Consider the following 144,179-nt stretch of genomic DNA (forward strand, 5'->3'; position numbering starts at 1 on the left):
TTAATTTGTCCGTGTCCCCCCCCCCCCCCCCCACCATAGTAATTCTGAACACCGGATCTCGTATGAGGTAGAAGCTCTGCTCTGTAGATTACACAATGTATCAGACTTAGAAGAGTGGATCAGATTGGAGTGCACCAGAGGTGGAGAAAAGGAAGCTTCTCAGTCAGAAACCATTAATAAGGTAGGGGATCCTCTTCTGGCACTGTTGATGTGAAAGAAAGACGCAGGGAGAAGTGTCGGAAACAAAGTCAGCACTGAAGCCGTTTCAAAAGGCCAAGACTGTGCCAACTTCCCACGTGAGACCCAAACTGGCAGCATCCTTTGGACTTGCGGAAACACCAGAGCGAGCCGGAAGCATGCCAAATATGCAAAGCATTGCATCTGTTTACTGCAACATCAGTGACTGTCCCAGAGTGCAGTAGGACCAAACTGAATTGGCTCTTCAAAAGTTCTCAAGCGAGACAGTGACACTTTGACAACCTCACTTGATTTCGGGAGTTGAGGAAAGGGGAAACTTCCCTGACTTTTGCAAAGTGGAAAGGAAACAAAAAATAGCAAAAACAATTCAGGTCTGCGCCTAAAGGTGCAGAAAGAAGGAACTGGTGTCAGGGTGCCACATATATGCAGTCCGGCTCTTTACTTCCAGAGAACAAAAATGTTTGTGCATAGCCAGGCAATGCCACCTACTGGCATACAGAAGTACTCCTAGAGTTTCCAAATCCAGCCTAACACCTGGGGGAACATTCACAAGGTGAGAAATCTATTGTTCAAATTATTCATCAGAAAGAAATTGCCTGACAAACATGCAGGATAGAGCTTCAATGTAGTTCCACTTCAGTCATTACTGGAGCAGTAAGAAGCCAGCTGTGAGCCACACAATGCCACCACAATGTAGCATTACTACAATATTCTCTGGATCTAGTCTAAATTAAGAAATCTGTGTTTAGAAGTATCCATTAGAAACAGCTGATGTGTAGTACTGTGGAGCCAAGCATGTCTGAGTGACTTCCTTAAGGCCAGTATTAACAAAATCGTAATAGTCATGCTGTTTGACCCTCAGGGCAAAAAAGACAAAATGGATACTTACGAGTAGGAGTTGTTTTGCAGCTTGAAGAGTTTTCTGGATTCACATGCTCCCCTTTCCCCCGTAGACATATGTTTGTGGCATGTAGTGCTATAGAATCACATGCTGTGCATAAGCTTGCTATCTAGTATTGGGTTCAGAGTGTTACAACTTGTTTTTCTTCGAATGTTTTTCAAGTCACAGGCTCGAGCAACTCATCCTCTCTGATAGTAAGCATGGGCATCAAGTCCTTTGTTAGACTGTTTTCACCACAGACGGGAGAGTGAAGTAGTATTGAAAGAATATGAGAAAGTCCATGCAATGTATCTATATATACACACAATATTTAGAGTCCAGGGAGGGTGCATGTGAATCTACAGCACTACATGCCACGAACAGATGTCTACTGGCAGGTAAGATTTTCCATTCAATGGCATGTGTGGCTGTAGATGCATATGCTGTGCAAAGGGTTGGCTAGAGTGCGGGAGTTGCATTGTCTGGAAAAGTGTCTCATGTATTGCTTGGCCAAAATTGGCTTATTGCCTTGCTAGTACATCTACACAATAGTGCTATGTAAGGTATGTGGTGCAGACCATGTAGCTGCTTCTGCAAATATCTGCCAGATGTATGTTCCCTATGAAAGCCATTGAATCACCCTTCTATCTAGTTGTGTGTGCTCTAGGTGTGAGAGAAAAGTGTATTTTTCTTGCTTTAGCATAGCAAGTGTGAATACACTAGATTATCCACCTAGCTACACCAGCTTTGATATAAGGATTTGCTTTGTGGGGCATTGAAAAGACCACAAAGTTAAGTTTTACTCAACTGTTTGGTTTGTTCTATATAATACATAAGAGCCTTTTTTACATCAGAGTCCAGTTGGGGAAAGAAAACTGATAGTCCTTTTGATTGACTGATATGAAATTGGGAAACTAACTTTGGTACGCGTTCAGGGATAGTTCGAAGAACTACTTTATTTCTGTGAAACTGGAGGGAAGGTTCTTCCAGGGTTAAAACCTGGAGCTCACTGACATGTCTAAGGGAAGTGATAGCCACTACAAAAACTACCTTCCATGATAGGAAATGTAAGGGAGACAAATGTAGTAGCTCAAAAGGGGGACCATGAGCCTTGTGAGAACACTGTTAAGGTTCCAGGATGGTGCCAGAGCAACCCTTGTTGGAATGTCCTTCCATAAATGCCTTAATGACTGGAATCCTAAATAAAGAAGTATGCTGTCTGTTTTGAAGATATGTAGTGTAAGGAAATGCCTCCTTTACATGGTTACCCCCTGACTTTTTGCCTTTGCTGCTGCCAAATTATGATTTGAAAGTGTGCTGGGACCCTCCTAACCAGGCCCCAGCAGCAGTGTTCCCTCCCTAAACTGTACCTTTGTCTCCACAATTGCCACAACCCTGGCACTCAGGTAAGTCCCTTGTAACTGGTACCCCTGGTACTAAGGACCCTGATGCCATGGAAGATCTCTAAGGGCTGCAGCATGTCTTATGCCACCCTAGGGACCCCTCACTCAGCACAGACACGCTGCTTGCCAACTTGTGTGTGCTGGTGGGGAGAAAATGACTAAGTCGACATGGCACTCCCCTCAGGGTGCCATAAGAGTATATGGTCTGGGAGTCTGCCAAAAACGAACTCCACAGCTCCATAATGGCTACACTGAATACTGGGAAGTTTGGTATCAAACTTCTCAGAATAATAAACCCACACTGATGCCAGTGTTGGATTTATTAAAAAATGCACACAGAGGGCATCTTAGAGATGCCCCAGGTAATTTACCCAATTGTTCAGTGCAGGACTGACTGGTCTGTGCCAGCCTGCAGCTGAGAGACGAGTTTCTGACCCCATGTGGTGAGAGCCTTTGTGCTCTCTGAGGACAGAAACAAAGCCTGCTCTGGGTGGAGGTGCTTCACACCTCCCCCCCTGAAGGAACTAACACCTAGCAGTGAGCCTCAAAGGCTCAGGCTTCGTGTTACAATGCCCCAGGGCACTCCAGCTAGTGGAGATGCCCACCCCCTGGACACAGCCCCCACTTTTGGCGGCAAGTCCAGGAGAGATAATAAGAAAAACAAGGAGGAGTCACTGGCCAGTCAGGACAACCCCTAAGGTGTCCTGAGCTGAGGTGACTGACTTTTAGAAATCCTCCATCTTGCAGATGGAGGATTCCCCCAATAGGATTATGGATGTGCCCCCCTCCCCTCAGGGAGGAGGCACAAAGAGGGTGTAGCCACCCTCACGGACAGTAGCCATTGGCTACTGCCCTCCCAGACCTAAACACACCCCTAAATCGAGTATTTAGGGGCTCCCAGAACACAGCAAGATAGATTCCTGCAACCTAAGAAGAAGAGGACTGCTGAGCTGAAAAACCCTGCAGAGAAGACGGAGACACCAACTGCTTTGGCCCCAGCTCTACCGGCCTGTCTCCCCCCTTCTAAAGACACTGCTCCAGCGACGCTTTCCACAGGGAACAACGACCTCTGAATCCTCAGAGGACTGCCCTGCATCTAGAAGGACCAAGAACTCCTGAGGACAGCAGCTCTGTTCACCAAAGACTGCAACTTTGCAACAAAGAAGCAACTTTGAAACAACTTGCGTTTCCCGCCGGAAGCGCGAGACTTGACACTCTGCACCCGACACCCCTGGCTCAACCTGTGGAGAACAATCACTTCAGGGAGGACTCCAAGACCGTGAGTAGCCAGAGTTGACCCCCCTGATTCCCCCACTGACCGCGACTGCCTGCTTCTAAGAACCCGACACCTGGTAAGGACACTGCACCCGCAGCCCCCCAAGACCTGAAGGATCCGACCTCCAGTGCAGGAGCGACCCCCCAGGTGGCCCTCTCCCTTGCCCAGGTGGTGGCTACCCGGAGGAGCCCCCCCCCACCCCCCCTTGCCTGCATCGCTGAAGAGACCCCTTGGTTTCCCATTGATTTCTATTACAAACCTGATGCTTGTTTGCACACTGCCGCCGCTGAGGGTGTACTTTCTGTGTGGACTTGTGTCCCCCCCGGTGCCCTACAAAACCCCCCTGGTCTGCCCTCCGAAGACGCGGGTACTTACCTGCTGGCAGACTGGAACCGGGGCACCCCCTTCTCGATTGAAGCCTATGGGTTTTGGGCACCACTTTGACCTCTGCACCTGACCGGCCCTGAGCTGCTGGTGTGGTAACTTTGGGGTTGCTCTGAACCCCCAACGGTGGGCTACCTTGGACCCAAACTTGAACCCCGTAGGTGGTTTACTTACCTGCAAAAACTAACAAACACTTACTGCCCCCAGGAACTGTTGAAAATTGCACTGTCTAGTTTTAAAATAGCTAGATGTGATTTATGTGAAAACTGTATATGCTTTTTTGCTAATTCAAAGTTCCTGAAGTACCTACCTGCAATACCTTTCATTTGAAGTATTACATGTAAATCTTGAACCTGTGGTTCTTAAAATAAACTAAGAAAATATATTTTTCTATACAAAAACCTATTGGCCTGGAATTGTCTCGGAGTGTGTGTTCCTCATTTATTGCTTGTGTATGTACAACAAATGCTTAACACTACTCCTTTGATAAGCCTACTGCTCGACCACACTACCACAAAATAGAGCATTAGAATTATCTCTTTTTGCCACTATCTTAACTCTAAGGGGAACCCTTGGACTCTGTGCATACTATTCCTTATTTTGAAATAGTGCATACAGAGCCAACTTCCTACAGTACAAATTAGTGTTTTCATGTGTGTAAATGCTGGGACACTATAGTGGTTTTGCATGAGCTTTGCAGGTCTCCTAGATGAACCTTGGCAGTCACCTTTTTGGCGAATACTCTGGGAGCGGATGTGACCCCAAAAGGAAAGACCTTGAACTGGTAATTTTTTCCTGCCACCACAAATCTGAGGTATTTGCGGTGTGCTGGACGGATGGGAATGTGAAAGTAAGCACCTTTTAGGTCATAAAGTCACCTTTTTGGAGAAGGGGACTGACATCCTGAAGAGTGATCATATGGAAATCCTCGGATAGAATGTAGGGGTTTAACAGGCTGAGATCTAGAATTGGCCCGAGTGAACTGTCTTTTTTGGGTATAAGAAAGTACATGGAGTATACTCTTGAACCTTGATGTTTTAATGGAACAGTCTCTATGACTCCTTTGAGAATGCACTTCCTCCTCGAGAAGAGATGTTCTTGTGAAAGTGTGGGTGCGAGGGGTGTATATGTTTGGCAGTGGAGGTGGAGCCTCTAGAAGTGGATGGCTTTCCTCTGCCTTTGTTGTTGTTTCCTCTACAAGAACCTCTATTAAAAAAAAACCTGGTATGGGATTGAGAGAAGGCCTTAGTTTGTGTGGAAGACTGGTCTATATAGGATGATCTAAAACCTCTTGTTAAACCTGGGTGACAAAAAGTACCACGGTGTGCAGTGGCTTGGAATGCCCCCATTACTTTGGCAGTTTCATTATCTTTTTTTTAACTTTTCTAGTGTACTGTTGACTTTGGGGGCCAAAGAGGTTCTCTTTATCGAAAAGCATGTTAAACACTGCCTGTTGTACCTCTGGTTTGAACTGTGAACACCTGAGCCAAACAGGTCTTATAATGACACTGGTATTAATGCTGCGTGCAGCTGTTATCAGCAACTTCCAGTGCACAACAAATCGATTTGTGGCAGAAGGACAAACTATTACAATTTCACAAGCCATTTTGTGATGCTCCTCTGGGAGATACTGAAGGAGCTCTTCCATGGCATCCCAATGCGTCCTGTTTTATCATGCCAGCAAGGCCTGTGTGATAGTAATACACCTATGTTTGGTTCCCTGAGCTGCAACCCTTTTACCGGCTGCATCTAATTTTTAGCTTTCTTTCTCATGTGGGGAGGGGTTTGATTCTCTCCTGTGCATTGACTATTAGCCCTTCAGCAGGAGGTTGACGTTTAGTACGGAGGAACCTGAGCCTTTATGAACAGAGGGTCTGTGGGTGCAGCTTTATTTATAACTCAAGAGCAATAATGCGTGCTCTTACTGGCGTCTTAAAGATCTCATCAGTATGCCAGAGCAGGTCTGGGAAGAAACAGACTGTGTTGTGGCAAGATTGGGAAAGTCTTCCTCTGTAGGATCATTGTGCTTCTGTACATAATGCTGCCACCCTAGCTATGAATTGCTGATATGAGGTGGAATCCTCAGGTGGTGATTGTCTAGCTAGGTAGAAATTGGGATCATTGGGTGGAATAGGATCCGGATCATGTGTGTCTCACAGATCTGGGTCATCTTACGTGTCTCCTAAATCCTGAGGGAGGTGGAGATCTTGGTGGAGGAGCTGTCTTAAGGAAGTAGAGATGTCTGAGAAGGCTGTAGAAAAGAGGAAGCCTTATCTTTGGTGGGCTTCTTTGGAAGCAGAGAGGTATCAAGCGCCTCTTGAAAAGTCAATTGTTTCTTTAAAGGAACAAGGGGTGTTGTCCTAATACAACCTGTTCCCTCCTGAATATGAAGTTGGTGCTGCCAAGCGTCCATTGGTTTCACAGGTGGAGGGGTGGCCGAAGACTGTCTTGAATCCATAGGATTGAAAGGAGTCTAAGGTTTTAGGCTCAGAAGTCTTCAATCGATGTGGTGGTGTCAGCAACAAGAGAGGACAGTTTTTTTGCCAGTACTGAAGCATGTGCATTTGGTTGAGTCTGTGCTGAGGACTGAGCTACCAGGGCCAGAGGTTAATGCTGAAGTTTTGACGTTGGCTTTTTTTCGGTGCTGAGCCAAAAGGTGGGGCATCCAAAATTGATTCTCTGCTCCAACCATGGCCTCAAAGGCAGTGGCAGACCTCTCTGGATGTTTTTACAGTCTTTTTCGGGGCTGCAGTGCTCTTTGTACTCACGGTCTGTGCCGACTGCAACAGCTGGGTCTCGATATATGACTGCACACCCGAGTCAGAGTTTTAGATTGAGAAGGTCCCTTCTTGCTCCGGCCCGAAGATGTCTTGTGTGTCGTCTGAGTCCAAGACACCATTTGCAGATGGAGCTTTTTTGGTCTCCAAGAGTCTTTTTCAAATAAAAGGATTGACGTGTGACGCAGGTTTGCTCACTGTGGTCTGGGACGTCCCGAAAGGCAGGGAGCTGGTTTTGGGATTAGAATTCAAAACAGAGGACAGACAATGAGAAAGAAAACGTGATCAGAACAATTCAGGAGCTGAAAATGAAGATGGAAGAAACCAGTCTGGGATGGCATCGAGCTGAAAACTGAGCGAGAGAAACACATCGAACCAGGCGGCGGAAGGAAAACAATCTAACAAACGACTTGATGACCATGTGCACCATCACCAAAAGGAGGAATCATCTGATCCAATGAATAAAAAAAAAAATCTTCAAATAAAACCAAGGTTCACCACTCCGAACCCAAGAGTTTATGCACAGCTTGTAACTCTACAGTACTACATGCCATCAAATGAAAATGTCACTTACCCAGTGTACATCTGTTCGTGGCATCAGTTGCTGAGATTCACATGGTCTGCATAGCTCGCCATCTGGTGTTGGGTCGGAGTGTTACAAGTTGTTTTTCTTCGAAGAAGTGTTTTCGAGTCACTGGACCGAGTGACTCCTCCTTCTGTGCTCATTGCGCATGGGCGTCGACTCCATCTTCGATTGTTTTCCCCGCAGAGGGTGAGGTAGGAGTTGTACTATAGTAATAGTGCCCGCGCAATGAAATGTGTAAGTATGTACCTATTAAAGGTTTAAATAATATATATACACAAATGTACAAAATTGAAGGTAACTTCTGAACTGCTACAGGCTTCCGGGGAGGTGGGTGGGCCCATGTGAATCTCAGCGACTGATGCCACGAACAGATGTACACTGGGTAAGTGACATTTTCAGTTTGATGGCATCTGTCGCTGTAGATACACATGGTCTGCATAGACTAGTAAGCAGTTATTTCCCCATAAGCAGTGGTTTAGCCTGTAGGAGTAGAAGTTGTCTGAAATAGAGTTCTTAATACAGCTTGACCTACTGCAGCTTGTTGTGCGGATAGCACATCTATACAGTAGTGTTTGGTGAATGTGTGAGGCGTAGACCATGTGGCTGCCTTACATATTTCATGCATTGGGATGTTTCCTAAAAAGGCCATTGAAGCACCTTTTTTCCTTGTTGAATGTGCCCTGGGAGTAATGGGCAGTTGTCTTTTTGCTTTAAGGTAGCAGATTTGGATGCATTTAACAATCCATCTGGCTATACCTTGTTTTGATATTGGGTTACCTGCATGAGGTTTTTGGAATGCAATAAATAGCTGTTTAGTCTTTCTGATGTTCTTCGTTCTGTCAATGTAGTACATTAATGCTCTTTTGACATCTAATGTATGTAGTGCTCTTTCAGCCACAGAATCTGGCTGTGGGGAAAAAACTGGTAGTTCTACCGTTTGATTTAGATGGAACGGTGAAATAACTTTTGGTAAAATTTTTGGATTAGGTCGTAGGACGACCTTATCTTTATGTATTTGTATAAAAGGTTCCTGTGTTGTGAACGCTTGAATTTCACTTACTCTTCTCAGAGATGTAATGGCGATGAGAAAGGCAACTTTCCAGGTTAGGAATTGTATTCCGCAAGAGTGCATGGGTTCGAAAGGTGGGCCCATGAGTCTTGTTAGGACCACGTTTAGGTTCCATGAAGGAACAGGTGGTGTTCTTGGTGGTATAATTCTTTTAAGACCTTCTATGAATGCTTTGATGACTGGTATCCTATACAAGGAAGTTGAATAGGTAGTCTGCAGGTATGCAGATATTGCTGCAAGGTGTATTAATAGAAGAGAAGGCTAGCTTTGCTTTTTGTAAATGGAGCAAGTAATTTACTATATGTTTTGGAGTTGAGTCTAGTGGTTGTATCTGATTATGATGGCAGTAACAAACAAATCTTTTCCACTTACTTGCGTAGCAGTGTCTAGTGGATGGCCTTCTGGCCTGCTTTATGACATACACTCTTGGCTAAGTTGTAAGTGTCCGAATTCTATGATTTCAGGAGCCAGATTGCTAGATTCAGCGATGCTGGATCTGGGTGTCTGATCTGTTGGTTGTGTTGCGTTAACAGATCTGGTTTGTTGGGCAGTTTGATGTGGGGTACTACAGATAGATCTAGCAGTGTTGTGTACCAGGGTTGTCTTGCCCACGTTGGTGCTATTAAAATGAGTTTGAGTTTGTTTTGACTCAATTTGTTTACTAGATAAGGGAGGAGAGGGAGAGGAGGAAAAGCGTAAGCAAATATTCCTGACCAGTTCATCCATAGGGCATTGCCTTGGGATTGCTTGTGTGGGTATCTGGACGCGAAGTTTTGGCATTTTGCGTTCTCTTTTGTTGCAAATAAGTCTATTTGAGGTGTTCCCCAGAGTGTGAAGTAGGTGTTCAGAATTTGTGGGTGGATTTCCCATTCGTGGACTTGCTGGTGATCTCGAGAGAGATTGTCTGCCAGTTGATTCTGGATCCCTGGAATAAACTGTGCTATTAGGCGAATTTGATGGTGGATTGCCCACTTCCATATGTTTTGAGCTAATAAGCTTAACTGCGTTGAATGTGTTCCTCCTTGTTTGTTTAGATAATACATCGTTGTCATGTTGTCTGTTTTGACAAGGATGTATTTGTGGGTTATGATTGGTTGGAAAGCTTTTAGTGCTTGAAAAACTGCTAATAATTCTAGATGATTTATATGCAGTTTTGTTTGATGTATGTTCCATTGTCCTCTTATGTTGTGTTGATTGAGATGTGCTCCCCACCCTGTCATGGAAGCATCTGTTGTTATTACGTACTGTGGCACTGGGTCTTGGAAAGGCCGCCCTTTGTTTAAATTTATACTGTTCCACCATAGAAGCGAGAGGTAAGTTTGGCGGTCTATTAACACCAGATCTAGAAGGTGACCCTGTGCTTGAGACCACTGTGAGGCTAGGCACTGTTGTAAGGGCCTCATGTGCAGTCTTGCGTTTGGGACAATGGCTATGCATGAGGACATCATGCCTAGGAGCTGTAGTATTGTTCTTGCTTGTATTGTTTGATTTGGAGACATGTGTTGAATGACTGTTGAAATTGTGAATTCTTTGTGGAGTTGGCGTTGCTACTCCTTTTGTCGTGTCTATTATGGCTCCTAGATATTGCTGTACTTTGCTTGGCTGAATGTTGGATTTTGCAAAGTTGACGGTGAACCCTAGTTTGTAGAGGGTTTGTATGACTTGATTTGTGTGGTTTGAGCATTGTATGAGCGAACTGGTTTTGATTAGCCAGTCGTCTAGATACGGGAATACATGTATTTGCTGCCTTCTGATGTGTGCAGCGACTACTGCTAGGCATTTTGTGAATACCCTTGGAGCGGTTGTTAAACCGAAAGGCAATACTTTGAATTGGTAATGTATTCCTTTGAATACAAACCTTAGATATTTTCTGTGTGATTGATGTATTGGTATATGGAAATATGCGTCTTTGAGGTCTAGGGTTGTCATGTAGTTGTGTTTTTTGAGCAATGGTAACACTTCTTGTAGTGTGACCATGTGAAAGTGGTCTGATTTGATGAATGTGTTTACTACTCTGATGTCTAGAATTGATCTCAGTGTTTTGTCCTTTTTTGGTATCAAGAAGTACAGTGAATAAACTCCTGTGTTTATTTGTGTGCTTGGTACTAATTCTATTGCATTTTTTTGCAGTAGTGCTTGAACTTCTATCTCTAGAAGCTGTGAATGGTGTTTTGATAAATTTTGTGATTTTGGTGGTATGTCTGGAGGGAATTGCCGGAATTCTATGCAATAACCATGTTGGATAATTGCTAGGACCCATGTGTCTGTAGTTATTTCCTCCCATGCTTCGTAATATTGACCTATCCTTCCCCCCACTGGTGTTGTGTGGGGGGGGGGGGGTGAGTGACGTGTGAGTCACTGCTTGTTGGTAGTGGTTTTGGGGCTTTGAAATCTTCCTCTATTCCTAGGGAATTGCCCTCCTCTATACTGGCCCGAAAGCCTCCCCTGTACTGTCCCTGGTAGGTGGACGGTGCGGACTGTGAGGTACTGGCTTGTGTGGCCTGACCCCGAAACCCTCCTCTAAAAGGTGTTTTGCGGAAGGTGGTATAAGATCCTCTGCTCTGCGGGGAGTAGAGTGCGCCCATGGCCTTGGCAGTGTCAGTGTCCTTTTTGAGCTTTTCTATGGCTGTGTCGACCTCCGGACCGAACAGAAGTTTTTCGTTTACTGGCATGTTAAGTACTGCCTGCTGAATTTCTGGCTTGAATCCAGACGTTCTGAGCCATGCGTGCCTACGGATGGTAACCGACGTATTAATGGTCCTTGCGGCTGTGTCTGCTGCATCCATAGAGGAGCGTATTTGATTGTTGGAGATGTTTTGACCCTCAACAACCTGTTTTGCTCTTTTTTGTAGATCTTTTGGGAGATGTTCAATGAGATGCTGCATCTCATCCCAGTGGGCTCTGTCGTATCGCGCTAGCAGCGCTTGTGAGTTTGCGATGCGCCACTGGTTTGCTGCCTGGACAGCGACCCTCTTCCCGGCTGCATCGAACTTTCTGCTTTCTTTATCTGGGGGAGGTGCATCCCCAGAAGTGTGTGAATTTGCCCGTTTTCTGGCAGCCCCTACCACCACAGAATCTGGTGGCAGCTGAGAGGTGATGAATACAGGGTCCGTAGGAGGCGCCTTATACTTTTTGTCCACTCTAGGCGTTACTGCCCTACTTTTAACCGGCTCCTTGAGATCTCCTTTGCATGGCGTAGCATGCCTGGGAGCATAGGCAGGCTTTGGTAGGAGCTGTGGGTGGAGGAGAGGGTGTTAAATAAAAAGTCATCCTCTACTTGTTCAGAGTGTAGTTCCACATTATGGAACTGAGCTGCTCTAGCCACCACTTGTGAATAGGCTGTGCTGTCCTCAGGTGGTGATGGCCTAGTTGGGTATGTGTCTGGGCTGTTATCAGACACTGGTGCATCGTACAAGTCCCACGCGTCTTGATCTTGGTCGTCGTGGCTCATGGCGGTGTGAGCTGGCGAATGTGACGGGGTGTAAGTTGGAGAAGCCGGAGTTACAGGTGGAGGCGAGGGAGGAGGTGTTACCGTCTTTGCTGTTTGTTGCTGAGGAGCCTCTCGTGCTACAAACTGAAGTGTTCTCTTTCTTTTGACAGGTGGAAGGGTACTGATCTTCCCTGTCCCCTGCTGAATAAAGATACGCTTTTGCGTGTGATCCACTTCAGTGGATTGCAGTTCTTGTTCGAATCTGTGTCTTTTCATTTGTGAAGACATAGAATGTTCTTCAGTATAGGAGCCTGAAACTGGGTCTGTTGGTGCTTTTTTCGGCTCCGAGGTAACCTTCCTCTTCTTTTGTGCCGAAAAATCTTGGCCTCTATGGTCTTCGGCGCCACTGTCTCGGCGTCGATCCGTGTCGACACCGAACTCTCGGTGTCTATGCTTCTCTTTAGCACTCTCTCGGTCCCGAGGAGGCTGCGTGCCGGTGTCTCGACCGGAGTCGGACGATCTCGACACTGAATGGGCCTTTTTCGGTGCCGATTGTTGGTCACCGTGAATTTGGGTTGAGCCATGGCCGGTTGGCAGTGGCGTCCCCTGGGCCTTTTTGCCTTTTTTAATTTCTGATCTCGACGTCTTACTCACAGTTTTTGTATTGTCGAGTTCGTCGGAGTCTGAATCCTGGATGGAAAAGGATTCCTCCTGTTCCTCTTCTGTCTCGAACTGTCGATGCTCCTTTGGCGTGGACGCCATCTGCAGTCTTCTCGCTCGACGGTCGCGCAGAGTTTTTCGGGACCGGAACGCCCGACAGGCCTCACAGGATTCTTCGCTGTGCTCGGGTGACAGGCACAGGTTACAGACCGAGTGTTGGTCCGTATAGGGATATTTGTTGTGGCATTCAGGGCAGAATCGAAACGGGGTCCGTTCCATCGGCGTTGTTCTCCACGCGGTCGGGCCGACTAGGCCCCGACGGTGTGCCGAAACCTACCCCGAAGGGCACCGAAGCGCTTCGATGTTCAATGCGTCGTCGTATGTGTTTATCTCGAACCGGATCGCAACGATACCGTCGAAAATGTTCCGTTTTCAGCTATCTTTCCGTTCCGAAACTCGGAGCGACAGGAACACGTCCGAACCCGATGGCGGAAAGAAAACAATCGAAGATGGAGTCGACGCCCATGCGCAATGAGCACAGAAGGAGGAGTCACTCGGTCCAGTGACTCGAAAACACTTCTTCGAAGAAAAACAACTTGTAACACTCCGACCCAACACCAGATGGCGAGCTATGCAGACCATGTGTATCTACAGCGACAGATGCCATCGAACCATAAAATATCAGTTCAAAGGGAGAACAAGGCCCTAGAACTACTACATAATGTGTTGCAGAAATCATGGGAAAGATGATTTCTGGGAGAGGTTAAGTGCAGGGCATTCACCAACTGGTTGGACTTCAGATCTTATTCAATAGGTGATTATGCTATTAAGTTATCCTGAGGCTCCCACTTCAACACTGGGGAAATGATTCAAGCATCTGAATCTATGAAAGCCATAATGCTCATTAACTATCTGATCAATTGACATAGAAACAGGACTACAACAGATTTTAGGGGTAGGTGTTAGAAACAAGGAGGGTAAAGTCCATACAAGAACATTTTCTTGCAACAACAATTTACAACAAAATGGTTAACTGGAAAGGGATTTATTTGCACTGCAGTTTCACCAATCCTTTGCCAGAACAGTGCTCTTTTGGGAAAGAAGACAAAATAAAAATCACAGACAGCTGCAAAGTTAACATTTTAAGTTCAATGCTCACTCTTTCCAAATACTAAAAGTGGGTACAATTGAACTTAACACAAAAGCATGTGCAAAGTTATGGAAACTGAGACACTGTATAAAAAGTTTCACGTTCCAAGATGACCCAATCACCTCAATTCCAGCAAAGAAATAGCTTTCTTGATGCAATATTAACAGCTGGCCCACATTAGTTACATAAAATTCTAAAAATAAAAAATAGAACCATAAAACATGTACTTTTTCATTTTTAAACAAAAACATTGGAACGCATTATGGAAGAATTTACACAACTGGACCTGGTTCTGCAATGCTCCAATCTTTTCTAGCACAATGTTGGAAAAACAAAGGATAATCCATTGACATAGCTGGATACATGTATTTGATAGGAAATGCAAAAATCTAGCATGAGTAGCCACTTTAAGTTGGTTAGTAATCCAAGTAACTTTACAGTGAAGTGTAACATAGAATTTATGCTATCCATTTATGGGGGAGTTTGGGAATGGAAGCATGCCTTATGCAGAGAAACTATGCATTATCCTTTGACGACAATCACCCAGGACAGAGAAATAACACCAGGGTCTAATTAGGGGTGGATAAATCCAGTAGTGCTCCTTTCTCCTCTCCCTTCATTCCGGATATGCCCCATTAAAAAGGCGCGTAGAAGCTGCTACCTTAATTACTCTGCAAACCACGGCATGGAAAGTTGTACTTCTTTAAAAATGAAAGTTGTGCCAATATTGTTTTACATAAGCTTGTGTTAAGCACTCAACGTAAAATGTTGCAGTAATATTTAATTCCTGGCATGAATGGACGAAACCGGTCTTAGATTTTGAAGATCCTTAATTCTGGAAGCATAAATAGCGGCATCCAGCTGGTCTGTTTACTTGTGCTCAGGCAGAAATGTGAAATCAAAGGACAAAGCCCAACTACCAAACGTAGAGAAACTGGGCATCTGGAGCTAGGATTTCTCCACCCCTGGTCTACATTCTACTTTTTTTTTTTTTTTCAACAATGCCAAAACGACTCAGGAGGCCAAATGAAGCCAAACTGAACAGACAAGAGCTCAACATCTCTCCTCTTCCACAATTTTACTGAGCGCCAGAACTTCCAGAATAATCATAGCTGCCATAATATGGGTTCCACTGGCCCTGACCCTGGCCTTGGGTCTGAGGAGGGGTAGGTGCAGCAGCAGGCGTTGCTGAGGTTTGATTCTGATTCGGGTAGTACTGACTCCATTGCTGATTGTACTATAAGGGGGAAAAATACAATAAATCAAATTAAGACTTCAATCGCATTCTCGTTTCAAAGAAAAACAAAACAAAAACAAAGGTAATGTATTACGTTTGGACTATACAGTCAAGTCTTATACGGTTCACTGTAGGCTGGCCTACATAACCACCGTAGGTTATTAAACTTGTGCTAGCAAGTATACCTTTCACCCATGTATATCTTTAAAATAAAAAAAGTATAAAAACGATTAACTCACAACAGCTTTTACGTAAGGTCTATTAAGAGCACCTGATTCTGACCCTTATTACATAACTCATATAGATCTAAATGTTGGCTTGAACAAATGACCGGGATTAGTGTTTAAAGTTGTTCCTTCAAGTTAAGGGGAAACATGGAGAACGCAATAGCCATGAAGGATAGTTACGAAAGCTATTTGTTTCTTGAGGACACTTATAATGGAGGGCATTTTTCGGATTATAGAACCACCCACCAATCCTTTCACTAGACTTAACTGGGAAAGAGGGTGTCTCTCTTTGTGAACTGATCGCGAATAGTGTCAGCAACAGACTGGTACATCTACAAGCCAACCAGAATGTAGGACATAGAAAATCTAACTTACCTGTAACAATCAGTTTGAAGACTGCTTAATCACAAATTCTGAAGCTGCTTCCTGGGCCCGTCCCATATTTTTTTTTTTTAACTAGAGGGGTTGGGTTGGGGGGGCAGGGGTGAGGTATGTGTGTGTGTTCTGGTGAATTCTGGGAACGGGGGACGTGGTCATGAATCAGTTAAGCTGATGATAAAGCCAAAAATGGACAATGAAAAACAGCTGTAATATTCTGGACTAAATATTATGTAGGAGAGCATATAGTTTGTGAGGCGATATGCTGCAAACCCCAGACGTTTAATAAAAATGTACCAATAAAGTGGTAAATGTGCTTATAGCTCCATATTTAACAAGGATTTGATTTCTGAAAGATGGGAAAAAGAAGGAAATGTTTTATGTGAAAGAAACAGAAAAATAAGACCATCTTCTAAAGGATCATAGGTAAGAAGGGGAATTAATTTAATTAATCTGGTCAATGTAATGCCTGACAATTTTAGCGTGCACTGGGATAAAAGGTCAATGGATACAGAGGAACAGTTTATTTTTCCTTGTGTTTGATTGGGTGTGCAGATTATGTGATCAATAGTTTTTTCTTAAACATAAGAACATGCTGCTTTATGTTGATCTGTACTTAGCCTCCGATCTGAGAGGGTCAGAGACGAGTGCTGCTAGATGGAATGTGTCAATACCAGCAGAAAAGGGTAGCAAAATTATATCCTCGACACTGTCACATGGTTCGTGTGAGCCACATCACAACAACATGAAGGGACTCCTATAAACAGCTGGATCTGAAGCAATTTCTGAAAAGCTGCAGTTACAAAATAACTGACTTTTTTTAATATAATGAATGTCTTTCAAATTACCAGGTATATGCCATCCCTAGTCTTGAAAACTTCCCTGTGGCACGCCATGACCATCATGGACCCCACTTGAGCTGAAATGAACATGAATTTGAACATTTATCCCTCGAATGATCTACTGATGCAATCCTTGGGGCCAGGCTTAATAGTACTTTGTAGTGCAGGGATATTAACATTCTGAGGCCTGTGTTCCCAACCCACCAGATTCTAAAACATCTTTGAGGTCACTCAAAGCCAAGATGACCGTTTTAGATGGTTCCAGGCCAAGATCAAACCCTAGATCAGTTGACTTGGTCAACAAGGCCCCCAGTGGTTGCTCTTCTGCATCCGCAAAGGCAGTAAACACGTGTAACTGGTTCAAGACTATGACAGCTTCTTTAACTTAGCATCTACTGTAAACAGCTCCAACAGCAACTCCTCTTTTGTGAGTTAACTGCATGAGCTGCATTTCGTTATCCGATGTGAACGTTTTAGTTCAGCATTAAACTTAACTGAAGATTTTAAAGGTCGAGGCTTTGAAGATTTCCAAGACTGCCTTGGCAGAACTCAAATGGCTTCATCCACTCACCAATCTTTTAGCGTCAGTATCACTGTGACAGGTGCTGGAGCCTTCATTGCAATATATAGCATAACTACTCCCCTAAGTAACATCATTAAGCATCGCAATGCCACCTACTGTTGATGTTCACAACAGTGAATATATGTGTGAAGTTTTAATGCGAAGAGCTGGAATTTGTAGTGTAGGTTTTGGAGAAGGAGCAAGTATCTTAAGTTTAGGTATATGTGGATAATGATTCTTGGGTTCTTCATATGACTCAAGAGACAGTATTTGAATACCATTAATCTTTGAGGATATCCGAGACAGCCCATTAAGACAAAGTGGCAAAAGAAGAGGAACAGGAATTTATCACGGCAAACACAAAAGTGCCTCAGAACCATTAAACATTCAAGTGAAGGAGTCAATGAAAGAGGTTGTAGTGGGACAGGAATGAATCATCTGACAGAATAGTTGTTAATGGGGCCTTCAGAAACACTGGGGATGAAATAGGTTGTGTCGACCAGCTTCTTGGGCACCAGGGCTGTCAGGTTTACTAGGTTCCAAATGCATCGATTGAAGTCAATCTCAACTCAACTGTCCTGGGCCATAGCACTACTACACCCCTAACAGGGTCACCAAGGACTCCAATCTAGCACTTGACTAGGAGGATAGAAGACTGATTAGTCCACATCCCGCTCAAGGGGGTGGGTGCAAGACTATGGTGATTCCTACATAATGCTTACCTAAGGTACCGTGGGACTCCAACTTCGACGACGGGGAATGATTCAAGCATGTGAATCTATCAAAGATCCAATACTGGATAATGGGCATTAAAAAAGGGAGGAACAGCAGTTCCAGCATGGAACACTGGAGCTAAATACAGATAAGAGCAGGTTACTTCCTCCAACTCCCAAATGAGAAACTGGGATTTCCAGCAGAATAGAAACTAGCTCTGTATACGAAACACAATGACTCCTGAGTTTAACACATAACTAATACGTGATGTAGGCCAAAATCCAGGAAAGTGAGATTTCAGAAATTCATTAATACTAAGCAATCTTCCAATGACTTACCAGGAGATCAACATAGGGCAGTGAAGCAAGCTCTCCAGAGCTACACAGAAGACACTGCGAACCAACACTGCTCGGTGTTGTAGTTCTGCAGCTGTACCAATCCCATAACCCTGCTTTTGCTTGTCCCACTCCTTCAGGATGGACACGTTAGATTTGCCATACTTGTGGCAGGGTACATGGGCTGTGCAACACTGCTTAGCAAGTGTTGCACGTCAATAGTTTTGCTCTTGGGAGGAAACTCGCTACTCACCTTTGCTTTTGTGCCATTTTTCACTAGAGCAAACTACTCATGTAACTCTCCCCTTTCATCAGTCACCACAAGAATAATGAAAATGTCACTTACCCAGTGTACATCTGTTCGTGACATTAGTCGCTGCAGATTCACATGTTGTGCATAGCCCGCCATCTGGTGTTGGGTCGGAGTGTTACAAGTTGTTTTTCTTCGAAGAAGTCTTTCGAGTCACGAGACCGAGGGACTCCTCCTCCTTTGCTTCCATTGCGCATGGGCGTCGACTCCATCTTCGATTGTTTTCCCCGCAGAGGGTGAGGTAGGAGTTGTGTGTGTTAGTAATAGTGCCCATGCAATGGAGTGAATAAGTATGTACCAGTTAAGGTTTAAGTAATATATTTACAAAATGTACAAAGTTGAAGATAACTTCCAAACGGCTACAGGCTCCCGGGGAGGCGGGTGGGCACATGTGAATCTGCAGCGACTCATGCCACGAACAGATGTACACTGGGTAAGTGACATTTTCAGTTCGATGGGATGTGTAGCTGCAGATACACATGTTGTGCATAGACTAGTAAGCAGGTATCTCCCCAAAAGCGGTGGCTCAGCCTGTAGGAGTGGAAGTAGTCTGAAATAGAGTTCTTAGTACGGCTGACCTACTGTGGCTTGTTGTGCGGATAGCACGTCTACACAGTAGTGCTTAGTAAATGTGTGAGGCGTAGACCATGTGTCTGCCTTACATATCTCGTGCATTGGAATATTCCCTAGGAAGGCCATGCTAGCGCCTTTCTTTCGGGTTGAGTGTGCCCTTGGTGTAATGGGCAGCTCCCTTTTGGCTTTAAGGTAGCAGATTTGGATGCATTTAACTATCCATCTGGCTATACCCTGTTTTGATATTGGGTTTCCTGTATGAGGTTTTTGGAATGCAATAAACAGTTGTTTTGTTTTTCTGATTTGTTCTGTTCTGTCAATGTAGTACATTAGTGCTCTTCTGATGTCTAATGTATGTAGTGCCCTTTCAGCTACAGAGTCTGGCTGTGGGAAGAACACTGGTAGTTCTACCGTTTGATTTAAGTGGAACGGTGAAATAACCTTTGGTAGAAATTTTGGATTGGTTCTTAGGACTACCTTATTTTTGTGTATTTGGATATAAGGTTCTTGTATTGTAAACGCCTGAATTTCACTTACTCTTCTTAGAGATGTGATGGCGATGAGAAATGCAACTTTCCAGGTTAGGAATTGTATTTCGCAAGAATGCATGGGTTCAAAAAGTGGACCCATGAGTCTCGTTAAGACGATGTTGAGGTTCCATGAAGGAACGGGTGGTGTCCTTGGTGGTATAATTCTTTTGAGGCCTTCCATAAACGCTTTAATGACAGGTATCCTAAATAGTGAAGTTGAATGGGTAATCTGCAGGTATGCAGATATTGCTGCGAGGTGTATTTTAATGGAAGAGAAGGCCAGGTTTGATTTTTTTAAGTGTAGTAAGTAACCCACTACATCCTTTGGAGATGCGTGTAATGGTTGAATTTGATTATTATGGCAGTAGCAAACAAACCTTTTCCATTTGCTTGCATAGCAGTGTCTAGTGAATGGTCTTCTAGCTTGCTTTATGACTTCCATACATTCTTGGGTGAGGTTTAAGTGTCCGAATTCTAGGATTTCAGGAGCCAGATTGCTAGATTCAGCGATGCTGGGTTTGGATGCCTGATCTGTTGTTTGTGTTGTGTTAGCAGATCTGGCCTGTTGGGTAACTTGACGTGGGGTACTACTGATAGGTCTAGCAGTGTTGTGTACCATGGTTGCCTCGCCCATGTTGGTGCTATCAGTATGAGTGAGTTTGTTTTGACTCAATTTGTTTACTAGATATGGAAGGAGAGGGAGAGGGGGAAAAGCGTACGCAAATATCCCTGACCAGTTCATCCATAGGGCATTGCCTTGGGACTGCCTGTGTGGGTATCTGGATGCGAAGTTTTGGCATTTTGCGTTCTCCTTTGTTGCAAATAAGTCTATTTGAGGTGTTCCCCAAATTTTGAAGTAAGTGTTTAGAATTTGGGGGTGAATTTCCCATTCGTGGACCTGTTGGTGATCTCGAGAGAGATTGTCTGCAAGTTGATTCTGGATCCCCGGAATAAACTGTGCTATTAGGCGAATGTGGTTGTGAATTGCCCATTGCCATTTTTTGTGCCAGGAGGCACAGCTGTGTCGAGTGTGTCCCCCCCTGTTTGTTTAGATAATACATTGTTGTCATGTTGTCTGTTTTGACAAGAATGTACTTGTGGGTTATGATGGGTTGGAATGCTTTTAACGCTAGGAAAACTGCTAGCAGTTCGAGGTGATTTATATGCAGCTTTGTTTGATGTACGTCCCATTGTCCTTGGATGCTGTGTTGATTGAGGTGTGCTCCCCACCCTGTCATGGAAGCATCTGTTGTTATCACGTATTGTGGCACTGGGTCTTGGAAAGGCCGCCCTTTGTTTAAATTTATACTGTTCCACCATAGAAGCGAGATGTATGTTTGGCGGTCTATCAACACCAGATCTAGAAGGTGACCCTGTGCTTGTGACCATTGTGATGCTAGGCACTGTTGTAAGGGCCTCATGTGCAGTCTTGCATTCGGGACAATGGCTATGCATGAGGACATCATGCCTAGGAGTTGTAATACCGTCTTTGCCTGTATTTATTGTGTTGGATACATGGTTTGTATAACTTTTTGGAAATTTTGAACCCTTTGTGGACTTGGAGTGGCTATTCCCCTTGTTGTGTCTATTGTTGCTCCTAGGTATTGCTGTACTTTGCACGGCAGAACGCGTGATTTCGCATAGTTGACGGAGAAACCGAGTTTGTAGAGGGTTTGTATGACCTGATCTGTGTGGTGTGAACACTTTGTCAGTGAGTTGGTCTTGATTAGCCAATCGTCTAGCTACGGGAATACGTGTATTTGCTGCCTTCTGATGTGTGCAGCTACTACTGCTAGCCATTTTGTAAAGACTCTTGGTGCGGTTGTTATACCGAACGGCAATACTTTGAATTGGTAATGTATTCCTTTGAATACGAACCTTAGGTATTTCCTGTGCGAAGGATGTACCGGTGTGTGGAAATATGCGTCTTTGAGATCTAAGGTTGTCATGTAGTCTTGTTGCTTTAGCAATGGTAACACTTCTTGTAGCGTGACCATGTGAAAGTGTTCTGATTTGATGTAGGTGTTTAGTGTTCTGAGATCTAGGATTGGTCTCAGTGTTTTGTCCTTTTTTGGTATTAGAAAGTACAGTGAGTAAACTCCTGTGTTTATTTGTGTACCTGTTACCAGTTCTATTGCGTTCTTTTGCAGTAATGCTTGAACTTCTATTTTCAGAAGGTCTGAATGCTGTTTTGATATATTCTGTGTTTTTGGTGGTATATTTGGAGGGATTTGGAGAAATTCTATGCAATAACCATGTTGGATAATTGCTAAGACCCAAGTGTCTGTTGTTATTTCCTCCCAAGATTGGTAATACTGACTTATTCTTCCCCCCACTGGTGTTGTGTGGAGGGGATGAGTGACCTGTGAGTCACTGTTTGGTTGCAGGTGTTTTTGGGCTTTGAAATTTTCCCGTTTCTAGGGAATTGTCCTCCTCTGTACTGGCCCCGAAAGCCTCCCCTTTGGTACTGTCCCTGGTAGGTAGACGGTGTTGAGTGTGAGGTACTGGCTTGTGTGGCCTGACCCCGAAACCCCCCTCTGAAGGTTGTTTTGCGGATGGTGCCGAAAGTGCCTCTGCCCTGCGGGGAATAGAGTGCGCCCATGGCCTTGGCAGTGTCCGTGTCTTTTTTTAGCTTCTCAATTGCCGTGTCCACTTCAGGTCCGAACAATTGTTGCTCATTGAATGGCATATTGAGCACCGCTTGCTGTATCTCCGGTTTAAAGCCAGATGTTCGTAACCACGCGTGCCTTCTTATGGTTACTGCTGTGTTAATTGTTCTTGCAGCTGTGTCAGCTGCATCCATAGAGGAGCGTATTTGGTTATTGGAGATGTTTTGTCCCTCCTCAACCACCTGTTTCGCCCTTTTTTGTAAATCCTTGGGTAGATGCTTAATGAGGTGCTGCATCTCGTCCCAATGGGCTCTATCATATCGTGCTAGGAGCGCTTGAGAGTTAGCGATGCGACACTGGTTTGCAGCTTGTACTGCGACCCTTTTTCCGGCTGCGTCGAACTTGCGGCTTTCTTTATCCGGAGGTGGTGCATCGCCCGACGTGTGAGAGTTGGCTCTCTTGCAAGCTGCCCCTACTACAACCGAATCTGGTGGGAGTTGTGAGGTGATGAAAGCAGGGTCTGTGGGCGGTGCTTTGTATTTCTTTTCCACCCTTGGTGTTATTGCTCTACTCTTGACAGGCTGTAAGGAAATGCCTCCTTGGCATGGTTGCCCCCTGACTTTTTGCCTTTGCTGATGCTATGTTTACAATTGAAAGTGTGCTGAGGCCTGCTAACCAGGCCCAGCACCAGTGTTCTTTCCCTAACCTGTACTTTTGTATCCACAATTGGCAGAACCTGGCATCCAGATAAGTCCCTTGTAACTGGTACTTCTAGTACCAAGGGCCCTGATGCCAAGGAAGGTCTCTCAGGGCTGCAGCAGGTCTTATGCCACCCTGGAGACCTCTCACTCAGCACAGACACACTGCTTGCCAGCTTGTGTGTGCTAGTGAGAACAAAACGAGTAAGTCGACATGGCACTCCCCTCAGGGTGCCATGCCAGCCTCTCACTGCCTATGCAAGTATAGGTCAGCCACCCCTCTAGCAGGCCTTACAGCCCTAAGGCAGGGTGCACTATACCATAGGTGAGGGTACCAGTGCATGAGCATGGTACCCCTACAGTGTCTAAACAAAACCTTAGACATTGTAAGTGCAGGGTAGCCATAAGAGTATATGGTCTGGGAGTCTGTTTTGCACGAACTCCACAGCACCAGAATGGCTACACTGAAAACTGAGAAGTTTCATATCAAACTTCTCAGCACAATAAATGCACACTGATGCCAGTGTACATTTTATTGCAAAATACACCCCAGAGGGCACCTTAGAGGTGCCCCCTGAAACTTAACCGACTGTCTGTGTAGGCTGACTAGTTCCAGCAGCCTGCCACACTAGAGACATGTTGCTGGCCCCATGGGGAGAGTGCCTTTGTCACTCTGAGGCCAGTAACAAAGCCTGCACTGGGTGGAGATGCTAACACCTCCCCCAGGCAGGAGCTGTAACACCTGGCGGTGAGCCTCAAAGGCTCCCCCCTTTGTCACAGCCCAGCAGGGCACTCCAGCTTAGTGGAGTTGCCCGCCCCCTCCGGCCACGGCCCCCACTTTTGGCGGCAAGGCTGGAGGGAACAAAGAAAGCAACAAGGAGGAGTCACTGGCCAGTCAGGACAGCCCCTAAGGTGTCCTGAGCTGAGGTGACTAACTGTTAGAAATCCTCCATCTTGCAGATGGAGGATTCCCCCAATAGGGTTAGGATTGTGACCCCCTCCCCTTGGGAGGAGGCACAAAGAGGGTGTACCCACCCTCAGGGCTAGTAGCCATTGGCTACTAACCCCCCAGACTTAAACACGCCCTTAAATTTAGTATTTAAGGGCTACCCTGAACCCTAGAAAATTTGATTCCTGCAACAACAAGAAGGACTGCCTAGCTGAAAACCCCTGCAGAGGAAGACCAGAAGACAACAACTGCCTTGGCTCCAGAAACTCACCGGCCTGTCTCCTGCCTTCCAAAGAACTCTGCTCCAGCGACGCCTTCCAAAGGGACCAGCGACCTCTGCATCCTCTGAGGACTGCCCTGCTTCGACGACGACAAGAAACTCCCGAGGACAGCGGACCTGCACCAAAAAGACTGCAACTTTATCCAAAGAAGCAGCTTTAAAGAACCCTGCAATCTCCCTGCAAGAAGCGTGAGACTTGCAACACTGCACCCGGCGACCCCGACTCAGCTGGTGGAGAACCAACACCTCAGGGAGGACCCCCGGACTAGTCTACGACTGAGTACCAAAACCTGTCCCCCCTGAGCCCCCACAGCGCCGCCTGCAGAGGGAATCCCGAGGCTTCCCCTGACCGCGACTCTCTGAAACCTAAGTCCCGACGCCTGGAAAAGACCCTGCACCCGCAGCCCCCAGGACCTGAAGGACCGGACTTTCACTGCAGACGTGACCCCCAGGAGTCCCTCTCCCTTGCCCAAGTGGAGGTTTCCCCGAGGAAGCCCCCCCTTGCCTGCCTGCAGCGCTGAAGAGATCCCTTGATCTCTCATTGACTTCCATTGCGAACCCGACGCTTGTTCTAACACTGCACCCGGCCGCCCCCGCGCCGCTGAGGGTGAAATTTCTGTGTGGGCTTGTGTCCCCCCCGGTGCCCTACAAAACCCCCCTGGTCTGCCCTCCGAAGACGCGGGTACTTACCTGCTGGCAGACTGGAACCGGGGCACCCCCTTCTCTCCATTGAAGCCTATGCGTTTTGGGCACTACTTTGAACTCTGCACCTGACCGGCCCTGAGCTGCTGGTGTGGTAACTTTGGGGTTGCTCTGAACCCCCAACGGTGGGCTACCTTGGACCAAGAACTGAACCCTGTAAGTGTCTTACTTACCTGGTAAAACTAACAAAAAACTTACCTCCCGCAGGAACTGTGAAAATTGCACTAAGTGTCCACTTTTAAAATAGCTATTTGTGAATAACTTGAAAAGTATACATGCAATTGAAATGATTCAAAGTTCCTAATGTACTTACCTGCAATACCTTTCAAACAAGATATTACATGTTAGATTTGAACCTGTGGTTCTTAAAATAAACTAAGAAAAGATATCTTTCTATACAAAACCTATTGGCTGGATTTGTCTCTGAGTGTGTGTACCTCATTTATTGTCTATGTGTATGTACAACAAATGCTCAACACTACTCCTTGGATAAGCCTACTGCTCGACCACACTACCACAAAATAGAGCATTAGTATTATCTCTTTTTACCACTATTTTACCTCTAAGGGGAACCCTTGGACCGTGCATGCTATTCCTTACTTTGAAATAGCACATACAGAGCCAACTTCCTACACAGGCTGTAAAGAAATGGCTCCCTGTTGCAGTTACCCCCCACTTTTTGCCTGATACTGATGCTGACTTGACTGAGAAGAGTGCTGGGACCCTGCTAACCAGGCCCCAGCACCAGTGTTCCTTCACCTAAAATGTACCATTGTATCCACAATTGGCACACCCTGGCATTCAGATAAGTCCCTTGTAACTGGTACTTCTAGTACCAAGGGCCCTGATGCCAAGGAAGGTCTCTAAGGGCTGTAGCATGTATTATGCCACCCTAGAGACCCCTCACTCAGCACAGACACACTGCTTACAAGCCTGTGTGTGCTGGTGAGAACAAAATGAGTAAGTCGACATGGCACTCCCCTCAGGGTGCCATGCCAGCCTCTCACTGCCTATGCAGTATAGGTAAGACACCCCTCTAGCAGGCCTTACAGCCCTAAGGCAGGGTGCACTATACCATAGGTGAGGGTACCAGTGCATGAGCACTGTGCCCCTACAGTGTCTAAGCAAAACCTTAGACATTGTAAGTGCAGGGTAGCCATAAGAGTATATGGTCTGGGAGTCTGTTTTACACGAACTCCACAGCACCATAATGGCTACACTGAAAACTGGGAAGTTTGGTATCAAACTTCTCAGCACAATAAATGCACACTGATGCCAGTGTACATTTTATGGTAAAATACACCCCAGAGGGCACCTTAGAGGTGCCCCCTGAAACTTAACCGACTATCTGTGTAGGCTGACTAGTTTTAGCAGCCTGCCACAAACCGAGACATGTTGCTGGCCCCATGGGGAGAGTGCCTTTGTCACTCTGAGGCCAGTAACAAAGCCTGCACTGGGTGGAGATGCTAACACCTCTCCCAGGCAGGAATTGTCACACCTGGCGGTGAGCCTCAAAGGCTCACCTCCTTTGTGCCAACCCAGCAGGACACTCCAGCTAGTGGAGTTGCCCGCCCCCTCCGGCCAGGCCCCACTTTTGGCGGCAAGGCCGGAGAAAATAATGAGAATAACAAGGAGGAGTCACTGACCAGTCAGGACAGCCCCTAAGGTGTCCTGAGCTGAAGTGACTCTAACTTTTAGAAATCCTCCATCTTGCAGATGGAGGATTCCCCCAATAGGGTTAGGATTGTGACCCCCTCCCCTTGGGAGGAGGCACAAAGAGGGTGTACCCACCCTCAGGGCTAGTAGCCATTGGCTACTAACCCCCCAGACCTAAACACGCCCTTAAATTTAGTATTTAAGGGCTACCCTGAACCCTAGAAAATTAGATTCCTGCAACTACAAGAAGAAGGACTGCCTAGCTGAAAACCCCTGCAGCGGAAGACCAGAAGACGACAACTGCCTTGGCTCCAGAAACTCACCGGCCTGTCTCCTGCCTACCAAAGATCCTGCTCCAGCGACGCCTTCCAAAGGGACCAGCGACCTCGACATCTTCTGAGGACTGCCCCTGCTTCGAAAAGACAAGAAACTCCCGAGGACAGCGGACCTGCTCCAAGAAAAGCTGCAACTTTGTTTCCAGCAGCTTTAAAGAACCCTGCAAGCTCCCCGCAAGAAGCGTGAGACTTGCAACACTGCACCCGGCGACCCCGACTCGGCTGGTGGAGATCCGACACCTCAGGAGGGACCCCAGGACTACTCTGATACTGTGAGTACCAAAACCTGTCCCCCCTGAGCCCCCACAGCGCCGCCTGCAGAGGGAATCCCGAGGCTTCCCCTGACCGCGACTCTTTGAACCTAAAGTCCCAACGCCTGGGAGAGACCCTGCACCCGCAGCCCCCAGGACCTGAAGGACCGGACTTTCACTGGAGAAGTGACCCCCAGGAGTCCCTCTCCCTTGCCCAAGTGGAGGTTTCCCCGAGGAATCCCCCCCTTGCCTGCCTGCAGCGCTGAAGAGATCCCGAGATCTCCCATAGACTAACACTACAAACCCGACGCTTGTGTCTACACTGCACCCGGCCGCCCCCGCGCCGCTGAGGGTGAAATTCCTGTGTGGGCTTGTGTCCCCCCCGGTGCCCTACAAAACCCCTCTGGTCTGCCCTCCGAAGACGCGGGTACTTACCTGCAAGCAGACCGGAACCGGGGCACCCCCTTCTCTCCATTCTAGCCTATGTGTTTTGGGCACCACTTTGAACTCTGCACCTGACCGGCCCTGAGCTGCTGGTGTGGTGACTTTGGGGTTGCTCTGAACCCCCAACGGTGGGCTACCTTGGACCAAGAACTGAACCCTGTAAGTGTCCTACTTACCTGGTAAAACTAACAAAAACTTACCTCCCCCAGGAACTGTGAAAATTGCACTAAGTGTCCACTTTTAAAACAGCTATTTGTGAATAACTTGAAAAGTATACATGCAATTTTGATGATTTGAAGTTCCTAAAGTACTTACCTGCAATACCTTTCGAACAAGATATTACATGTTAAATTTGAACCTGTGGTTCTTAAAATAAACTAAGAAAAGATATTTTTCTATAACAAAACCTATTGGCTGGATTTGTCTCTGAGTGTGTGTACCTCATTTATTGTCTATGTGTATGTACAACAAGTGCTTAACACTACTCCTTGGATAAGCCTACTGCTCGACCACACTACCACAAAATAGAGCATTAGTATTATCTATTTTTACCACTATTTTACCTCTAAGGGGAACCCTTGGACTCTGTGCATGCTATTCCTTACTTTGAAATAGCACATACAGAGCCAACTTCCTACACAGGCTCTTTGAAGATTTGCTTTGCGTGCCTTAGCATTCCTGGGAGCATAGGCAGGCTCTGGTAGGTGCTATGGGTGGAGGAGAGGGTGTTGAAAAGGAAGTCATCCTCGACAGGTTCCGAGTGTAGCGACACGTTATGGAACTCTGCTGCCCTAGCTACCACCTGTGAATACGCTGTGCTGTCCTCTGGTGGTGAGGGCTTGGTAGGATACGCCTCCGGACTGTTGTCTGACACTGGGGCGTCGTATAGGTCCCAAGCGTCCTGGTTATCTTGGCTCATGGTGGTGTGAGCCGGTGAGTGTGACGGAGTCTGTGCCGGTGATATGTAAGTTACAGGTGGAGGAGAGGGTGGCGGAGTTACCTTCTTCACCACTTTTGTTTGTGGTGCTTGTTGCTGTATTTGGAACTCAAGTCTCCTTTTTCTCCTAACAGGGGGAAGGGTGCTGATCTTCCCTGTTCCACTCTGTATAAAGATCCGCTTTTGAGTGTGGTCTACTTCAGTGGACTGTAACTCTTCCTCGAATCTATGTTTGCGCAATTGAGAGGACAGTGATTGCTCCTCTGAATATGAGCTGGTTGTTGGCTCGGTTGCCGGTCGTTTCGGCACCAAAACTATGTCCTTACTCGTTTTCGGCTCCGAGGCGACTTTTCTCTTTTTTGGAGTCGAAACTTCTCGGCGTCGATCCTCCTCGGTGCCGCTGTCTCTGCGTCGAGCAGCTTCGGCTCCGATGTCTCGGCGTCGATCTTTGTCGGCAGCACTTTCTCGGTCCCGAGATTGCTGTGTGCCTGTGTCTCGACCCGAGTCGGACGATCTCGGCACTAGTTCGCCCTTTTTCGGTGCCGATGGGCGGTCACCGACTTTATGGGTTGAGCCATGGCCTGTTGGCAGTGGCGTCCCCTGGGCCTTGTCTGTTTTCTTGTGTGCTGGCTTCGACGTCTTACTCACTGTTTCGTGGACGTCGAATTCCTCCGAGTCCGACTCATGGATAGAGAAGGCTCCCTCTTCTTCTCCTTGTTCCTCGAACTCTCGGTGTCCTGTCGGCGTGGACGCCATCTGTAATCTTCTGGCTCGCCGGTCACGGAGCGTTTTTCGGGATCGAAACGCGCGACAGGCCTCACAAGTTTCTTCCTTGTGCTCGGGCGACAGGCACAGGTTACAGACCAAATGTTGGTCTGTATATGGGTATTTGTTGTGGCATTTAGGGCAGAATCGGAACGGGGTCCGTTCCATGAGCCTCGATGTTACACGCGGTCAGGCCGACCAGGCCCCGACGGGGGATCGAAATTACCCCGAAGGGCTACCGGAGCTCTTCACGATTCGATGTCGATTCTATCTAATCCGATCCCGAACGCAACAATACCGACGTAATTTTCCGAATTTCTAACTATCTTTCCGTTCCGAACCCGGACCGAAAAGGAACACGTCCGAACCCGATGGCGGAAAGAAAACAATCGAAGATGGAGTCGACGCCCATGCGCAATGGAAGCAAAGGAGGAGGAGTCCCTCGGTCTCGTGACTCGAAAGACTTCTTCGAAGAAAAACAACTTGTAACACTCCGACCCAACACCAGATGGCGGGCTATGCACAACATGTGTATCTGCAGCTACACATGCCATCGTACATAAGATTATTGTCAGTGTTAATGTAAGAAATCTGGAAACTAAATCACTTCTGCCTTATCAATGCCTCATGCACAGCCACAAGTTCACTGCAGAATGTCTGCAACACAGCTCAGAACTGGATACAAAACCAAAACATTTCATATATACACCCCTACCTAAAACATTATCAAGCATGCACTACAACTAGGCAGATTTTTAGAAGATATGAAAAGTAAACATGGAGAATAAAAAAGATATACACGTACAGGTCTTTCAGGAATATTCATTAAAAAGCCATTAAAACAACTTAATTACAAGAGAGTGACAAGCTCCAGTTTATAACAATTAAACATTAGGTTCTATTCAATTTCAACTACCTGTTGATACTGCTGGTTATAGCCCGATGGGCTGTAGTTCTGTGCTGCTGCAGTTGCAGATGGTGGCGGAGGAACTCCTGCAGGAGCTTGAGGTGGTGCACTGGCAGAAATTGGAGGAGGAGGGCCAGAAGGGGGTGGCTGGGAGTAACCTTGGCTATAACCACCACCACCAGTTCCTCCACTGTAGCTACTGCTTCCACTCTGGTTGTATCCCGACTGGCTATAGCCTTGACTGTAACTTGCCTGTTAAAAATAATAACATTTATAACACACCAATTCATTCTTGCACTTCAGCACCATCCCAAACCACAAAAAGAATGCATCTTCAAAAAAAAAGTTCGCCTTCAGGGTTTGCTAAACAGAGCAATTCTCTAATGGGTGTCTGCTCCGAATCCAGATAATGAGCAATTGTGAAATTTGTTCTCCGGCATTAAGCTTATACACTCTATGGTCTAACGGGGAGCAAAAGTCTAGAAGGAACTGATTTAGTTAACCATTACAATATTTCTGCAAGGAATGTTGCATTTGTAGCTAGTCCTCAAGCCATTTAAACTCCTGTCCTTGATCTGGCAATGGGTAATACAGACTAATCAACTAAAAGCACTTAATTTAGGACAAGACCAGTAGGTACATTATTTAGACAAGAAAATATTTTAAGTATGGACTTTGGTCGCATTTAGATACAATTTCAGATATCTCACTGGGTAAAGACTGTCACAGACAATATATATAAAAATAATAATAAAAATAAAAAAAACAACGGCCAGCGCTATCTTTTGGTTCAAATGAATACAAAATGTTTTGCACTTCTTGTAAAACTAGAATTCGTTTTCAATATACAATTGGAATATTGTTCACGGAAGGGGAATGGTGTTAAATACAGTTTTAAGAGGGGGATGGGGGTACAGGGAAGGAGGCACAGCAACCTATGAGCGTTTCCAAGCAACCATTCATACGAAACAATTGACACAGAATGACTGAGGGTTGGTCACACCTTGAAGGTATAGCTCTGAAATACTAGGCACTGGCAACATTTAAAATTATTCCAGCATATTTGACGTGATTTCATATTCTTTGAAAGTACACCATGTTGCATGTCTACTTGCTACTCGTACTAACATTTCACTCCTAGCGATCAGGTCTACCAGAAAGCAAGCAGCTGTTAATTGTGCCACATTTTTCATGCTAAAAAAATAGGGCTAAATGATAGATCTGCATTTCATGCAATTTCCCAAAAATTTTGCACACTTCCTATGTTTGTTACCCCCACAGAATTATATAGATAGGATGAAAACGTCACTGGCCTTTCTTGAATGAACTACATTGTGTGTGCCTGGAATGAAGACTGGGCCCTGTTCGATTTCATTTAGCGCCTCAATTCCTTGGGGGATGTCAAATGAGCCCAAGGACAGGGAGTGGTTCAGTACTTTTCCCTTTCCCTGCTCAGGAGATTGCACTCTGAATGTTTTAGTGTTTAACAGCGGGCATACAAATGCAGGGGGGTGCATTACACTAAACCCAGGAAATGCTTGTAGTGCAGTTTTAAAATGGTCTTTGTAAAGCATTGCTTTCTTCTCTGGAGCAGTTCTGGAGAGATACAAGGTTACCTTTCCCACAGCAGAGGCAGTTCATCTTAAATCGAGAAATAAACCTAATTGGTTTGAGTTGTTGAGACTTCAGTTGTCTATTTACCCCCCACTCGAAACAAAACAATTTTCAACAGCCAGTCTTAAGTTCCTTTAGAAATAACATGGCACTGCAGTCCAAAATTTCCACTTTTTTGCACATCCCGCCATCTAGTGTTGGGCTCGGAGTGTTACAAGTTGTTTTTCTTCGAAGAAGTCTTTCGAGTCACGAGATTGAGGGACTCCTCCCCTTTCGGCTCCATTGCGCATGGGCGTCGGCTCCTGTTTTCCCCGCAGAGGGTGAGGCAGGAGTTGTGTATTATAGTAATAGTGCCCACGCAATGGAGTAAACATGTCTGTACATAATGTAGTTTAAAGTGATATATTTACGAATTTACAAATGTTCAAGATCAACTTCGAAACGGCTACAGGCTCCCGGGGAGGCGGGCGGGCGCATGTGAATCTACAGCGACTCATGCCACGAACAGATGTACACTGGGTAAGTGACATTTTCCGTTCGATGGCATGTGTAGCTGCAGATACACATGCTTTGCAAAGACTAGTAAGCAGTTATCTCCCCAAAAGCGGTGGTTCAGCCTGTAGGAGTCAAAGTTGTTTGAAACAAAGTTCGTAGTACTGCTTGTCTTACTGTGGCTTGTTGTGCTGTTAACACATCCACACAGTAGTGCTTGGTAAACGTATGAGGCGTAGACCATGTGGCTGCCTTACATATTTCAGTCATTGGAATGTTTCCTAGAAAGGCCATGGTAGAACCTTTCTTTCTTGTTGAGTGTGCCCTCGGTGTAATAGGCAGTTCTCTTTTTGCTTTGAGATAACAGGTTTGAATGCATTTAACTATCCATCTAGCAATGCCTTGTTTTGAAATTGGATTTCCTGTATGAGGTTTTTGGAAAGCAACAAACAATTGTTTTGTTTTCCGAATTTGTTTTGTTCTGTCAATGTAGTACATTAACGCTCTTGATGTCTAATGTATATAGTGCTCTCTCAGCTACAGAATCTGGCTGTGGGAAGAACACTGGTAGTTCTACTGTTTGATTCAAGTGGAACGGTGATATGACTTTTGGTAAAAATTTTGGATTTGTCCGTAGAACTACTTTATGCTTGTGTATTTGAATAAATGGTTCTTGTATGGTAAATGCTTGGATTTCACTGACTCTTCTTAGAGATGTGATGGCAATTAGAAATGCAACTTTCCATGTTAAATATTGCATTTCACATGAGTGCATGGGTTCAAAGGGTGGCCCCATGAGTCGCGGTAAGACAATGTTGAGGTTCCATGAAGGAACTGGTGGTGTTCTTGGTGGTATAATTCTTTTTAGACCTTCCATAAAGGCTTTTATGACTGGTATCCTCAACAGTGAAGTTGAGTGGGTAATTTGCAGGTAAGCTGAAATTGCGGTAAGATGTATCTTAATGGATGAAAAAGCTAGTTTTGACTTTTGCAAATGTAGTAAGTAGCTTACGATATCTTTAGCAGATGCGTGTAAGGGTTTAATTTGATTATTATGACAATAATAAACAAACCTTTTCCACTTATTTGCATAGCAATGTCTAGTGGTTGGTTTTCTAGCTTGTTTTATGACTTCCATACATGCCTGTGTAAGGTCTAAGTGTCCGAATTCTAAGACTTCAGGAGCCAGATTGCTAGATTCAGCGATGCTGGATTGGGGTGTCTGATCTGTTGATTGTGTTGAGTTAACAGATCTGGTCTGTTTGGTAGTTTGATATGAGGCACTACTGAGAGGTCTAGTAGTGTTGTGTACCAAGGTTGTCTTGCCCAAGTTGGTGCTATGAGTATGAGTTTGAGTTTGTTTTGACTCAACTTGTTTACTAGATATGGAAGGAGTGGGAGAGAGGGAAAAGCGTATGCAAATATCCCTGACCAACTCATCCATAACGCATTGCCCAGAGATTGATCTTGTGGGTACCTGGATGCAAAGTTTTGGCATTTTGCATTTTCTTTTGTTGCAAACAGGTCTATTTGTGGTGTTCCCCAATTTTGGAAGTAAGTGTGTAGTACTTGGGAATTAATCTCCCATTCGTGGATCTGTTGGTGATCCAGAGAGAGATTGTCTGCTAATAGATTCTGAATCCCTGGAATGAACTGTGCTATTAGGCGAATGTGGTTGTGTATCGCCCAATGCCATATTTTCTGTGTCAGGAGACACAACTGTGTTGAGTGTGTTCCTCCCTGTTTGTTTAGGTAATACATTGTTGTCATGTTGTCTGTTTTGACAAGGATGTGTTTGTGGCTTATTATTGGTTGAAATGCTTTTAATGCTAGAAATACTGCCAATAGTTCTAAGTGATTTATGTGAAATTGTTTTTGCCGAGAGTCCCATTGCCCCTGAATGCTGTGTTGATTGAGGTATGCTCCCCACCCTATCATGGAGGCATCTGTAGTTATTACGTATTGAGGCACTGGGTCTGGAAAAGGCCGCCCTTGATTTAAATTTATATTGTTCCACCATTGAAGCGAGGTGTATTTTTGGCGGTCTATCAACACTAGATCTAGAAGTTGACCCTGTGCCTGTGACCATTGCGATGCTAGGCACTGTTGTAAGGGCCGCATGTGCAATCTTGCGTTTGGGACAATGGCTATGCATGAGGAAATGATGCCTAGTAGTTTCATTACTATTTTGACTTGTATCCTTTGGTTTGGATATATGACCTGTATTACATTGTGAAATGCTTGTACTCTTTGTGGACTTGGCGTGGCAATTGCTCTTGTTGTGTCGATTGTTGCCCCTAAGTATTGCTGTTTTTGACACGGCTGAAGGTGTGACTGTGTAGTTGATTGAGAAACCTAGTTTGTGTAGGGTTTCTATGACGTACTTTGTGTGTTGTGAACACCGTTTTAGTGTGTTGGTTTTGATTAACCAATCGTCTAGGTATGGAAACACATGTATTTGCTGCCTTCTGATATGCGCAGCTACTACTGCCCGGCATTTTGTAAAGACTCTTGGCGCAGTAGTTATTCCGAATGGCAACACTTTGAATTGGTAGTGTACCCTTTGGAATACAAATCTTAAGTACTTTCTGTGTGAAGGATGTATTGGTATATGGAAATATGCATCCTTGAGGTCTAGTGTCGTCATGTAGTCTTGTTGTTTGAGCAGTGGGATATAGAAGATCTATATGCTGTTTTGACATAGTGTGTGTTTTCGGTGGGACGTTTGGAGGGAATTTGAGAAATTCTATGCAATAACCATGCTGGATAATTGCCAGTACCCAAGTGTCTGTTATCTCCTCCCAATGTTTGTAAAATTTGCTTAGTCTCCCCCCCACAGGTGTTGTGTTGGGGATGTGTGACTTGGAAGTCACTGTTTGTTTTGAGGAGTTTTGGGGCTTTGGAACTTCCCTCTATTCTTTTGGAATTGTCCCCCTGTAAGGAAATGCCTCCTTGGCATGGTTGCCCCCTGACTTTTTGCCTTTGCTGATGCTATGTTTACAATTGAAAGTGTGCTGAGGCCTGCTAACCAGGCCCCAGCACCAGTGTTCTTTCCCTAACCTGTACTTTTGTATCCACAATTGGCAGACCCTGGCATCCAGATAAGTCCCTTGTAACTGGTACTTCTAGTACCAAGGGCCCTGATGCCAAGGAAGGTCTCTAAGGGCTGCAGCATGTCTTATGCCACCCTGGAGACCTCTCACTCAGCACAGACACACTGCTTACCAGCTTGTGTGTGCTAGTGAGGACAAAACGAGTAAGTCGACATGGCACTCCCCTCAGGGTGCCATGCCAGCCTCTCACTGCCTATGCAGTATAGGTAAGACACCCCTCTAGCCGGCCTTACAGCCCTAAGGCAGGGTGCACTATACCATAGGTGAGGGTACCAGTGCATGAGCATGGTACCCCTACAGTGTCTAAACAAAACCTTAGACATTGTAAGTGCAGGGTAGCCATAAGAGTATATGGTCTGGGAGTCTGTCAAACACGAACTCCACAGCACCATAATGGCTACACTGAAAACTGGGAAGTTTGGTATCAAACTTCTCAGCACAATAAATGCACACTGATGCCAGTGTACATTTTATTGTAAAATACACCACAGAGGGCACCTTAGAGGTGCCCCCTGAAACTTAACCGACTATCTGTGTAGGCTGACTAGTTTTAGCAGCCTGCCACAAACCGAGACATGTTGCTGGCCCCATGGGGAGAGTGCCTTTGTCACTCTGAGGCCAGTAACAAAGCCTGCACTGGGTGGAGATGCTAACACCTCTCCCAGGCAGGAATTGTCACACCTGGCGGTGAGCCTCAAAGGCTCACCTCCTTTGTGCCAACCCAGCAGGACACTCCAGCTAGTGGAGTTGCCCGCCCCCTCCGGCCAGGCCCCACTTTTGGCGGCAAGGCCGGAGAAAATAATGAGAAAAACAAGGAGGAGTCACTGGCCAGTCAGGACAGCCCCTAAGGTGTCCTGAGCTGAGGTGACTCTAACTTTTAGAAATCCTCCATCTTGCAGATGGAGGATTCCCCCAATAGGGTTAGGATTGTGACCCCCTCCCCTTGGGAGGAGGCACAAAGAGGGTGTACCCACCCTCAGGGCTAGTAGCCATTGGCTACTAACCCCCCAGACCTAAACACGCCCTTAAATTTAGTATTTAAGGGCTACCCTGAACCCTAGAAAATTAGATTCCTGCAACAAGAAGAAGGACTGCCCAGCTGAAAACCCCTGCAGCGGAAGACCAGAAGACGACAACTGCCTTGGCTCCAGAAACTCACCGGCCTGTCTCCTGCCTTCCAAAGATCCTGCTCCAGCGACGCCTTCCGAAGGGACCAGCGACCTCGACATCCTCTGAGGACTGCCCCTGCTTCGAAAAGACAAGAAACTCCCGAGGACAGCGGACCTGCTCCAAGAAAAACTGCAACTTTGTTTCCAGCAGCTTTAAAGAACCCTGCAAGCTCCCCGCAAGAAGCGTGAGACTTGCAACACTGCACCCGGCGACCCCGACTCGGCTGGTGGAGACCCGACACCTCAGGAGGGACCCCAGGACTACTCTGATACTGTGAGTACCAAAACCTGTCCCCCCCGAGCCCCCACAGCGCCGCCTGCAGAGGGAATCCCGAGGCTTCCCCTGACCGCGACTCTTTGAACCTAAAGTCCCGACGCCTGGGAGAGACCCTGCACCCGCAGCCCCCAGGACCTGAAGGACCGGACTTTCACTGGAGAAGTGACCCCCAGGAGTCCCTCTCCCTTGCCCAAGTGGAGGTTTCCCCGAGGAACCCCCCCCTTGCCTGCCTGCAGCGCTGAAGAGATCCCGAGATCTCTCATAGACTAACATTGCGAACCCGACGCTTGTTTCTACACTGCACCCGGCCGCCCCCGCGCCGCTGAGGGTGAAATTTCTGTGTGGACTTGTGTCCCCCCCGGTGCCCTACAAAACCCCCCTGGTCTGCCCTCCGAAGACGCGGGTACTTACCTGCAAGCAGACCGGAACCGGGGCACCCCCTTCTCTCCATTCTAGCCTATGTGTTTTGGGCACCACTTTGAACTCTGCACCTGACCGGCCCTGAGCTGCTGGTGTGGTGACTTTGGGGTTGCTCTGAACCCCCAACGGTGGGCTACCTTGGACCAAGAACTGAACCCTGTAAGTGTCTTACTTACCTGGTAAAACTAACAAATACTTACCTCCCCTAGGAACTGTGAAAATCGCACTAAGTGTCCACTTTTAAAACAGCTATTTGTGAATAACTTGAAAAGTATACATGCAATTTTGATGATTTGAAGTTCCTAAAGTACTTACCTGCAATACCTTTCGAATGAGATATTACATGTGGAATTTGAACCTGTGGTTCTTAAAATAAACTAAGAAAAGATATTTTTCTATATAAAAACCTATTGGCTGGATTTGTCTCTGAGTGTGTGTACCTCATTTATTGTCTATGTGTATGTACAACAAATGCTTAACACTACTCCTTGGATAAGCCTACTGCTCGACCACACTACCACAAAATAGAGCATTAGTATTATCTATTTTTACCACTATTTTACCTCTAAGGGGAACCCTTGGACTCTGTGCATGCTATTCCTTACTTTGAAATAGCACATACAGAGCCAACTTCCTACATTGGTGGATCAGCGGTGGGGTACAAGACTTTGCATTTGCTGGACTACTCAGCCAATACCTGATCACACGACAAATTCCAAAATTGTCATTAGAAATTGATTTTTGCAATTTGAAAAGTTTTCTAAATTCTTAAAAGACCTGCTAGGGCCTTGTGTTAGATCCTGTTTAGCATTTCTTTTAGAGTTTAAAAGTTTGTAAAAGTTTGAATTAGATTCTAGAACCAGTTGTAGATTCTTAAAAAGTATTCCAACTTTTAGAAGCAAAATGTCTAGCACAGATGTGAATGTGGTGGAACTCGACACCACACCTTACCTCCATCTACAGATGAGAGAGCTAAGGTCACTCTGTAAACTAAAGAAAATAGCAATGGGCCCCAAACCTACCAAAGTACAGCTCCAGGAGCTTTTGGCAGAGTTTGAAAAGGCCAACCCCTCTGAGGATGGCAACTCAGAGGATGAAGATAGTGACTTGGAGGGAAATTCCCCCCCTCCAGTCCTACTTAGGGAGAGCAGGGCTTCTCAAGCCCTGACTCCACAAATAATAGTCAGAGATGCTGGTTCCCTCACAGGAGGGACCAACAACTCTGAAATCACTGAGGATAACTCCAGTGAAGAGGACATCCAGTTAGCCAGGATGGCCAAAAGATTGGCTTTGGAAAGACAGATCCTAGCCATAGAGAGGGAAAGACAAGAGATGGGCCTAGGACCCATCAATGGTGGCAGCAACATAAATAGGGTCAGAGATTCTCCTGACATGTTGAAAATCCCCAAAGGGATTGTAACTAAATATGAAGATGGTGATGACATCACCAAATGGTTCACAGCTTTTGAGAGGGCTTGTGTAACCAGAAAAGTGAACAGATCTCACTGGGGTGCTCTCCTTTGGGAAATGTTCACAGGAAAGTGTAGGGATAGACTCCTCACACTCTCTGGACAAGATGCAGAATCTTATGACCTCATGAAGGGTACCCTGATTGAGGGCTTTGGATTCTCCACTGAGGAGTACAGGATTAGGTTCAGGGGGGCTCAAAAATCCTCGAGCCAGACCTGGGTTGACTTTGTTGACTACTCAGTGAAAACACTAGATGGTTGGATTCAAGGCAGTGGTGTAAGTAATTATGATGGGCTGTACAATTTATTTGTGAAAGAACACCTGTTAAGTAATTGTTTCAATGATAAACTGCATCAGCATCTGGTAGACCTAGGACCAATTTCTCCCCAAGAATTGGGAAAGAAGGCGGACCATTGGGTCAAGACAAGGGTGTCCAAGACTTCAACAGGGGGTGACCAAAAGAAGGGGGTCACAAAGACTCCCCAGCAGAAGGGTGATGAGACAACCAAAACTAAAAATAGTAAAGAGTCTTCTACAGGCCCCCAAAAACCTGCACAGGAGGGTGGGCCCAGAGCCTCTTCACAAAACAATGGGTACAAGGGTAAAAACTTTGATCCCAAAAAGGCCTGGTGTCATAGCTGTAAACAGCATGGACACCAAACTGGAGACAAGGCCTGTCCCAAGAAAGGTTCCACTCCAAACTCCCATCCAGGTAACACTGGTATGGCTAGTCTCCAAGTGGGATCAACAGTGTGCCCAGAGCAAATCAGGATTCACACTGAAGCTACTCTAGTTTCTGAGGGTGGGGTGGATTTAGCCACACTAGCTGTCTGGCCGCCTAACATGCAAAAATACAGACAGCAACTCTTAATTAATGGGACTAGAATAGAGGGCCTGAGGGATACAGGTGCCAGTGTCACCATGGTGACAGAGAAACTGGTTTCCCCTGGCCAATACCGGACTGGAAAAACTTACACCGTCACCAACGCTGACAATCAGAGAAAAGTACATCCCATGGCAATGGTTACTTTAGAATGGGGAGGGGTCAATGGCCTGAAACAGGTGGTGGTCTCCTCAAATATCCCAGTGGACTGTCTGCTTGGAAATGACCTGGAGTCCTCAGCATGGGCTGAGGTAGAGCTAAAAACCCATGCAGCCATGCTGGGTATCCCTGAACTGGTGTGTGTGAAAACAAGAGCACAATGCAAGGCACAGGGTGAAAAAGTAGAGCTGGAGTCTGGAAAAATGGCCCAGCCTACCAAGAGAACAGGAAAGTCAGTTGGGAAACCAACTGCAACACAGCAAAAGAAAGGGAACCTCTCTTCTCAGGAAGAAGTTCTGCCCTCTGTGGGAACTGAGCCTTTGGAACTTGAACCTTATCAGGTTGAGCTCTTAGGCCCAGGGGGACCCTCAAGGGAAGAGCTGTGTAAGGGACAAGAAACCTGTCCCTCTCTTGAAGGCCTTAGGCAGCAAGCTGCTGAAGAGTCCAAAGGCAAGAAAAATGGAACACATAGGGTCTATTGGGAAGATGGGCTCCTGTACACTGAGGCCAGAGACCCCAAACCTGGTGCCACTAGGAGAGTGGTAGTGCCTCAGCTGTTCAGAGAGTTCATCCTAACATTGGCCCATGACATTCCCCTTGCTGGACATTTGGGACAAACCAAGACGTGGGAGAGGTTAGTCAACCACTTCTACTGGCCCAATATGTCCAACATGGTTAAGGAGTTTTGCCTCTCCTGCCCCACCTGTCAAGCCAGTGGTAAGACAGGTGGGCATCCAAAGGCCCCCCTCATTCCACTTCCAGTGGTGGGGGTGCCCTTTGAAAGAGTGGGTGTGGACATAGTTGGTCCACTGGAACCTCCCACAGCCTCAGGAAATATGTATATCCTGGTAGTAGTGGATCATGCTACCAGGTATCCTGAAGCTATTCCCCTTAGGTCGACTACCGCCCCTGCAGTAGCCAAGGCCCTCATTGGTATCTTTACCAGAGTGGGTTTCCCTAAGGAGGTGGTGTCTGACAGAGGTACCAACTTCATGTCAGCATACCTAAAGCACATGTGGAATGAGTGTGGAGTGACTTATAAATTCACTACACCATACCATCCACAAACTAATGGCTTGGTTGAGAGATTCAACAAGACATTAAAGGGCATGATCATGGGGCTCCCAGAAAAACTCAAAAGGAGATGGGATGTCCTCCTGCCATGTCTGCTTTTCGCTTACAGGGAGGTACCCCAGAAGGGAGTAGGGTTCTCACCCTTTGAACTTCTGTTTGGTCATCCTGTAAGGGGACCACTTGCCCTTGTTAAAGAAGGCTGGGAGAGACCTCTCCATGAGCCTAAACAGGACATAGTGGACTATGTACTTGGCCTTCGCTCTAGAATGGCAGAGTACATGGAAAAGGCAACCAAAAACCTTGAGGCCAGCCAACAGCTCCAGAAGTTTTGGTATGACCAAAAGGCTGCACTGGTTGAGTTCCAACCAGGGCAGAAAGTCTGGGTTCTGGAGCCTGTGGCTCCCAGGGCACTCCAGGACAAATGGAGTGGCCCTTACCCAGTACTAGAGAGGAAGAGTCAGGTCACCTACTTGGTGGACCTGGGCACAAGCAGGAGCCCCAAAAGGGTGATCCATGTAAACCGCCTTAAGCTCTTCCACGACAGGGCTGATGTCAATCTGTTGATGGTAACAGATGAGGATCAGGAGGCAGAGAGTGAACCTCTCCCTGATCTTCTGTCATCAGACCCAAAAGATGGTACAGTAGATGGAGTGATCTACTCAGACACCCTCTCTGGCCAACAGCAAGCTGATTGTAGGAGAGTCCTACAACAGTTTCCTGAACTCTTCTCCTTAACCCCTGGTCAGACACACCTGTGTACCCATGATGTGGACACAGGAGACAGCATGCCTGTCAAGAACAAAATCTTTAGACAGTCTGACCATGTTAAGGCAAGCATCAAGGTGGAAGTCCACAAGATGCTGGAATTGGGAGTCATTGAGCGCTCTGACAGCCCCTGGGCTAGCCCAGTGGTCTTAGTCCCCAAACCTCACACCACAGATGGAAAGAAAGAGATGAGGTTTTGTGTGGACTACAGAGGGCTCAATTCTGTCACCAAGACAGATGCTCATCCAATTCCAAGAGCTGATGAGCTCATTGATAAATTAGGTGCTGCCAAATTTCTAAGTACCTTTGACTTGACAGCAGGGTACTGGCAAATAAAAATGGCACCTGGAGCAAAAGAAAAGACAGCATTCTCCACACCTGATGGGCATTATCAGTTTACTGTTATGCCCTTTGGTTTAAAGAATGCCCCTGCCACCTTCCAAAGGTTGGTGAATCAAGTCCTTGCTGGCTTGGAGTCCTTTAGCACAGCTTATCTTGATGATATTGCTGTCTTTAGCTCCACCTGGCAGGATCACCTGGTCCACCTGAAGAAGGTTTTGAAGGCTCTGCAATCTGCAGGCCTCTCTATCAAGGCATCCAAATGCCAGATAGGGCAGGGAACTGTGGTTTACTTGGGCCACCTTGTAGGTGGAGGCCAAGTTCAGCCACTCCAACCCAAGATCCAGACCATTCTGGACTGGGTAGCTCCAAAAACCCAGACTCAAGTCAGGGCATTCCTTGGCTTGACTGGGTACTACAGGAGGTTTGTGAAGGGATATGGATCCATTGTGACAGCCCTCACTGAGCTCACCTCCAAGAAAATGCCCAAGAAAGTGAACTGGACTGTGGACTGCCAACAGGCCTTTGACACCCTGAAACAAGCAATGTGCTCAGCACCAGTTCTCAAAGCTCCAGATTATTCTAAGCAGTTCATTGTGCAGACTGATGCCTCTGAACATGGGATAGGGGCAGTTTTGTCCCAAACAAATGATGATGGCCTTGACCAGCCTGTTGCTTTCATTAGCAGGAGGTTACTCCCCAGGGAGCAGCGTTGGAGTGCCATTGAGAGGGAGGCCTTTGCTGTGGTTTGGTCCCTGAAGAAGCTGAGACCATACCTCTTTGGGACTCACTTCCTAGTTCAAACCGACCACAGACCTCTCAAATGGCTGATGCAAATGAAAGGTGAAAATCCTAAACTGTTGAGGTGGTCCATCTCCCTACAGGGAATGGACTTTATAGTGGAACACAGACCTGGGACTGCCCATGCCAATGCAGATGGCCTTTCCAGGTTCTTCCACTTAGAAAATGAAGACTCTCTTGGGAAAGGTTAGTCTCATCCTCTTTCGTTTGGGGGGGGGTTGTGTAAGGAAATGCCTCCTTGGCATGGTTGCCCCCTGACTTTTTGCCTTTGCTGATGCTATGTTTACAATTGAAAGTGTGCTGAGGCCTGCTAACCAGGCCCCAGCACCAGTGTTCTTTCCCTAACCTGTACTTTTGTATCCACAATTGGCAGACCCTGGCATCCAGATAAGTCCCTTGTAACTGGTACTTCTAGTACCAAGGGCCCTGATGCCAAGGAAGGTCTCTAAGGGCTGCAGCATGTCTTATGCCACCCTGGAGACCTCTCACTCAGCACAGACACACTGCTTACCAGCTTGTGTGTGCTAGTGAGGACAAAACGAGTAAGTCGACATGGCACTCCCCTCAGGGTGCCATGCCAGCCTCTCACTGCCTATGCAGTATAGGTAAGACACCCCTCTAGCCGGCCTTACAGCCCTAAGGCAGGGTGCACTATACCATAGGTGAGGGTACCAGTGCATGAGCATGGTACCCCTACAGTGTCTAAACAAAACCTTAGACATTGTAAGTGCAGGGTAGCCATAAGAGTATATGGTCTGGGAGTCTGTCAAACACGAACTCCACAGCACCATAATGGCTACACTGAAAACTGGGAAGTTTGGTATCAAACTTCTCAGCACAATAAATGCACACTGATGCCAGTGTACATTTTATTGTAAAATACACCACAGAGGGCACCTTAGAGGTGCCCCCTGAAACTTAACCGACTATCTGTGTAGGCTGACTAGTTTTAGCAGCCTGCCACAAACCGAGACATGTTGCTGGCCCCATGGGGAGAGTGCCTTTGTCACTCTGAGGCCAGTAACAAAGCCTGCACTGGGTGGAGATGCTAACACCTCTCCCAGGCAGGAATTGTCACACCTGGCGGTGAGCCTCAAAGGCTCACCTCCTTTGTGCCAACCCAGCAGGACACTCCAGCTAGTGGAGTTGCCCGCCCCCTCCGGCCAGGCCCCACTTTTGGCGGCAAGGCCGGAGAAAATAATGAGAAAAACAAGGAGGAGTCACTGGCCAGTCAGGACAGCCCCTAAGGTGTCCTGAGCTGAGGTGACTCTAACTTTTAGAAATCCTCCATCTTGCAGATGGAGGATTCCCCCAATAGGGTTAGGATTGTGACCCCCTCCCCTTGGGAGGAGGCACAAAGAGGGTGTACCCACCCTCAGGGCTAGTAGCCATTGGCTACTAACCCCCCAGACCTAAACACGCCCTTAAATTTAGTATTTAAGGGCTACCCTGAACCCTAGAAAATTAGATTCCTGCAACAAGAAGAAGGACTGCCCAGCTGAAAACCCCTGCAGCGGAAGACCAGAAGACGACAACTGCCTTGGCTCCAGAAACTCACCGGCCTGTCTCCTGCCTTCCAAAGATCCTGCTCCAGCGACGCCTTCCGAAGGGACCAGCGACCTCGACATCCTCTGAGGACTGCCCCTGCTTCGAAAAGACAAGAAACTCCCGAGGACAGCGGACCTGCTCCAAGAAAAACTGCAACTTTGTTTCCAGCAGCTTTAAAGAACCCTGCAAGCTCCCCGCAAGAAGCGTGAGACTTGCAACACTGCACCCGGCGACCCCGACTCGGCTGGTGGAGACCCGACACCTCAGGAGGGACCCCAGGACTACTCTGATACTGTGAGTACCAAAACCTGTCCCCCCCGAGCCCCCACAGCGCCGCCTGCAGAGGGAATCCCGAGGCTTCCCCTGACCGCGACTCTTTGAACCTAAAGTCCCGACGCCTGGGAGAGACCCTGCACCCGCAGCCCCCAGGACCTGAAGGACCGGACTTTCACTGGAGAAGTGACCCCCAGGAGTCCCTCTCCCTTGCCCAAGTGGAGGTTTCCCCGAGGAACCCCCCCCTTGCCTGCCTGCAGCGCTGAAGAGATCCCGAGATCTCTCATAGACTAACATTGCGAACCCGACGCTTGTTTCTACACTGCACCCGGCCGCCCCCGCGCCGCTGAGGGTGAAATTTCTGTGTGGACTTGTGTCCCCCCCGGTGCCCTACAAAACCCCCCTGGTCTGCCCTCCGAAGACGCGGGTACTTACCTGCAAGCAGACCGGAACCGGGGCACCCCCTTCTCTCCATTCTAGCCTATGTGTTTTGGGCACCACTTTGAACTCTGCACCTGACCGGCCCTGAGCTGCTGGTGTGGTGACTTTGGGGTTGCTCTGAACCCCCAACGGTGGGCTACCTTGGACCAAGAACTGAACCCTGTAAGTGTCTTACTTACCTGGTAAAACTAACAAATACTTACCTCCCCTAGGAACTGTGAAAATCGCACTAAGTGTCCACTTTTAAAACAGCTATTTGTGAATAACTTGAAAAGTATACATGCAATTTTGATGATTTGAAGTTCCTAAAGTACTTACCTGCAATACCTTTCGAATGAGATATTACATGTGGAATTTGAACCTGTGGTTCTTAAAATAAACTAAGAAAAGATATTTTTCTATATAAAAACCTATTGGCTGGATTTGTCTCTGAGTGTGTGTACCTCATTTATTGTCTATGTGTATGTACAACAAATGCTTAACACTACTCCTTGGATAAGCCTACTGCTCGACCACACTACCACAAAATAGAGCATTAGTATTATCTATTTTTACCACTATTTTACCTCTAAGGGGAACCCTTGGACTCTGTGCATGCTATTCCTTACTTTGAAATAGCACATACAGAGCCAACTTCCTACACCCCCTCTATATTGCCCCCGAAAACTTCCCTGCCGATATTGGCTTTGATAAGTGGGCCTTGCTTGTGAGGTTGTGGCTTCTGTAGGTTGACCTCGAAACCCTCCCCTAAATTGTGTCTTGCGAAATGTGCCTCTGCTCTGTGGGGAGTAGAGTGCGCCCATGGCTTTAGCCGTATCAGTGTATTTTTTGAGTTTCTCAATAGTGTCCACCACCGGCCCAAACAACTGCTGTTCATTAAAGGACATATTCAGCACGGCTTGTTGTATTTCCGGCTTGAATCCTGACGTACGCAACCATGCGTGTCTCCTTATTGTTATTGCAGTATTTACTGTCCTTGCAGCCGTATCTGCTGCATCCATTGCTGACTGTATCTGATTATTGGAGATACTTTGTCCTTCCACCACTTGTTGTGCCCTTTTCTGGAACTCTTTGGGTAAATGTTCTATGAAATGCTGCATTTCGTCCCAATGTGCTCTATCGTATCTTGCCAGAAGTGCTTGTGAGTTGGCAATGCGCCATTGGTTTGCTGCTTGTGCTGCAACCCTTTTCCCCGCAGTGCCGAATTTGCGACTCTCCTTGTCTGGAGGTGGTGCGTCTCCTGAGATAGGAGAGTTTGCTCTCTTGCGAGCTGCCCTGACAACCACAGAGTCTGGTGTTAATTGCTGCGTAATATAAACAGGGTCTGTTGGCGGTGGCTTGTACTTCTTCTCCACCCTTAGAGTTATGGCCCTGCCTTATAGGATCCTGAAATATTTGTTTGGAGTGTTTTAGCATTCCAGGGAGCATAGGTAAGCTTTGGTATCAGCTATGAGTGGAGGATAGTGTATTAAACAAAAAGTCATCCTCAATTGGTTCTGAATGCAAGGTGACGTTATGAAAAGCCGCTGCCCTTGAGACCACCTGCGTGTAGGATGTACTGTCTACAGGTGGCGACGGCCTCGCAGGGTAACAGTCTGGGCTGTTATCTGATACCGGAGCATCATAAAGGTCCCATGCGTCGGGATCATCTTGACTCATTGCAGTATGAGTCGGGGATTGCATCAGTGGTGGAGTGGCTACCGGTGATGTGTGCATTGATGGTGGTGGAGATGGTGGCGGAGTTGTTTGTCTTGCCACCTTTGCCTGTGGCTGCTTGTCCTTTTCTTGAAAGGCAAGTCTTCTTTTCATTTTAATTGGGGGGAAGAGTGCTTATCTTCCCTGTGTCCTTTTGAATGTGGAGCCTCCTTTGAGTGTAGTCTGGCTCCATTGATTCAAGTTCTTCTCCGAACTTATGTCCTTGCATTTGGGAGGACAATCCCTGTTCCTCTGTGTAGGAACCTGTTTTCGGTTCCGAGGCTGGATGTTTCGGAATCGAAACCTTTTCGGTCGCCTTTTTGGGCTCCGAGGAAACCTTTATTTTCAGCGTTGTGGTGTCTCGGTGCCGACCCGTTTCGGTGCCACTGTCTCAGTGCCAAATCTGCTCGGAGCCGCTGTCTCGGGCCCGAGATTGCTGTGTGCCGGTATCTCGACCGGAGTCGGATGACTTCGACACTAGCGTGCCCTTTTTCGGTGCCGATGATCGGTCACCTATTTTTTGGGTTAAGCCATGGCCTGTTGGCGGTGGCGTCCCCTGGGCTTTTGTGGTCTTCTCGTGAGTTTTATGTTTCGACGTCTTACTCACGGTTTTCGGCATTTCTTCGGGATCAAGCTCTTCGGAGTCCGATTCCTGAATGGAGAAGGTTTCTTCTTCCTCCTCGAAACACCCTTGTCCTGTCAGCGCCTATGCCATCTGCAGTCTTCTCGCTCTTCTGTCTCTTAATGTCTTCCTCGACCGAAACGCTCGACAGGCTTCACAAGTATCTTCCTTGTGCTCTGGAGACAGACAAGTTACAGACCAGATGCTGATCTGAATACGGATACTTGTTGTGACATTTTGGGCAGAAGCGGAATGGGGTCCGTTCCATCAGCCTTGAAGAGACACGTGACCGGGCCGACCAGGCCCCGACGGGGGAAAATCGAAAAAAAAACCAAAGGGCCACCGGAGCTCTTCAAAAGTCGGTGTCGATCTGTTGTAACTAACCCGATACCGAAAGCAAACAATACCGATGTTTTTTCCGAGATTCTAACTAACTTTCCGACCCGAAACACGGAGCGAAAAGGAACACGTCCGAACCCGATGGCGGAAAAAAAACAATCTAAGATGGAGTCGACGACCATGCGCAATGGAGCCGAAAGGGGAGGAGTCCCTCGATCTCGTGACTCGAAAGACTTCTTTGAAGAAAAACAACTTGTAACACTCCGAGCCCAACACTAGATGGCGGGATGTGCAAAGCATGTGTATCTGCAGCTACACATGGCATCGAACAAATATATATATATATAAAATCTACCTATAGGCATGTCCTATGTAATGAAAAACTGCACTTTTAAGGCCGCAAAGAGCAAATACAATTGCAGCATGTATCAGTTGCAGTTGGGCCTATTGTAAAACCAAAACCTTTTCTCGGGTAGGAGAGTGACAGCTGATTAATTTAATGAAGCCTAACGATGAATATATGGTCGTACAAGTAAGTTTTTTTTCATGCACAGGTTCATCATTCATGAACATTAGAGTAGAAAGGTCACCAATCCATCACCCGCCATCAAACTTACCACTTGTGGCACCCAGATTTATGTATTTGGGGAAGGAGAAAAACAGCAAAGCAGATAGCAGTAAAAGGAAAAAGCCAGATACTCTGGAATGAGGGTGAGCGAGGGATGGTGCGAGCGAATGATATCCGTGCTGATAGGCTAAGCTGAAGTTCTAGTTCTGAAGTTCAGGAAGGAGGGACTAAGTATTCAACAGCATGAGGTCCTCTGTACATGAAAACCAAATACATCATTTTATATTGGGAAGTGTGCTGCTGAAAAATGTTTATACTAGTTTAGCATGTTTGCATTCACTGCTTATTTGTCAGCAGCATGTACACTACTCAATCCAAACAAAAAAAAGCTACAGGTGCATTACTTACTTGTCCTTGGTTATAGCTGGACGTAGCACCAGGAGTGGAAGTGTTCGATGTGCTACTACTTTTGTATCCACTCTGACCACGGACTGGACTGTAACTCTGTGAAGGTGGTCCACGCCCAGGACTGTAGCTCTGGTGAGACTGGCTATTCCGGTCGTAACTTCCTCCTCGGCTGCCAGAGTCATATCCCCCGTCCCGGTTGCCAGAGTCATAGCCGCCACCCCGACTGCCAGAGTCATAGCCGCCACCCCGACTGCCAGAGTCATAGCCGCCACCCCGACTGCCAGAGTCATAGCCGCCACCCCGACTGGCAGAGTCATAGCCGCCACCCCGACTGGCAGAGTCATAGCCGCCACCCCGACTGGCAGAGTCATAGCCGCCACCCCGACTGGCAGAGTCATAGCCGCCACCCCGACTGGCAGAATCAAATCCTCTAGTGCCAGAATCATACCCACTACCTCTGGAGCTAGAACTGTAGCCGCCGTCCCGGCTGCTTGAGTCATAGCCGCCGTCTCGGCTGCCAGTCTCGTAGCCGCCGCCCCGGCTGCCAGAGTCGTAGCCGCCGCCCCGGCTGCCAGTCTCGTAGCCGCCGCCCCGGCTGCCAGAGTCGTAGCCGCCGCCCCGGCTGCCAGAGTCGTAACTGCCACTCCGGCTCCCAGAGTCATAGCCGCCACCTCGTCCGCCAGAGTCATAGCCGCCACCCCGGCTGCCAGAGTCATAGCCGCCACCCCGGCTGCCAGAGTCATAGCCACCACCCCGGCTGCCAGAGTCATAGCCACCACCCCGGCTGCCAGAGTCATAGCCACCACCCCGGCTGCCAGAGTCATAGCCACCACCTCGGCTGCCAGAGTCATAGCCACCACCTCGGCTGCCAGAGCCGAAACCACCGCCACGGCTGCCAGATTCAAAGCCGCCGCCGCCGCGGCCGCCAGATTCAAAGCCAGCCCGGCCGCCAGATTCAAAGCCACCACGGCCGCCAGATTCAAAGCCACCACGGCCACCAGTTTCAAAGCCACCACGGCCACCAGTTTCAAAGCCACCACGGCCACCAGAGTCATCACGACTGTCATTTCCCCATCGACTTGGCTGGGTATTGAAGTTGCCTGGGCCTCCACCACGGCTGAAGCCTAAAAGAAATTAAGAAGAAAGACTAATTAAGGCACAAGTCAGAAAATAGAAAAAGCAAGCAACAGCAAAAGACTCATCCAATGTACAGACTAAGAAAAATAGTAGAAGCAATTATTAAGGAGCAGATATTACACTGATCAAACTTAGAATAATGAAAGAAAACATTGTTCAATTAATTTTCTAGCAAAATCCGTAAAATTTTTCTGATTATTACAGCTGACCTCCAAAACAAAACATGCATCAGACAATGGCAAAGAACAGGAAATAAGAAACATTTGATCACTGAACTTTTTGTATTTTCTCCGTGCACCAGTCTCGCTTCTGCCCACTCCTTGGAACAAATTATTTTAATGGGGGGGATTAATCCAAACTAGAGACCATTTAAAATTACTTTTCTCACCTGGAGTTATAAACCGTTTACTAATACTGTAAGTTAGGGGAACCGTGTCATTCTAGTTTGTTATCCGTCATGGAATGTGTAGTGAATACACATGTTTGAGAAATGTAGACAGATACATGTGAGTAGTTGGTTAATCCATTGTATTTTTAATTTATAAACCTCATCCATGTGCACTGAAAATTTATGAAGCCTAGAGAAAGGTGTTCGTGTTCTGAAGAAGGTGGCTATGATACCAATCCACCAAAACACTGATATTTCCTTAATGAACGGTTCACTGCCTCTCATCCACTATGTTGGAAACACTTGCATTCGGGGATTCTTGTAGCAGAATATGAAGTCTTATGTAGCGGGTCAGCACAGACATTTGTGAAGATTTTTAAGCTAATCAACTGGATTCGTATAAACGTAAAACTATATACTAGGTTGTAAAAAAAATGTTATGGTGCTCATAAAAGGTTTGTGAGCCTGTCAGGAACCATTCTTTCTTCCTAAATCTGTTTTTCATATTATGGGTAATGGTTCCTAATCTGTGCTTCGCGGCTCCCCAGTGTGCCGTCAAACTAGCCTGGGGCGCCGCACACAGTTTGGGAACCACTGGGCTATTCTCGTCTTCAAGGCATGTGTATTAATTATCCTGCCGTTTGTTTTAGTAAAACTTTTTCGACATTGAAATGTTACAGGCTTTAGCCACAAGATGGCAGAAGAGGCATAGCACTTTGCAAAATTCTGTGGAAATCTGTTGCACTCCCTCTTCAGCGTGATCATTTTCAAATTAAGTGATCGCAATATTTGGAACTCCGCTTTTAGGGAGATATACAGATGGAAAAAAGACAGAGCAGCAAATGCCAGCTCAATCAAAGTGAACATTAAGCATTGTAAAATACAAATTAATATTGATGTTGCCGTCCTACAACAACATTAAAACAAAATCCGACACCGTCATTGTATGTATAGTCTTTATAATGGGCAGATGAATGTCTTTTCAACCACGGCGCCAGGCAGGCATGAGAACTTAACTCTTTGGTGTAATAAGCCCTTTATTTGCCACAGTGACTCCAGCTCATGCTTCATATCATTTTCACCATTCCACATTTTTACGTGGAGTTACTGGAACCAACTTTGACTACTTCAAGATCCTTCAATCAATCACTGAACCGAGTTGCAATCTTCAGTTCTTGACAGCTTTTACGTTCAATTGTTTTGGTCAACCTACTGTGCTTGATACACACCGCAATAGGTAATAGTAATCATTTAAACATCACTTTTCATCCAATTAGCTTACCTTTGTGTTTATATTGAACTTTATCTACTTTATACTGCATATCACCTGTTATGCAAAACCAACCTTGTTCTTAATATCCAACTTTGGACAAGCTTAGATCATGATATCCTACAATGAAACAGAGCAAATACAATTGTATTGCAGCATTTGTATCGTGCTTACTACTCCTATCTGGGGCTTTGAAGCGCTTGCCTGCATGAGTAGCATGCTACATGATGTAGGGTGTGCGTTTTGAAGGCTGTTGCTTTTGTTTTGATCCTGTGTGGGAAGTGTTTCCATGTTATGCGTAATAATAACCACTGAGGTACGGTTATTGAGTTATGAGACGCAGTGTGTTGGATGATGAAGTGTAATACAAGCAATTTTATAGTTTTCAGCATGCTGATAGCTCTGAACAGCTCTGCAGGTCCCTTTATGGCACTTCTTATGATTACAGACTTAGCTGTTACTGTACTGGGTGGTCCAATCTGAGATGGAGTATAATTAGAACACATTATAAGTTCCAATTTTCCATTGCAGTAGCCAAAGTCTTTAACTGGTGATGGTTTCCTTTAGCATCATATACACATTACACAAATAGTACTGGCCCTTATCTTAATGAACAGTATTTATTATGCTGTGCAATAGCGGTGGTAAAACTTAAGAAAATAGCGGTAGTAAATTGCTTACATATCTTCAAAGTGAAAGAAAAGACTGGCTTGTCCAATCAATTATTTTTTCAGTATTTACTACAGAAGCACAACAGAATATGTTTTGATACAACAGTAATAACAGAGGGTGTGGGTGGCAGCTATTTAAAATAGAGAGGGCCCTGCAAATTGAACACACTGCCGTGAACCAAAAGCAATTTTTTTTAACAAATAGTTAAAAAAAAAATCCATATTGCATGCAGATCCCAGCGCTTAAGGGCATGATTTCTGACTCAACCAATTTAAGTTTTCTATCAAACAGTTATATTTTTTATTTTGTTATATCTATAATTACATTGGTTTAATCCCAATTATCTTCAGGGAGAAAAATGGAATTAATCCCTAGGCCAGGTTTACATTCTTAGACCCCTCCCCCCCACCAAATACTCTGGTGTTGGTTACCTGTTTTACAGTTGATTTCCACATCTATTCTTTCCTTGTGTTCCCAGCTGCTCCCTGTCCTTATGGGGTAACAAACGTACCATCAGTTGTAGGTTCCTGTATAAGTCACAACATGGCTGTATGTTTGCTTCCTTGGAGCCTTACAGAGCTTTCACATAACTTTGATGATAAGAGCAAGTGAACACCCAATTCGACCTGCTCAGCTGCCCTTTTCTCACTGAAAGGTTTAAAACTGAGTCAGTGCCAGTATTAATTACTTAATATTTTCAATGCAGAGGATAAGTTAGTATCTTTAGACAGATTAGTGGGAGCTGTGCAAACACAAACAATAGCGTATGGATGACTGACATCAACTGAATTAATAAAAGGGTCAAGATTTTGATAAAAAAATAAGATGTGATGGATGGTTGTATCTTATTGAGTATTGTTTTGTGGCTCAAATCACTGAAATGCCTAGGCCGGGTTCCCTGGTTTCCAGTTATGACTCAGAGGGGTACCAGGATTCCAATAATTATTCAGTGGAGGTCCACAGAAGTAAACGAGTTAAGAACTACTGACATAAAACACCCCATCCCCTTTGCAAGCAACAGAAGATTCATTGGGTGCATTTTTGACATATGGGTCAGTGAGCAGAGGTAAATCTGACTTTCTTCTCACTTGACAACATGAAAGGCTGCACTATTAAGGCTCTTGCATTGTACCAGTGAGTGGTATAAAGACCTGAGAAGACGCTGGGCAACTTTTCCGGCACTCCCAAGACTGGTTGTCTACTGATGGGAGAGAGTGTGCATGGGTGCATAAAACTGTTGATCAAAAGTAAACAAATAAAAATGTCCACTGGTTTAAGCAGTGACCCTAGACCACCCTAGTACATACTGACTCACCTGTTCGTTTGGCCCTAACCAGAATTGTTCATTCTGGAACAGCCATTGATTTAACCGGGTGGATGCCTGGGATGTAATAGTTACATCCTCGGCTACAGAGCTGCTGTGCTGAGGACGGAACAGTTATGTCCTGCACCAGGCCTATTTTTTTTATTGGGGGGGGGCCGCAGCGCTAGCGCTCCACCCCCTCCATACCCCCTTGAGCCTCCCACCCGCCGCCTCTGGGCAGGGTTGGAAGGGGTATCACTAGACACCAGGGAAGTATTAAAAAAAAATAAAAAATAAAAAAATAAAAGTGGGGTTATGTCCATACTTCCCATCCCAAATAAACGGAGACAAAGTTGTTCTGTCCACTGGTGGGAAGATGGGGCAATTACCCCAGATCCACTTTGGAAATACAAAGGTTTCCTGCTGTATACCCGGTATACAATGAAAACCCATTGCAAGGTGCAGCTCATATGTTGGGTCAGGGTACCTAGGGTTCTATATGAACCTACAAGCCCCAACTGGAAGAAGGATGAAAGCACAAAAAATTGTAAAAAATAAATAAATAAAAAAAAATGGAGTGTCGCAGTAAAATGCCAAATTTGTGTTGAAAAATCTGATTTTCTGATTCAAGTTAGCCTGTTCCTGAAAGCTGGGAAGATGGTGATTTTAGCACTGCCAACCCTTTGTTGATGCCATTTTCAGGGAAAAGCCACATGCTTTCTTCTGCAGCACTTTTTTCATATTTTTCTGAAGAAAAAAACCCACAAATTTGTAGCTGTATTTTAGCCAATTTCTTGGTCTCCAGGGGTTCCACAAACTCTGGAACCTCTAGAATTTCTAGGATGTTTGAAAAAGAAAAAGGACGCAAATTTGGCGTGGTTAGCTTATGTTGCCTAAGCGCGAACTACCCTAAAAAAGGCTTGGCATTCGAGAGGGGAAAGGCCTGGCAACAAATGGTTTAAGTGCCTTAGATTTAAAGACAATCCCTATCCAGACCCCAGTGGATCAGATCCAGAGTTCAATGAGAAATAACCACCAGACTGTTTGCTAGGTGAAGTCCTACTCAGAGGGTGCTTTGCAATTGGGTTTTACTTTTTCAGAGCAACACAATTGTTCCCTGTAGGAAGTTGGCTCTGTATGCACTATTTCAAAGTAAGGAATAGTATGCACAGAGTCCAAGGGTTCCCCTTAGAGGTAAGATAGTGGCAAAAAGAGATCATTTTAATTCTCTATTTTGTGGTAGTGTGGTCGAGCAGTAGGCTTATCAAAGGAGTAGTGTTAAGCATTTGTTGTACACACACAGGCAATAAATGAGGAACACACACTCAGAGACAATTCCAGGCCAATAGGTTTTTGTATAGAAAAATCTCTTTTCTTAGTTTATTTTAAGAACCACAGGTTCAAGATTTACATGTAATACTTCAGATGAAAGGTATTGCAGGTAGGTACTTTAGGGACTTGGAATTAGCAAAATAGCATATACAGTTTTAACATAAATGACATATAGCTATTTTAAAACTAGACAGTGCAATTTTCAACAGTTCCTGGGGGGAGTAAGTTTGTTAGTTTTTGCAGGTAAGTAAACCACCTACGGGGTTCAATGGAGAAGTGGGTGCCCCAGTTCCAGTCTGACAGCAGGTAACTACCCGTGTCTTCGGAGGGCAGACCAGGGGGGTTTTGTAGGGCACCAGGGGCCGGGGGGGTGTTTGGGGGGGCAGGGACACAAGCCCACACAGAAAGTACACCCTTAGCAGCACGGGGCGGCCGGGTGCAGTGTGCAAACAAGCGTCGGGTTTTCAATAGAAAGCAATGGGAGACCAAGGGGTCTCTTCAGTGATGTAGGCAGGCAAGGGGGGGGGTGGAGGGGGAGGGGGGCCCTCGGGGTAGCCACCACCTGGGCAAGGAAGAGGGCCGCCTGGGGGTCGCTCCTGCACTGGAGATCGGATCATTCAGGTCCTGGGGGCTGCAGGTGCGGAGTCTTTACCAGGCGTCGGGTCTTTGAAGCAGGCAGTCGCGGTCAGGGGGAGCCTCAGGATTCCCTCTTCAGGCGTCGCTGTGGGGGCTCGGGGGGGGGTCAACTCTGGCTACTCACGGTCTCTTAGTCGCCGGGGAGTCCTCCCTGAAGTGGTTGTTCTTCACAAGTCTAGCCGGGGGCGTCGGGTCCAGAGAGTCAAGTCTCACGCTTCCGGCGGGAAACGCAAGTTGTTTCAAAGTTGCTTCTTTGTTGCAAAGTTGCAGTCTTTGGTGAACAGATCCGCTGTCCTCGGGAGTTCTTGGTCCTTCTAGATGCAGGGCAGTCCTCTGAGGATTCAGAGGTCGCTGGTCCCTGTGGAAAGCGTCGCTAGAGCAGTGTCTTTAGAAGTGGGGAGACAGGCCGGTAGAGCTGGGGCCAAAGCAGTTGGTGTCTCCGTCTTCTCTGCAGGGCTTTTCAGCTCAGCAGTCCTCTTCTTAGGTTGCAGGAATCTGAGTTCCTAGGTTCTGGGGAGCCCCTAAATACAGAATTTAGGGGTGTGTTTAGGTCTGGGGGGTTAGTAGCCAATGGCTACTAGCCCTGAGGGTGGCTACACCCTCTTTGTGCCTCCTCCCTGAGGGGAGGGGGGCACATCCCTAATCTTATTAGGGGAATCCACCATCTGCAAGATGGGAGATTTCTAAAAGTCAGTCACCTCAGGACACCTTAGGGGCTGTCCTGACTGGCCAGTGACTCCTCCTTTTTTTTCTCATTATCTCCTCCGGCCTTGCTGCCAAAAGTGGGGCCGTGGCCGGAGGGGGCGGGCAACTCCACTATCTGGAGTGCCCTGGGGTGCTGTAACAAAGGGGGTGAGCCTTTGAGGCTCACCGCCAGGTGTTACAGTTCTGCAGGGGGATGTGTGAAGCACCTCCACCCAGTACAGGCTTTGTTACTAGCCACAGAGTGACAAAGGCACTCTTCCCCATGTGGCCAGCAACATATCTGGTGTGTGGCAGGCTGCTAAAACCAGTCAGCCTACACGGGTAGTCTGTTAAGGTTTCAGGGGGCACCTCTAAGGTGCCCTCTGGGGTGTATGTTACAATAAAATGTACAGTTTTCAGTGTAGCCATTATGGTGCTGTGGAGTTCGTGCATGACAGACTCCCAGACCATATACTCATATGGCTACCCTGCACTTACAATGTCTAAGGTTTTGCTTAGACACTGTAGGGGCATAGTGCTCATGTGTAGGAAGTTGGCTCTGTATGTGCTATTTCAAAGTAAGGAATAGCATGCACAGAGTCCAAGGGTTCCCCTTAGAGGTAAAATAGTGGTAAAAAGAGATAATACTAATGCTCTATTTTATGGTAGTGTGGTCGAGCAGTAGGCTTATCCAAGGAGTAGTGTTAAGCATTTGTTGTACATACACATAGACAATAAATGAGGTACACACACTCAGAGACAAATCCAGCCAATAGGTTTTGTTATAGAAAAATATCTTTTCTTAGTTTATTTTAAGAACCACAGGTTCAAATTTAACATGTAATATCTTGTTTGAAAGGTATTGCAGGTAAGTACATTAGGAACTTTGAATCATTTCAATTGCATGTATACTTTTCAAGTTATTCACAAATAGCTGTTTTAAAAGTGGACACTTAGTGCAATTTTCACAGTTCCTGGGGGAGGTAAGTTTTTGTTAGTTTTACCAGGTAAGTAAGACACTTACAGGGTTCAGTTCTTGGTCCAAGGTAGCCCACCGTTGGGGGTTCAGAGCAACCCCAAAGTCACCACACCAGCAGCTCAGGGCCGGTCAGGTGCAGAGTTCAAAGTGGTGCCCAAAACGCATAGGCTTCAATGGAGAGAAGGGGGTGCCCCGGTTTCAGTCCGCCAGCAGGTAAGTACCCGCGTCTTCGGAGGGCAGACCAGGGGGGTTTTGTAGGGCACCGGGGGGGACACAAGCCCACACAGAAATTTCACCCTCAGCGGCGCGGGGGCGGCCGGGTGCAGTGTTAGAACAAGCGTCGGGTTCGCAATGGAAGTCAATGAGAGATCAAGGGATCTCTTCAGCGCTGCAGGCAGGCAAGGGGGGGGCTTCCTCGGGGAAACCTCCACTTGGGCAAGGGAGAGGGACTCCTGGGGGTCACTTCTGCAGTGAAAGTCCGGTCCTTCAGGTCCTGGGGGCTGCGGGTGCAGGGTCTTTTCCAGGCGTCGGGACTTAGGTTTCAGAGAGTCGCGGTCAGGGGAAGCCTCGGGATTCCCTCTGCAGGCGGCGCTGTGGGGGCTCAGGGGGGACAGGTTTTGGTACTCACAGTCGTAGAGTAGTCCGGGGGTCCTCCCTGAGGTGTTGGTTCTCCACCAGCCGAGTCGGGGTCGCCGGGTGCAGTGTTGCAAGTCTCACGCTTCTTGCGGGGAGTTGCAGGGTTCTTTAAAGCTGCTTCTTGAAACAAAGTTGCAGTCTTTTTGGAGCAGGTCCGCTGTCCTCGGGAGTTTCTTGTCGTCGTCGAAGCAGGGCAGTCCTCAGAGGATTCAGAGGTCGCTGGTCCCTTTGGAAGGCGTCGCTGGAGCAGAGTTCTTTGGAAGGCAGGAGACAGGACGTGAGTTTCTGGAGCCAAGGCAGTTGTTGTATTCTGGTCTTCCTCTGCAGGGGTTTTCAGCTAGGCAGTCCTTCTTCTTGTTGTTGCAGGAATCTAATTTTCTAGGGTTCAGGGTAGCCCTTAAATACTAAATTTAAGGGCGTGTTTAGGTCTGGGGGGTTAGTAGCCAATGGCTACTAGCCCTGAGGGTGGGTACACCCTCTTTGTGCCTCCTCACAAGGGGAGGGGGTCACAATCCTAACCCTATTGGGGGAATCCTCCATCTGCAAGATGGAGGATTTCTAAAAGTTAGAGTCACCTTGTAAGGAAATGCCTCCTTGGCATGGTTGCCCCCTGACTTTTTGCCTTTGCTGATGCTATGTTTACAATTGAAAGTGTGCTGAGGCCTGCTAACCAGGCCCCAGCACCAGTGTTCTTTCCCTAACCTGTACTTTTGTATCCACAATTGGCAGACCCTGGCATCCAGATAAGTACTTGTAACTGGTACTTCTAGTACTTAGGGCCCTGATGCCAAGGAAGGTCTCTAAGGGCTGCAGCATGTCTTATGCCACCCTGGAGACCTCTCACTCAGCACAGACACACTGCTTGCCAGCTTGTGTGTGCTAGTGAGAACAAAACGAGTAAGTCGACATGGCACTCCCCTCAGGGTGCCATGCCAGCCTCTCACTGCCTATGCAAGTATAGGTCAGTCACCCCTCTAGCAGGCCTTACAGCCCTAAGGCAGGGTGCACTATACCATAGGTGAGGGTACCAGTGCATGAGCATGGTACCCCTACGGTGTCTAAAAACCTTAGACATTGTAAGTGCAGGGTAGCCATAAGAGTATATGGTCTGGGAGTTTGTCAAACACGAACTCCACAGCACCATAATGGCTACACTGAAAACTGGGAAGTTTGGTATCAAACTTCTCAGCACAATAAATGCACACTGATGCCAGTGTACATTTTATTGCAAAATACACCCCAGAGGGCACCTTAGAGGTGCCCCCTGAAACTTAACCGACTGTCTGTGTAGGCTGACTAGTTCCAGCAGCCTGCCACACTAGAGACATGTTGCTGGCCCCATGGGGAGAGTGCCTTTGTCACTCTGAGGCCAGTAACAAAGCCTGCACTGGGTGGAGATGCTAACACCTCCCCAGGCAGGAGCTGTAACACCTGGCGGTGAGCCTCAAAGGCTCACCCCTTTGTCACAGCACCGCAGGACACTCCAGCTAGTGGAGTTGCCCGCCCCCTCCGGCCCCGGCCCCCACTTTTGGCGGCAAGGCCGGAGAAAATAATGAGAACAAGGAGGAGTCACTGGCCAGTCAGGACAGCCCCTAAGGTGTCCTGAGCTGAGGTGACTAACTTTTAGAAATCCTCCATCTTGCAGATGGAGGATTCCCCCAATAGGGTTAGGATTGTGACCCCCTTCCCTTGGGAGGAGGCACAAAGAGGGTGTACCCACCCTCAGGGCTAGTAGCCATTGGCTACTAACCCCCCAGACCTAAACACGCCCTTAAATTTAGTATTTAAGGGCTACCCTGAACCCTAGAAAATTAGATTCCTGCAACAACAACAAGGACTGCCTAGCTGAAAACCCCTGCAGAGGAAGACCAGAAGACAACAACTGCCTTGGCTCCAGAAACTCACCGGCCTGTCTCCTGCCTTCCAAAGAACTCTGCTCCAGCTACGCCTTCCAAAGGGACCAGCGACCTCTGAATCCTCTGAGGACTGCCCTGCTTCGACGACGACAAGAAACTCCCGAGGACAGCGGACCTGCTCCAAAAAGACTGCAACTTTGTTTCAAGAAGCAGCTTTAAAGAACCCTGCAACTCCCCGCAAGAAGCGTGAGACTTGCAACACTGCACCCGGCGACCCCGACTCGGCTGGTGGAGAACCAACACCTCAGGGAGGACCCCCGGACTACTCTACGACTGTGAGTACCAAAACCTGTCCCCCCTGAGCCCCCACAGCGCCGCCTGCAGAGGGAATCCCGAGGCTTCCCCTGACCGCGACTCTCTGAAACCTAAGTCCCGACGCCTGGAAAAGACCCTGCACCTGCAGCCCCCAGGACCTGAAGGACCGGACTTTCACTGCAGAAGTGACCCCCAGGAGTCCCTCTCCCTTGCCCAAGTGGAGGTTTCCCCGAGGAAGCCCCCCCCCTTGCCTGCCTGCAGCGCTGAAGAGATCCCTTGATCTCTCATTGACTTCCATTGCGAACCCGACGCTTGTTCTAACACTGCACCCGGCCGCCCCCGCGCCGCTGAGGGTGAAATTTCTGTGTGGGCTTGTGTCCCCCCAGGTGCCCTACAAAACCCCCCTGGTCTGCCCTCCGAAGACGCGGGTACTTACCTGCTGGCGGACTGGAACCGGGGCACCCCCTTCTCTCCATTGAAGCCTATGCATTTTGGGCACCACTTTGAACTCTGCACCTGACCGGCCCTGAGCTGCTGGTGTGGTGACTTTGGGGTTGCTCTGAACCCCCAACGGTGGGCTACCTTGGACCAAGAACTGAACCCTGTAAGTGTCTTACTTACCTGGTAAAACTAACAAAAACTTACCTCCCCCAGGAACTGTGAAAATTGCACTGTCCACTTTTGAAATAGCTATTTGTGAATAACTTGAAAAGTATACATGCAATTGAAATGATTCAAAGTTCCTAATGTACTTACCTGCAATACCTTTCAAACAAGATATTACATGTTAAATTTGAACCTGTGGTTCTTAAAATAAACTAAGAAAAGATATTTTTCTATAACAAAACCTATTGGCTGGATTTGTCTCTGAGTGTGTGTACCTCATTTATTGTCTATGTGTATGTACAACAAATGCTTAACACTACTCCTTGGATAAGCCTACTGCTCGACCACACTACCACAAAATAGAGCATTAGTATTATCTCTTTTTACCACTATTTTACCTCTAAGGGGAACCCTTGGACTCTGTGCATGCTATTCCTTACTTTGAAATAGCACATACAGAGCCAACTTCCTACACACCTCAGCTCAGGACACCTTAGGGGCTGTCCTGACTGGCCAGTGACTCCTCCTTGTTATTCTCATTATTTTCTCCGGCCTTGCCGCCAAAAGTGGGGGCCGGGGCCGGGCAACTCCACTAGCTGGAGTGTCCTGCGGTGCTGTGACAAAGGGGTGAGCCTTTGAGGCTCACCGCCAGGTGTTACAGCTCCTGCCTGGGGGAGGTGTTAGCATCTCCACCCAGTGCAGGCTTTGTTACTGGCCTCAGAGTGACAAAGGCACTCTCCCCATGGGGCCAGCAACATGTCTCTAGTGTGGCAGGCTGCTGGAACTAGTCAGCCTACACAGACAGTCGGTTAAGTTTCAGGGGGCACCTCTAAGGTGCCCTCTGGGGTGTATTTTGCAATAAAATGTACACTGGCATCAGTGTGCATTTATTGTGCTGAGAAGTTTGATACCAAACTTCCCAGTTTTCAGTGTAGCCATTATGGTGCTGTGGAGTTCGTGTTTGACAAACTCCCAGACCATATACTCTTATGGCTACCCTGCACTTACAATGTCTAAGGTTTTGTTTAGACACTGTAGGGGTACCATGCTCATGCACTGGTACCCTCACCTATGGTATAGTGCACCCTGCCTTAGGGCTGTAAGGCCTGCTAGAGGGGTGACTGACCTATACTTGCATAGGCAGTGAGAGGCTGGCATGGCACCCTGAGGGGAGTGCCATGTCGACTTACTCGTTTTGTTCTTACTAGCACACACAAGCTGGCAAGCAGTGTGTCTGTGCTGAGTGAGAGGTCTCCAGGGTGGCATAAGACATGCTGCAGCCCTTAGAGACCTTCCTTGGCATCAGGGCCCTTGGTACTAGAAGTACCAGTTACAAGGGACTTATCTGGATGCCAGGGTCTGCCAATTGTGGATACAAAAGTACAGGTTAGGGAAAGAACACTGGTGCTGGGGCCTGGTTAGCAGGCCTCAGCACACTTTCAATTGTAAACATAGCATCAGCAAAGGCAAAAAGTCAGGGGGCAACCATGCCAAGGAGGCATTTCCTTACATCATGCACTTATGCCCTCACCTATGGTATAGTGCACCCTGCCTTAGGGCTGTAAGGCCTGCTAGAGGGGTGACTTATCTATAGCTGTAGGCAGTGTGAGGTTGGCATGGCATCCTGAGGGGAGTGCCATGTCGACTTAGTCTTTTTATCCCCACTAGCACACACAAGCTGGTAAGCAGTGTGTCTGTGCTGAGTGAGGGGTCCCCAGGGTGGCATAAGATATGCTGCAGCCCTAAGAGACCTTCCCTGGCATCAGGGCCCTTGGTACCAGGGGTACCAGTTACAAGGGACTTACCTGGATGCCAGGGTGTGCCAATTGTGGAAACAAAAGTACAGGTTAGGGAAATAACACTGGTGCTGGGGCCTGGTTAGCAGGCCTCAGCACACTTTCAAATCAAAACTTAGCATCAGCAAAGGCAAAAAGTCAGGGGGTAACCATGCCAAGGAGGCATTTCCTTACATTCCCTAAATTTCTGGGCAACACATTTTAACCACTGACACCAGAGTAGGTTTGATTTGGACACTAAATTCCCTACTCAGTATCTACTGCCAAATGTCAGACCTCTTTACAAGAGCAGCTGTGCTGAGAAATAGAAAAATATCAGCAAAGCCAATAAGTATTGATTTTGGACACGTTGGCTTGCCAATGCAGCCATGAAAATATTAAAAAAATAATAAGAAAAACAAAAAAAAACAACAAAAAAAAACTAAGATGCAAAGGCTTTTACTATTCAGTGAGTATTTTTTGTAAGGTCTGCTTAAGATACTAAACCACCTAATGTAAAGGACACTTAACAAAATTGGTGGTCTGTGTAGGACAATACTTTCCGAAAAAATATTTTAAAACCAAGAAAAAAAATTCAAGCCATAACCTTGTCATTTAAATAATATTAGTACATGGAGCCAAATGTAAATTATTTCTAAACCCCAAGTGGTACTTCAAAATCAAAGGACACAGTAGTGTGCTCTATTTAAGATAGTTAAAATATATTTAGACGGCACAGTGAGTAATAAGTATAAAGATTTTGCATATTAGCAGTGAAAATTGCCAAGTTAAATGTGGTATTGTAACACTGGTTTGAAATAGTGTAACCTGCATTTTATGGAGGTTAAAATGCACAATAAAATTGGAACTTATTTTTAGCACCAATTACAAAGAAAGCATAATGGATTTTTTTCTTCAAAAAGCTATAACAATAAGAAAAAGATTTTTGTGAAAGTACTTGTCCTAAATTTGTAATGTAAAAAAAAAAAAAAAAAAAAAAAAGCGCAGGTCTTTCAACACTGCCTTCTGCTGTAGTTGCTTGCTGCCTCTGCACAGAAACCAGTATCACTACGATCCATTTAAGTGATACTGAATACTTCAACAATTAGAATAAAACATCCAAGACATGTCGTTTACAGCTATAAAACGAAATATCTTTTGCTGCCTTCTCACAATGAATTGTAAAACATTCTGTTGGATTCTCAATGCATTTCGCAGTTACCAAAAGGACTGAAACTTTTTTTTTTTTCCTGATAAAGTCAACAGCGTTAAAATTAAATCTTAAACCGCAAGTGGAGGCACTCTCAGCATTAAAGTCCGTCGTGGTTGTGATTGATAAAATAAATGAAAGACGACAATGAACAAGTATTGGAACTGTCAAGCCAGACCGAAAAAATAAAGTATCTTAATTGCTGTTCCCCTCCTATCTGTGCTGTTGTCAGAGAACACCATCAATTATCCAGTATCAATTATCTAAACTATTTTAATAGCATGAAATTGGCCTATGTTTACACCTGGAAGTTCAAGTTCAGGCAACTGGATAAATAAAATAACTGATGTGTTGAGGGCAACAACTGACCATTGAAAACATACTCCAGGCTTTCAACAAGAGCAGGGAGAAGCATGCAGTGTAATGGGGTGTGGGGGAGGGGGATATGGATGGGGGACAAGCACTCGGGGTTCCAGTAACATTGGAAAGGGAGCACACGAGAGAACCCAGGAAGAGACTAATATATGCAAGAGCAGAGGCCATTTTAGAGAGCACACGAAGGCCAAAAGCTGGACAACACATGGATTTTTGTAGAGTGCTGCATCAAAAACAAGCGAGCAATGCAATAGGCCTCACATTTGTCAGAGTTAGAGCTATTGGGATTGAAAATGACAACTTTTTTTACCCAAGTGTAGTGGAGGTATGCCAGGTGCCACAGCAACCCTTCCAGGCCTGTCGCTGCAGGAGAGGATACAACAGGGCTGCCATCCTGGGAGCGTTTTAGCCTCATTCCTACAGACTGGCTGTGATTCCCAGGGGTGTAGAATTCCTATTGCCCAAAGCCCGGGACATATTGTTTGTGGTCAAGGGCAACAAGTTTTCATGTTTATTTTGTCCTTGGGACAAGTAGGCCCAACCCCCTGCAGCACAAACATTTTGGCAGCCAACTTACAGAGAAGGGACTGTCTGCAGTTGAGGTAATGTGGGTCCATAAGTTAATGGTGTCCAAACTTGTATTTATGGTTCATTATTGAAAAGCCTTCATTTTTAGGGTGAGTGCTGTAAAAACGTTTTAAGGTTACTTTGCACTACTGACAGCGGTTCCAGTATAATAAAAAAACAAAAAAAAGTGTACACAAATTTGAAAAGTTTTACAATATGAGGCTAAGTTTAATGCTCCCAGAATGCTCTCTGATTATATGCAAATGTTTACAGAAGCTCGTAAGCAAGAGTAATGATTCTTTACTGTCAAAATAAAATGTTCAGAAGAAAATGCAGGTAGTAAACGAAAACCTATCGCCACTATGACATTTTAGGTGCAATTTCTTTGAATTGTCATTTAGTAAAATGTGTTGATGCATGCTAGGATTTCCAAAAACTATTTCTAATGGAAATCAGTAACATTTTCAACAAGATTATGGGAAGCATGAAAATAAACAAGCACTGGCAAAGCCAACTGATCCAACATATGTTGCGAGTCTTTTGGTTTTGGCAATGCAGGTCTTGTTTTGACGTGGCTTTTGTAACACTATTGTTGTGGGAGCTGCCAGGCCCTCACCATTGTAATTAACACTTGCAAAAAAAATACATATATATATTTGGTCTCAAAAAGCATATATTGCCACTAGTGGTGTAAAAGTTCTTGCAGTCCCCATGGTGCATGGAGACCCCTTCAGAGGACCCCAAAAGCACAGCACCTACCCTGTGTGGGTCTGGAGGGGAGAGGGGCCCTTACAGTTTCGTTACACCACTGATTGCCACTGTTGTTCCTGGCACTAAACAATACTAATTTGCAAGCCAATATTCTCCTTGCAGAACAGCAGAATGTGATCACTCGCAGTAAAGCCAGCCGATAGAAATACAATATTAATAAAAACAAAATGTCTTGGTCAATGCCAGACCTAATTAGGGACCCAAATCTTAAAAGAAAGTCACAAAAGTGCACCCATGCTATGTGTCTGAATTAGTGGCTTTCATGAATTCACAAGTACTTACAGAATCAGAAATGGAAATCCTACTCCTAGGAAATACCTGTGAACTGTATTTTAGCACAAGTGCTTATGCATGTGTAGAGTTCCTAATGCAAAAATCTATTGAGCGTTTACAATTTCACTTTGACTCCAACCACTTTTTCCCCCAATCCTGGAAGAACTTCTACTCCTGCCATTGTCAGGAGTAAATTCCCAACCTTTCTCAGTATGGGGAAAGATTAGAGAACAGCTAGTGAACATCCTTAAAAAATGAAAGTTAGTAAGTGGGTTTGCAGACTCAAAGGCATTCCAGCCCTGAAACTATTGCTTACTGCTTCCTCCAGCCCCTTTATGTAGATCGCGGAAAGGTAGCAAAATAAAGAACTGCTATAGTGGGGATTGAAAAGTATTTAAGCTTTACTATAGTATTTACCCTGGCATGACCAGCGAGGCTATTATCAGAGCTCTTACAGAATGAGATTGCTGCCATAATTTGTCGCCGCACTACATGGCACCAAAACACAAGTAGATCTTTTTTTTACAGGACACTTAGATTTAAGAAGCAACCTGTCCCAGGGACAAGTAGATATTTTATTAAATTCCACACCCTTGAATACCCTAGAGATGCAACCCTTTTTAGTGTATTTACCTAAACTTTTAGAGCACCAAAAAGCTACAATGTATCTCTTTTGTGGCATTTAACCCAGAGAATGAGGTCAAAAGTTAGGAGCAAAGAAAAGGGGCAGCCATATATTTGTGTGTTACACTTTTAAAGGAATTATTCCTCTACATCGGCAATATCAGCTTCACTTTTAAAAACTGACTGTATACAAAGAATAACAGAAGAGGCAGCTTTACTGAACAGGAGGCTTCAAATGTGTGCAGATTGGTGAAACAGAGCTCATTGGTAGATGGACCGACAGGATAGGTTCCAGAGGTGCGACATCTGTGACCCTGGATCAATGTTTTAAATGGAAATTCAGAAGAACTGGCACTCTGTATTTGTTTATAGCACTGCCTGGGGTTAATAGTCTCATTAATTTTAAACTTGGCAAGTTAGAATTACAGAAGTGAAATAGTAACAAATATTCACAGAGAGGCGGTGGCATTGGGCTGCCACCCGGCCTGGAGTCATAGCTCCTCCAGTTATGTTCTACGTTTGTGTGTCTTTTATTTCCCCCAGACACAAGGGCCCACATTCACTAAGAAAACCTATAGTCTTACGTTTCCTCCTACATTTATTCTCAAAGAATTCCAAAAGCAATGCTGGGAGCCTGCAACCACCACAACTTTTCGGAAGTATTTTATCTTAAGCAGCGACACATACATAACTGCTCATGGAAACAAAACAAAAAAAAATTTCTAAGACATTTACTTACCTTTTCTAACTTTTTCCTCCCATTTTCCACTAGGAAAATGTTTTTTACTGGTGGAGAAGCAACATCTCCTACAACTCCACAATTTTAGGTAAGACTCCTCTCATTCTGGTACCGATAAATTATTTACTCCTGTCTGTAACAACAGTAAATCTCTAAACTTTACCAGCCTAAGAATATTTGTAAGTAGTTATCAGTTTATACATTTGTCAGTGTGCACAAACTATGGCATCCCCACCGTGGAACACACACTCCACAATCGTGAGTAGAGTTACTACAACCTAATGTAACATAATACAGGTGTGTGTGTGTGTAAGTTGAGTTATAAGGTCAAATTCATATTCCACTTTTGTGAACCAAGTCATTTACACAAGTTGAACCTCTACATACAAATGACTGAATCAGACCATGAGTGCGACAGGGTACATAAGCCCAACTTCCTGGGAAATCATTTGACAAGTAAATCTCATGGTGCCCAATCAGGTGCTGGAAAGAAGTTAGCATTTAAAATACACCTGCAGACCAGGATGTGTACATAGATCCAGCCAAGGGTGGCCACTGTCCATGTCACTGTCGTGGCACTGGATACCACAGTTGTGGTACCTTGTGTTATCACAGTGATGCTTGGTCCCCTTTTCCAGTTTGGTTGTGTGGCACATCCATAAATGAAAAATCACAGACTTTTTCCAGCTGGCAAGCAACTCTTTGTGAATCGTAATATTGAATAATACATTCTGAGAAATGCTGAGGCACAATCTGCTCCATCATTTTTAGCTTGTCTGTGCCACTACAGGCTAGGACAAACCATTTGAGAATTGATTCGGCACATCCATTCAATGGACATTCTGTTGTAACAGCTGGAGTGGAGCAATTTTCAGCTCTTAGGGCAAAATAGAACTGTGCTAATGTTGCAGTTCCCATCCAGGTTTTTAAGGTAAAATTGTCAAAAAATTTCACCTAACCGCTAGGTGACTCCATAAGGTACCTTCCTTACACCACAGGGCTTGGTTAGACCATATACCCCCTGAACGAGAACTTGTGCATCCGCAAATGCAACAAACATGAAGTATACAGCATTAGTGTACTTCTGGTGTGTAATCGTAGACCACAAAATGAGAATAATCTAAGACAGTAATGTCCCTCAGGAAGTGACTCAGCTCGGACCTCTCGAAAGTCAAAAATGTCACCCAGAAATAGTCTGGTCAAATGACAGGAATATGTGTGTATTGGAGATGTGTGAACAGCTGCTCTTAAACAGATCAATGTGAACATTCTGAGAGCAAATGTGTCAAAGTCTGAAGGATCAATAGATGTTGTGCCAGCCACAAATTCCCAGTGCCTCAAGTCATAAATAGTAATCATGTATTACTTTAGAGAAAATAATTCCTGTGCTGAAAACCTAGACTGCATCATGAATACATAGTGCAGCGATAAAGATGCATTCCTCATCAAAACCGCATCACAAAACTAATGCAATAATAAAATTATAACAATTGTTTCTGTAGCCCACATTAGGCATGTAGAGTCACCTCTTGGTGCATGTTAGAGGAAGGGGCACTGGAATGATGCAGTAGGAAGTTGGCTCTGTATATTCTATTTCAAAGTAAGGAATAGTATGCAGAGAGTCCAAAGGATCCCCTTAGAGGTAAGATAGTGGCAAAAAGAGATAATTCTAATGCTCTATTTTGCGGTAGTGTGGTCGAGCAGTAGGCTTCTCAGAGGGTAGTGTTAAGAATTTTTTGTACACACACAGGCAATAAATAAGGAACACACACTCAAAGACTTACTCCAGGCCAATAGGTTTTTATATTGAAAAATGCATACAGAGCAAACTTCCTACACTGGTGGATCAGCGGTGGGGTACAAGACTTTACATTTGCTGGACTCCTCAGCCAATACCTGATCACACGACTAAATTCCAAAAATTGTCATTAGAAACTGATTTTTGAAATTTGAGCTATTTTCCTAAATTTTTAAAAGTCCTGCTAGGGCCTTGTGTTAGTCCCCGTTAGCATTTCTTTTAGAGTTTAAAAGTTTTGTAAAAGTTTGAATTAGGTTCTAGAGATAGTTTTAGATTCTTAAAAAAGTATTCCAACTTTTAAAAACATAATGTTTGGTGCAGAAGAGAATGTGATGGAACTCGACCTCACACCTTACCTCCATCTTTAGATGAGGGAGCTAAGGTCTCTCTGCAAAATAAAGAAAATCATAGTTGGCTTAAGACCCTCCAAACAACAGCTCCAGGAGCTTTTGGCAGAGTTTGAAAAAGCCAACCCCTCTGAGGATGACCTCCCAGAGGATGATGTTAGTGACTTGGAGAATTCCCCCCTTCCAGTCCTAATTAGGGAGATCAGGGACCCTCAATCCCTGACTCCAACTGTGATAGTCAGAGATGCTGCTTCCCTCACAGGAGGGGCCAGCACCTCTAGAATCAGTGAGGATAGCCTCAGTGAAGATGACCTCCTGTTAGCCAGGACGGCTAGAAGACTGGCTTTGGAGAGACAGCTCCTAGCCATAGAAATGGAAAGCCAAGAGATGGGTTTTGGTCCCATCCATGGTGGCAGCAACATAAATAGGGTCAGAGATTCTCCCGACATGTTGAAAATCCCCAAAGGGATTGTAACTAAATATGAAGATGGTGATGACATCACCAAATGGTTCACAGCTTTTGAGAGGGCTTGTGCAACCAGAAAAGTAAACAGATCTCACTTGGGTGCTCTCCTTTGGGAAATGTTCACTGGAAAGTGTAGGGATAGACTCCTCACACTCTCTGGAAAAGATGCAGAATCTTATGACCTCATGAAGGGTACCCTGATTGAGGGCTTTGGATTCTCCACTGAGGAGTATAGAATTAGATTCAGGGGGGCTCAAAAAACCTCGAGCCAGACCTCGGTTGATTTTGTGGACTACTCAGTATAAACACTGGATGGTTGGATTCAAGGCAGTGGTGTAAATGATTATGATGGGCTGTACAATTTATTTGTGAAAGAACACCTGTTAAGTAATTGTTCAAATGATAAACTGCATCAGCATCTGGTAGACCTAGGACCCATTTCTCCCCAAGAATTGGGAAAGAAGGTGGACCACTGGGTCAAGACTAGGGTGACCATGACTTCCACAGGGGGTGACCAAAAGAAAGGAGTCACAAAGCCTCCCCAGGGGAAGAGTGTGGAGACATCCAAAAATAAAAATAGTAGTCTTCTACAGGCCCCCAAAAACCTGCACAGGAGGGTGGGCCCAGAGCCTCTTCACAACCAATTTTGGGTACAAGGGTAAAAACTTTGATCCCAAAAAGGCCTGGTGTCGTAGCTGTAATCAGACTGGACACCAAACTGGAGACAAGGCCTGTCCCAAGAAAAGTTCCACTTCAAACTCTACTCCAGCTAACACTGGAATGGCCAGTCTCCAAGTGGGATCAACAGTGTGCCAAGAGCAAATCAGGTGTCACACTGAAGCTACATTAGTCTCTGAGGGTGGGGTGGATTTAGCCACACTGGCAGCCTGGCCTCCTAATATGCAAAAATACAGGCAGCAGCTCTTAATAAATGGAACAAGTGTAGAAGGCCTGCGGGATACAGGTGCCAGTGTCACCATGGTGTCAGAGAAACTGGTTTCCCCTGGTCAATACCTGGCTGGACAAACTTATCCAGTCACCAACGCTGACAATCAAACTAAAGTACATCCCATGGCTATGGTAACTTTAGAGTGGGGAGGGGTCAATGGCCTGAAACAGGTGGTGGTCTCCTCAAATATCCCAGTAGACTGTTTGCTTGGAAATTACCTGGAGTCCTCAGCATGGGCGGAGGTAGAATTGAAAACCCATGCAGCCATGCTGGGTATCCCTGAACTGGTGTGTGTCAAGACAAGGGCACAGTGCAAGGCTCAGGGTGAAAAAGTAGAGTTGCAGCCTGGAAAAAAGGGCCCAGCCTACCAAGAGAAAAGGAAAGACAAATGGGAAACCAGCTGCAACACAACAACAAAAAGAGAACCTCTCTTCTCAGGAAGAAGTTCTGCCCTCTGAGGGAACTGAGCCTATGGAGTTAGAACCTTATCAGGTTGAGCTCTTAGGCCCAGGGGGACCCTCAAGGGAGCAGTTGTGTAAGGGGCAAGAAACCTGTCCCTCTCTTGAAGGCCTTAGGCAGCAAGCTGCTGAAGAGTCCAATGGCAAGAAAACTGGAACACATAGGGTCCATTGGGAAGATGACTCCTTTACACTGAGGCAAGAGATCCCAAACCTGGTGCCACTAGGAGAGTGGTAGTGCCTCAGGAGTTTAGAGAGTTCATACTAACCTTAGCCCATGATATTCCTCTTGCTGGGCATTTGGGACAAACCAAGACATGGGAGAGACTAGTCAACCACTTCTATTGGCCCAACATGTCCCAGAAGGTCAAGGAGTTTTGTGTCTCCTGTACCACCTGTCAAGCCAGTGGTAAGACAGGTGGACACCCAAAGGCCCCCCTCATTCCACTTCCAGTGGTGGGGGTCCCCTTTGAAAGAGTGGGTGTGGACATAGTGGGTCCACTTGAACCTCCCACAGAATCAGGGAACATGTACATACTAGTAGTAGTGGATCATGCTACTAGATACACTGAAGCTATTCCCCTTAGGTCGACTACTGCCCCTGCAGTAGCCAAGGCCCTCATTGGTATTTTTACCAGAGTGGGTTTTCCTAAGGAGGTGGTGTCTGACAGAGGTACAAACTTCATGTCAGCATACCTGAAGCACATGTGGAATGAGTGTGGAGTGACTTACAAATTCACTACACCATACCATCCACAAACTAATGGCCTTGTTGAGAGATTCAACAAGACCTTAAAAGGCATGATCATGGGGCTCCCTGAAAAACTCAAAAGGAGATGGGATGTCCTCCAGGGCAGAAAGTCTGGGTTTTGGAGCCTGTGGCTCCCAGGGCACTTCAGGACAAATGGAGTGGCCCTAGGCAGTAGCAGGAGCTCCAAGAGGGTGATCCATGTGAACCGCCTTAAGCTCTTCCATGATAGGGCTGATGTGAATCTGTTGATGGTAACAGATGAGGACCAGGAAGCTGAGAGTGAACCTCTCTGATCTCCTCTCCACAAACCCTAAGGATGGCTCAGTTGATGGAGTGATCTACTCAGACACCCTCTCTAGCCAACAGCAATCTGATTGTAGGAAGGTCCTGCAACAGTTTGCTGAGCTCTTTTCTGTAAAGAAATGGCTCCCTGTTGCAGTTACCCCCCACTTTTTGCCTGATACTGATGCTGACTTGACTGAGAAGTGTGCTGGGACCCTGCTAACCAGGCCCCAGCACCAGTGTTCTTTCACCTAAAATGTACCATTGATTCCACAATTGGCACACCCTGGCATCCAGATAAGTCCCTTGTAACTGGTACCTCTGGTACCAAGGGCCCTGATGCCAGGGAAGGTCTCCAAGGACTGCAGCATGTATTATGCCACCCTAGAGACCCCTCACTCAGCACAGACACACTGCTTACAAACCTGTGTGTGCTAGTGAGAACATAATGAGTAAGTCGACATGGCACTCCCCTCAGGGTGCCATGCCAGCCTCTCACTGCCTATGCAGTATAGGTAAGACCCCCCTCTAGCAGGCCTTACAGCCCTAAGGCAGGGTGCACTATACCATAGGTGAGGGTACCAGTGCATGAGCACTGTGCCCCTACAGTGTCTAAGCAAAACCTTAGACATTGTAAGTGCAGGGTAGCCATAAGAGTATATGGTCTGGGAGTCTGTTTTACACGAACTCCACAGCACCATAATGGCTACACTGAAAACTGGGAAGTTTGGTATCAAACTTCTCAGCACAATAAATGCACACTGATGCCAGTGTACATTTTATTGTAAAATACACCACAGAGGGCACCTTAGAGGGCACCTTAGAGGTGCCCCCTGAAACTTAACCGACTATCTGTGTAGGCTGACTGGTTCCAGCAGCCTGCCACACTAGAGACATGTTGCTGGCCCCATGAGGAGAGCGCCTTTGTCACTCTGAGGCCAGTAACAAAGCCTGCACTGGGTGGAGATGCTAACACCTCCCCCAGGCAGGAGCTGTAACACCTGGCGGTGAGCCTCAAAGGCTCACCCCTTTGTCACAGCCCAGCAGGGCACTCCAGCTTAGTGGAGTTGCCCGCCCCCTCCGGCCACGGCCCCCACTTTTGGCGGCAAGGTTGGAGGGAACAAAGAAAGCAACAAGGAGGAGTCACTGGCCAGTCAGGACAGCCCCTAAGGTGTCCTGAGCTGAGGTGACTAACTTTTAGAAATCCTCCATCTTGCAGATGGAGGATTCCCCCAATAGGGTTAGGATTGTGACCCCCTCCCCTTGGGAGGAGGCACAAAGAGGGTGTACCCACCCTCAGGGCTAGTAGCCATTGGCTACTAACCCCCCAGACCTAAACACGCCCTTAAATTTAGTATTTAAGGGCTACCCTGAACCCTAGAAAATTAGATTCCTGCGACAACAAGAAGGACTGCCCAGCTGAAAACCCCTGCAGAGGAAGACCAGAAGACAACAAGTGCCTTGGCTCCAGAAACTCACCGGCCTGTCTCCTGCCTTCCAAAGAACTCTGCTCCAGCGACGCCTTCCAAAGGGACCAGCGACCTCTGCATCCTCTGAGGACTGCCCTGCTTCGACGACGACAAGGAACTCCCGAGGACAGCGGACCTGCTCCAAAAAGACTGCAACTTTGTTTCAAGAAGCAGCTTTAAAGAACCCTGCAACTCCCCGCAAGAAGCGTGAGACTTGCAAACACTGCACCCGGCGACCCCGACTCGGCTGGTGGAGAACCAACACCTCAGGGAGGACCCCCGGACTACTCTACGACTGTGAGTACCAAAACCTGTCCCCCCTGAGCCCCCACAGCGCCGCCTGCAGAGGGAATCCCGAGGCTTCCCCTGCCCGCGACTCTCTGAAACCTAAGTCCCGACGCCTGGAAAAGACCCTGCACCCGCAGCCCCCAGGACCTGAAGGACCGGACTTTCACTGCAGAAGTGACCCCCAGGAGTCCCTCTCCCTTGCCCAAGTGGAGGTTTCCCCGAGGAAGCCCCCCCTTGCCTGCCTGCAGCGTTGAAGAGATCCGTTGATCTCTCATAGACTAACATTGCAAACCCGATGCTTGTTTCTACACTGCACCCGGCCGCCCCCGCGCTGCTGAGGGTGAAATTTCTGTGTGGGCGTGTGTCCCCCCCCGGTGCCCTACAAAACCCCTCTGGTCTGCCCTCCGAAGACGTGGGTACTTACCTGCAAGCAGACCGGAACCGGGGCACCCCCTTCTCTCCATTCTAGCCTATGCGTTTTGGGCACCACTTTGAACTCTGCACCGGACCGGCCCTGAGCTGCTGGTGTGGTGACTTTGGGGTTGCTCTGAACCCCCAACGGTGGGCTACCTTGGACCAAGAACTGAACCCTGTAAGTGTCTTACTTACCTGGTAAAACTAACAAAAACTTACCTCCCCCAGGAACTGTGAAAATTGCACTAAGTGTCCACTTTTAAAACAGCTATTTGTGAATAACTTGAAAAGTATACATGCAATTGAAATGATTCAAAGTTCCTAATGTACTTACCTGCAATACCTTTCAAACAAGATATTACATGTTAAATTTGAACCTGTGGTTCTTAAAATAAACTAAGAAAATATATTTTTCTATACACAACCTATTGGCTGGATTTGTCTCTGAGTGTGTGTACCTCATTTATTGTCTATGTGTATGTACAACAAATGCTTAACACTACTCCCTGGATAAGCCTACTGCTCGACCACACTACCACAAAATAGAGCATTAGTATTATCTATTTTTACCACTATTTTACCTCTAAGGGGAACCCTTGGACTCTGTGCATGCTATTCCTTACTTTGAAATAGCACATACAGAGCCAACTTCCTACATTTTCCCTAACCCCTGGTCAGACACACCTGTGTACCCATGATGTGGACACAGGAGACAGCATGCCTGTCAAAAACAAAATATTCAGACAGTCTGACCAAGTTAAGGAAAGAATCAAAGTGGAAGTCCACAAGATGCTGGAATTGGAAGTCATTAAGCACTCTGACAGCCCCTGGGCTAGCCCAGTGGTCTTAGTCCCCAAACCTCACACCAAAGATGGAAAGAGAGAGATGAGGTTTTGTGTGGACTACAGAGGACTTAATTCTGTCACCAAGACAGATGCCCATCCCATTCCAAGGGCTGATGAACTGATTGATAAATTAGGTGCTGCCAAATTCTTAAGTACCTTTGACTTAACAGCAGGGTACTGGCAAATTAAAATGGCACCAGGAGCAAAAGAAAAGACAGCATTCTCCACACCTGATGGGCATTATCAGTTTACTGTTATGCCCTTTGGTTTAAAGAATGCCCCTGCCACCTTCCAGAGGTTGGTGAATCAAGTCCTTGCTGGCTTCGAGTCCTTTAGTGCAGCTTATCTTGACGATATTGCTGTCTTTAGCTCCAGCTGGCAGGATCACCTGGTCCACCTGAAGAAGGTTTTGAAGGCTCTGCAATCTGCAGGCCTCTCTATCAAGGGATCCAAATGGCAGATAGGGCAGGGAACTGTGGTTTACTTGGGTCACCTTGTAGGTGGAGGCCAAGTTCAGCCACTGCAGCCTAAGATCCAGACTATTCTGGACTGGGCAGCTCCAAAAACCCAGTCTCAAGTCAGGGCATTCCTTGGCTTGACTGGGTATTACAGGAGGTTTGTGAAGGGATATGGATCCATAGTGACAGCCCTCACAGAACTCACCTCCAAGAAAACGCCCAAGAAGGTAAACTGGACTGTGGAATGCCAACAGGCCTTTGACACCCTGAAACAAGCAATGTGCACAGCACCAGTTCTAAAAGCTCCAGATTACTCCAAGCAGTTCATTGTGCAGACAGATGCCTCTGAACATGGGATAGGGGCAGTTTTGTCCCAAACAAATGATGATGGCCTTGACCAGCCTGTTGCTTTCATTAGCAGGTTACTCCCCAGGGAGCAGCGTTGGAGTGCCATTGAGAGAGAGGCCTTTGCTGTGGTTTGGTCCCTGAAGAAGCTGAGACCATACCTCTTTGGTACTCACTTCGTAGTTCAAACTGACCACAGACCTCTCAGATGGCTGATGCAAATGAAAGGGTGAAAATCCAAAACTGTTGAGGTGGTCCATCTCCCTACAGGGAATGGACTTTAGAGTGGAACACAGACCTGGGACTGCCCATGCCATTGCAGATGGCCTTTCCATGTTCTTCCACTTAGAAAATGAAGGCTCTCTTGGGAAAGGTTAGTCTCATCCTCTTTCGTTTGGGGGAGAGGGAGCGGGGGGGGCTGATGCCAGGGAAGGTCTCTAAGGGCTGCAGCATATCTTATGCCAGCCTGGGGACCCCTCTCCCAGCACAGACACACTGCTTGCCAGCTTGTGTGTGCTGGTGAGGACAAAACGAGTAAGTCGACATGGCACTCCCCTCAGGGTGCCATGCCAACCTCACACTGCCTATGGAGTATAGATAAGTCGCCCCTCTAGCAGGGCTTACAGCCCAAAGGATGGGTGCACTTTACCATAGGTGAGGGCACCAGTGCATGAGCACTGTGCCCCTACAGTGTCTAAACAAAACCTTAGACATTGTAAGTGCAGGGTAGCCATAAGAGTATATGGTCTGGGAGTCTGTCATACACGAACTCTACAGCACCATAATGGCTACACTGAAAACTGGGAAGTTTGGTATCAAACTTCTCAGCACAATAAATGCACACTGATGCCAGTGTACATTTTATTGTAACATACACCCCAGAGGGCACCTTAGAGGTGCCCCCTGAAACCTTACACAACTACCCGTGTAGGCTGACTGGTTTTAGCAGCCTGCCACACTCGAGACATGTTGCTGGCCACATGGGGAGAGTGCGTTTGTCACTCTGTGGCTAGTAACAAAGCCTGTACTGGGTGGAGATTCTTATCACCTCCCCCTTGCAGGAACTGTAACACCTGGCGGTGAGCCTTAAAGGCTCACCCCCTTTGTTACAGCATTCCAGCTAGTGGAGTTGCCCGCCCCCTCCGGCCACGGCCCCACTTTTGGCAGAAAAGCCGGAGGAGATAATGAGAAAAACAAGGAGTCGTCACTGTCCAGAAGGCACGTGTTTGAGCCTTATCCCTCATGTACGTTTCTTCCCCTATTGCACTTGGTCGCCTACTGGCCTCCAAGCGCTCTCCTCTGTGCTTCGCCTTAGTGACTCACCACTCCGGCACCCTCAGTGTTGGTTAAAACTCCTCCCTCCTGCCCTCTTTGTCTTGCTTACCCATTCACACCCCTGTTCTTTTGTGCTCTCCTCCCACCCACCACATACATATTGAAACATGCATGCCTTGCCAGTAAAACTGAAAAGATGAGGTTCACTAAAGAACTAGAGACAGAAAGCCATGTAATTATTAATGTGAAGGTCTATAGCTGCTCCACACTGACCACCGACTGTCACTGTAACACAACCCCCTAGAAAATAGAACACTTCACAATGAAGACCAAGTTAACGGAAAACCTAATTGGATTCTAGATCCCTGAACTAAGATTTGCTTCTATTATCTGTAGCTGCTAGGAGAAGATCTCACCTGCCTGCAAAATGATCTGCATGGGACTCAGCTAACCAGAATCAGCAATGAGGAAGCTTGAATGAGCTCAGATTGCTCAGTGCCCATACTATGTTCAAAGCCAAACTGGAAAGCCATAATAGCAGACTGGCACATCCAGCGTCATGGCAGTAGTATAGGATGATGAACTGTTGGATTATTTTCCTAGTCATACAATACAGTAGGCGTAGATTGAGCGCATCTATAAAAGTCAAGCTCCAGATGTACTAGTGTAGCCCTTGAGTTCAATAAGTACTTTAGAACACATTCTTGTCTCCTCCAGGGGCAAACCTGGACTTAAATACTGTTCACATATTCATCTGCTTCTGAAGCCTACAAAAACATGGACAAAGAAGAAAGATTATTTTCGGTAACCACCTTAAAATGGTGACCGTTTTTTTCTGAAGGTTCCCGTATGCACCTCTTCAATCGACAGGCCAGCAATGTGATAATATTGACATGAGCCTCTGCACACTTGCCTGCGGCAGAAAAAGCTACTACCAGTAATTAAAAGCGCATTACGTGAAAATAAACACTCTGTAGATAAACCAAAAAAGAAAAAAAAAAAATGCACATTACTAGGGAACTCTGGATATAAGCTTTTACCTCCTCGAAAGCCACCTCCTCTGCCACCTTCACCACCACTGCCTGCTTCAGCACCACCTCTTCCACCACCACGACCTGGTAGGCCACCACGGTTTCCTTCCTGGGCACCACGATTAAATCCACCACCGCCACGGCCACGAAAGCCTCCACCACCGCCACCACCGCCGCCACGATTACCAAAGCGCTTCTCAGGGTTTGGTCCAGCCCTCTTTCCTTCGTCATTGTACTGCTTCACAAGGATTTCCGCTTCCTCTTTCTGAAGCTCAATGTAGACCACTTCATCCAGGAACTCACCAGCCACTGGCAAAGTAAAGTTGGCTGTATGGAGGAATCAAAAGAATACTTAGTAAAGAGAATACCACCCAAGAGCAATCAGTATTCAGCAGCAAAAGGGTAACTATCAGAGAAAATTCTTGCAGAAGCTTTTAAAAGAAACAAACAGGCCTTTAATGACTCAGACAGAATGTACACATTCAAAGAGCATTACAGAAACTGATGGCCTGATTGTCCAGTAAAAAATTCTAATACCACATAAAAAGTCTGCATTGTGTACGTTTTATAATATAGCCCTTATAGCTGCCATAGCGAGCTATGCCAGCCAATAAATGCCAGCTTCAGCATTAAACGCCCGAGCTATGGCGGGCTATAAGGATATTACAACATTCCTCCCCTAGAGGAGGGAATGTTCTAATTAGTTCAACAAAAGCCTCACAGAGCCCAAGGGGGTTGAATTCTCCCTTGACCCCTTTGTTCAGTAACAGCTGTGAAAAGTAAACATTGGAGTGTTGGTGCTCTGGGCTTCGGGCTACTACCAGCCATTAGAAGCTCCGAGCACTCCAATATCTTCAATGAGTGCTCAACATTCCAATGTTTTAATAGCACATTAACATGCCAAGAACCAGGCACCAACTAGCAGCTAGTGGACAATGCATGAAACCACCAGCTCTTCCAGATGATTAGACAAACCTGAATGCCACAAAAAGGTTGACTTCCTACATATAATCAGGGACATTGGAAATCATTGCTGCAACGATATTTGCATAGTTGTAGATTTGACAAATCAACGTCATTCATTATTTGCCGCATGATCTACAGATAACAAAAAAAAAAAAGGTTCCTATTGTTGACAATATACAGGTAGGATGCTGCCTTCACTGGAACTTTCATAAAACAATGCTTAAATGCACGGAGTACCAAATTTCGTAATTTTGTTTGGACTCCAGACAAGGTAAATGTTGACAAGCAAACACCTTTCCCAACTGACAACTCTAACACAAACATTTACTTTAACTAAAGACTAAAAGGACAGCTGGGACGCATGGCCCATACCACAGACATGGGTATTTTATGGACAATTTGCCAAAATCGAATGGCTATTAAACAGTTTGCAACTTCAAAAGTGTATGACTGGCCTTATCTCCACAGGTCTTCATGCGTTGACTCAGATATGTTTGCCTGGTTCACCAAAAGTGTCATTAGATTACCATTTCTGTTCTCTTAACCAAAGAACAATCTGCCACATGCATACCTCACAAGCCTAGATGCATTTCCATTAAAAAAACATTGAATTTTTACCCTTCATTTCTAACACTGCATGATCAGGAACATCCTTTCCCTCCTCGTCAGTACGTTTTATTATTCTGTCTTGTAAATCTTCATCGGCGGGACAGATCACTACACCTTTACGTTGAAAACCTTCAAAAGGCCGCATCTTGCGCTTTTGGGCATTTGGATAAACATTAGTCTAAGAACACAGAAGCAAAAAAAATAATTAAAAAAAAAAAAATCTAACTTTTGGAACAAAAATAGAAAACAGGAACGTATATTATGGAGGTCAAATTGGAAGATAAATTCACTTTGCAAAAGCATGCATCAGCCACCAGGACGGCCTAGTTGCACTTATGTACTGTGAAAGTATACATGATTTAACTTCTTCTGAGACATACGAAAGGGAATACTGCACTTAAATTCTAGAGCAGAGGAGACAGTCCAACGGAGTATGATGGAGGGTTCCTTTACCAGTTTAGCAGGATGTATGAGAGGTTAAAGTTAGCCAGTCACCCCTTTACAGCACTAATGGAGTATGCTAACAGTTGTTTCTTTTAAATGTGTTTTGTCATGACTTAGACACTGGTACACTGGGGCAGCACCTAAGTCAGTGTCATTGTGTAAACAGGAATCAGTAATGGTTTAAGTAGTCCTCACTGTATTGCCATTGGCTGAAAAATAAAAACGCTCCCACTAGAGTCCCTTTGGTTATTTCAATTTGGGCTCAGTTTCTTGAAGCCTACTAATTACATTAAGAACAGTTCAGCTTTGGTTTCAAGCAGAACCAGAAGGCATGCCAAGTGGTTAGAAATAATGGGATGGGTCGAGGTGGTGTAAATCAACATTGTCTACTCAATGTGTAAGGCAGTAGGGCAACATCAGTATCTCAACACAGATGTTCCCGCAGTCTTCTCTTTGGTCGATGAGCTTGGGTGCTCACTCCTCTAGAGCAGAATGAAAAGTTGCCCTGAAGCAGATCTTCCTTGTAGTAAGCTGGTCTGGTGTGTGGCGGGTACCTAAAGGTACTTACACCTTATACTAGGTCCAAGTATCCCTCTATAAGTGAAGTGTACGTAGTGTCTAGAAGCCAGGCTCTCTAGGGGTAGCTGTGGATGAGCAGCCCATGCTTATCTAGAAGACATGAAAAGCTCATGCAAAACCACTGTAGTTACACAGCACATGAAAGAAAACACTCAGTGTTGCAAAAATAAAAGTACTTTATTTTAGTGACAATACTAAAAAGTACTACAGAGGCAACCGTCCAATAGGAGGTAAGTAATACACTAATTATATACTCTAGTAAACAGTAATAGGCACAGAAAAGGTTAGAAAACAGTGCATTTGCAATAAAACAATAGTGACCCTAGGGGGAGCCCAACTCTTATACCAAAAAATGGAATGCAAACAAAGGACCCCACCAAGGTAAGTGGCATGTGTAGAGGGGAGCTGAGAGAATTAGAAAACCACAGAGGTTAGTAACACAGTACCCTCCAGCGAACAGGAAAGCAGGAGTTATTCACTGGAATTTCCCTAAACTACCTAAGAGGAAGGAAACGAAGACACCCAGACAAGACTGCCAGAAACCAGCGAGCCAGAGAAGAGTTACTGAGGGATGCAGATGACATTCTCACTGCAAGGAGACTTGCAGTCGGGTGTCAGTGCAGGAATTCCACCAACAGGCCTTGGCAAAGGCAAATATTGCGGTTGGCGTAAAGTGGTGCTGCCAAGTACCGGCAATGCCCAGAAGGACTCAACCCAGAAGGGGGAGCCAGAGGGGACCCTCAACGACACAGAGACCACAGGAGCAAAGGTAGCACCCACAGGAGTCCGAGGACGGGGACACAGAAGTTGCAGATGGAGCCCACCCAGCACACAGAAGGGTCCCACGCGCAGGAGAACCACGCAGAGGGCTGTGCATCACAGGAGGGGGTGCTGAGGGCTGGAGCTGCGCACAGCCTGAAGTTCTCTTGGAGGAAATGCAAACAAGCCTTGGCAGCTGCAAGAGACACAGTGCACGGGGCTATTGTACTGCATAGGAAGGCAAAGGCTTACCTCAACCAAAGCTGGACAGTTGGCAAAGAGGAATGTAAGGAAATGCCTCCTTGGCATGGTTGCCCCCTGACTTTTTGCCTTTGCTGATGCTATGTTTACAATTGAAAGTGTGCTGAGGCCTGCTAACCAGGCCCCAGCACCAGTGTTCTTTCCCTAACCTGTACTTTTGTATCCACAATTGGCAGACCCTGGCATCCAGATAAGTCCCTTGTAACTGGTACTTCTAGTACCAAGGGCCCTGATGCCAAGGAAGGTCTCTAAGGGCTGCAGCATGTCTTATGCCACCCTGGAGACCTCTCACTCAGCACAGACACACTGCTTGCCAGCTTGTGTGTGCTAGTGAGAACAAAACGAGTAAGTCGACATGGCACTCCCCTCAGGGTGCCATGCCAGCCTCTCACTGCCTATGCAAGTATAGGTCAGTCACCCCTCTAGCAGGCCTTACAGCCCTAAGGCAGGGTGCACTATACCATAGGTGAGGGTACCAGTGCATGAGCATGGTACCCCTACAGTGTCTAAACAAAACCTTAGACATTGTAAGTGCAGGGTAGCCATAAGAGTATATGGTCTGGGAGTTTGTCAAACACGAACTCCACAGCACCATAATGGCTACACTGAAAACTGGGAAGTTTGGTATCAAACTTCTCAGCACAATAAATGCACACTGATGCCAGTGTACATTTTATTGCAAAATACACCCCAGAGGGCACCTTAGAGGTGCCCCCTGAAACTTAACCGACTGTCTGTGTAGGCTGACTAGTTCCAGCAGCCTGCCACACTAGAGACATGTTGCTGGCCCCATGGGGAGAGTGCCTTTGTCACTCTGAGGCCAGTAACAAAGCCTGCACTGGGTGGAGATGCTAACACCTCCCCCAGGCAGGAGCTGTAACACCTGGCGGTGAGCCTCAAAGGCTCACCCCTTTGTCACAGCCCAGCAGGGCACTCCAGCTTAGTGGAGTTGCCCGCCCCCTCCGGCCACGGCCCCCACTTTTGGCGGCAAGGCTGGAGGGAACAAAGAAAGCAACAAGGAGGAGTCACTGGCCAGTCAGGACAGCCCCTAAGGTGTCCTGAGCTGAAGTGACTCTAACTTTTAGAAATCCTCCATCTTGCAGATGGAGGATTCCCCCAATAGGGTTAGGATTGTGACCCCCTCCCCTTGGGAGGAGGCACAAAGAGGGTGTACCCACCCTCAGGGCTAGTAGCCATTGGCTACTAACCCCCCAGACCTAAACACGCCCTTAAATTTAGTATTTAAGGGCTACCCTGAACCCTAGAAAATTAGATTCCTGCAACTACAAGAAGAAGGACTGCCTAGCTGAAAACCCCTGCAGAGGAAGACCAGAAGACGACAACTGCCTTGGCTCCAGAAACTCACCGGCCTGTCTCCTGCCTTCCAAAGATCCTGCTCCAGCGACGCCTTCCAAAGGGACCAGCGACCTCGACATCCTCTGAGGACTGCCCCTGCTTCGAAAAGACAAGAAACTCCCGAGGACAGCGGACCTGCTCCAAAAAGACTGCAACTTTGTTTCAAGAAGCAGCTTTAAAGAACCCTGCAATCTCCCCGCAAGAAGCGTGAGACTTGCAACACTGCACCCGGCGACCCCGACTCGGCTGGTGGAGAACCAACACCTCAGGGAGGACCCCCGGACTACTCTACGACTGTGAGTACCAAAACCTGTCCCCCCTGAGCCCCCACAGCGCCACCTGCAGAGGGAATCCCGAGGCTTCCCCTGACCGCGACTCTCTGAAACCTAAGTCCCGACGCCTGGAAAAGACCCTGCACCCGCAGCCCCCAGGACCTGAAGGACCGGACTTTCACTGCAGAAGTGACCCCCAGGAGTCCCTCTCCCTTGACCAAGTGGAGGTTTCCCCGAGGAACCCCCCCCCCTTGCCTGCCTGCAGCGCTGAAGAGATCCCTAGATCTCCCATTGACTTCCATTACAAACCCGACGCTTGTTTCTACACTGCACCCGGCCGCCCCCGCGCTGCTGAGGGTGAAATTTCTGTGTGGGCTTGTGTCCCCCCCGGTGCCCTACAAAACCCCCCTGGTCTGCCCTCCGAAGACGCGGGTACTTACCTGCAAGCAGACCGGAACCGGGGCACCCCCTTCTCTCCATTCTAGCCTATGTGTTTTGGGCACCACTTTGAACTCTGCACCTGACCGGCCCTGAGCTGCTGGTGTGGTGACTTTGGGGTTGCTCTGAACCCCCAACGGTGGGCTACCTTGGACCAAGAACTAAGCCCTGTAAGTGTCTTACTTACCTGGTTAACCTAACAAATACTTACCTCCCCTAGGAACTGTGAAAATTGCACTAAGTGTCCACTTTTAAAACAGCTATTTGTGAATAACTTGAAAAGTATACATGCAATTTTGATGATTTGAAGTTCCTAAAGTACTTACCTGCAATACCTTTCGAATGAGATATTACATGTAGAATTTGAACCTGTGGTTCTTAAAATAAACTAAGAAAAGATATTTTTCTATATAAAAACCTATTGGCTGGATTTGTCTCCGAGTGTGTGTACCTCATTTATTGTCTATATGTATGTACAACAAATGCTTAACACTACTCCTTGGATAAGCCTACTGCTCGACCACACTACCACAAAATAGAGCATTAGTATTATCTCTTTTTACCACTATTTTACCTCTAAGGGGAACCCTTGGACTCTGTGCATGCTATTCCTTACTTTGAAATAGCACATACAGAGCCAACTTCCTACAAGGAACAAGAGGACTACTCCGGACTACCACCCGTGATGCAGGATCCACGCAGCTCAGGAGGAGAGGAGATTAATGCAGCCGGTCATCGTTGCAGTAGGTTCCTGCAGATGCAGGAGTGACTCCTTCACTCCAAGGGAGATTTCTTCTTCCTTCTCGTGCAGACTGAAGCTGGGACCAACCACGGAAACAATGTTGTTTGAAGAATCTTCTTCGTAAATGCAGATTGTCGGTTCCTGGAGGGTCCAGTCACAGATCCAGTGGCTAGAAGTCTAAGTAAGGTTGCAGGAGTCCTGCTGGAATCTTGCAATCCAAATCTGATGAACCCACCCAAGAGAGTACATAACCCTGAAAGGGGGATTGGTCATCTGGCCAGGTGACCACCTCTCAGGAGGGGGCTCTGACGTCACCTGTCTGGCCACTCAGATGCTCCCAGATCACTCCCATTTCGATTGTCGTTTCACGCCAGATCAGGGAGTGAAGGTCCCTGAACCGGTCAAGGATGGTTTATGTACAGAGGGCACCAAATGTGCCTTTCAAAGCATACCAGTGTGGCTTGGGTAGGCTACCCCTCCCAAGTCATGTAATACCTATATCCAATGGGAGAGGGTGCTGCCCCCTCTCCCAAAGGAAATCCTTTGATCTGCCTTCCTGGGCTTGGGCTGTTCAAGCAGCAGGAGGGCAGAAACCGGTCTGAGGGGTGGCAGCAGCTTGGGCTGCCTAGAAAAACCTGGATGACTGGTAGGAGCAATGCTGGGGGTCCTCTAAGGAGCTCGCAGACTGCACGAATCATACTTCCAATACTGGCAACAGTATAGGGGTTTAATTCTGACATGTTTGATGCCTAACATCCCTAGGTTCGGAGTTACCATTATGTAGCTGGACACAGGTAGTGTGGACTTGTGTCCAGTACACGTGTAAAATGGCTTACCTCCATTTACGAAGTCCAATGCTCAGGAACTGGCATTCATAGCGGCACCTCTACTCATGCAGGGGTGCCCTCACACACAGGTAGCTGACCCTGCCTTCTGGACTAGGAAGGCCTACCATAGGGGTGACTTAGTGACCTGGTATAGTGACCTATGGTAAAAAAGGGTGCAAGCACCCTTTCACGCAGGCTGCAATGACAGGCCTGCAGAACACTTTGCATGGGCTGCCATGGGTGGCATAATACATGCTGCACCCCATGAAGATTCCCTGGTACCCCAATGCCCTGGGTACCCGTGTACCATATACTAGGGACTTAACATGGGGGCACCAGTATGGCAAATGTGGAGTGAAAATGGTACACGTTACCAAGTTAGAAGGGAGAGAGCATGATCACTGGGGTCCTCATTAGCAGGATCCCAGTGAACACTGACAAAACACACTGACAACAGGCAGAAAATGGGAGTAACCATGCCCAGAAAGAGGGTACTTTCCTACATTCCTCATCTGAGCCTTCAGCAGGTCTTTCGAGGAGTGGTTTTATTTAAACGGACAGTAAAACTGAACTATAGTTATTAAATAGTCAAGTGCCCAAAAGCGCCTAATTTGGTCACCCAACTGAAATGCAATAATGCATGGCCCAAAGATCCCAAGAAAAGGCATCCAGCTCAGAGGAATAACTCACAGGCATGGATGCAAATATTTTCTAATCCTTCCAGTAGTTTTCATCCCAAATACTACAAAAAGTTGTATTCTTGTGGTTAGGGTCCGTACATACAACTTGTCTCTAAAATTAAAGGGATTTCAAAGGGCTACCGAGGGCGTGTGCATAATTAAGACAACATTCCAGAAACTTTAAGTGCAGTTACTTGGTACCTTTACACATGGCATCAGGCATGACCACTAAAGAAAATCTTGGTTACCTGTCTTAAATAACACCATATACAATATTAGATAGGCTGGGTTTTAAACTAGCCAACGTAGCAAACACCGGTGAAATACAGGAATGTCTTCCAAGCAAAAAATACATTTCAAATAAGAGCAGCAATGTACAGGCTTCCATAAATTGCTGTAATAAATTTTTTAGATACCTGGTCTAAAATATAATTGCGTTTCTTCCGAGATGCAATCTGAAAGTGCTTGTTCAAACAACCAGTTGCTTGCTGTATTAAAACATCCCAACGGCCAGCATAGTTCCGCTGTCGCCTGAGGCCCATCACCTAAAATTTGAACAATGCCAAATATTTTGGTATTTAAACATAAATACTGTATTTAAGACCAAATTAAAATTTTACAATAAACACATTTTAATGTATAGGATAAAAATGAAAGCTTGAATTTATAACAAATAACTATTTAATAGTTTAGCAGGATCTAATTTTGAGAGAACCAGCGAGAACACCTCTTCATGAATTTGCTAGAAAAATGTACCAGAGGTGAATATGCTCTGAAATGCACTGACCCCCTTAAACAGTTATTTGTTCATCTTTGCCAACCAGACAATTGTGGCATTCAATTGCTTGTATGCAAAAGAAGAGACAATGAGCTAAACCTGTAAAGTCTGTCCCTTTTTTTTTTTCTTTTTTAAAGACAAAGTGGTAGACTAGGCATGCTGGAAAGATCAGATTTATCTCAAGACCCAGCTGACAAGGCTCATCTGACTAAAAAGGCCATTGTGTGCACAGATCGTTCAACCAAGTCTACCGGGGATCAACCATCAGGCTGAGTAATTACTCCAGCAGTCTTCAATCTGCCCTTTGCTAGAAGGACCCGTGCACCTGCCACTAGACATGAGTGAAAAGGAGATTGAGACAGCAAGCATGGCAAGGAATATGCCTGTATTATGGAACAATTTGAATCCTTGTAAATTACCTCAAATCAAAGAAGAGTCCAGCCAACCCCTGAACTGGTCTCTGGTCATCAGTACACTGGAATGCCCCTAACTGGAAGCCAAGCCTTCAAGGACGTTCCTGAGTGCAGACTTTGTGGTACTCAGTCCCTTTGCTGGTTGGTCCTCCTACCCACTCAGGTCAGGGCTGGAAGGATAATTGCTTCCCCCTCCACCCCTCGACCCCCCGTGACGTCAGAGGTCACCTCCAATCGTGCTGGAAGCATTGCAGAAGAGAAATGCTGAGCATTTCTCTTCCGCTCGGGAAGAGGGGGGCAGCAGAGGCATGAAAGGAAAGGCCTTTCCTTTCATGTCTCTGCAAGCATTTCTGCGATCGGGCAGCAGAAATGCCCATTAGACACCAGGGATTTATTTTTTCTTTGAAATGGACATTAACGGGCAGAAAACCCCTAGACACCAGGGATCTTTTTTTTTTTCATGTTTAGGGAGCAACACCCCTTCAATATAATTAGGCTGATCTGTTTCTTGGGGGGCCAAATTATTGTTTTTCTACCCCCACTGCAAATAAATAGGGCCAAAGTTCTTCTGCCCACCAGTGGGCAGATAGGGCCATTACCCCCCCTAGTGGTAGTGGTCCTCTAGCAGTGATCCTTAACACCAAGCAAAAAACAGTAGACCACGCAAGAACTATATATATATATATATAAAATGACCCAGAGTTATCTTCATCAGTTATCAGGTCAAAGGTACACTGAGACTTATCAGGCCGTAGGCTCTGGTGCACAGCCACCAAAGGCCCTTCCTGCAACATCGAAGCGATACCCCGAAGAGAAGGAAGCTAACGGGTGCAGAGGGAGGGGGTTGTGGGGAGGCTTACAGTCCCAATCTGACCCAAAGAACTTACTTCAAGGAAATAACAAGACAAGTTAAAAAAAAGAGAGGAAAAATGCAGATTATAAAATACATAGTCCTACTAAAGAATCATCTGAAATGAAGTGTTGAAAATACTGGCAGGCCAAAACAACCACAACTTTATAGAATAGTCATTAATTGCACCACAACATTTATTATTGATCATGAATAATTTAAGACCTAAGCAATTTAAGAGCGTAACTATATGAAAGGGATACTGGAAATACCTCCTCCTCTTAAATAAAACCAGCCAAATCTTAACATTTGCCTTCACTCACCCATGTCAAAACCACATTATTCCGAGCCCCATAATGATGCCAGAAAAATAGGAAACTATTTCACAGCGAATGTTTCTAGGGATTTTGTTCTTCGGTATAGGAAGAATTTAAAAGAAATGTCACTATTTGATTCAAATCACTCAGATTTAAGTACAGCCTGGGATAACGCACCAAAGCCTAGATCATTTCAAATAGGTTACTTACCCTCATCTTGTCCATTATGGTGTTTGTTCCCAGTATGTTGTACTTTTTTTCAGGATGGGCAGCAGCATGTTTCATTGCCCATGTTGTTTTGCCTGCCCCTGGCAAGCCCACCATCATGAGAATCTTAAAAATAAAAACTTCCCATTAGGTTAAATCCGTGCATGTAAAAAGACACAAAGTGAAACAAACACATATGCATAACAAGTCTTACTTCTGCAGAGTCAAGGGCAGGTGCATTAGGAAAAATCCCAAGCTCAGTTGAATAAAAAAATGTGACAAGTCAAGCAGAAGGCCATTACTACTGACAATGCAAAAAGTAAGACATCCATACAGAGTACTATAGATTTTGGAGTGTCCACATCTGTCAGTACAACTGCAGACATACTAGAGCTGGAATGTGGCAAATTGAGCTGCTCAAGATAATGGGTTTATTATTTTTGGAACAGAGAAGAAGAAACCGCTTTCAAAACAGGAATTGTACTCTGCGATATAATTTGGTCCTTTCTGACATGTAATTCGGGCCCCCCATAAAACTAAAAGGCTATTATTTCAAATAAGGCCCATAAAAAACAAACTCCTCCCAGCTGCAAAACAAATACATTTCCTGGAACAAGTTTTAAAGACTGGTATACTCAGAATAAAGGCGGTACACCTGCAGTAATAGATTTCATAGATCATACAAAATTAGGAAAACATTTTAGAGGAAAATGTGGTGGTGGACAAGCCATGATGGGCATACAGATGAAAAGAAAGCATTAAACATTTCAAGTATGGCATTTTTACTAAATTATATTTATAATAATACATTTACTTACAGGAGCTTTCAGCCAGCCCCCGTCATCCATTTGTCTATTGTGTCATTCACATATTTCTTCCATCGAATACTGCATACAGCATTGGGCCATCCCTCTTTACTCATTCTTTATCTTCACTGTCACAAGGAGTCTAATCTTTCACAAGCAGCACACCAACAAAGTTGTTCCATCCGTGCCAAACAATGCTTTAAGGCCAAGAAAATTGTTTTGCTTTTAAACAGGTGTTTAAACACAGAGGGAAGGGCCCGTTAGCTCAAACAATATATTTTACAAAACCCATGACAAACCGAACCAGCACTGACAAAGTAAGCTGAATCGCTGGCAACTTGCGTGGTCCTTTTTCCTCCTTTAAAATGTGTTCGAGTCAGTCACACAGTTTTGCTTCAGCAGTACTCATGCATGCTGCGATTGCTCTTAACTCTGCGTACAAATGAATTACTTGAGGTGTATGTTGGGTAAAAAAAAATAAAAAAAACTCTCCAGTCGTGTATAAATGCAGAGCTAACAAAAAACAGCTGTTACGTGCACCAAGGGGACTTCAAAAATGTCAATTTTCCATCACCTCTGCAATCGTCCTTGAACTGCCTGTTTAAGTGCATGATTACAGCCCACGAGATCGAGGGAGTACTTTAGGTTTTGGGCTCATTCACCTCTCAAGTAAAGCAAGCAGCAGAGACGCAGCGTTAGAGGGCATGTAGTTGTCAAATTCCCTACTGTCATCAGTAATCCCTACCACCCCACTTCAGTTAGCCCTAATTTGTGCCAATAGCACACCACGTTCTGAGTCTTGCAGTTTTGCTTGTCCTATTAAACACACGTGCAGTGCGGATGGCAAAAAGTTGATTTTGTCTAATGGAGCACGTGTCAGAGATGGCTATTTTTATGCTTCAAAGGCACTGCGGTACTGCTAACTTCAATGTCCCAATGACTAGTTATAAACAGTCAGCTGGATGGTACATTTTTGCTCATTAACGCCTCCCAACAAGGAAGTAAGATGCCTGGGGGAGATAGGCACTCCATAACTAGGCAGCCTGCCTCCGAGGCTGGGACAAAGACGCAGATCTCCATATATAAACGCACGCAGAGAAGGTGTTACAGTTTTGATCCGAAGAGAAACAAGCCTAAAGAAAGACGAGCATGAAATGAAAACAAGCCGATTCAAACACCATGAGCAAAGACACAAAGAAAAAAAAAAAAAAGCAGTTCGCTTACAGTCAAACATATTTGCAATCATGCAGTAATCCATGCAACAGGGTCGGTCTCCAAGACACGAACCAATGCCAAAGGATTTTTGAAAGGCAAGCCCACAAATAAGTGAAAGTGATGGGCGAGAGGTAGGTGTGGTTAATCCCAAAGTTAGATAATATGTTGGAAAAGCAGCGTTTGCGTGCTATGCTCGACCTAAAAATAGCCAATATTTATGTGAGTAAAGCAAGACCAAAACGACAAAAATATCCAACATACACAAATAAAGATATACATTTTTCAAAGATGAAATCTTATTATAGCACCTAGAAACACAATCGGTCCAACTGGGGCTATCACAGCTTCTTGCTGGAGACGTCCCCAACAGTCTGATGCTACTCGCGAGGGAGGGAGTGTGGGACAGTCACAGAGTCAAAAGGACACCTGGTACAGCACCTGGGGAAGAAAAATGAGGAAACGGACGTCATACGGAGTCAGGGAAGTGCAGAGTCAGAGCTGATGCAGTGTTGGTTCCTTATTGTCACCGGGAAGGTAAGGCAGCGTTGGTTCCTTACAACAAGACTCAGTCAGTAACTCCAGCAGGCGATCACATCACAGTGCTACAGGTGCTGCGGCAGTCAGGGGTCACAGACATCTGTGACACGGCACCTGGGACTCTAGCTGTAGCGTGACTTGAGGCATTGTGGCGGCGGGCCAGAGTTGTAGGTCATGGTCGTCGCACTCAGTGGGGACCACGGCTCCAGCAGGCATAGCACCAGAGAGCGGCGACACCCGTTCTGAATTCATTCTGGAGTCGATGTGCTTGGTTTTTCTTAGTTGCACCAGTGCTCACTTCCAAGGGCCCAGGAACTGGAAAGTCAGGACTCTTAACAAGAGACCCCAGGCGCTGGCAGATGAAGTCTTTGTTTGCCCTGAGACTTAACAGGACGCAAGCTCAGTTCAAGCCCTTGGAAAGCAGGATGCAGAAAAAGTCAAGTCCCTACACTCACAAGATAGAAGCAGCAGGATGCACAACAACGCAACAATCAGAGTGGCAGTCCCTCCTAAACCACCCAGCTCTTCTTCCTGCCAGAAGGTTCTCAGCCCAGAAGTGTTCTAACTTTGTGGTGCCAGAGGTCCAATACATATACCCATTTCTGTCTTTGAAGTGGACAAACTTCAAAGGAAGTCCTTGTAGTACACAAGGCCCCGCCTTCCCCTGCCCTGGCCCTAGACACTCCAGAGGTTTGGAGGCTGCTTTTAGAGTGCATGGGATCATCCAACCAATAATGGCAACAGTGTTGGGGTATGATTCTGACATGTTTGATACCAAACATGCCCAGGTTACCATTATGTAGCTAGACACAGGTGTCCAGTACACAGGTAAAATGGTTTCCCCGCACTTACGTAGTCCAGTGCAATGGAGCTGGAGCTCATGCAGGGGTGCTCTCACACACAGGTACCTGCACCCTGCCCGGTGGGCTAGGAGGACCTACCAATGGGGTGACTTACAGTGACCTGGTGCAGTAACCTGTAGTTTAAGGGTGCATGCATCTTTTCACGCAGGATGCACTGGCAGGCCCGCAGACACATTTTGCATTGGCTCCCATGGGTGGCAGGATACATGCTGCAGCCCACGGGGAACCCCTGGTGTCCCAATGCCCTGGGTACCCAAGTACCATATACTAGGGACTTATATGGGGACACTAGTATGCCCATTGTGGAGTGTGCAAAGTCCTAAGCAACCGTATCAAGAGGGACAGAACACAATCACTGGGGTCCTGGTTAGCAGCCCCCAGTGAAAACAGCCAAAACATACTGACAGCAGGCAAAAAGGTGGAGTAATCATGCCAAAAAGAGGGTATTTCCTACAATGAGGAAGTAGGCTCTGTATATACTAGCTCATAGCGAGGGATACTATGCAAAGAGCTCAAGGGTTCCTCTTAGAGGTTGATAGTGGCAAAATTAGATAATACTAATGCTCTATTTTGTGGTAGTGTGGTCGAGCAGTAAGCTTAACAGACAGTACTGTTAAGCATTTGTTATACACACACACAGGCAATAAATGAGGAACACACAAAAAGACTTAACTCCATACCAATAGTTTTTATATAGAGAAATATATTTTCTTAAATTTATTTCAGAACAAGATTCCAGATTTGAGGTAAATACATAAAATGCAAGGTACTTCACACAAAGCCACAGCACCAGCAACCCAGGGCCGGTCAGGTGCAGTGGTCAAAGGAGGGCCAAAAACACATAGGCGCCTATGAAGAACAGGGGTGCTCTGGTCCTAGTCTGCTTACAGGCAAGTACCTGCGTCCTCGGGGAGCAGACCAGGGGAGTTTTGTAGAGCACTGAGGTGGGGTGGACCACACACGAGCCAACAAAACACACCCTCAGCGGCACAGGGGTGGCCAGGTGCAGTAGGTAAAGTAGGCATGGGGTTAGCTATTGAAAGCAATGGCGGGACCTGGGGGTCACTTAGGCGATGCAGGCAGGGCACGGGGGCTTCTCAGGCCAGCCACCGACTGGACTAGGATGAGGGCCGCCTGCTGGTCACTACTGCACTGGTAGGTGGTCCTCTCGGTCCTGGGGGCTGTGAGTGCAGTCTTTGGTCCACGCGTCGGGTTCTTTGTTACCAGGCAGTCGTGGTCAGGGGGAGCCTCTGGATCATCTCTGCAGGCGTCGCTGTAGGGGTGCAGGGAGGTCAACTCAGGGTACCCACGTCGTCGTAGGGACCTAGGAGTCCTCTCTGCGGTGTTGGTTCTCCGGAACTCGAGTGAGGGCGTCGGTGCAGAGTGAGAAGTCTCACGCTTCTGGCGGGTAGAGAGTTCTTTAAAAGTTGCAAAGTTATTGCACTTTTTGAACAGTGCCTTGGTCCTTCGGATTCAGGGCAGTCCTCGGAGTCCTCAGAGGTCGCTGCTCCTTGTCTGATGCGTCGTCGTGCACGTTCTTCGAGCCTGGGGACAGGCAGGTAGGGCTGGGGCCAAGTCAGTTGTCGGAACAGTCGTCGTCGTCTCTGCAGGGCTTTTAGGTCAGCAGTCCTTGTTGTAGGTTGCAGGAATCTGATTTCCTGGGTTCAGGGTCGCCCCTAAAAATTAAATTTAGGGGTGTGTTTAGGTCGGGGGGAGCAGTAGCATATGGCTAATGTCCTTGAGGGTGGCTACACCCTCTTTGTGCCTCCTCCCTGAGGCGAGGGGGGGGGGCACATCCCTATTCCTATTGGGGGAATCATCCAAAACCAAGATGGAGGATTTCTAAAGGCAGGGGTCACCTCAGCTCAGGGAACCTTAGGGGCTGTCCTGACTGGTGGGCGACTCCTTTGTTTTCCTCATTACCTCCCCCAGCCTTGCCACCAAAAATGGGGGCAGTGGCCAGAGGGGCGGGCACCTCCACTAGCTGGGATGCTGTAACAAAAGGCATGAGCCTTTGAGGCCCACTGCCAGGTGTTACAGTTCCTGCAGGGGGAAGTGAGAAGCACAGGCTTTGTTCGTGGCCAGAGTGGCAAAGGCACTCACTCCATGTGGCCAAAAAGTCGTCTGGTTGTGGCAGGCTGGCAGAAACTGGTCAGCCTAGCACTAGGAGTCGGACTGGTATTCAGGGGGCATCTCTAAGATGCCCTCTGGGTGTATTTTACAATAAATCCCACAATGGCATCAGTGTGCATTTATTGTGCTGAGAAGTTTGATACAAAATTTCCCAGTTTTCAGTGTAGCCATTATGGAACTGTGGAGTTCGTGTTTGTCAAACTCCCAGACCATGTACTCTTTATGGCTGCCCTGCACTTACAATGTCTGAGGTTTTGCTTAGACACTGTAGGGGCATAGTGCTCATGCACTTATGCCCTCACCTGTGGTATAGTGCACCCTGCCTTTGGGCTGTAAAGCCTTCTAGAGGTGTAACTTACTTTTGCCACAGGCAGTGAGGGGGGCATGGCACCCTGAGGTGAGTGCCATGTCGACTTAGTAATTTTCTCCTCACCAGCACACACAAGCTGTGAGGCAGTGTGCATGTGCTGAGTGAGGGGTCCTCAAGTGGCATAAGACATCCTGCAACCCTTAGAGACCTTCCCTGGCCACAGGGCCCTTGGTACCAGGGGTACCATTGACAAGGGACTTATCTGTGTGCCAGGGCTGTGCCAATTGTGGAAACAAAGGTACAGTTTAGGGAAAGAACACTAGTGCTGGGGCCTGTTTGACAGGATCCCAGCACACTTTCAATCATAACTGGCATCAACAAACGGCAAAAAGTCAGGGGGTAACCATGCAAAGGAAGGCATTTCCTTATATTCACTATCAGAACATGTGAAACACACCAGTAAATGCCCTACCTTTTAAATACACTGCACCCTGCCCATGGGGCTGACTTGGGCCTACATTGCGGGTGACTTATGTGTAGTAAAAGGGAAGGTCTGGGCCTGGCAAGTAGGTGCACTTGCCAGGCCAAAATGGCAATTATAAACTGCCCACACAGACACTGCAGTGGCAGGTGTGAGACAGGTTTAAAGGGATATTTGTGTGGGTGGCACAATCAGTGTTGCAGGACCACTATTAGCATTTCATTTGTAGGCACTGGGCACGCTAGCTGCACTATACTAGGGACTTACTAGTAAATCAAATACACCAACCATGGATAAACCAATCACCAGTACGTTTTAGACAGAGAGCATGTGCACTTTAGCACCAGTTAGCAGTGGTTAAGTGTCCAGAGTCCTGAAGCCAACATAAGAAAGGTCAGGAAAAACAAAATAGGAGGAAGAAGGCAAAATGTTAGCAGATAACCCTGCCTTGCCTCTTTTTTCCTGCTATATAATTCTAAATACTAGCATGTTGGACAGCTTACCCAGAGAGGTGGGCATTATGTTCATACAAATAGAAAGGGAACTTATTAGTGGTGCTGTGCACTGGTCCTCAGCTGTCCTAGATTTTTGTTGAATACTTTTGGACGCACATGCAACTATGTACGTGAAACATACTTTTAGTCTGTTCAGGTATTTTCCTGTGCAGTGGTTTCTTCCGTCAGTGATACGCAGGTTACAAAGGGTGTCTGGAGAAGCACTTAAATGAAAAAAAAAAAACTGCAAACTTTAGGACAGTCAGCATAAAGAAGCAAAGTCAAAAGCTCAGAAAGGTTTAGAGTTCACTTTCAGGTGTCCAAGCAATAGCTTTCTTGCTCAAGTTATGCACACTCCTCCATCTTGCTCAGAACACAATGCTTGGACAGGCTGAATAATGTTAGTGCATAGTAGAAAGGGAGTGTGTATACATACACTTCTGCAACAGAAACTCCATTGTTATTGAACAGTTAAGCACACACTATTACAATAGGCTAAGCAAGTTATTAGGAACTTATGGAAGAAAAAAGGAGGAAGGAAATCTATGCAACCACTTACCTCACAATCGGCTTTAGTTTTGGGCCCAACACTACCACGAACTCTTTCATAGAGAGGAACGTGCTGCAGAAATGTGTAACCTGGCAGAATTGGGAAGAAGGGCTCATCTTTCTGTCCAAAGTTGAAGTCAACAGAGCAGTTCTTTACAAGAACATGTGGAAAGAGTGCTTTGCCAGACAAAGTGTCCTTCTTAATTTTGTAGGCAGGTCCCAGCGATTTACCATTTTTTGTGAACAACATTTCCACACCGTTCTTCGACTCAAAGTCCTAATTATAAAGAGGGAAGAAAGAAAAAAAAAGATGGTGAAACGATCTTCAGGCACCTTTCCAATTGGCCATCTCTCTGTAACTGCATCTGCAGTAGAGCACTTCACAAATAATAAAAATGAAAAAAAATAAAAACAAATGAAGTATTTTTTCATCAAAAGGCACTTGCCATTTAAACATGATGCCATTTTATATTTACACATAGGATCTTCACTATATGCCAGGCTACATTAAACTGACACACTCACACCAGAAAATTACACCAAAAGATAAGAACCCTTTCTACACCAATCTGGAGATAATTGTAATGAAGTGTGATTAGCAGTAGCAGTAAAGTAATGTGAGGAAATGCCCTTTGTAGGAAGTTGGCTCTGTATGTGCTATTTCAAAGTAAGGAATAGTGTAGGAAGTTGGCTCTGTATGTGCTATTTCAAAGTAAGGAATAGCATGCACAGAGTCCAAGGGTTCCCCTTAGAGGTAAAATAGTGGTAAAAAATAGATAATACTAATGCTCTATTTTGTGGTAGTGTGGTCGAGCAGTAGGCTTATCCAAGGAGTAGTGTTAAGCATTTGTTGTACATACACATAGACAATAAATGAGGTACACACACTCAGAGACAAATCCAGCCAATAGGTTTTTATATAGAAAAATATCTTTTCTTAGTTTATTTTAAGAACCACAGGTTCAAATTCTACATGTAATAGCTCCTTCGAAAGGTATTGCAGGTAAGTACTTTAGGAACTTCAAATCATAAAAATTGCATGTATACTTTTCAAGTTATTGACGAATAGCTGTTTTAAAAGTGGACACTTAGTGCAATTTTCACAGTTCCTAGGGGAGGTAAGTATTTGTTAGGTTAACCAGGTAAGTAAGACACTTACAGGGCTTAGTTCTTGGTCCAAGGTAGCCCACCGTTGGGGGTTCAGAGCAACCCCAAAGTCACCACACCAGCAGCTCAGGGCCGGTCAGGTGCAGAGTTCAAAGTGGTGCCCAAAACGCATAGGCTAGAATGGATAGAAGGGGGTGCCCCGGTTCCGGTCTGCTGGCAGGTAAGTACCCGCGTCTTCGGAGGGCAGACCAGGGGGGTTTTGTAGGGCACCGGGGGGGACACAAGTCCACACAGAAATTTCACCCTCAGCGGCGCGGGGGCGGCCGGGTGCAGTGTAGAAACAAGCGTCGGGTTCGCAATGTTAGTCTATGAGAGATCTCGGGATCTCTTCAGCGCTGCAGGCAGGCAAGGGGGGGATTCCTCGGGGAAACCTCCACTTGGGCAAGGGAGAGGGACTCCTGGGGGTCACTTCTCCAGTGAAAGTCCGGTCCTTCAGGTCCTGGGGGCTGCGGGTGCAGGGTCTCTCCCAGGCGTCGGGACTTTAGGTTCAAAGAGTCGCGGTCAGGGGAAGCCTCGGGATTCCCTCTGCAGGCGGCGCTGTGGGGGCTCAGGGGGGACAGGTTTTGGTACTCACAGTATCAGAGTAGTCCTGGGGTCCCTCCTGAGGTGTCGGATCTCCACCAACCGAGTCGGGGTCGCCGGGTGCAGTGTTGCAAGTCTCACGCTTCTTGCGGGGAGCTTGCAGGGTTCTTTGAAGCTGCTGGAAACAAAGTTGCAGCTTTTCTTGGAGCAGGTCCGCTGTCCTCGGGAGTTTGTCTTTTCGAAGCAGGGGCAGTCCTCAGAGGATGTCGAGGTCGCTGGTCCCTTCGGAAGGCGTCGCTGGAGCAGGATCTTTGGAAGGCAGGAGACAGGCCGGTGAGTTTCTGGAGCCAAGGCAGTTGTCGTCTTCTGGTCTTCCGCTGCAGGGGTTTTCAGCTGGGCAGTCCTTCTTCTTGTTGCAGGAATCTAATTTTCTAGGGTTCAGGGTAGCCCTTAAATACTAAGTTTAAGGGCGTGTTTAGGTCTGGGGGGTTAGTAGCCAATGGATACTAGCCCTGAGGGTGGGTACACCCTCTTTGTGCCTCCTCCCAAGGGGAGGGGGTCACAATCCTAACCCTATTGGGGGAATCCTCCATCTGCAAGATGGAGGATTTCTAAAAGTTAGAGTCACCTCAGCTCAGGACACCTTAGGGGCTGTCCTGACTGGCCAGTGACTCCTCCTTGTTATTCTCATTATTTTCTCCGGCCTTGCCGCCAAAAGTGGGGCCTGGCCGGAGGGGGCGGGCAACTCCACTAGCTGGAGTGTCCTGCTGGGTTGGCACAAAGGAGGTGAGCCTTTGAGGCTCACCGCCAGGTGTGACAATTCCTGCCTGGGAGAGGTGTTAGCATCTCCACCCAGTGCAGGCTTTGTTACTGGCCTCAGAGTGACAAAGGCACTCTCCCCATGGGGCCAGCAACATGTCTCGGTTTGTGGCAGGCTGCTAGAACTAGTCAGCCTACACAGATAGTCGGTTAAGTTTCAGGGGGCACCTCTAAGGTGCCCTCTGTGGTGTATTTTACAATAAAATGTACACTGGCATCAGTGTGCATTTATTGTGCTGAGAAGTTTGATACCAAACTTCCCAGTTTTCAGTGTAGCCATTATGGTGCTGTGGAGTTCGTGTTTGACAGACTCCCAGACCATATACTCTTATGGCTACCCTGCACTTACAATGTCTAAGGTTTTGTTTAGACACTGTAGGGGTACCATGCTCATGCACTGGTACCCTCACCTATGGTATAGTGCACCCTGCCTTAGGGCTGTAAGGCCTGCTAGAGGGGTGTCTTACCTATACTGCATAGGCAGTGAGAGGCTGGCATGGCACCCTGAGGGGAGTGCCATGTCGACTTACTCGTTTTGTCCTCACTAGCACACACAAGCTGGTAAGCAGTGTGTCTGTGCTGAGTGAGAGGTCTCCAGGGTGGCATAAGACATGCTGCAGCCCTTAGAGACCTTCCTTGGCATCAGGGCCCTTGGTACTAGAGGTACCAGTTACAAGGGACTTATCTGGATGCCAGGGTCTGCCAATTGTGGATACAATGGTACATTTTAGGTGAAGGAACACTGGTGCTGGGGCCTGGTTAGCAGGGTCCCAGCACACTTCTCAGTCAAGTCAGCATCAGTATCAGGCAAAAAGTGGGGGGTAACTGCAACAGGGAGCCATTTCTTTACAAATAGCATGCACAGAGTCCAAGGGTTCCCCTTAGAGGTAAAATAGTGGTAAAAATAGATAATACTAATGCTCTATTTTGTGGTAGTGTGGTCGAGCAGTAGGCTTACCCAAGGAGTAGTGTTAAGCATTTGTTGTACATACACATAGACAATAAATGAGGTACACACACTCAGAGACAAATCCAGCCAATAGGTTTTTGTATAGAAAAATATATTTTCTTAGTTTATTTTAAGAACCACAGGTTCAAATTCTACATGTAATATCTCATTTGAAAGGTATTGCAGGTAAGTACTTTAGGAACTTTAAATCATAAAAATTGCATGTATACTTTTCAAGTTATTGACAAATAGCTGTTTTAAAAGTGGACACTTAGTGCAATTTTCACAGTTCCTAGGGGAGGTAAGTTTTGGTTAGTTTTACCAGGTAAGTAAGACACTTACAGGGTTCAGTTCTTGGTCCAAGGTAGCCCACCGTTGGGGGTTCAGAGCAACCCCAAAGTCACCACACCAGCAGCTCAGGGCCGGTCAGGTGCAGAGTTCAAAGTGGTGCCCAAAACACATAGGCTAGAATGGAGAGAAGGGGGTGCCCCGGTTCCGGTCTGCTTGCAGGTAAGTACCCGCGTCTTCGGAGGGCAGACCAGGGGGGTTTTGTAGGGCACCGGGGGGGACACAAGCCCACACAGAAATTTCACCCTCAGCAGCGCGGGGGCGGCCGGGTGCAGTGTAGAAACAAGCGTCGGGTTCGCAATGTTAGTCTATGAGAGATCTCGGGATCTCTTCAGCGCTGCAGGCAGGCAAGGGGGGGGTTCCTCGGGGAAACCTCCACTTGGGCAAGGGAGAGGGACTCCTGGGGGTCACTTCTCCAGTGAAAGTCCGGTCCTTCGGGTCCTGCGGGTGCAGGGTCTCTCCCAGGCGTCGGGACTTTGGATTCAAAGAGTCGCGGTCAGGGGAAGCCTCGGGATTCCCTCTGCAGGCGGCGCTGTGGGGGCTCAGGGGGGACAGGTTTTGGTACTCACAGTATCAGAGTAGTCCTGGGGTCCCTCCTGAGGTGTCGGATCTCCACCAGCCGAGTCGGGGTCGCCGGGTGCAGTGTTGCAAGTCTCACGCTTCTTGCGGGGAGCTTGCAGGGTTCTTTCAAGGCTGCTGGAAACAAAGTTGCAGCCTTTCTTGGAGCAGGTCCGCTGTCCTCGGGAGTTTCTTGTCTTGTCGAAGCAGGGGCAGTCCTCAGAGGATGTCGAGGTCGCTGGTCCCTTTGGAAGGCGTCGCTGGAGCAGGGTCTTTGGAAGGCAGAAGACAGGCCGGTGAGTTTCTGGAGCCAAGGCAGTTGTCGTCTTCTGGTCTTCCTCTGCAGGGGTGTAAAGAAATGGCTCCCTGTTGCAGTTACCCCCCCACTTTTTGCCTGATACTGATGCTGACTTGACTGAGAAGAGTGCTGGGACCCTGCTAACCAGGCCCCAGCACCAGTGTTCCTTCACCTAAAATGTACCATTGTATCCACAATTGGCACACCCTGGCATTCAGATAAGTCCCTTGTAACTGGTACTTCTAGTACCAAGGGCCCTGATGCCAAGGAAGGTCTCTAAGGGCTGCAGCATGTCTTATGCCACCCTAGAGACCCCTCACTCAGCACAGACACACTGCTTACAAGCCTGTGTGTGCTAGTGGGAACAAAATGAGTAAGTCGACATGGCACTCCCCTCAGGGTGCCATGCCAGCCTCTCACTGCCTATGCAGTATAGGTAAGACACCCCTCTAGCAGGCCTTACAGCCCTAAGGCAGGGTGCACTATACCATAGGTGAGGGTACCAATGCATGAGCATGGTACCCCTACAGTGTCTAAACAAAACCTTAGACATTGTAAGTGCAGGGTAGCCATAAGAGTATATGGTCTGGGAGTCTGTCAAACACGAACTCCACAGCACCATAATGGCTACACTGAAAACTGGGAAGTTTGGTATCAAACTTCTCAGCACAATAAATGCACACTGATGCCAGTGTACATTTTATTGCAAAACACACCCCAGAGGGCACCTTAGAGGTGCCCCCTGAAACTTAACCGACTGTCTGTGTAGGCTGACTAGTTCCAGCAGCCTGCCACACCAGAGACATGTTGCTGGCCCCATGGGGAGAGTGCCTTTGTCACTCTGAGGCCAGTAACAAAGCCTGCACTGGGTGGAGATGCTAACACCTCCCCCAGGCAGGAGCTGTGACACCTGGCGGTGAGCCTCAAAGGCACACCCCTTTGTCACAGCCCAGCAGGGCACTCCAGCTTAGTGGAGTTGCCCGCCCCCTCCGGCCACGGCCCCCACTTTTGGCGGCAAGGCTGGAGGGAACAAAGAAAGCTACAAGGAGGAGTCACTGGCCAGTCAGGACAGCCCCTAAGGTGTCCTGAGCTGAGGTGACTCTGACTTTTAGAAATCCTCCATCTTGCAGATGGAGGATTCCCCCAATAGGGTTAGGATTGTGACCCCCTCCCCTTGGGAGGAGGCACAAAGAGGGTGTACCCACCCTCAGGGCTAGTAGCCATTGGCTACTAACCCCCCAGACCTAAACACGCCCTTAAATTTAGTATTTAAGGGCTACCCTGAACCCTAGAAAATTAGATTCCTGCAACTACAAGAAGAAGGACTGCCCAGCTGAAAACCCCTGCAGCGGAAGACCAGAAGACGACAACTGCCTTGGCTCCAGAAACTCACCGGCCTGTCTCCTGCCTTCCAAAGATCCTGCTCCAGCGACGCCTTCCAAAGGGACCAGCGACCTCGACATCCTCTGAGGACGGCCCCTGCTTCGAAAAGACAAGAAACTCCCGAGGACAGCGGACCTGCTCCAAAAAGACTGCAACTTTGTTTCAAGAAGCAGCTTTAAAGAACCCTGCAATCTCCCCGCAAGAAGCGTGAGACTTGCAACACTGCACCCGGCGACCCCGACTCGGCTGGTGGAGAACCAACACCTCAGGGAGGACCCCCGGACTACTCTACGACTGTGAGTACCAAAACCTGTCCCCCCTGAGCCCCCACAGCGCCACCTGCAGAGGGAATCCCGAGGCTTCCCCTGACCGCGACTCTCTGAAACCTAAGTCCCGACGCCTGGAAAAGACCCTGCACCCGCAGCCCCCAGGACCTGAAGGACCGGACTTTCACTGCAGAAGTGACCCCCAGGAGTCCCTCTCCCTTGACCAAGTGGAGGTTTCCCCGAGGAACCCCCCCCTTGCCTGCCTGCAGCGCTGAAGAGATCCCTAGATCTCCCATTGACTTCCATTACAAACCCGACGCTTGTTTCTACACTGCACCCGGCCGCCCCCGCGCTGCTGAGGGTGAAATTTCTGTGTGGGCTTGTGTCCCCCCCGGTGCCCTACAAAACCCCCCTGGTCTGCCCTCCGAAGACGCGGGTACTTACCTGCAAGCAGACCGGAACCGGGGCACCCCCTTCTCTCCATTCTAGCCTATGTGTTTTGGGCACCACTTTGAACTCTGCACCTGACCGGCCCTGAGCTGCTGGTGTGGTGACTTTGGGGTTGCTCTGAACCCCCAACGGTGGGCTACCTTGGACCAAGAACTAAGCCCTGTAAGTGTCTTACTTACCTGGTTAACCTAACAAATACTTACCTCCCCTAGGAACTGTGAAAATTGCACTAAGTGTCCACTTTTAAAACAGCTATTTGTGAATAACTTGAAAAGTATACATGCAATTTTGATGATTTGAAGTTCCTAAAGTACTTACCTGCAATACCTTTCGAATGAGATATTACATGTAGAATTTGAACCTGTGGTTCTTAAAATAAACTAAGAAAAGATATTTTTCTATACAAAAACCTATTGGCTGGATTTGTCTCTGAGTGTGTGTACCTCATTTATTGCCTATGTGTATGTACAACAAATGCTTAACACTACTCCTTGGATAAGCCTACTGCTCGACCACACTACCACAAAATAGAGCATTAGTATTATCTCTTTTTGCCACTATCTTACCTCTAAGGGGAACCCTTGGACTCTGTGCATGCTATTCCTTACTTTGAAATAGCACATACAGAGCCAACTTCCTACAAGGGGTTTTCAGCTAGGCAGTCCTTCTTGTAGTTGCAGGAATCTAATTTTCTAGGGTTCAGGGTAGCCCTTAAATACTAAATTTAAGGGCGTGTTTAGGTCTGGGGGGTTAGTAGCCAATGGCTACTAGCCCTGAGGGTGGGTACACCCTCTTTGTGCCTCCTCCCAAGGGGAGGGGGTCACAATCCTAACCCTATTGGGGGAATCCTCTATCTGCAAGATGGAGGATTTCTAAAAGTTAGAGTCACTTCAGCTCAGGACACCTTAGGGGCTGTCCTGACTGGCCAGTGACTCCTCCTTGTTTTTCTCATTATTTTCTCCGGCCTTGCCGCCAAAAGTGGGGCCTGGCCGGAGGGGGCGGGCAACTCCACTAGCTGGAGTGTCCTGCTGGGTTGGCACAAAGGAGGGGAGCCTTTGAGGCTCACCGCCAGGTGTGACAATTCCTGCCCGGGGGGGGGTGTTAGCATCTCCACCCAGTGCAGGCTTTGTTACTGGCCTCAGAGTGACAAAGGCACTCTCCCCATGGGGCCAGCAACATGTCTCGGTTTGTGGCAGGCTGCTAAAACTAGTCAGCCTACACAGATAGTCGGTTAAGTTTCAGGGGGCACCTCTAAGGTGCCCTCTGGGGTGTATTTTACAACAAAATGTACACTGGCATCAGTGTGCATTTATTGTGCTGAGAAGTTTGATACCAAACTTCCCAGTTTTCAGTGTAGCCATTATGGTGCTGTGGAGTTCGTGTTTGACAAACTCCCAGACCATATACTCTTATGGCTACCCTGCACTTACAATGTCTAAGGTTTTGTTTAGACACTGTAGGGGTACCATGCTCATGCACTGGTACCCTCACCTATGGTATAGTGCACCCTGCCTTAGGGCTGTAAGGCCTGCTAGAGGGGTGTCTTACCTATACTGCATAGGCAGTGAGAGGCTGGCATGGCACCCTGAGGGGAGTGCCATGTCGACTTACTCGTTTTGTCCTCACTAGCACACACAAGCTGGCAAGCAGTGTGTCTGTGCTGAGTGAGGGGTCTCCAGGGTGGCATAAGACATGCTGCAGCCCTTAGAGACCTTCCTTGGCATCAGGGCCCTTGGTACTAGAAGTACCAGTTACAAGGGACTTATCTGGATGCCAGGGTCTGCCAATTGTGGATACAAAAGTACAGGTTAGGGAAAGAACACTGGTGCTGGGGCCTGGTTAGCAGGCCTCAGCACACTTTCAATTGTAAACATAGCATCAGCAAAGGCAAAAAGTCAGGGGGCAACCATGCCAAGGAGGCATTTCCTTACACCCTTTCTACACGGTCACACCCCCCCCCCCTTTTTTCAGAGATATACAGGCTCAACACTTGGGAGCTGACGTCCAATCGCCAGTAAATGTGCTCTCACCCCCCCCCCTTCAAAACATGTAGCATCTGCTAATCCCCAAAGTCATATATAACCTACCCGTAAGATCCCTAATACATCGTAACCAGGGTCTCTAAGTTGGACCTCATTAGTGGACTGCAGCGCCAATTGTGGCACCACTAAAGTGACAAAATGAAAACATGACTAAGCCTGCCACTACAGCCTTGATAAGCAGTTTTAAACTGCAAACGTGACCTAGCAAAATAAACGTTTACTGGCAGGTCACTCCCTAAGTTAGGTCCTAAGTGCCCATAAGACAGAGTGAATGGTGTTTAAAAAGTTGGAAAATGTGTTCCTGGTTCTACATGCTCTGGAAGTGATAAATCTCCTGTGTTATTTTTTACTGAGGCAAGTTTGGCTCTTCTACAGAAAAGCACTGAGTTAGTTTGGGAATAGCTAGACCCATGATTCAAGGACTCAAATTAATGGGAATTTAACATACAATCTGATGGTAAAGTCTGGTTTAAAATTATTATTTAGAAAGGCCACTTTTGGAAAGTTATTTTCTGGTCTAAAGACTCTAGTAGCCCTTTCTGAGATCATTCTCAACTGTAAAATGGAAGCATGAGTTAGGTGTGACCTCCTGCCAGGGGGTACGGGATACATAAGGAAGGGAGGCAAATGTACACTTCTCATAGGGGCACTCACTGTCACAGGCAGATACACCTCCCACACCTAGTCCAGCCCCTGGTCTAAGTAGCAACAGTAGCAGAAAGCCTGGTGGGTGAGGGATGGGGGCGTAGGAACCCATCTCAGAGCTAGTTTTGAGGAGGAAGTTTGTCTTTTCACTGTATACACCTCAGTTATCTGCCCATAGCTCTGACCCAGTGAAGAAAGATTCTGGAATTGTGGATTTGGGCAAAGGGGAGTCCTGTGGAATAGTTTTGTATAAATCACTCAGGAAATGATGACAAAGTGGGTAGGACTGACCCTGGAAGCTTTCTAGTTGGCTTGCCTTCTGTTAAGCTCCAGGAAAACAAAAGCTGCAAGAAATCCTGCAACAGGGCCTGGTGGCTTCAGGGGCTTGAGTCCTAACTTATCAAGTTGTGCCAAAAAGGTCTTGGACCTTTAGCTGGCGTTAAAAGAGTACCCCTCCCCAACACAGATAGCCTTGGTTGGCGCACTGCACTTTTTTTTGGCAGCAGAATACTCAAGAACTCCTAAAAATCTAATTTCCAGTTTCTAAGATTTGATACCGGAAGTTTTTTGGTCTATTTGCTCGGTACGATTCATACTATTTGTATAAAAGCAAGATTTTTCTTTCACATTTTTTACTTAACTGCTTTGGTACTGATAAATGGCTCACTTGTTTAAGTGAGGTATGCCTTACTGTTTCCTTGAGTTACCCAAGGCTAAGCTAAGTTTAAAACTAAAGTAACCGAACTAGGAGGATACAGAATAGTGACAAAGGGCCAGATGGCTCATCATCATCCCAGTTTGCATTTCCTAAATAGCGTTTTTTTTTTTTTAAAAAGCGCTTTAAGAAATGCAATGTGGAATGTATGAAAATTGCAATTCGGTAATAGCAATTTCTTAATGGCCGCTATCGTTTTTACCGAATCGCAATTAGGGAATGGGACTGCATTCTTCCCTCGGGCCTGTAGGCCCACAGGAACGAATGGTTTTGCATTGCCCCCTTTAATGCACCCCAAAAAGATATTAGTGGACATGTAAAGCACAATTATGCCCAAGGGGGGGGCGTGCGCTACATGTCATTTTAAAAAATGCATTTGTAATGCATTTTTAAAAACTGCACATGCTTACCACCAAACTGGAGTATGTGGTAAATGCATTTTCTAAATGCCAAATTCGCATTTAGGAAATGCATGTCACATGTGCTTTGGAAATCGCAAATAGGAATTCCCTGTTCGCAAATTCCGATTTACTCCCTATTCAGTCACAATTTTAGGGAAATCGCTGAAAATTGTGATTCCCTAAAATTGCACTGCACTGCCTTTCATACACCCCGAAAGGGCAAATTTGTAAACAGTGGAATTTACTGATTTGCACCATTTGCGAATGCAAAATAATTAGATACATCTGGCCCGAAATTACTTGGTGAGGCCTCACAAGTACCCAACTAGTAATCTTTCTCAAAAGTCATATATAATAAAAGTTAAAAAATAAAACACACACTAGGAAAAAGCACAAATTGTGTACTATAGCAGATAATATTGGTATTCCATGGATTATCTTCTCTGCCGTTTGAAAGACTTAACCATCTCTTGCAGACAATACAGCAAATATCAGCCTGGCAATGACACATACTCATCCTGGAAGCCATGTCCTCTTTAAACGCCACTGCACCAGGAGAGGAGTTGGGATGGGGAGGTCTTGAAGAGGATCCACAAAAATACAAGAGTCCATGCTAATGAACTCACATATACACGCAATAACTGTTTCCTAACATACGCGAAGGATTCAATGGGAAAGGTGTGCAAAAAGCATGAAAAATGGCTATATAGACATTTGGATATTTAGCGGGATGCAAGCTACCTACACTGATGTCAGTACCGGGAGGCTTATTTTAGCACTGCAGAATGAGGGCTAGAATCCAGTAGGGATATATGATTGCCTAGGTTAGCCCCTACTTAGCCTTAAAGCAACCTGTAGGTCCAATACAAACACCTAGATGTCCTGGCTGGCACAGTGAACAGACGCCAGACATGTTGAAAATTAGGCATGAAGAGAAATGGATATGTCTAAAATGAGAGACTTGCCTGATTCCCTGTCAAGGAAATTGCTTAATTACACGTGCCCCTTTCTGGGACGTGGTTAGCTCTAACCCGGTCTTAAGCGTGGTCCTGCATGTCCACCATGGATAATGCACTTTGGGGACCAAGGGTTGACACCACTAGTCTATATGGGTGAGGTTTTGCACCTACATAAGAAAAAGCTTCAATTTCGCATACCGTTGCACCACTTTACTTTAATGTGTAAAAGTGTTTTGACATGCTGCTTGTGAGTTGTTCTGCCCATGATTAGTGCCTCTCTTTGGTCAAACCAATTGGATTTTTAAGTGCATGTGATCTCATAGGTTTTTTAATAAACATTTAAGCATTCAAGAACTCATAAGGGCTGAAAAATACAGTACTCAATAATAATGAGGATCTTCATGATAGAAATTACAAAGTTACCACTGGTCCACTGAGGAAAGACACCAATGATTCAGTGTTAAGGCTAGTGTTTTGTCATCATATACTTACAAGATAACATCCAATAACATCGTGCTCTGCAAAGGGCTCCCCATAGTTCTCAAACTTGGAGTTTTGAGATTTCTTACCAGTACCACCATATCCATAAGAAAATGGTTCTTCGCCTGCATAAATAAAAAGCAGGAATGTATGATCGTATACAAACACACATAGGTATACAAACACATAGGCATATTTTCAATGGACAAGTTAACATGCACACATTACAAAATGAGATTGACAAATAAGGACAGCAGAAAATGAGGTTTTTTTTTTTTGCAAAAAGATGAACTTATTGGCACTAGTGTAAAAATAAGGGGTGTAGTCATTTATCTGTAACCCCTTAAAGGGAACAAGCACTGGCAAAGCAAACAAGTCAGGCCCTTATGTGATAGGGCCCTGTATATAAAAATGGATGAATGAAAAACGGGTGCAGACGAATGAGGGGAACAACACACTGAAATTCAGTGGGGAAAAAAAGCTGTTATGGTTCTGAGAAATCAAAACTGAAAAAGCCCCAGAATCACCAGTCATGGTGGGCAACACATTTTCATCGTGTTTCCATGCTCACTTAGAGGTTTTTCTCCTTGAACAGCACAAAACACACAGTTCCCAGTGCTGTAGGAAGAGGAAACTGAAGTCTTTGATATCCCCGAGACTTCCAACAGAAGGCAAGCTCTACTCCAAGCCCTTGGAGAACTTTATCAAGCAGGACACACAACAAATTTCACCCTTTGCACTCTTTTCAGGCACAAGCAGTCCAGTAAGCAACACAGGAAAGGACAGAACTCCTCCAGCTCTTCTCCTGGGCAGAGGTTCCTCTTGATTCCAGAAAGATTCTAGAGGTCAGTGGTTTTGGGTCTACTACTTAAACACCTTTTTGCCTTTGAAGTTGGCAAAACTTCAAAGCAAAGTCTCACACATTTGCAAGATCCTTCCTTGACCAGGCCACGCCCCAGTCACACACACCAGGGGGTCGGCGACTGCATTGTGTAAGGGCAGGCACAGCTCTTTCGGGTGCGAGTAACCACTCCTGCCCTCCCTCTCAACACAGATGGCTTATAAGGATATGCAGGCTACACCCCAGCTCCCTTTGTGTCACTGTCTAGAGGAGAGGTGCAAACTGTTAAACTGACCCAGAGTCCCCAGAATGGTTTATGCAAGAAAATGCCTACTTTCTAAAAGTGGCATTTTCAAACTCACAATACAAAAACCAACTTCAGTAAAAAAATTATTTTTAAATTGTGAGTGCAGAGACCCTAAACACCATACTTCTATCTGCCCTCAAAAGGAATCTGCGCTTTAAAGTTATTTAAATGCACCCACCATGTTAACCTATGAGGGAGATAGGCCTTGTAACAGTGAAAACCGAATTTGGCAGTATTGCACTGATAGGACATGTAAAACACACCAGTATATTTCCTACCTTTGAAATATACTGCACCCTGCCTATCCTGAGGGTGCCTTACATGTAGTAAAAGGGAAGGGTTAGGCCTGGCAAGTGGGCACAAGTGCCAAGACAAATTGGCAGTTTAAAACTGCACACAGACACTGCAGTGGTAGGTCAGAGCCATGTCTACAGAGCTACTAAGGTGGGTGGCACAACCAGTGCTGCAGGCCCACTGGTGGCATTTGATTTACAGGCCTTGGGCCCCTATAGTGCACTTGATTAGGGACTTACCAGTAGATCAAATATGCCAATCATGGATAAACCAATCACTAATACAATTTACATAAGGAGCACTTGCACTTTAGCACTGATCAGCAGTGGTAAAGTGTGTAGAGACAAACCAGCAAAAACAGAGTCCAGTATACCATAAAACAGGAGGTCAGAAGGCAAAGAGACGCGGGAGAGTTGCCAAAAAGCTGCCAGGTCCAAAAATAACCAACCTGGAAAAGTCATCAGAGGAACCTAAACGGTGCCGGTCACCAACTCAGCCAATGTCTGAAGTAGCCTTAGTCAGAAAAGGGGGCTCACTGAAAGCCTGTCTCGTTAGAGAGCTAATGTCTTGCTAGATTTAAAATGAAAAATGGGAAAACTGGACCCATAAAGGCATAAACTTCTTCGAAATTCCTGCACTTTTAGTTAACTCAGTTTTGTCCATAAAGCAGGATTTTGATCACAATGCTTAATTACCAGCCAGGACAAGAGTGGGCTGTACAGTACCTTTAAAGAAAATTCACCAGAATGGCAGACTGGGATTTCAGTTTCAGATTGACACCCAAATACAGTAATGACAAACGTAAGTGACCTTTCAAAAACTGTTCAGGGCGTTACTAAGCACTGCAAAGAGTTGTTGCTTCTTTTGTAACTTTTGCTCCATGTGAGTTAGAAACAATGTGTTAAAGTCTGCAGTTAATGGAGCATATGAATGAATGTGGCAAATGCGACTAGTGCAGCAAACAACAGCAACATAATCACCATTCCAGTGACTGCCTATAAGCTGCTTTAAATTGTAAGGAGGGAAGGAAGAAACCTAAAAAGTAGAAAAAAAGTAAAAACGTATCTGAAATTCTTTCGGGATTCCTAGCTGCATCTAGTTCTGAAATGTTGTCTGGTAAACAACCAATCTGATTCTCACATCTATGTTTCTTATTCAAATTCTCAATTGTTGACACCAATATTTATGCTCACCCAGCTGAGTACTGCAGGAATCCAAAGACCAGCCAATACGTACAACATGAGGATCAGGTTCACTAGCAGGGAGATGTTTCACAGCAATTTCTTCAATTATCTGTTTTGGGGCAAGGAAATAAATTATATTTATGGGGGTAGACTTACCAAGTCAAAACAGTCAAACAAAAAACTACTTTCATAAATGCTTCTGAAAACTACTACATATTCAGGGCCACAGGAATTACGCAGCAGGGAAGCAACGAATTATGAGACAGGTGTGAGTAAATCATGTGCCAAGAAAATGCAAATAAGGCGACAAAATGTGGCACATTTTGATAACATTAATTGAAAATTGTCACTCTTACACATAATACTGCTAACCGTTGCAAAGGGTCTTACACTGCGCATGAACATGATGGTTCATTTAGTAACTTTTGATCAGTGTGTGCTGAAAAAAAAAGTTACCGTTCTCAGATCATGCAGCAAATGCACCAATTACATAACTGTGCGAAAAAGGCTGCAGCTACAGCAATGCATAATTCCAGAGGCCCTTAACATATTGTAAAGTGTGGTGGATGCAACCACATAGTGTACAAGAAAGAATAGATGCATGTATTGGCCATTTTTCTTGGCATCAAAGGAACATTCAGTGGTTACTGAAGTGACGTGTGTGGGTCTTCCCAGGGACACAATACTGACAGACCCAAACAGCAGCTCGTTAGAACCAGGCGCTATAGATCTGCAACACTGGATGAATGGCCAATGTTATCTTAGGCTTAGGTGGGGTCAGCTCCAGAAAATTTGGAAATGCTGCCCAGGTCTAGCTCTTAGCAGAAGATAAACCCTCTCAATAGTGATTCTATGACACTCAGGGGAATAAAATGGAAAAAAGCCAACCCCAAAAATAGTCTATGGTAGAAAAAAAAAGCCCAGGGAATCGTGTAACCCTTACCCTGAAACCCAAGTAACTGGAGTCCAGATTACACTCAAGGGCCACACTGTCCCTTTTAATTTTGAAGGACTACGGTGGAAAAAGTTGCCCTGGGCCAGCTGAAGGGTCTCTTTTCTATTATGTATGGCAAAACATTGGTCAATGTCTTGTGCAGAACTTCCTGGTCTACTAAGGTTATGTCAAAGGGGACAGTGGCAACCCTTAGATTCTACACCTAGTGACCCTTATTTCCAACACTGGTGCCCAGCAGAGCCACTGCATCACACAACCCAATGAACAGAAGTTATGAGAGAGTAATTTTTCATATGCCTAGCGCCATAGCGAGCCAGCAAGATAACGCAGGACGTCGGTTGAAATAGAACCACTATGGTGGATAAGGTGCATATTCTGGTTTTCCGGTCATCAGGGGTCTGACCACAAGAATCGCAGGTGACGCCAGCCTGTACTGGTAAATGTGGCTTTTTGCTTTAGCCAGAACAAGTCTTGCATCTGTTTCCGCTGCCTTAGAGTCTAGCAATTACACAGGAAAACGACAATGGATTATTTGATTTGAGCAGGAGACAAATTAACTGCAGAACAGTAACTTTATCCCCCTTGCTAGCACCAGCAGAACAAGTCTGTGGGTAAAGAAAGGAGATGAGAAAGAATAGTTTGCACAAGTGAGCCAGTCCAACTGGGACAAAGTCATCCCAAATGAGAACGCTTTTTTTGTGCTGAACACAAACGCAACTACACAGCACGCCAAGAATTACATGAAATATGCATGGTCACACAATAAAGGTGCCTGGCACCTCTAATGAGGATTAGAGCTTTATCAACGCAAGACAGTCAATTAACAAATAGACTGAGAGGGTTGGTGGTAGTCGACTTCACTCAGGATGTGAATAAACAATGTGTGACCTAAATCACAATGAAATAGCACTGATAGCCTACAGAAAATAAATAACTGAGTAATACCAGCGGCCTTGCATGGTATAACACCTTTTCAAGAGGCAGAAAAGGACGTCATCCTAAACTCATACCAACTGTCGCAAAATGATATATTGAAGTACACGTCCCCATCAGTAAAGTAAGACATATTATTCTAACCTTCATTTCAAAACACACTCGTCCCTTGTTGGCTCCATAGGTTGCTCTTCCACCAGACCACAGGTAAGCAAATCCTTCCATGGTCAAAGGATACCCAGTGCAACGATCGCCCTCTACTTTAAAATGGAGATCGCAATTGTCTGAAGAAGGGGGGAAAAAAATAGAACAAATATGCAATATATGCAAATGTCGGGGGGAACCTCACAATGGCCAGCACAGTTTTTTTCAAAGTAACTTTGAGAATCGTATAAGGTACAAACATTGAACGATACAAATTTCTGCAGAAAAGCTAACCCCAAAAATTACCCTGGTACGCAAAACCTGTCGGTTATGTTGAAGTCAGCGCCAGCAAAGCAATGCAAAGAGGACGGAAACGGTAAACTATGCTGGATAACAAAAAAGGAAAATTACATTAAAGTTCTTAAACCTTGCTTTCCCTCCCGGATAACGCTTAACTTTAGGTGCATGCAGACAGAGGGGGTTCTCACATAATCACGTTGAAGCTTTCAATGAGCCGTAAGCACAAGCTTGCTTCCACAGAGATAAGCCAAACTCATGTGTCGGACCATCATTGCTCAGTAGCCACATTTCACAATATGTAAGGGTAGGCATTGTGAAAGAGGCAGAACTCTTACCTACATCCGCTTCAGTATATCTTAATGCTAAAGGTGCTACGTGCTCTAAGCACGTGCTACTTTTGGCTATATAAAACGTTTTAGTTTTAACGCAACATTATATTGTTTTTACTAGCAATTGATAGGTCAACAGTTTTAGGTGCAGAACCAACTGTGTAAAGTAGCCAAATTATATTTTCACTGAACATTAAGTGTGAGGCAAGAACTATAAAATAGAAGCATTAGACAAAGTGAGTCACAAGAGACAATGCACTAGCCTAGTGTTAAGTATAATCAAGTGCATCTTGAAAAGGACATGCCGAGTGATATGTTACAACGCTTCTATAAAACGCCTGAAGACTCACATGTATCAAGGACTACAAGGGTATCGTCAAAGCTGTCGTCTTCATCATCACCTGGGGGCTGATCTCTACCTCTGAAGAAAAAGAAAAACACACAACCCTTCAATTAATTTAAGATTATAGCTAAAACTGCATTCATTCTCATAAACATATCAGTAATCGTGTAAAACAAGCCAATTCTAACTCAACGATCATTGGTGTGCTAATAGTGATACTTCATCTCCTTAACACTGCAGGCACAAAGGCCAGATCTGCGATCAGGATCAACACTATTCACCAATATGTTATCTTCTGTGATAACGGATTTGAAAGTTCATCCTAGTCAGAAGCAGCAGCAGTTGCCAGGACTAAGGCAGGATCTGGACTTTTTTTTCTTTTTTAAATACAGATACATGTGCTGTGTGAACCAGAGCGACGAAGTTCTGGTTCATACTGCACCAAGATGCCAGACCCACTTGCGTGGAATTCGCTTTCTCAGGTGCTTCACTACTATTTGTTCCATGGAATATGTCTGTGTCTTGGTCTGTAGGCACAAGGAGACTGCTAATATAGTTCTTAATGTGTGCCCACACCACAGACAGGAAAGAATTGTTAATTCTGATCCCCATACCCAATTCTTTAACAAGGCCACAGTAAGCTGCAGTGGGAAATGCACTTATGGCATAAAGTTCACATGTGGACTGCTGGCTAGACGTACACAACCAAGGAGGAATAACTTTACCAGCAGCAGGACTTTAAATCTACAACTGAAGCCTTAAAGCCAGAAACTGCAGTCAGCAAAAGTTTGGGAAAGCGTAGTTTCAACGATAGCATGGCTAAGCATACCCAATTATACACACACACACACACACACAAATATTTATGTAACAAAAATCCAAAACACCCCGCACATTGCAACTAGTAATTAGCTGCAGTAAACAGACTAAAAATATCATTTTACTGGACATGCTGCAAATGTTTACCATCATTTTAAAAGCTTAATAGTGAATAAAAGTCACGTTACTAGTAAGTTTGATCAGAGTGCAGTTAGACAGCCCACTCAATGCTGGAATACTGTTCAGGAAATCAATGAGTGTACAGATTTTTGGTACATATATTTCAAGAATGCGTAAACAAAAAAAAGTTGCCAAGTTCTCCCTTATGCATGGACAATGTTAAAATCAGTGATTCCAAGGGTAAGGCGGCCTTTGTTGGTTGTAAAGACTTAAGGGCCACGAAAGGCATCTTCACGCAACACAAAAAAGGAAGGTTATCAGTGGAACTGGGACATATGCTGGAGCCCCGGAAGAACAAATTATCCACTGTTAACGTGCAGTCTCGTATCTAGCGCCATTACCTGCATTTTGGGAATCTGGGAAGAGCGTGTGTGAAACGGGGGAGTATTCAGCAGGGGGAGGTGTGTGGGACCAATTGAGTGTACAGAGCATACAGGGTTGTGTTACACTGCCCCTACACTCCTAGCCTTTGAGACATTCCATTCTGTGCACGATCGGCCTCTGCTGGAGGTTAAGGCAAGCATGTCGATTACAGAATTTTACAACTACTCTCTTCTTCCAGGAATTTATTGGCATCGGTTTGCCCTTTCTAATCCCTCTCACACAATTCTCTCAACGAAGATAAAGTGGGATGTTGTAAATTAAGAATTTTTTTAAATCAAAGAGTACAGAAGCAATATTACTGAATGTGTTGATAAAAGCACCAAATAAAAAAAAATAAAAAAAACAGTAATATCGATGGTAAACATAAATAAAGTTAAACACACCTTTTTGCGGGTCTCTGTTCTGGGAATCCTGGCCCCCTCTCATCAAAACCTCTTTTGCGACCTTGTGGGGGCCTCGGTTGGCCAGGACCACTGAAGCCAGAAGTAGGTTGCTCTTGCTTAATTTCTGTTTTGACTGTGAAACAACAACAAAAGCTTCAACTCGTCAGATCACTGAGCAATATTATGATCAGCCACTATAAAGGTGCTGCACATGAAATGAAGTGTTAGGTTGAATCTTATAATGGCTGGAGGTTGCTATCCTTGGGTGATAATGGACTTCAACAGAGCTAAAGTGAATCTTGAACGGCAAAAAGACGATATCAGGATAAACTGACACAATGTTAGTAAAAACATGTTTTGCCTTATTATCTATGCAGATGCAAATAATATGTAATTATATTTGAAACAACGCTGAATACATGAAGAAACTTAAAAAAGGCCATAATGTGCCATTTTATAGTGACTACCAATTACCAAAAACAGCAACAGCCTACATAGCAGGGCAGGAAAGTTCAAGTCAACCAGATCAAGATATAGGAACATTTCACTCAAAATCGAGACAGTCTTAACATGCTTTCAAATAAAGCCCACTTCCCTAAGAAGGAGTCCAAAGTGCACCAAACAGGGTCTAATCAAAGTTACAATCGATTCCCAAGCACTTTCCACGTCAAGTGACCTCAAGCCCTGCAACACTGATTTGAAAGCGAATCACCCACACTAAAGATTTAGTACAGATGTCGCGGCATAGATAAAGCAATGCTGGAATCGGAGTCAGCAAGAGCTGGCCAAAGGCACAATCTACAAGTTTATTACGGCATTTGTCCATGTGGATTTCAATGATATTTTGTGTCTATGCCTATCAAACTATTCTCTGCGACTATATTGGATAGTCACCATCTTACCTGGGTGCATAAGTGGCTGATTTTGCAGCAATGGTCTCCTGTCAAAAGCAAATTCATTCTCTTGCTTTATGGATGTTTGACGGAAAGAGGCGTATCCTCCACCACCACCACCACCACCAGGACCACCACGAGGATCACCTCTGTCTGGAGCGCAATGATCGTCGAGATCAACTAGAAATAATGAGTAATTACAATTAAAGATTAATCAAAAAAATAGAAAGCAATGCAAATGTCTATATGAACAATAAAAGGCGGACAGTCCCCTTAGCACGAAGTTGAAGTCTATCCCACACAGTCAACTTGCAATGGATTCAATTAAGTTTTTGTAAAGAAAAAAAGGTAAATTGCAACTGGATAGTTCTCATAAATGAGTTGTGTGCAATTTATAGAAATACAATAACAGAGATTAAGACAAACCTGTGTGTGACTTGGAGTAGGTTTGTGTTCACAAAGAGCTATACAAAATATGGAAATAAAAGAGGACCCCTTGAAATGAAAAGGGAGACAACAATCGGCAGTTCCAATTAAAGACCAGCTTTTCATGCAGGATTTTAGGAATTTAGAGAACGTTTTTAAAGCTGAGCTAAATTAGAGGATGCAAGATTGTATAGATACATTATTTACATTCAAAGATGACAGGGCTACATTATGAAATGCAAAGAACACTTTGATAATAAAGGGCTGCCGATTAGACTTCCTACAGTCACATCTTTGGAAGAGAAGAGGGTGACGGATGCAACTGCTAATTCTGATGTGCAAGGTGAATGGTTCCCTTTTGGTGAGGCCCAGCATTTTGTGTTCCTTGATCACACTTTCAGTTGAGTTCATGTGCCTTTTTTTAACGGTGCTTCTGGCCACAAAATACCATGTTCGGCGGGGCACCCACCAGAAGGCTGTATCTGGAGATCAGCTTATAAATAAATGTATGCCTGCATATTACAATAGCCGGCAGAGCAAAAATCTTTTAGGCTTGGAGTGCCACATAAATAATAACAAACAGGAAGCAGAGGTCCTTTGATAGTTCCCACATTTTAGGCGGCGAGCAGCTACTTTATGTGGAGCACCCTACACCAGCATTCAAAACTGTTCACCTCAAACATCTGGCAGTTTTTTTTTTTTTTTTAGCATTTAGCATACTGCCATCCACGCCGAGCTGTAAAAGTATGTCTTAACAGTTTTTGCAAGTCATTAAGCAAGAATATCTAGTGTCATCCACTCCAAGCTAAGAAAATTATACCTAGTTGGAAAAAAAACGGGACACAAGACAGGGCTTCATACTTCCTTTTTTTGCATTAAAATGTTTACCACCAACCTGGCGATGATCAACAGGAAGACCATATACATGCAACCTAACAATATCTAGTCTGCCCAAGATCATCTATTACAATGAAATACATCAGGGGCTGTAAGAACTCAATGCAATCACAACACAGTGATACATTTCTACGCTGGAGGAGGAATGTAAGGTGGATCAGGGTTTTTGGAATTATGCCATTGGCATGATCTTACACGATAACAAATTTGCTAGTTCTAGCAAAGCACCAAGCAGAAAGTGTAACTGATCTACTACAGCTCTGAGATAAGCATCTGTGGTAGGCATTCGATTCTGGTAGTGACCGAGTATTGTTGCTTTCTCCACAAAAGGTTCATGAGATCACAACCACGACCCTCCCTAGTCGACTACAACCTATCTCATGAAATACAGAAAAAAAGTCACGTGGTCAAAAAACGACACCTCAAATATATCTCAATTACGCCTAACCGCATAATGGGCCTTCGTGTGCACCCCCACACCCCACACTTATCCGCCTTACGGAAGTGACCATCCTTCATTATTGCAAAATTATAACAGTAGGGAATCATCCCTCGATGTCCACGGTGTTGCTGACCTATAAATTTGCGGAACAGAAAGACACAATTTTCCCTAGAAATCCGGATATTAGTGTTCTACTAGGCAAAGTCCCACACATGTCGATGTGAACCCTGCTGAAGATTACCTTCGTGTTCATTCATAAATCTACCCCACCCCATCGCTGCGGATCAAATTCTCACACAGATGAATCGTATTATTAGCATTACCAGTAAACCTTCCACGGGGGAAGCATCCAAAATTAAATATGGTAAACCACCGTGCATTTGCGCGTTTGAAACTCAACCGTATGTCTTTTCCGTCACTTGTTTGCCATAATATATCATCTCAAGCTGCGAGGAGTCTCTTAAGTAAAATCCGATCCGATCACAACCCTTCCTCTGGTATTCCACCGTCCCCGAATCTCACAATGAGGCATTTTCACTTACAGCGGCTGCGCGGTTCTCGGAAGCCTCGGCCCTCTTCCATGGCGGGCCAGTAGGCGCTGAGTGACCACTTGCGTTCCTCGCGGAAATCCCTCCGATACTATTTGCAACCTTTTCTCAAGGCTGCCTTCCACCCGAGTGTGGGCCGCGCTGAAGTGGAACCTCCGCAGTTTCCCAGTATCCACAGATGTAGGTCGCACTCGTGCCGCCCACCTCCTCTCTTCCTGTGGACTAAAAACGGCAAATTAAAATACAAAAAGAAGAAAAAATGATACAAAAAAATACATCAAGGCGGGAAGGCAGTTACGCGCGTGACCGGTAAAGCCTTCACGCTCCGGCTCTGAGGAAAGACCAAAATGCTAAATACCGAGAATGCCTTGGAACATCAGACAAGGCAAGAGAAGGCTCAGAGGGTACCCTAACGTGCGCGCGCTCTGCGGCTGTACAACACACCTCCCGATTTGAAAAAAGTCGCTCCGAGAACCCTTCATAGAAGCACAAAATGGCCGCCCTGCTAGGTCTTTCCTGCACTGAACACGCCCACCGAGCACAATGGTGCAGTTGATTGGCACGGTAGTGGAGTTTGTGGGCTAGGATTGGACGAAAGAGTACAGGTTCCGGGTAAGGTTATGAGATCGTCCTTCCTGTGTGTTTTATTTTTTTATTAAGATGGTGGCTGTCGTTGGACAACGTTAGTTCTTAACGATAGAAAGAGAAAAGTAGAATGTGAGACGCTGGTGGCATCCCCAAGGGATGTCATCATGGTCGCCATATTAGATCTATAATCTACAACACAAGGCAATAGGACTGCTCTTTGCACTCTAAAAAAAAGTAATACTGTCCGTCATTTGAGGCCATTTTTCAAAATAGTTTTCGACAGGCATACCGAATCCGCTAGGTTCCTAATCTGTTCACAAACTATTGTTTCTCGATTTTATGACACAGGATTACTTGATCTGTAACGGCATGGCTTGAATCTAGTGCGCTTGTATTGACAACGACATTCTGAAAACAGAGAGAAAGGACGTTCTCCAAACGTATTTGATGTGACGGCCATCTTAACCCGGGATCTCTTGATCAAGCATGTTAAGTAGGGCCTGGAGTGAAACTGGACTGGAGTCAAATAAATGCATTTATTTCTCCAACTGCAAGAGAAAGGTCCCTCACAATACCCCGCTTAAACCGTCACAATGGAAGCCTGACATATATAACATACCACCTAGATGAAAACTAACCATTTTTTTTACCTTCCCCAATAACAATGTTCAATTCTAAGGAAACATATGCGAGGATTATACTTCTCTTTCCTTAACAGTTTATTTGACAGCATCCAATAAAATAATTACATTGAAAACTACATTTCCCATGAACATCTCATAACATAGTCACATGTACTAATCATGGAACACCTAACCCTTATATAACAGCAAACCACCATTGTATGTCCTCTTTTTTTGCTCATTGAACTAGGAATCAACTCTTCACAACTTTGTGATAAGCTGTTGTCAGCGAGGAGGTCTTGATTTTGCCCGTCCTACACCTCCCAGTATTGCCTGTGGCAGGGATGGCCGCATGGACAGAGCAAGCGCTAGGAGGCACTTGGTCCTTCAGCACGGGATGCGCCCAGGCAAAGACCAGGCCAAGTGCAGGTCCATCTTCGCCCATCATCGCCTGGAAGAGGCTGGGCCACACACCTCCGCCTAATCCCTGCATCAACCCTGGTTCCTGCTGTATGTAATGACCAATACTATTGATAACGCTTCCTTTATGATATTTTATTACACATCAGGACTTAATCTTTTGACCCAGTTGAGAGACACCTTAGGACGAGATAGCTAAAAGAAACATAATAGCATAGTCACGATATGGCAACTTTGGTAAGCCTTCATTAGAGCGAGAACATAACACAGCGTGGACATAGATCAATTTAGCAGGGTGTCAATAACGCGTCAGTTCAACAAAACATAATCTTGGTCGTTTGTCTATTTGCGTCAGTTTTGATAAACCCCTGTCCTAACCACTGATTAGCCTTCACATGTTGGGCTTCATGCAAAACAATTTAGAACACCAATTTGGAAAACATCTATCTAAGGTCTCTGTCAAAAGCAAGCAGTTGGTACCTAGAAAGGAAAAGCAAACAGACAAATTACAATTGCATTGTCATAATTACCCTCCAAGGATTAGGTCAGCGCACAGGTTCGGTCTTCGTCTTCAGGATATCAGTCAGATCACCATCAGTCAGAACTCAGCTCTGGGGCAAAAGGGCACTTCCCTCATAAGGAGGTAAAGTGTAAATGGGCAATTCTAAGGGCGAGGATGGTTTAAGTAAACCACTAAATCACCAAACAGAGTGACAGAGTTTCTGGATAAAACCAATAGCATTCCCTACCTAATTCTAAATGACTTCCTGTGACATGGGTTTTTATCTCTTTTTCGATGTACATTCCGCCAAAATTCTATTGGTCATTTGCTATACCCCACTATCTTTAACCTATCATAAAACACATTAGGTAATCTAACTCTTCACCCCATATTATTTTACAAGTTTTGATTGGTCTTCGTAATTGACGTCTTCAGAGGTGGTACGTCCGGTGTGATTTCATCCTTCTGTAATTCTTTGCACATCTTTTGGTCAGCAGTTACATTGTCTTCACCGGTTTGAATGACCTTGTACATTACATTAATCTACATTGTTTCAATTCACTTTTAACATTTATTTTGCAAACGAGAAGAAGCGGTGAGAAACGGATCTAACATGGTTACATTCATCTTCCAAGTCGAAGAAAAAGAATAAACAAGGTCACGGCCCCTTGTGAGCCAGCACACTGAAAAATAGAAAAATGCATTTAATATGAGAGCCAGGCAGCTAAGCTCCGGCTCATGCTAACTTAAGGCATATGAGGTTTTCAGAAAAGCCGGGGTCCTTAATAGACCTTAGCCCAGTAGAAGCACCCTTGGAAGCAATGCGTCAGGCAGGGCTAGGGGTTTTAACCCCACAGACAATAAGTACAAATGCTTCACAGTCACGAATGATGCATGCAGGAAACATTTCACTGCAAGGTTTTACAGTACAACAGTTGAACGAGTGGCTGGAGAAAACCTATGCTTCACAAAAGACTACAGTGACTACTATAGAACCGGAAAAGACAGGGCTAGATGACTACCTGAATTTTGTGAGACTGGGAGTGGATGCTGCTGAACTAGTGGACGGGACCATGGGGGTAAATAGACTGGGGTCATACACCGAAGCAGAATTGAGATACCTGTGTCCTAAGATTACTAAAGAAGTGGGCAAGGTGCATCAGAGATTAGCGAATCTAGCAGGCAAATACAATATTGATATTGGGAACACCAAACAATTGAAGAGAAGTTACAGACCGGAATTTTGATTCAAAAGACTTTTGAGCACATGAGGTCTGCCAGAATGAAGGTGCATTTAAAAGAACTATTGCAAAGTGCACAAATTTGGGGCGCGCTAGAGAACTGGGACGGCAGGTGGGCAAAGAAAAAAGATAAGGGAAAAGGTGACAGTCCAGGGTTGAGTCAGACCAAGGCCTCACCCGACATAGAATCAGTAAAAATACTACCTATGAGAGAGACAGCTGGTGGTGTTTTAGTTCCTGTGCCATGGACTAGAGGAGACATCCTATCATTTACTAATGACTACCCTAGGTTGAGGGAGAAACCGATCGAGTGGTACCAACAAACAGATAGGTTTGTGAAACTTGCAAAGTGTCTTTGGGAAGACCTGAATACTCTGTTTGAGATCATTGTTCTGCCTGATTTGTGGCTTGAATGCAAAAGAGTAGTAGACTGGCAGACGAAGGAGCCGGCAAGAGATAAGGTGACTGGAGCACCTTCTGAGGAGGTGATGAAATATTATCATAAGGTGATTGAGTTTTTGAAGCAGAAAGTGTCGCTGAAAGTGACTGATTGGCAGAAAATCAACCGGACCTCGCAAGAGGTTAAGGAATCTATACATGCTTACTATGAGAGGTTGTTAAAGGCATTCATACATTACAGTGGTACTGAAACTATTGAGCCGAAAGACATGAACCATCTTGTGTTCAGATTTGTTGAAGGGCTGAGACCAGAGGTCAGCCAGATGATTAAGAATCATTTGATTTGTTGGCAAGCGAAGCCGATTGATGAGGTGTTACAATATGCAAAATATTGTAGCAACGAAATTGAACTTAAGCAGAAAAAGTTGAAAGAAAAGGTGATGGTGATGCAGATAAGGGCTGCACAAGCAGGAATACAGGGGAATGGAGTTCATCAAATGATACAGCAGCAACTGCAAATGAATGGTGTGTTTCAGCCACAACCGAGAGGTTGAGGTTTTGTGAATCGCGGTCCAGATTTGAATACTGTTGTGGTTCAAAATGACGCACAAGGGGTGAAAAAGATGTCACCATGTCACGCGTGCGGGGGCGTGGGGCACTGGAAACGGGAGTGCCCAAATGTGGTGCAGGATGGTGTCGTTCAACAAAGCACTAATGTTGGTACGTTACAAAATGTAAGAGGTCCAAAACTGAGAAATCAGAATTCTAATTTTCTAAATAACCTGGTACAGATGCAAGGGGTACAGCCCATGCAGCAGATGCAAATGCCTCGTGTTCAGCCAGTACAAATGCAGCAAGTACAACAGCAGGTTCCCACTGTACCTAGACAGCAAATGCAATTACCAATGGCTCCGATGGGACAGCAACAGGTGATGCTTCCTCAACAGGTCACAGGTCAGGTAATGAGTCAAAATAACACAATACAGCAATTCCCATTGCGAGGTGAAGATGGAATGAATGAGGAGTGGTCGGATGACAGCTCAGACAGTGAAGCGTGCAGGCTTGCAGCATCCATAGAGGTAGACCAGAGGGGTCCCTATGTGGAAGGGAAGGTTATGGGTTACAAAGTTTCATTCCTAGTCGATACCGGAGCTACACGCTCTACAGTCAGAAGTGCAGAAGTTCCGAAACTACCACTTTCGGGGCGTACCATAAGAGTGGTCGGAGTAGCGAATCAGTATCTGACAAACCCGATTACAGATAAAGTTGAGATCGGTATGTTCCAGGGGCTACATAGGTTTGTAGTCTGTGATTCAAGTCCGGTATCCTTACTGGGAAGGGACTTGCTGTGCAAAACAAAATGTTTGATCACATGTACCAATGATGGAATCGAAGTGCAAACAAACAGTGATGATGAAGGAGACGAAGGTCAGTTCTCAGAATTAGAGACAGGACTTACAAATGAGGATTACCCTTTGATTACATTATTCCAGGTGCTTACAGTGATTGACCTACCTGCCGAATTACAAGGAACAGTGACAGAGAAAGTGTGGGATTTGACAGGAAAGGAAGTGAGTCTGATAAAAGGTGTAGAACCAGTTAAAGTACAAGTGAAGCCGAATGCAGTGTTTCCCCAGGGCCACAATATCATATGGCACAAGATGTTCTTATTGAAGTGTCACAAATAATCGCAGACTTTGTGAAACAGGGAGTTCTGAAAGAGGTGTTGAGTAGCCCATGCAATTCACCGATAATGGGTTTGAAAAAGCCTTGTGGGAAAGTTCGAATTGTGCAAGATTTGAGGACAATAAACGAGATTGTGGTAAAATGTTGCCCCATAGTGCCCAACCCAGCAGTGATCATGTTTCAGGTTCCGTGTGATGCTGAATGGTTCACCGTTATAGACTTGTCACAAGCTTTCTTTTCGATACCTCTTCACGAGAACAGACAATTTTTGTTCAGTTTCAAATTCCTGGATAAGGTGTACAGTTGGTGCAGAATTCCCCAAGGGTTTTCTGAGTCACCTTCCATCTTTAATCAGATATTGAAAAGGGATTTGGAATCCTTAGTACTGCCTTTTAACTCGACCCTAGAGCAGTACATCGATGACTTGCTGATTGCATCCAAAACAAGGGATAACTGTAAATATGACACAATTGCCTTACTGAATCATTTGGGAAAGAACGAACATAAGGTGTCACCCAAGAAGCTGCAATATTGTCAGAAAGAGGTGAAATACTTAGGGCATCTGATTGAAAGAGGGTCCCGAAGAATATCGAAGGAAAGAATAACAGCCATTTTGCAAATGAACCCTCCAACGACAAAGAGAGATGTCAGAATGTTTTTGGGAATGGTGGGCTACTGTCGCCAGTGGATACCCAACTTCTCGATTATCTCAAAACCTTTGATAAAGCTGACAGGTAAAGAGATCAAGGATGAGCCGTATACCATAGCTTTGTCCAAAGAAGAGCTTGAGTCATTCATGGAATTGAGAGAGTGCATGTGCAGGGCACCAGCTTTGGGTATGCCTGATTACACAAAGCCTTTTCTACTGTTTTGTCATGAACGTGATGCTTGTTCTTTGTCTGTCTTAACACAGGTCCATGGAGGTGCAAATCACCCTGTAGCATATTTTTCAGCTACCTTGGACCCCGTTGCAGCAGCCTTACCAGGTTGTTTGAGCGCAGTTGCAGCAGGTGGTCAGAGCCTTACGCAATGTGAAGGCATAGTGATGGGATACCCCCTAACAGTAATGGTTCCGCATTCAGTTGAAATTTTGTTAACTCAAACTAAAACTCAGCACATGACAAATGCTCGACTCACCAAATATGAGACAATTATACTAGGGTCACCAAATGTTTCTCTGAAACGATGTACTGTTTTGAACCCGGCAACTCTACTTCCTGCTGAAAATACTGAAGTTAATAATGAAGAGGAAGTTGAGCATGATTGTCTTGAGGTAACGGAATTATGTACCAAGCCACGACCTGATATTCAAGATACACAATTAAAAGAAAATGACTGCATCATGTTTGTTGATTGGTCCTGTTTGAGAGATTCAGTCGGAACACTGAGAGCTGGTTATGCTGTATGTTCCATAGCTGGTATTATCGAAGCTTCCTGGCTTGAAAAAGTGTTTTCCGCACAAGTGGCATAACTAATTGCCCTAACCAAGGCATAGCCTTAAATCTGAAAGTCACTATCTATACTGACAGCAGATATGGATTCGGAATTGTACATGATTTTGGCCAACTGTGGTCACAGAGAGGTTTCATGACCTCTTCTGGTTCTCCGGTGAAAAATGGTGAACAAATTAAAGACTTGTTACATGCGATTCAATTACCTCTTGAAATTGCCGTGGTGAAATGCAATGCTCACGTCAAGTCACAAGACTTTGGGGGTTATTACAACCCTGGTGGACGGTGTTAAAGTGGCGGTAAGACCGCCAACAGGCCGGTGGTAAAAAGTTTGCAATTACGACCGTGGCGGAAACCGCCAACAAAGACAGACACTTTAACACTCAGACCGCCACGGCGGTACAGACCAACAGCTTGGCAGTCATCGCCAACAGACAGGTGGGAGACAATGTACCGCCCACACTATTATGACAGGCCAATCCGCCACCTTTACCGGCGCGTATACAACGCGGATAAAAACACGGCAGAAACAGGCATTTAGAATGAAAAACGCTCACCTCTACACACTCCACGAGGAAGGAGGACAGCATGGAGCCGGAACTTCAAATTCTTCCAGCGCTAGTCTTCCTGCTCTTCTACGAGGATTACCAACGCCGGCGGCGAAGAGCACGGTGAATACTGCACATACAACATAGGGGAGGGGGGAGGCAAAAAACAGGGACACACACACTCAACACCCCAACCCCCACCCCAACCCTCAACCACTACAACACACACAAATGCTTATCTATACATTACAGAAACACCCTCAAACCCCCCCGGAAGAGTGCAAAGACAAAAGGAAATTAGTGTAACTATTGTAATATATCAAAAATCAGTAAGCAAAAAAAAAAAAATATATATATATATATATATATATATATATATATATATACACTATAAACAAAATATACACCACGATTATTAGTGCAGGTTTTGCATCATTCATAGTCCATGGACCACTGGGCCCAAAATGCATGGGCGAGGCCCACACAAGATACCTGCACATGACGGAGAGAACACTGCTGGGGCATCAGATAGAAATACAACAGGCACCTCAGGGGGAAGGGAAGGGGGGGCACCTCAGCCGGATGAGTGCACGACGCCAGATCCACAAGGGGGCTCCATGCCCATTGATCAATCCTGGGGAGTGCAAAGCCACAGTCTCTCAAGTCTTTACATTGGGTGGTTTGCCCACTGTACCATCCAGGCGAGTGCAAAGCCACAGTCTCACAAGTCTCTACAGTGGTTGGTTTGCCCACTGTACCATCCTGGGGAGTGCAAAGCCACAGTCTCACAAGTCTCTACAGTGGGTGGTTTGCCCACTGTACCATCCCGGGGAGTGCAAAGCCACAGTCTCTCAAGTCTCTACAGTGGGTGGTTTGCCCACTGTACCATCCCGGGGAGTGCAAAGCCACAGTCTCACAAGTCTCTACAGTGGGTGGTTTGCCCACTGTACCAATCTGGGGAGTGCAAAGCCACAGTCTCACAAGTCTCTACAGTGGTTGGTTTGCCCACTGTACCATCATGGGGAGTGGAAAGCCACAGTCTCACAAGTCTCTACAGTGGTTGGTTTGCCCACTGTACCATCCTGGGGAGTGCAAAGCCACAGTCTCCCAAGTCTCTACAGTGGGTGGTTTGCCCACTGTACCATCCTGGGGGAGTGCAAAGCCACAGTCTCACAAGTCTCTACAGTGGGTGGTATGCCCACTGTACCATCCTGGGGAGTGCAAAGCCATGCTATCAAAAGTCTCTACAGTGGTTGGTTTGCCCACTGTACCATCCTGGGGAGTGCAAAGCCACAGTCTCTCAAGTCTCTACAGTGGGTGGCTTGCCCACTGTACCATCCTGGGGAGTGCAAAGCCACGGTCTCCCAAGTCTTTACAGTGGATGGTTTGCCCACTGTACCATCCTGGGGTGTGCAAAGCCACAGTCTCTCAAGTGGATGCATGTCTCCACTGGTTCTGGAGGGGGACTGGTGCCCAGAGTGCTTCATCCTGTGCAGGACAGACGGAGTGGATGCAAGTCTCCACTGGTTCGGGAGGGGGACTGGTGCCCAGAGTGCAGCACTCACCCCACGACAGTCCCAGTTGTGTCACTGCCCCTGCCGCTAATGGGCTAGCGGTGTTTTCCATGGCAGTCTTTGCCCTGTTCAGCGGTGCTTGCTCTGTTCAGCGGTGCTTGCCATGGCGGTCTTTGCCCTGTTCAGCGGTCCTTGCCCTGTTCAGCGGTGCTTGCCATGACGGTCTTTGCCCTGTTCAGCGGTTCTTGCCCTGTTCAGCGGTCCTTGCCCCGTTCAGCGGTGCTTGCCATGGCGGTCCGTCATTACCCAGCTGGCGGTCCTTCATGGGTCAGCTGGGCTGTAGGAGGTGTACGTTTTGTGGATTTGGGTGCAGGTGCATGCGCTGGAGGCTGTCGTGAGGTGGATGGCTGTTGGGTGGGTGTGTGCCTGCGTTTGTGTATCTTCAGAGGGGGCGTCACAGACACACCAGGAGAGGACACAGGGGACGTGTAAATGGTAGTGGGGGTGGTGAGTCCACATGAGCGGGGTGTGGTGGTGGGTGTACTGGTGCGGGACGTAGTGGCTGTAGTGGTAGTGCATGCAGGTGTGTGTGTAGACGAGACTGGGAGGGAGGAGGGAGACGAGGAGGAGGGGGACACAGTGGAGGCAGTGGATGTTGGTGTGTCTGTATGTGTGTGATGCTTGCGTGAGTGCATGTGGGATGTGTGGTGCTTATGTTTGCCTGAGCTTCCCTTGTGTGGGGAGGTGTGTGCAGGCTGGTCTGATGGTGTGCTTGGGATAGGCAGAGGTACAGGGGATTGGGTCTGTGTGGAGGAAGTTGGAGGGGGGAGGCTAGACACAGGGACAATGGCTGCCATCAGTGCTGAGGCCAGAGTTTGAAGGGTTCGATGAAGGGCAGCCTGACCAGGATGAATGCCCTCCAGGAATGCATTTGTGTGTTGCAACTCCCTTTCTACACCCTGGATGGCATTCAAAATGGTAGACTGCCCAACAGTGAGGGACCTGAGGAGGTCAACGGCCTCCTCACTGAGGGCAGCAGAGGTGACAGGGGCAGGGGCTGAGGTGCCTGGGACGAAGGTGATGCCCACCCTCCAGGGTGAGCAGGCACGGGGCAAAGGCTGAGGGGCTGCTGGGAGGGCGGTGCTGGTGGGGAGGTGGCGGCTGTACCTGTAGTAGTGGGGGGCACAGATGTTGCCACCACCACAAGGGAGCTCCCATCGGAGGACGAGTCCGTGTCGCTGGTTGCAGATCCTGTGACCGCCATGGTGCTCCCCTCGCCCTCCGTCCCACTGGTGTATTCTGAGTCCGTAGTGTGGGCCTCCGTGCCCATGTGGGATGCAGCTCCCTCGTGCTCCGGTGCCACTCTACCTCCGCCTGATGATGCTAATGCACACAAGAACAGGGAGACCGCAAAAAAAGGGGGGGAAACAGTAGAAAGACAGGTTGAGTGCATTGCTTACCGCTACCGTTGGTGGACAATACAGACACAGCAGCCCCCTGCACTACGTCGCGCTGTTGGCCTCTACAGTGCAATTCCTGGGAAATGGCCTACAAGGCTATGGACGGCATCTGCACACATAGATGACCCTGGGGCATGAATAGAAGTACTTGGCACTCTACAGAGGTGGGGTGGGGGCCACATGGCCATGCCTTATGAATGGGTCTGTCCTACGGAACTCGCCCTGGCGTAGGGGAACCCACAGCCCTCCTCCCCCACCCAGACACCTTCACTGCGCACAAAGTCAGCTGAATTAGAGTGTAGTCACCCCCTTGTGTCTGTTGTGTTGCCCTCAAGCGCCCATCCAACTCAGGGTAGGCCACGGCCACGGGCAGGATCCGGAACATCAGGGGGGTCTTGGTTCGACAGGCACCCCTCTCACGTTGGGAGGCCATCCCAAGCTGAGCCTCCGCTGTCTTCTTGCTCCAGCGGCGAATGTCCTCCCATCTCTTCCGGCAGTGGGTGCTCCGTCTGTGGTGGACCCCAGGGTCCGGACGTCCTTATCGATGGCACGCCAAATATCCTTCTTCTGGTGGGCGCTGGCCTACATGAAATGTACAGGGGTAGAAGAGAAGTCATTAACAACTGCACCGTCAAAGTGAGTGGCCCCCATCCCTACCCTTGCCATGTGGCACATGCATTCACCGTCTTTCATGCACTCAGAACTCTGCTCCCTTCCTTCTTACAACCAGCCCTCTCCACACAGGCATAGCCCATACAACATGCTCCCTGTGTACTTACCTGTTGGTCTGGAGGACCGTAGAGTAGCTTGTACTGGGGGAGGATCCCCTCAACGAGCTTCTCCAACTCCTCTGCAGTGAAGGCAGGTGCCCTTTCCCCAGACAGACGAGCCATTGTCTCTTCCAGACCGAGGTCACAGCAGCACTTGCAGTGTAGGTCCTCTCCTGTCGAAGATCAGGTATCGAGTGATTAAACAGTTAGAAAATGGCGGTCACGTCCGCAGCGGTCACGTTCGCGGCGGTGCGTACCATCACCGCCGGCGTACATCGTCATTGGCTCCTGGGACCCATAGGGTCCAATGTTAACCAATGCAGCATTGCGCTGCGGTCTTCGACCGCCTACCGCGACGGTGTACAACGCCAGCGCAGTTACCTAACATTCCATTGTCCCGCTTTAGAGGTCAGGCAGCCGCCATTTCAGGGGCCCACACGGCCTAATTACCAACTGCATCACACATACCTAGGCCTAGTCTCAACACACATACAGGCCACATTTTGTGTATGATTGGTGTTCTGTGTAGACTGTGGGTACATACCTCTAAGTTGTTTGACTCTGTGGTCGCTGTTGTCCTTCATAGGCACCATCCGCTGGGACATGTGAGGAGATGGCGGAATCCTCCGGTGTACCGACCGCTGGTGGACCTGTCGACAATGGAGAAAAGACATTTGATCATCACCTACAGGTTTGACCGTGCCACAATCCAGGAACTGTGTACCCAGTTAGAGCCAGACCTGATGTCAGCAATCCGCCATCCCACAGGAATCCCCCCTCAAGTGCAGGTGCTGTCAGTGCTCCATTTCCTTGCAAGTGGGTCTTTTCAAACAACAGTGGCCATAGCATCAGGGATGTCCCAGCCTATGTTTTCCAACGTGTTGTCCAGAGTGTTGTCTGCCCTTCTGTAACACATGCGGAGCTACATCGTTTTCCCTCAGGTGGAGGATTTGCCTGCAGTGAAAGGTGACTTTTATGCCCTTGGACATATCCCCAACATCATAGGTGCCATTGATGGGACCCATGTGGCTTTGGTCCCCCCCCACAGGAGTTAACAGGTGTACAGAAACCGGAAGAGTTATCATTCCACGAATGTAAAAATGGTATGTTTGGCAGACCAGTACATCTCCCATGTGAATGCCATGTTCCCTGGCTCAGTGCATGACGCCTACATCATGCGGAATAGCAGCATCCCTTATGTGATGGGTCTACTACAGAGGCACCGGGTGTGGCTATTAGGGGACTCTGGTTACCCCAACCTGTCATGGCTACTGACCCCAGTGAGGAATCCCAGGACCAGGGCAGAGGAACGCTACAATGAGGCCCATGGGCGGACTAGTAGGGTGATCGAACGCACCTTCGGCCTCCTGAAGACGAGTTTCAGGTGCCTCCATATGACAGGTGGATCCCTATTCTACTCACCAAAGAAGGTGTGTCAGATCATCGTGGCCTGCTGTATGATTCATAATTTGGCTTTACGACGACAGGTGCCTTTTCTGCAGGAGGATGGTCCAAATGGCGGTGTTGTGGCAGCTGTTGAGCCTGTGGACAGTGATGAGGAGGAAGCAGAGGAAGAAGACATTGACAACAGGGACTCAGTCATCCAGCAATATTTCCAGTGAAACACAGGTGAGAATACATTCCTGCCTACTACATGTACTTTTACACTTCTACCTCTATCCTGTCTGTCGATTTCACCCAGTGTATGGTCACTGAGTTGTCACTTTCCCTTACGGTTTCACGGGTGTGGGTCTCAACATGTGTCATCTGCTTAGATTCCTCATGGACTAGAGCTGTGTGATATAGGTATGTTGACATTACTAATTCCTGGAAATTTTGTCACTGTAATTGCAAATACACTATTTCAAAATCACAGACAGACTCCAGATGTTGGTGCTTTAGGTGTGTTTATTTAAAAGCAAAATATTGGAGGAGGAAGTTAAATGGTGAGGGGTGATGGCGGAGGAGTGTCCATGGTGGAGTCCAGTCTATTTGTCTCATAGGTGCATTGCCCATATGCGCATAGGAAGTGGAGCTGGGGCAGTTCCAATATGGACAGAGTGACAAAGTGGGACAGTGGGTTGACAATCAGGGTGGTCTCATTTCTTGGCGGGGGTCTTGGCATCGTGCTCTGTCTTGTTCCTGGATCTCAGGGACCGCTTGCGGGGTGGTTCTCCATCTGCAGGGGGTGGGGTGCTGGGGTGGTGGTCCTGTGGCGGTGCCTCCTGTCCACTAGCGCTGGCAGAGGTGGTGGGCAGTTCATTGTCCATGCTAGTGTCAGGGGCCCCTTGGAGTGCCATAGTGTCCCTCCTGGTGTTTAGTATTTCCTTCAGCACCCCTACGATGGTGCCCAGGGCGGAGCTGATGGTTCTGAGTTCCTCCGTGAACCCCAGATAATGTTCCTCCTGCATGCGCTGGGTCTCCTGAAACTTAGCCAGGACCGTTGCCATCGTTTCCTGGGAGTGGTGGTATGCTCCCATGATGGAGGAGAGGGCCTCGTGGAGAGTGGATTCCCTTGGCCTGTCCGCCCCCTGTTGCACAGCAACCCTCCCAGTTCCCCTGTGTTCCTGGGCCTCCGTCCCCTGGACCGTGTGCCCACTGCCACTGCCCCCAGGTCCCTGTTGTTGTTGGGGTGGTGGGTTATCCTGGGTTCCCTGTAGTGGTGGACACACTGCTGATTGACGTGTCCTGGGTACGGAGGTATGGGCGCGCTGGGTGGGTGCTGTGCTGGTGTTACCAGAGGGTGGAAGGTCTGTGGTGGCCTGTGCCTGTGCAAGGAGAACTGACTGTCCCGAGGCCCACGATGGTCCGGGCTGGTCATCTGGATCCAGTTGGACAGAGCTGCTGTCATCACTGTGGGCCTCTTCTGTGGGTGGGGTGGAGATGTCTGGACCCTCCTGTCTGGTGACGTTGGGTAGTGGTCCTGCAGGGGTGTAAAAGCTTAATTATTGCATCTGTGTGTGTTATGGTGGGCAATGGGAGGGTGACCGGTGTACCCCAGTGCTTGCATTCCTATGTGGGGACTTGTGTGATGATGGTTTAGGGGGTTGTATGGGTATGTGCAGTGGACATGCTTTAGTGATGGGTGTCCATGTGTTGGGGTTGCATGCAGGGCTTGGTGTTGGGATGGGTGGTTTGTGATAGTGGGGTATATGTGAGTTGGTGGAGTGCTGAGGGTGAGGGTACGGGTAGGAGTGTGTGATGGCATGCAAGAATTGTGAGGGATATATTAGTAAAGCTTTGACTTACCAGAGTCCATTCCTCCACCGACTCCTGCGAGGCCCTCAGGATGCAGAATTGCCAAGACCTGCTCCTCCCATGTTGTTAGTTGTGGGGGAGGAGGTGGGGGTCTGCCGCCAGTCCACTGAACCGCCAGGTGGTGTCTTGAGACCACAGAACGCACCTTGCCCCGTAGGTCGTTCCACCTCTTCCTGATGTCGTCCCGATTTCTTGGGTGTTGTCCCACTGCGTTTACCCTGTAGACTATTCTTCTCCATAGCTCCATCTTCCTTGCAATTGAGGTGTGCTGCACCTGTGCTCCAAATAGCTGTGGCTCTACCCGGACGATTTCCTCCACCATGACCCTGAGCTCCTCCTCGGAGAACCTGGGGTGTCTTTGCCGTGCCATGGGGTGGTGTAGGTGATGTATGGGGTGGTGTGTGTGGTGATAAGTGTGGTGATATGTAGTGGTGTGTGGTGTTTTGTGCGTGGAAGTTGTGTGGGTGATGGTGTTGAGTGCCTGTGGCTGCTAGTTTGTGGATGGTGGTGTCTCTCTGGCGTTCTCTCTGTAATAGTGGTCGTAGGGGGTTGTGGGTGATGTGGGTGTGTGTTTTATATTGTATTGGGTGTGTGGGAGTGGTGTGTGTATGTGTATCAGGTGTGTGTATTTCGAATTGTCCAATGTGGCGGTGTTTTGTATGTGTGTGTGTGTATTTTGAGCGCAGCTGTGTGTACCGCCAATGGAATACTGCGGTTGAAAGACCGCCGCGTGGATTCGTGTGTCGTGATAGTGTGGGCGTATTTCTGTTGGCGTGATGGTGGAGATTTTGTTTTCGCCAGTTTATCACTGACCTTTGGAGTGGCGGACTTGTGTGGGTGTCTAAATTTTGTCGGATTTCGAGATGTGGGTCATAATAGCTGTGGCGGAATTCCGCAGCCGCGGCGGTATGTTGGCAGTCTTCTGCACGGCGGTAAGCGGCTTTTACCGCCAATGTTGTAATGAGGGCCCTTGTGTCCATGGGAAACAGTTATGCAGATCAAGTCGCATGATTTTGCGCGTTGAACTGTATATCGTTCAAGGATCAGTGGGAATTGTTACCACAATCTGAAAATGACACATGCTTGAACCTTGCATTAAGGGTAGTTGATACACTAGATGAACTTAAGACACTACAAGGTTGTGCTAGCAAAGAGGAAAAACGCTCCTGGCAAAGAATGCAATGTGTACAGAGGGCTGACGACTTGTGGGTATCAGAGGAGGGGAAATTAGTTTTGCCAAACAGTCTTCTGTATCAGTTCGCAAGATTATATCACGGACAGGCTCATCTTGGGCATGATGCAATGATCAGGTCATTCAAAATCGATTGGTTTAACCCGAAGTTCAGACATGCCGCAGAGGTTACCTTTCACAGGTGCATCATCTGTCAACAGATGAATGCCGGGAAAGGGACTGTGGTAACTTTGAGCCACATTGGGAGAGCTGGTGGTCCATTTAGCAAAATGCAAATGGACTTCATTGAGATGCCTGTTTGTGGAGGATTGAAGTACGTGTTGGTGATTGTGTGTGTTTTCAGCCACTGGATTGAAGCCTACCCCACACGTAGAAATGACAGTCTCACAGTTGCAAAGCTGCTACTTAGGGAGCTAATACCCAGGCTCGGGTTTCCGGTCTCTATAGAGTCAGATAGGGGCAGACACTTCGACAATGAGGTGATTAAACTTCTGTGTGCGGCACTAGACATCGAACAAAAGCTGCACTGTAGCTAGCGTCCTGAAGCATCAGGATTAGTAGAGCAAATGAATGGTACCTTGAAATCAAGAATGGCAAAGATGTGCGCAGCTACCAATATGAAATGGCCAGATGCATTGCCCTTAGTGCTGATGTCCATGAGGAACACCCCTGATAAGAAGACAGGACTATCACCCCATGAGATCCTCATGGGTAGAGCTATGAGGTTACCCGCAGTACCTGCAAATGCTCTAGTGAATATCATGGATGATATGGTGTTGGACTACTGCAAAGGCTTGGCTGATGTGATTCGCTCTTTCTCTCACCAGGTAGAAGCTAACACATTGCCACCGATTGAAGATCCAGGTCGACTGGATGGTTGTCAAGAAGCACGTGAGAAAGTCGTGTTTGGAGCCGTGCTGGAAGGGGCCGTATCAAGTAATCTTGACAACAACTACTGCTGTGAAATGTGCAGGCGTTCCAAATTGGATACATGCCAGTCATACAAAGAAGGTAACGTGTCCAACTGATGAGAAGCTTGAAGTTTCCGGCACAACAGTTCCAGAAAGAGAAGTCTCAGGGCTAGAAAACAGCCAAGAGGGAACTGAGACTGCAGGAGAGCCCACTGAGAACAGCCTTGTCCCTCAAACAGTGAGTGAGTTCGAGAGAGGTGACAGAGTGCCTATCTCAGTAGAGGCAGCAGGAGAACTAAGTCAAGGAGAGGTTCTCCCAGAAGTAGACGAATACGGGTTAGAACTTGAACCCGTTACAGATCAAGAAGAAAAAGAAGAGGGGGAAATAATAGAAAGAGATCAAAGTACTCCGGCATCCCCTGAGCCAGTTGCAGGTCCATCAAGCGAAAACACCATATTACAAGAGGAGGGTGCTGTCCAACGTCCTGAAAAGACAAATCGGAAGAAGACGCATAAGGGTGATAATTGGCCAGAGAAACCAGTTCTAAGGATAAGAAGCATACCCGATGAAACAATAACAGAAGAAATTGATACATCCCGAGTGGAAGATTTAAGTGAAGGAGAACTGCAAGGTGAACGTAGACTGAAAAGAAAAAGAGTCGCAAATAGAAGGTATACAGGTCCTGAATGGGCGTATGCTACAACATCTGAATGGCAACAGGAATTCCTAGCATTCTGTTTTGATCGAGAAGTACCAGGCCAATACTACGGCACCTGAATTAATTCAAAGATAAGACTTTTGTTAAAATCGAAAATCGAAAACTAAAGGAAGAGACTTATAAATTACCGGATGAGACACTGATAACCTGATTTGACTTTGAGAAACCTGATTATGACAAGCTGCTAACCTGATTTGACAAAGGGATCCTGGAGTAAATGAAAATGCTGTAAATACACGCAAAAGAGAAAGAAAGAAGAAAAGTTTATATCATCCTCAAGTTGATTGTTTTTCTGCTATTTGATTCTATACAGACATGGCTTATGATAGAAGTAGTAACAAGTAAAGTAAGGTGTGTGGTTGGTTAAGTTTTATAATAGGTATTGTGTGCGCAGTAATAATTGTGGGAGTGATTGTGGAAATGCCATGGTTAGATAAGAAAACTATTAACGCTACTTCAAAACCTGAGACTACAACACTAACACCATGGGAGAGGTTTGAGCAGGATGCAAGACACTTGCATGAGGGGACTAATTCAAAAGGGGAACTTTCTACTAATGTCTTCTATCGCTTGCTGAATGAGTATGTCGAGACCATGGATGCAAAAAACTGTTATGTGTGTACTAAGATTCCTTCATCTGTGCAAGAAGGGGTTACCTATCATAGCCTTCCTTTAACCTATGGGATTAGCTGTAGCTTGTTACTAACCAGATTCTATAATCAAGAGCATGTGCAATACTTTTATTCAAATTTGGATGTTGTGTTTTCCTTTGTGCCTGTGATTGAATTCTTGAACAAGCTAGCTAAAGAGCATGATATAAAAATAGTTAGAGGGTTCTTTGAACCGACGCTTACATTTGGGACTGCTTATGCACATCGCAACAATCTGACCTGTTTACTGTCTCCTGTAGAGAAAAGCTTTTTAGATCACACTGATGATAGACGCAAAGCTTTGAAAGAAAGATTGGAAAAAGGGTTAGAAAAACGCACATCTATAACGATTATGCTTACACAGCAATCAAAACGCTAGGCAAATTAGCTATAAATGCATTACATGTAGGTAGGCTTTGTATATATAGGCCAAAATCTGAACAGGACAATTTGTTTGTGGGAACGAATGAATGTAGACATGTGTTTTTGTTTCAGAGTAAATGGACATTTATGTTGAATGGACAGGATCCAGCGATCCATGGGATCTATTATATCTGTGGGCTGAATGCTTATTACCATCTCCCTAAGGGATGGTATGGGACATGTTATTTGGGGATAGTTTTCCCAAAGATTTACCAGATTGACGACTTGAAACAAATACCTAAAACTTCTGAATTACAACATACTAGACAAAAACGAGAATCAGTGGCTGCTGTCATTGGTGGTATATTTGGAGCCATAATCCCTTCAGTAGGTGTTATCTTGAATTCCATGAAAATTCAAAAGTTGTCTACTATTGTGGATAACATGCTGACAAACTTTACAGGGGCTATACTCCTGATGGATATTGAACTTGCTGCAGAAAGAGCTATGACTTTTCAAAATCGGCTTGCTTTAGACATTCTTTTAGCTAAGAGCGGAGGGGTCTGCAAGATGCTCAATGAGCGTCATTGCTGTTCATTCATTCCAGATAATAGTAAGAAGATTAGAGGTATGCTTACTAACCTAACTAGGGATAGTGTAGATTTGAAGGATTTGAAGGAACTTGGAGTGTGGGAGAAATTTGGAAAAGGAGGTGCTAGAGTGGGAAGCTGGTTTACCAATATTTGGAATGGAGTTCTTGTAAAAATACTAGGGGTCTATTAATTGTCTGGCCTGTCTATTAGGATTATGAGGAGCATGCAAAATTAATGATAATATTTAAAGAAATTGGACAAAAAGAACCAGGAGAAATGAAGAAAGTGAAAGAGAAAATGTTCAATGAAATTTGGGAAAGCTCACACAAGGGACAAGATGTTGAAATGCGCATTATGCGTAAAGTGAAAAATTAAAATTGAGGGTTAAAAGAGAGAGATTTGTGTGATGACGAGCGTCATCAGAGGAGGGACTGAGAGACCGTAGTTTATATAACATATATTAGAATGAAATATCTATATATTAATGTGTGAAGATACTGCATAGAAAACTATAATAATAGCGATTTTGCTTAAACGTGTACTAGAGTTGTGACCACGATGAGTGGCCACCAATGTAGACACAACTAATAATGATGAATAAAATGTTTATGTTATGTTCAATTAAGCTTATATTATCGTTCGCATTGTTGAAACTGTGTTGAAATTCTTCATAGGGCTTAAGTTAGCGTGAGCTGCAGTTTAGCTGCTCGGCTCTCATATTAAATGCATTTTCCTGTTTTTCAGTGTGCTGACTCACAAGGGGGCATGACCCTGCAAATGTTCTTTTTCTTCAAACTTGGAAGACAAATGTATCCACATTAAATCCGTTCCCAGGCACATCTTCGGTGCCCTGAAATGAATGTTATAAAATATTGAAACAAGTGTAGATTAATGTTATGTACAAGGTCACTTAGACCGGTGAACAACGAAACTGCTGACCCAAAGGATGTGCCAAGAGATGCCAAAATATGAAGTAACGTCGGATGTGCCACCGCTGAAGACGTCAATTATGAAGACCAATCAACGATCAGTAAAATAACGTGGGGTGATAATTGGGATTACCGAATGTTAAATTTGATAGGTTAAAGATAGCGGGGTATAGTAAATGTCCAATAGAATTTTGGGGGAATGTACTACGAAAAGCGGATTAAAACCCATGTCACAGAAAGGTCGGGAACATTAGGTAGGGAATGCTATTGATTTTATCCAGAAACTCTGTCACTCTGTTTGGTGACTTGAGACTTTATTAAAACCATCCTTGTCCTTAGACTGCCCATTTACACTTTCCTCCTTATGAGGGAAGTGCCCTTTTGCCCTTTAGTTAAAGTCCTGACTGATGGCGTTTTGACTGATGTCCTGAATACGAAGACTGAACCTGTGCGCTGACCTAATCTTTGCAGGGTAATTATGACAATGCAATTGTAATTTGTCTGTTTGCTTTTCCTTTCTAGGTACCAACTGCTTGTTTGAAGGAGACCATAGCTAGATGTTTTCCAAATTGGTGTTCTAAATTGTTTTACATGAAGCCCAACATGCGAATGCTAATCTGTGGTTAGGACAGGTGTTCGCCAAATTGACACAAATAGACAAACGACTGAGACTATGCTTTGTTGAACTGACGTGATATCAATACTCTGCTATACTTTGATCTATGTTTATGCTGTGCTATGTTCTAATGTTTGTGATTCTTGCCTTAATGAAATCTTATCAAAGTTGCCATATTGTGACTATGCTGTTATGTTTCTTGGTTTTGAGATTAACGCACTTAATTTTAGATTGTAATTAATAGGGAATAAAATTTGTACAATTCTACTAAACCGGTGTGGTTATTCATGACTGAAACATCATGGTAGCATCTTGAATTGATTAATGACTTTGACTAAGGTGAAATGTATTGTTGTGATAAATATTGATGACATTATTGATGTATTGATTGACATATTGATTAGTTATCTCGTCCTACGGTGTCTCTCAACTGGGTCAAAAGATTCATTGGCCTAAAACGAGTCCTAATGTGTAATAAATTAACATAAAGGGACGCATTATCATATACATTGGTGGCCACTCATCGTGGTCACAATTCAAGCGCACGTCTAAGCATAATTACTATTATTATAGTTTCTATGTGACAGCATCACACCTTAATTCATAAACATTTTATGTTAATATAGATTCTAGAAGCTACGCTCTCACACTATTAACTCTATTTATCTTCGTTTGAGCTGGGTGGAGGCGACTTTGGTTGGGGGTTGTGTCTCGTGTCATTCAAATTACGGTGCAAGATGGGCAAGCGCAATCAACCTGCAACAGCTGACAAACTACTGGGGAACAACACCTTGGATGGGTTTCTACTTCTGAAGCAGATGTCTTAATTAGAAATTATTAATGAGTGCTTATGTATTTTGAATAATGAATTTTGTAGAAAATGAATAATGTGGCAAAAAATAATGTACACATTTGAAAATGTGACCTCAAAGAATGGCTGTCAGTGTTCACGAAATGTACTAATTAATGATTAATATGTATTAAAAATTGAAAATGTATTAGATTAATGTAGTAACGTCCTATTAAGGGGTATGAAGTGCGAACACACCACTGAATCCTAGCTATTATCAACCCTGACTAGTGGATTCTGCGCTAGAGGACGATGGATTGAAGCCACATAGGTTTGAGGGGATGTCATCAATGGGGAGGTGTGAGGACCAGCATTATCAATAACAATCAATATTATAAATCTTCAGTCAATAACCACACCAGTTTATTAAGAATAAGCCATAGATTTATTTCCCTATCTTAACAAAGCGAATGCCACGAAAATAACTCTCAAACACAACTGATAAGCATATAAAATCAATAGCAGTTGATTGAAACGTCATATATATCTTAATTTGATTAAAACAATCAAACAAATTATCTCTCAAAGTATCATACTTATTAATAATATAAAAACTGGTAATAATGGTAAAGTATACATTAGTTCAGCATCAAATGATTTAAAAATAAGTCATGAGCATTTCAAGATTAGTTCCCTCACTAACCACAGATTAGCATCAACATGTTGGGCTTCATGTGAAAAAAATTTAATAACACAAATTTAGAAAAACTCCTAACTCAATTAATAATAGGAAAATGTTATTAATGTGCAGCAATAAAATCGTAAGTTGCAGCAGGTTGTTTTACTAAATGCAAACAAGCACCTGATTTGTCAGTCCATGGGGTAGTTTCATTTCAGCCAATCGACAACTAAATGATGACCTAAAACACAACATATCTACGCTAACTATAACATTTTCCTCCTGGGTATCATTGCTTCTTCCGACTCGTCTGTAACTCAATTGTTTCATCGCCTCTCGAATATCTTTTTCTCAGGAAGAAAAATGTACAGTTTCCATCTATTTCCATCCTCGAGGAAAGACCAGATATTAGTAACATTCTCTAACAATAGAACATCTTAACTTATGCAATGCTTGGTTAAGACATGACCTTGTAAGACATAACTCTGCAGCCCACTAGGGGTTGCTGCGGGCACATCTACACACACTTCGAAAACACTTTTATGAAAGCTTTGAATCATGGAAAATAACCACAGCGTCTGAATATTATCTTGCTCGGCCAAGAACAGAAAAACAAACATTTTTCAAAAGTCATTCGTTTTGCACATTGGTTGCTTCATCACACATTTTTAGAATGAAAATCATTAATAAACATATTAGAAAATTCACACTCTCACAATCCCTCCTCTGATGACTATTCATGTCATCACATCAATCTTTAATAAATTCATTTATTGTCATTAGATTCTAAATTTTGTCTAATTTATTTTCAAATTATTTCTTTTTCACCTCTTATTTCCTTTGTAAATTTTATTCATTTGTATTCAAAAACTTCTTCTATTCTTCTCCAATTTTCTCCTCTTAACACATTTTATCACTTTATATGTTCCCCAAATTCCAATTAAACAAAACACAGTTATTGACACCCATTTTGCTATTGTCAAAATAAAATTTCTTCCTGCATTGCTAAACCAATGTCCCACAGCTTCAATCCCTTTTCCGGCCTTTTCTCAGATCGTAGTTTCTGTTAGTTCTTTCAAAACCTTACTATTAGTATTAGTCACATTACTAGTTAACTCTTTAACTTTCCCTGAGTTATCAGGGATATACAAACAACAATGATTAGAACCTACCAATTTACAAACTCCGCCCTCTTTCGCCAAAAGAATGCCTAACGCCTTCGATTCTGAAGTCCCATAGCTCTTGTAGCAGCCAATTCTGTATGCAGAAGAATGATAGCTCCAGAATATCTGGTCAATGTGTTATCTACTATTGTAGACAACTTCTGAATACTAATCGATTTTAAGACTACTCCCACTGAAGGAATTATAGCCCCAAATATGTAATCCACAGTGCTAGAAATTGATTCTTGCTTGTGTCTCGTTTGAAATTTAATTGAATCAGGAATCTTACTCAAGTCTTCCAACTGATAAATTTTTGGAAAGACTATTCCCAAATAACACGTACCATACCATCCTCTAGGAAGACGGTAATATGCATTTCTTCCACAAATATAGTAAATCCCAGGTATTGGAGGATCCTGTCCATTCATCATAAAATCCCACTTACTCTTAAACATAAACATATCTACATTTACATTTCCAACAAACACTCTATCATTTTTACTCCAAGGTCTATGTATACAAAGTTTTCCAGCATCTATTGTTAGTTTACCTAGTTTAGTGATATCAGTATAAGCATAATCTATTCCAGGCTTTGTACTTATAATTCCCTTATCCATCTTTGCCTTTATTTCTCTCCTTCTGTCTTCTGTATTATCTAAAAATGTATTTTCTACTGGTGTTAGTAAACAAGTTAAATTATTACGATGAGCAAAGGCTGTACCAAAGGTTAAAGTAGGCTCAAAGAAGTCTCTCATAATTACTATGTTATTTTCTTTGGCTATTTTATTAAAATATCCTATGACAGGTACAAAAGACTATACCATATCCTAGTTTGAATACAAATATTGAACATATTCTTGATTATAAAAACGCATTAGCAAAAGACTGCAGCTTATGGCATATGTCACGGGCAAGCTGTGATACGTGGTTCCTCCTTCCACTGAAGCTGGAATCTGCGTACATACATAACAATCAGTCGCATCAATCACATCAACATACTCATGCAATAAGCAATAGAAAACGTTAGAAGAAAGCTCTTTCTCCTCATGTAAGTATTTGACATCTATCCTAAATTTATCTTTCGTTAGTGACCTACCAGCCAAGTCTAAAGAACCTTTTTTTGAAGTCTGATTCACTCCATCCATCTCATAAACAGACACTCCCACGAACAACAATAACATATCGACACACTCATTACCGCTAAAACAATACCAAACACTTTACAACACCTAATCCTACAGTTTTCGTTATGTGACTTACTCATTTTTCTGTTAGAAAGAAGAAAAAAAAAAAAAAACATTTCAAAATAAAAACAAAAGTCCCTCCTTTTTTTTCTGAATTCATTCACTCTTGGACAGTTCCTTTGTCAAGTTCGGTATAGTAGCTCGTCTAATCCAGTTATCTATTTGTCTTCTCCAGTAATTTTCAACATTTGTGTCTTCAGGATGAGTTTCAATTCTCAATTGTCATTTTCTTTTACCCAAAGTCTCTTTCTTGTGAATCTTCACGTTCCAAAGTCTGAATTTTCTAAGTACCTGTCAAAACAATAACTAAAAAATTCTTCTTGCCAGTCACTTGTATTTAAGTATGCTCATTCAGGTCCAACATATCTCCTACTTGCAACTCTTTTTCTTTTTGATCGTCTTCCACTTTCACTATCTCCTCCACTAGTGGGTTCTTCTCCAAGCAATTCTTTTCCCTCTGGTATTGATGGTACTACATCAACTTTTCCTCTTTCTGCATTTTTCTCTGGCCAATTGCTTCCTTTCAATGTTCTGTTTTGTTAGTAATCTTCTTAATATTGAGTCTTTACTTGCCTTTGGACCTTTCTCTTCGGACGTTCCCACAATTGGTTCTGGAAGAGTATAATCCACTTGGGCAGGAGTATTCTCAATCCCTTTCCCAACGGGGTCTGTCTCTTCTTTAGTTTTGTTTGACAAACCACCTGCTACTGAGGTCACCCTCCTCTGAGCTGATCTTTCTCCTGTTGTCTCTTGTGTTTCACTCTCATTTGAGGACACCCTCTTCGGATCGACATCAGTCTTATTTCCTTCTTCTTGGACTGATTCTTCTTCTCCTTTTGCAGCTTGCTCAACTTCTTCACTGTTCTGCTCTCTTTCATCTGTTATAGGAGTAGGTACATCTCTGTCATTCTCGACATTTTGCTCATGTTCTTTTCCCCTGTTTTCAGTGTTCCCAACTTTTGGTAATCTCAACAGAACAGAGAAATTCCTCCTTTCTTTCTGTTGGATCATGCACTTTTCTCGTACGGCTCACATGCACCCAATTTGGCAAACCAGCACACTTCATAGCAGTCATCGTAGTGAGCACGATCTGATAAGGTCCTTTCCACCGTGGTTCAAGGCAAGACTTTCGGACATGCTTCTGTATAAGACTCCAGTCTCCAGCTCTCTGACTATGACCTTGAGCTTGTGTCTGTTGAGCTGTTGCAACCTCCACCTGATGAGAAAAAGACCGAACCACATCAGCCAGGCTTTTGCAGTAATCTAGCACCATATCATCTGTAATATTCACAAGTGCGTTTGCAGGTATTGCTGACAATCTACATCACTTTCCCCATCTATATTTCGTGTGGAGACAACCCAGTCTTTTTGTCAGGAGTAGTTCTCATTGACATTAGTACTAGAGGTAAAGCATCTGGCCATTTTAAATTTGTCGATGCACACACTTTGGCCAATTGTGATTTTAGAGTTCCATTCATTTGCTCTACAAGACCTGAAGCTTCTGGGCTATAGCTGCAATGTAATCTCTGCTC

General features: G+C 45.9%; 1 protein-coding gene across 2 annotated transcripts; it reads right to left on the bottom strand.

Annotated features, from left to right (window-relative positions):
• Positions 1–13,692: 13,692 nt before the first annotated feature.
• Positions 13,693–118,911, bottom strand: HNRNPUL1 (heterogeneous nuclear ribonucleoprotein U like 1). Of its 2 annotated transcripts, none has more exons than XM_069207536.1 (16): positions 118,783–118,911; positions 118,333–118,560; positions 116,035–116,205; positions 115,133–115,265; positions 113,374–113,444; positions 112,395–112,534; positions 110,372–110,471; positions 107,749–107,861; positions 95,745–96,011; positions 88,350–88,472; positions 86,198–86,326; positions 79,433–79,601; positions 77,858–78,175; positions 48,525–49,648; positions 30,064–30,306; positions 13,693–15,050 (listed from the first exon to the last, which is right to left on the bottom strand). In XM_069207536.1, the coding sequence occupies exons 2-16, from the start codon at positions 118,370–118,372 to the stop codon at positions 14,892–14,894; spliced, it is 3,300 nt and encodes a 1,099-aa protein (XP_069063637.1). In that variant the 5' UTR covers positions 118,373–118,560; positions 118,783–118,911; the 3' UTR covers positions 13,693–14,891. The 2 variants fall into 2 exon arrangements, with proteins under 2 accessions (XP_069063637.1, XP_069063636.1); XM_069207535.1 differs by having other exon boundaries at positions 118,697–118,815.
• Between the last annotated feature and the right edge of the window lie 25,268 nt (positions 118,912–144,179).

This window comes from Pleurodeles waltl, chromosome 9, assembly GCF_031143425.1.
Source record: "Pleurodeles waltl isolate 20211129_DDA chromosome 9, aPleWal1.hap1.20221129, whole genome shotgun sequence".
In the NCBI taxonomy this organism is placed as follows: domain Eukaryota; kingdom Metazoa; phylum Chordata; class Amphibia; order Caudata; family Salamandridae; genus Pleurodeles; species Pleurodeles waltl.

Bases quoted from the DNA above. Each gene is read 5' to 3' on its own strand.
- HNRNPUL1 (XM_069207536.1), bottom strand. From the start codon at position 118,372: ATGGAAGAGGGCCGAGGCTTCCGAGAACCGCGCAGCCGCT. The intron at 116,206-118,332 runs GTAAGTGAAAAT...CATTATTTCTAG, and splicing joins CCGAGAACCGCGCAGCCGCT to TTGATCTCGACGATCATTGC. The intron at 49,649-77,857 runs GTAAAAGCTTAT...AATTTCTTTTAG, and splicing joins AGGAGGTGGCTTTCGAGGAG to GCTTCAGCCGTGGTGGAGGC.